The sequence below is a fragment of the Aptenodytes patagonicus genome, chromosome 4 (genome assembly GCF_965638725.1).
Source record: "Aptenodytes patagonicus chromosome 4, bAptPat1.pri.cur, whole genome shotgun sequence".
NCBI classification, from domain to species: Eukaryota; Metazoa; Chordata; class Aves; order Sphenisciformes; family Spheniscidae; genus Aptenodytes; species Aptenodytes patagonicus.
In genome coordinates this window covers 27,002,381-27,137,523 of record NC_134952.1, presented here as the reverse complement: position 1 = coordinate 27,137,523, position 135,143 = coordinate 27,002,381, and the positions used below count along the sequence as shown (strand labels likewise).

General features: G+C 44.5%; 1 protein-coding gene across 9 annotated transcripts; it reads left to right on the top strand.

Annotated features, from left to right (window-relative positions):
• Nucleotides 1-29,056: 29,056 nt before the first annotated feature.
• On the top strand, nt 29,057-109,838 carry RBM47 (RNA binding motif protein 47). Of its 9 annotated transcripts, none has more exons than XM_076336139.1 (6): nt 29,057-29,126; nt 29,291-29,433; nt 102,408-103,567; nt 105,080-105,283; nt 108,811-109,013; nt 109,435-109,838. In XM_076336139.1, exons 2-6 carry the CDS (start codon nt 29,405-29,407, stop codon nt 109,684-109,686), a joined length of 1,848 nt encoding a protein of 615 aa, XP_076192254.1. In that variant the 5' UTR covers nt 29,057-29,126; nt 29,291-29,404; the 3' UTR covers nt 109,687-109,838. The 9 variants fall into 9 exon arrangements, with proteins under 9 accessions (XP_076192254.1, XP_076192251.1, XP_076192259.1 ...); XM_076336136.1 differs by having other exon boundaries at nt 105,077-105,283; XM_076336144.1 differs by lacking the exon at nt 105,080-105,283.
• The last annotated feature ends 25,305 nt before the right edge of the window (nt 109,839-135,143 follow it).

The window sequence follows — 135,143 nt, the reverse complement described above, 5'->3', positions numbered from 1 at the left end:
TAGATTTTGTAGACCTGTGAAGAAGAAGAAGAAGGCAAGTATAGGCCAAAAGATACTACTGACTGCAGAGAAACTCATCGTGCACCAGTAGCATCCTGGTAAAGAAGTTAATATTCTCTAGCCTGACCACACTGGAGGAAGAAAATGTTGCAAGCTCTATCACAGAAAGAGTGCTTATGTGAGGACTTCCAACTAGCAGGCATGCAGAGGGTCGCTACGTATTTGAACACCTCAGGAAAACATACCAAGATAGAGGGAGACCTGAACTATCAGTAGCATTTTAGAATTCCTGCATCGGTAGCTTTATATGCAGTTTTCCAAAGGAAAAACTAATTTGCTGAAGGTTTTGTAATGTAGTATGGCAAAGCTAAGGCTAGTTTTTGGATGCTTTTTTCCTCTGGGTAAATAGTACATGCCAGTCTTCAGGACTGGCAGGTCAGCACTTTTCACCACGTTTCCATTAAGAACACTTTAAATGTTAAAAAAAAAGCCCGTGAGTCTGCTATTTCTGAAATAGAGCAGAAGTCACAATGCTAATTGAGAGGCAAACTTCTTAGACATTGTTTCTTCCTACATGCGGGTCACGAACTGAAATTTAACTAGATTCAAACAGCTGACTGGGTAAAAGGGTCGACATTAGGGGTCCCACTGATCATTGTAACATTATTGCAAGGTCAATAGCTGTAATATGGATGGTGATTTTTGAGTTGTTTGTTCAATTAGTCATCTGAGTGCTGTGAAACTAAATGTCTGGGCTGGTACTGACTAATGTGTATATCACTGTAAGTATCAGTGCATTTTGGTATTCTTTTTCTCGCTATAGGTTCATCTCAGAGTATTTAACAAGCATGCAAGCCAGAAGGCAACATTTTTTCTTCCATAAGGACTAGTGGCATATAACTGCACTATTTTAGCTCTGCATTATGGCTGCAGATATTTTCAGACATTTCCCTTTATTAAATGGTGAAAAGTTTCATTCAGCTCAGGAAAATGACTGGTCTTGGCAATTGCTTAGAGTGCAGAGAACAAGGAGCGACTCTCTTCTACCTCTTTTCCCTGCATCTCTACTGCTCGTCCAGCAAGGGGAGTTGTAGGAACAATGCAGCCAATTTCTCTCAAACTTAATCCTAAAGAAAAATACCTGTGATCGTTAGTAAGGCAAGTTCCCCTTTGTCTACGCTACTGTACAACAGGCCAAATATAAGACATTTATAAGAGACTCATTTACTATCTACTGATTTATTCTTAGTTTTGCGGAGGAGTAAAAGGTCTATCATGTAATTAGACAGTGTTTTCCAGGCCCTGATGTTGGGTACTCATTAATACTAAATTTTTTAAGTTTCCGCTGTCATCATTAGCAATTCAGTACATGACAGCTGTGCAATCCAGGTAGAAGAGACATGAATATGGTTGAAAGGGAAGGTATAGGTTTGTTTAGCTTTTTATTATTTAGTGCAGTATTTTTAAACAAACAGAATAGTGCAACATAAGCAAAGGAAATTAAAATGGCAGCCTAAATTAATTGACTGTGCATGATAATAGATATTTAACTATGGATAAAAGGAAGTTTAGCCATCTATTCAGCATATAATTTTTCCTGTACCTTACCTGTGTATCGGTCTGTTTCATTACTAAAACGTATTCATCCTACTGTCATCTCTTGGTCTATACCCTTGCTCTTTTTCATGGAAGTTTGCTTCTTACTGTTCATTTATCTTACCATAGTACTCTGTCAGGATCAGATCCTGTGACAAATTGTCTGCGTGGGTTTGATTTCATTCCTACCCCCGTGCCCACAAACACTTTTGTACTTCTGGGGTAGTAGGAATGCAAGTAGACCCACAGAGCAACGGCAGCAAATAGATGGCTTACATGCTCTAAGTTAAGCAAGTGCAAAGCTCTCTGTAGGATGTGGGCCTTGTTCTTATCAGGTTTATCCAATAACTTCCCTCTGGTTAGGTTTTGCTGGCTGCTTTGGTCATTATCTTTGGTTCTCATGTCTCTTTCTCAAACTGTGCAGTGTCACAGTGATCTTTTTTCCCCTCTCTCATTAGGCATTTGTTAGCCCAAGACGTTATCTTTCATTCGCCAAGCTGGGCACTGTAATAAACAGGAAAATAACTGGCCAGATCCTAAAAACATTTGACATTCATGCACAAGGAATTAATATAAAGTTATTTGGGACCCCAATGACTGGATACTTATACTGTGGTTTTTGCCTTAATGCCTTTTATAAACATGCGACTTGTGCAGCTCTGATAGAGCTTCCCATGCTGGGATAGGCTGTTATACTACGACCTCCTTCATTAGGTGTGCATCTAAACCGTAGAGCAGAAGCAGCCTCCAGGCCAGGTAGAAAATACCCAAATCTATACTTTAGCAAAGTTTGGGTTTAGATACGGATCCAGAACTTCACAGCTAGCGCTGCCTCTGAAATAGGCTTTTTCAGGTGGTTTGCTCAACACTTCCTCAAAGCTCCAGAGCCATGCATGAGAGTCAACATGACAGTTTGCAGAATACATTCATTTCCAGCCGTACTCTCCTTCTGCTCTTCTGTCTACTGGTTATACGAGCCTGACATGCTCCTAAATCCAGATTAAAAAGTAGCAGAATTTTACTGAGATGAAGTTTGCCTTATCTGCCTACTTCATCACATGGTCAAAGGCTGCATTAGCAACCACTTCAGCAGGGATAAATTTATGTGGGTCTTGCCACACACAGAGTTGTTACAGTCAGGAATTTTTTCAGTCAGACTGGGACAGAGAAATCTCCTTTTCAAAAAATGGGTGAGGCAAAGCCAGAGCTTATTCTGGAAGCTTTCCGTGCCAGACTAGGTGATAACGTCAGATCTTCTCCTTCCTTTAATCAAAACGGTGAACTTTTAGCATGTGTCACTGTGAACATGTTTATTTGTTTAGAGCTACTTGATCAGGTGGAAATGGGACACAGTCACACGGGATAACCGCAGAGGAGCCAGGCTAGGAGCAGTCCCTATGGAGCTGTGCAAGTCTTGAACTGAAAAGGAAGAAAATAGGAGGCTGGGCCGTCTCTGCCTCTGCCTCACCAGGCGGGATCACCATGCTTTTGTACGAGGAGATCATGTAAGGAGACTGGCTGCACATGTGCCATGCTGAGTTACTAGGAACTACTCTGCCTGCCCAAGATCCTGATGAGTGTCAAATATTGTGAAACTGTTGTGGATATTTGTGTTTAAGTAGGAAACTGAAGATCCAGTGGGTTTGGCATCTTTTTTTCATAACTTTCCTGATAACCTTCAAGCAAGAATCTTGGGCTGGAAACAGAAAGATGGAGCTTGAGGCGTAAATCTGCTGCAGTTGCACCTTGATAACTGCATGCACACGCACAGGCTGGGCATTGAAATGCAGGCATTTGAAAATATGAAGAAAAAAAAAAAGTGGATCTACATTTGATACTATTGGGAAGGAATTGCACTGCTTCTGAAGATCACCTTATATCTACACTTTTTTTAAAGTCAGGGCAACTTGACTTTTTCCAGGTTCTCTGCCTGAGCTAATGTGCCATCAGGAAATGCAGGGACTCAGTCCTACTTCAAAGTCCAGTTGAGACCCAGGGATGAATGTGCACCATTATCTTCCTCACACTCATTTTTCTGTGAGCCCTTCCTTTGTTTGCTCTCTCCTGAAACAAAACTTATCTGCCACCCTGTTCAGACTACAAAGAAAGTGATTTTCCTTCCCCTTTCATCACTTGTATTTTTTCAACTATCACCTTATCTCCAGCCTGAAAGGTGGGATGAGTTGTGTCTTCATTTGAGTATAGCTCCAGGCTTCCACTTAAAACATTACAGACGATGCTGTAGCATCTATTAGAAGCAGTGATCCTGCTCCATTGATTTAGCTTTAATATATGTAGGTTTGAAAGGTCTGCAATCAGTAATCGTCCATCTCTGTAACATAATTATTTATTAGATTCTAATCAAGAATAAGGATCCCAAATTTGCTCTTTAAATATGTCTAGGGATTGGACAAATATTTTCATCACTGATGTTCTAATTATATAAAGTAGATGTGGATGTAAACAGAAAGCATTTTTTTTCATGGCTAATAAAAATATAAGTAGATATAAATAAGTATAATATGGTGTTTGATTTTAAAAGATAAATGTATCATCAAATGTCAGCCAGAGTTTGGCTTGATTCTAGGTCAGTTTCACAAATTAAAGGCAATAAAATATATGTTCATGGACTAACATTTTAAATTATCATTGTTGATGGATAACATTGTTAAGGAAATAATCCCTGTATCTTTTCACGCTAGAGTTGAAGTGGGAGAATTTACAGCCAACTGCATCAAAATTCTGAAGAAATGTTGCCTCAAATGTATATCTGTTGTTATGTTCCCCGGGCTTGCAACAAACTGGTAGATCTAACAAACCAGAACTGCTTGGTTTTAATACTGAGCAAAGGAATAGCAAAAGTATTCTGTTTTGACACAGATTCTTGTAGTGAATGGGTATCTCCATCTGGAGTGGAGTCTTAGTCTGGCATTTCTTGCTAGAATAAGAAAGACTAGTATATTTTAATGGAGTATCTCTATACAATGGTCTCCTCCATGATAGAGAGTGCCTAATCCTTTTTTCCCCCCGAAAATGATAAATTACTGCTGTGTATTTACCACAGTTTTTCATTATCTTCATTTACTATGTGCCCTTTAGCTCCCTGATAGGTAATTAATAATGTATTTGGGCTTGGGGTTATTTTTATTTGTAACGTTACTTTTGGGGAATCATAACCAATCTGGACTGTACCTGACCTCATTTTTCAAGTTTTTCTTAAGAGCAAAGTTCTTATTCTTCAGATTTCTCAAGCCGAGTCATGCATTAATGTTTTCAAAGTAACAACCACAATTAAAATCCCTGGTAGCATTTTTTTTTTTTAATTATGTTTGGGTGGGTACCCAAGTAGCTAACCAAGAAAGGTAGTTTCATGATGTGGGCTCATAACCTTTTGCACTTGCACTTTTTCTCTGACATCATGAGCAGTACAATGCTGGCTTTGTCAAAAATATAGTCGTCCTTGAAAACTATTAAAATCGCTTATGCATTCCTTAAATCATGGCAGACACACATGCGTGCACACATTCATGAGGGTAAAGACTTTGCTAGTTTAGTAGGAGTCATCGAAATGTTGCTTGTTATTAAGCAAAACCTTAAAATGCACCTAACAACAATAATCTCTACTGAACTTTCAGCTGCACTTTTTGTGTCTCATTTGTATTGAGACGCCTCCTCATTTTTTTGCCACAAAAGTAGCAAACCACTCCTTTCTAACGTGAGGAGAAGGCAGAGCATTAATTGTTTGGGTGAAACTTGGGGATAACAATTACAATGACTCCCAGGATGCTTTTAGTGATCCAGAAAGCTGAGTATCAAAGCATTTCTCTTTGTTTCACGTTCTCACAAAGCAAATCCATAGAGGTACTTGATGTATGTTGGTTTTTTCCCCCCTTTTGTGCTGCACAGAGTGTTCTGGCTTCCTTCTATTGTCCCTGTTCTCCCTTTTTCTCCCCATGCTACAGGGCCTGGTGCCTGCCCCTGGCACTAATTGCTTTTGTTTACAGGTAACATGTGCTGCGTGTTGCCACGCAACTCATTGCCCTTCAGAAAATCCTTTAACTCCCCTTTCTCCTCTGATAGTCCAGCAGTGAGCCAGCAGCTCCTCACTTTTCATATTCAAACCATCTAGGTTGTGTAAGAGGCACAATATTGGACGCCACTGCTTTGGAGGGTTCTTTGTGGTGGCTTTTAATATAGGAGAGCTCAACCTGGATGTGGCAGAAAAGGCAGGGTTCAGAGCTGTTTTCCAAAGCAATCATTGTAGTCAGACCCACTGTACTGGGTCAATGAGTAAAACATCCATTCCTCTCTGTACCTGTCATGGCAAAAATGTACTGCTGTGCAGCTGGTCCCCCTAGCATCGTTGCTTTATTCCACATTGTAGTAGTTTGGGCTTTTAATTTTGGAGGTCCCCGGTGATGGTGGCATTACAGGGGGAGATTTCTATAGATGTAAATCCTCCCCCAAATTCCCCAGAGACAGAGAGAGCCCACCTTCCTAATTTCTTCCTTTCCAGTTCAAGAGGAGGTGGTTAGAAATTACTCAGAAGTTGCAAAACTGTACACCAGTTATGACCCCCTATGACCCCCATCTGCTGAAGAGCAGAGGATTCAGGAAACCGGTGGCAGTGGCCAGAGCCACTCAGGTGGAAAAGTTTGCAAGAAAAAAAAGCAAAAAAAGAATGATCCATATTTACCTCCTCCAGAACTGACCAAGCAGCTATATACCCCCTATTGGGGCCATACACAATCAAGATGGCAGGAGCAAGCTCAACAGTTTGAGTTGAAAAGTCTCATGGGCCAGCAGAGTCTGCTGCTGGAAGACGTAATGCTTGCGCTTCCTTGGGCCAGCTTCAGTGAATCCAGCCCTTCACTGCTTGTAATGTTCAGGCAATCTAGATCTTGCTGTTCTGTTCTCCAGACCTTTATTCTATGACAAATAAATGAAAGTTGTACCTTGTAACCTTTTTCTGCCTCTATGCATGGTGAATTTGAAATTACCACTAAAGTAGACCCAGGAACATCCATGTTAGTTCATCCCAATTAGTTAATAAATATATCTGCCTGCTCCTGTGCATGCAGTGGAATATTAGAAAACTAAACTGTATTTCTGTCTTTACCCATGGCTGTTGATCTTTGTGTATGCTTTCCCTACATGTCACTATGGCCTTGTTTTGAAGTCTTGGACTAGAACTAGTCCTGCACTGACTTCCAGAGGCTTTGTGACACATAAAGGAGTTGCTAATGATGCCAAATAGCACTAGTAAATGCTGGATTTCACAAGGTAGAGGAGATGGGCTGAAACAGGTTCCCATTCAAATGCATCATTCAGATGTGTCCTTAGGAAGCAGGAGAAGCTTTTCATTTGAAGAACCAAGGCAAACCTATCCAGTGAGCGTATACAAGCTGGAGACCAAATGTAAATGTAGGCACCTCACTTTGCTCTCGGAAATCTGCAGGCCTGGTTTAGCTGTACTTTTAAATTATCTGTGATCTGGTGCTAGTGAAGTTGAAGACCTGGATTATGTAGCTCTCATCACAGTTTTTGACAGGTTTCTCTTAATATATGAGCTTCCTTAAATATCCTAATATCAGACAAAAAAGCCATTGTTCAACAATGTCAGAGAATGAGATGGGGATTAGTATTATTCCACCAGTCTAGTATATGCCTGGGTAAAAAATTTATTTCTAGTAAAGTTTTGAAATTCAGCTGCAAGGCAGAATTAACCTAAACAGAGAAAGTTAAATTGTACATTTTCTTACATACTGACTCAACCCTGCACAGCTCCAGTGGAACAGAAATTTTGAATTGGACCAATTTTTAATTTCACCCTTCCTCACAGATGTGGCATCTGCTAAAAAAGTTGTGCTTGTGGCTACCTGTGTTCTTACGGGTTTTAAATTCTCATTGCATTTAAACGTACTCTTTCTGGATTCAGTCAGGAGGGAAGGAAAGGGAAAGAAGAGAAGCAGCTGGGCAGAGAGGGAAGCAAGGGTTGTCAGTGCTTCCGTGCTGCTCATCGTAGCCAAAAAAGGGATGGAAGAAAGATCTTGTCATGCCTTAGGCTGTGGTTCCAAGGACATTTCTCCTGGTGACTTGTGCTGGTGCAGGCAGCTCCCTCCATCTCTCAGGTGCTCATTCCCACAACCATACAGTCCCATCAGTTATGCCTGCAAACCTGAAATTTTCTATGGGGGCTGGAAACTAGCACCAGAAATGGAAAAAGTGGGATGAAGTGCTTATGTTTGCACCACTACTGAAAAAAAGACCTGTGGAACTGCAGGCTTATGATGGGTACCCGGGCAGCTGCAGATCTGGAAGAGCCTGTGAGATCCTGGCATATGTTTTATCTCAAACTCCTTGCTCTGTGGAAGGTGGACAAACGGTAAGGGTACTGCAATGATCTTCAGTTTGTGAGAGGGTTTATCTGTAACAAGGTGAATATTTGGCTGTCTCTTCCAGACGATCTTTTGACTACTTTATACCATCTCAGGAACACAAAGATGCAAATTTGAAGTCCCAAAACAAGTCTTTCACATAACGCCCAGAAATGCTCAAGTGCTTGGTACTTTAGAGCTCATCAAAATCTGTCCAGTTCTTGAAAATAATTAAGCCACTTCAAGTCAAAATTCAGGAATATTCAGTCAGCATTATACTATGACAGAATTTCACCACGTTGGATCACATAGCAGCCCTGTAAGCAAGAAAAGACTGTTATACTACTAATTAATGTACTGTTATGCCAGATGAGGAAACCAGAAATGGTAGCTTACTTGACTCACTCGAGGATGTGTGGAAGCACTCATTTAGCAAAGCTCCCACCAACTGCATGTGACCAGGAATGACACCTTGAGGCAGGGAAGGATTCTCACCTCTCTATGTACATTTGATGTGTTTACACATTCTGTTTTCTAAAATGGTCTCGCCTGCAAGATGTGGCTTAGCAGGAGAATCCACACGGCGTTTGCAATGGGCTGTAATATACAACAGGGGCAATGCTGAAGTTCTGGGTTATTGTGGAGGGTCCCCCAGCACTCTGCTTCATTTGTTTTCTAGAGGGTGTCCCCTCCTCTGCCAGGACATCTCCACTGACAGGCAGCAGTGGCTGAACTGCCAAAGCTGAATGACAGCTGCTGCCCAAACTGGAACCAAAACAACAATTTCCAGGAAAAGCATCCTGTTCTGAGCAATCAGGTTCCAAAGTTCATGAAGGATTATGTGTGAGACCCTCACGCTGAGGCATATGCCATTTTTTGGGTTACCGACATGGTTTTTCTGCCATTCAAGACTTCCAAAGCCTTCCATTTTATGGATTACCTAATTTACTATGTATGTGGAGGAAAGGCACAGAATTTCTGGACCTGATTCGCCTGACAGTGGTAGACTCAGCACGTACTCTTTTTCCATTAGACTACAACGCTAGCTTTACCTATTTTCTCAACTTTTGTATAGGATGTTGCAGGATTTGTTATAAGGCCTTTGCTACTCCACTGGATCTGTGGAATCTGTACTAGCGCTGACTTTGAATAGCTCGCTTGTCCACATTCACAATCTATCTTTCAACAACCAGCACAAAAGAAAAGAAGCCAAGTAATGCTGCTGGTTAGAAGTTTCCCCTATTGTTTATCAAAAATAAGCACACTGATATCTTAAAGCCAGCTGAGAGTTCTGAGGAGAGTGGATACAGTCTGCAAAACCCCAGCTTAAAAAAAAAAAGAAGAAGCTGTAACAGTGTAATTTTTACAGATCTCAGAAGTAATTTACGAGAGGTGCCCTAGGTCTTGTACGTCTTATGTTTTTCTTTCACGGAAGTTTCCCCAAATACTTTACAAATGCTTGCTCTAGCTGGTGAATTTGACACTATTGTTTAATACAATGATATGTTTGCAACACTGGAAAGTAATGCTTTTCTACAATGGAGGGATTTTTTTTGCATAGCTGTGTTTCCATTCTTTGATGTGGGTGAGGTGATCTATACCTAGTCAATGCTTTGGAATGCTTTAAAAAATGTTTAAAAAAAGAAGTAAAGCTCCATCTTCTATATTTCCTATGTGTTAGATCCCTTTTATTCCCTTGCAAAATGCCAAGAACCTAAACAAAAGCCTGTCTGTCTACTAAGAGAGCTATCAGGCCAAAGAGGGTCTTACTGAGCTTTTGTTTACCTGTTTGGTTTGTCTGAAGCCTTTCATGAGAGCCATATTTATGAATTCTGTCGTTCATGTATTTTATGGGAATGGCTAGCTGTTGAATATATATAGCTAGGTATACCGAATGCCTGCAGAAAAAAACAAAAAATTATCATTTTAAAGGCTTTTGTAAAGGAAATACTAAGCGCTTTTTTTTTCTTTTTTTTCCTGAGATCTAGTCCTAGTTGATAGCAATCCTTTGCATTTGGGGCTTGAGGCTCAGTGTGTCCTGTGCTGTTCCTGAGGTGTTCAGGGAAGGCACAAAGGCTGGAGTTCCCTCTGTTCCACCCTTGCTCCCAGGGATTAGCATTTACCAGCGGTAACTAACCACAGAGGTCTTGCAGAAAAGCCGAACCCTGTAAGTACAATTTGCATGTACAGCACAACACCTGCAATGGCAAAGGAACGGAGCACTCTTGTTTTCGATTGCCATGTCACCCAAATGAGTTATATGACTATTATATGATATGACTCATTATGAGGAAGACAAGGTTATTTCCCTGCAACCTGAAGTCCGTGAGTTATATTGTTTCTGCACAGCACTATTGAGTCCAACTTAATAGGTTTGCCTTAAATGGCCATGCAAATAGGGTTTTTTAACAGTTTTCTTTTAAATTCGAAAGGTGTTCTCTGGCCTCGGCATTACATTGTCAGAGTTCGTATTCTGCTGAAGAGTTCATATTCAAAGGCAGCTACTGCTCTGAGCAGCTTTGCATTGCCGTCAAGGTAATAAAACCGTGCTGATATTCACTCTCAAAATCAGATGGGGTAGGGAGTAGGAAAAGAAAGCTTTTAACTTTGCATCTGCCTCTTCCAGTTCTTCCCAGACAGCTTTTTCCGACTCAGAGCAGGAAAAGAGGAGGCCTGTCCTACCATTTCATATAGCCACACCACAGAGTTCATGGGATGACAACATGGGGGTTCACCTGGGATAATGCCAGGGCAGAAGGGCCGCTGTGTGGCTTGCCAAAGGGTTTGAAGGGATATTTAGGCCCTTAATAACAACAAATCTTCTTCGTCCTGGCATAAAGGGTAGAAGGAGCCAGCATCTGGCAGCAGTAACATCGCAGGAGCTCCTCATCAGCCTCCTCCTGGCCCTGGCCAGGCTGGTCACACGTACCACCAGGCAGAGGAAGCTGCATGGGGCACCTTGGTGGCTGTGGGCCTGTGTCCACACCTTGTCTTTTCACATCCCTGTGCAGAGCACCCCTGGGTGGTGGCCACTGCCTCTCTGGACAGCTTCAAGGAGTGGTGGGTGCTCACAGGGGTGCTCTGCTTGGTGTCTCCCTCCAGTCCTCCACAGATCCATTTTCGAGCTTGTAACTTTTGTATCCTTTCCCTTTTTTTTTCATTTGTTGTCACCTGGAATCAGTTGTTTTTCTTCTCAAGTTTATTTTTTTCTTTTTTTTAAGGCCTTTCCCTTCTGGGAAAGGCTTGAAGGTTTCGCTAGAGCCAGGAGCAGGTAGGGTGAGTCGCTGTCCTGAGCGCAGCCGGTGGTTACTTGGAGAACTTGAGAGCTTGGCTGTGACCCAGGAGGTTTGACCTGCCCCGAGATAAGGTGCTGGGCTCCCGGAGGTGGCAGGAGACCAGGGTGTGGTAAAAAGCTCAATTGTCCCATCAGGATGGAGGTGTGGGAGCTCTGCTTGCTCAGGTGGAGAAGGAAGAAAATGTCTGGGCTGTGCTGGCCGTTCCCCCTTCACCAGGGCAGGCTGGAGCCCAGGCCTCACTTGGTGTGCCACCAGCAAGGGGACATTTAGAATAAGAGGATTCCTAGACTTTTATTTTCCTTCTAAAGGCATGCTTTTCCCTTTCTCTTGATTTTACCAGTTTCTGTTTGTATTGCTTTTTTGAAACTCAATAGTTCTGTCTGTCAGAAGTTTTACATCCCAATACAAGTGTGATTAGTGTCCGCTAGTGACTGTTTGGTGAGCAGTGTGGGAAAGAATATAGGAATTTTCACATAGACAGCGGTTTTCTGGGTTTTCCTGACAACAGTGATGACTGGGATTTGGCCTGTGGTTTCAAAACTCCAGGCTGGAACACATGGAAGAAAACCATAGCAGCAGTTTTTTTCCAGAATGCCTTTCTCTTTAGGTCATACAAGTGAGGTCAGCTCCCAGACATGAGGTTTGTGTAAGCAGAAGACAACTGGCCCAGCTGAGGAGTTTGTGCCGGAGACATCAAGTTCAGCTGGAAGGAGTTTGTATCTGGACATTTTCAGTCAGCTGAAATTTGGGAAGATAACTTCCCAGTACAAAGCCTTTGAGACTCTTAACCTCAGACAGTACTGCTGGATCTTGCTGTTCTTCAGGACATCTGAAACTACTTGGGGTTGGAGAGCACACCTGCAAATTGCAGGCAGTCGTATTTGACTGCACTGGGGTTTCAGTTCTTCTAACAGCCACGCACCCGAGTATAACTGGTACCAGTACTGCGCACTGGAGTTTGACTGGTGCGTGTCTTTTGCAAGATCTGACGGTTAAATGTATGCCTAACTCTATGTTATTATGATGTTTTTAAATATAGGGTGGCATTATATAAATGAACAGCTTTACTCAGCAGTTTTCTCTAAATAATAGGCACTTTATTAAAAAAATTCCAGATCAGCTTACAGCTTAACCCCAGTCATTGACAACCATCTTTAACAACAAACCTCTACTTTTCAGGGAATGGGACTCGTGCAAAATACTGAAAGATCAAGCCATGGCTGACATACTTTGTAAAGATCTTAAAAATTAGGTACTTCAAATATCCTTGTGGAGTGACAGTTTAAACAGCTCCTTGCTTGCATTAGGAAGGTGTCATTTGTTGAGTGGCAGAGCCTCTTACTGAGGTAGTTTGTAGCAGCTGAAGTATTTCTTTACCAGCATAGTTTATAACAGTAATACCTGAGGAAAATAGCCTATTGATAGTATACGGTCTAACAGAGAGCAAAGAATTATTTTGCCAGTCTAAATGCCAAGCCACTGGCTTCTTCTTGCACAGGCTAAGTCATTAATTTTGCACTTCTTACAACATAGCTAAGCTGGCAAGAGCTTTAAGCACCATCTGTGCCTGTGCTCACTTAAAAGATAAAGTAGAAGCATCAGAAAATTCTGAGAATCGGAAAAAAAAGCAAAACAAAGTGATGCAGGTAGGATTCAAAATATCTAATAGCACTCCCCGTGCCTTTCGCCACTGTGCCTTCCCTCAAAGTCAGTCTTTGTTCCAAGCATTTGCATGCAAAATGTAGGTACATGGGCCTCATTTTCTCATTAAAGTGAGCGGCTTGGCTGAAGCAGGCTGTAGGATGGCCGTGTTTTGGATAATCCAAATATAAAAGGTCTTTCTACTCCTTCTGCAACAACAGGGCTGCACTAGCAGTGGGACCATGGCTTGGCAGGAGATGCTGCCGAGCCAGGGAAACCTGCATCCCCTCTACGCTTCAGAGCCTGGGGTGGCTGCCCCTGTGCAGAAGGATGGGAGGTGGCCGTCGCACAGGCATCAGTTCACTGGTGCAATGCACTTGTCTGTCACTCAGCCGCAATGATCGCTCTTCCTCCACCATCCTCCACTTCCCAAAGGAATCTTTTGGCAGGTCTGGTTATTTCATCCAGACATTAAAAAGCTTTGCTTTATCATCTTCCCATCACTGCCAAAAGCTCTGAGTACTCTCGTGTGTCAAAAAACAGCTTTGCTTTAGACCTCAGATAATTAAAATCAAACAGAAATCGTTACAACTTTAAAAAAAAAAAGCTTAAAACCTGTGAACTGAAGATAAGCTGGGGACTTATTTAAAAAAATGGCTTCTCCAGATGACAGGAGTTTAGAAAGCTTGTGTGTTTATACAGGTACCTACAATCTCTCCATCTCTTCACTGACCATTGTTGTAAATAAATGGAGAAGACATTCATTTCTTCACACATGAAGACCGCTTTCTTTGCTGTATGGTCACAACATGAGCAGGGGCAGATTTTTCTGGCTTCACAAAACAAAGCCAGCCATCCACATTAGCTCAGCATCCTGGCTGCACTTTCTGTTTTCCAGCAAAGGTTCATTCCTGGAAATATCTTGTTCTTGGAATAATCCTGGCAGTCAAAGAGACAAAAAAATGGCCATTTTTTGGCTGCTTTTCTCCGATGGTCTTAGGCTTAGCAGGTTGCTAGTGCTACTGGGTACCCAACTTTCCCCTGAGGGACTTGGCAGTGGGTGCGTTGTTGGTAACTGCAGAGGTTTGAATCCATCATTTTCTTCTGAAATTTTCAGAAAGGAAAAATATTGCTCTTCTCCCAGTTTTTCCTCTTGAAGTCTGTGGAAAATTAGAAGTAAGTTCACAAATGTAGCTCTTCCATAATGAACAACAACAAAAACTTTTAGAGTAGAATTTGAAACCATGTTGTTATTGCTGTATTTAATCCTTCAGACCGCTTTTGCTAACTATTAAGTAATTTTAAGAAAGTTTACTTCAAAACTTAGGTACTAGGTTATTACAGTGCCTGCATACTCCAGGCTTATATGCTACAGCTAAAATATACTTTTGATCATACTCTGTAGTGAGTGTATAAAGCTGGTCATGTTTCTTTTCCAAGTTCCTTCTTAAGAAATTCTAACATTAGGTCTCAGCGTAGGCGCTACTCCTAAGCCTTATGGACATAACCTTCCATTTTGCTTATAATTCAATAATAATAATAGTGGTTTTTACTTTTAATTTTCTATGTTCTCTCATTTTAGAACTACAACAGCAGACAAATGTATGAGTACCTGAATGAAGCCCAGCTCCATCTCAGGCTGTCTTTGTTCATAAAGGATTATATATGCTGACAAAATACATGCTGTGAGCTTCCTTGTGCATTTCTCATTTATAAGGTTTCTAGAGATGCACTCTAAAGATACATTTCTTATTTAGAAATAGCTAAAAGTTTTATTCAAAGAGCAAATAACTACTCTGAATATTCACTTATTCCCAAAATGTGCTTTTTCACATGGGATCACAGGACCAGTCTGCTCCTCTACAGCAGCAGCAAAGCAACCATTTTCCTATTAAATTGTTGCATCTTCTCTCTGCAGGGGTATAGTTTGTACAAAGTTTGCCATCAGAGAACTGCACAGGGAGTGAAAGGACAGTGACAGAGATGGGGTGTACCGTGGGTGAAACACCCTTCTTCCCATGTAACAAATGCAAAGCAATGCCCAGGAGCAATTCTGGTCGTTAGGGATTTCGTGGTCCCCTCCACTCCCAGGCAAGGGCCGGTGCAACCCCCAGATCCCGGCTGTCCCACTCATCCCCAGCTGTGGCTGCCCCTCTGGCCTGGGCAGCATGATCTGACAGCTCGGGATTTCTGAGCATACTAAGGAAGCTAAAAGAGAAACATTTCCAGAAAAGCATGGTGGGATGATTCACAGATACACAGTTCCAGTACATCATCAACTGTCTCAGGTGACGCCCATGTCTCTTACATTTAGCATGGGATTTTATGCATTTTCTCCCCTCCAAACAGGGCTTAAAAAAATGGCCAGTACAAGACAAAATAAATCAGCTCTCTAATCACTTCTGGAAAGCCAGACTCCTCCTCTGACACTTTAAAGCTTTAGCTCCGGCTGTGTCCTGGCATATCTCCTCTGTGCTTGTTTGCCTACATCCTCCCTGGGTATATTTTCACCATTAACTAAAGATTGTCCCCCGGAGGAGCTGATGCAACATGCCGGTGCAGCATCCCTTGTGTGATCTGCAGCTCAACAGCCTCGTGTCTCCCCCCACCCCGGTTTGTGCTCTTGGTCTCTGTCGGGGATGACTCCAGTTCTGTTTATCTCAGGGAATCAACACAAATCTGTTTGCCGTCTAGTAGCTTTGAGTTTCCCGAGATTACTCCCAACTGTGGGAGTTGTCCCAAAACATCTCTGCTGTTGTGACTGCCTTAGCCAGCGTCTCTTTGAAATGCAGGCTCCAGGTGATTGACTTCCAAGTAAGAGGAGCTGAATGGGTTTAGACAGATTAACATTCTAGCAGTAAGCGGCAGTCATTCCAAGGAACTAAATCAAATTCTCAAGTGCTCATTAGCAACAGGGGGAAAAAAAAAGAAGGAAAAAAAAAACCTCGTTTGAGAACATAAAAAAGAATCAGCACATAATGGAGAGATTTGGTGGAAGCTGTTTTCTTCATTAGAGTTTTTCATTGATGGCCATCTCCCTAAAACACCAGGTCATGGGGTGCCGCTGCCTAGCGTTTGTTTATAACATGAGGTATGAAGGTGCAGTTGACCCAGGTTCACTTCAAGTTCAGAATCAGCCTGGTAAAGTCTGTCTGGCAAGACATACATTAACAATACCGTACTTCAGCGGCAGGGTAAAAAACTACTGCAGCTGCCATTTGCTGTCCCATCTTGGAAGGACTGCTCTACACCCCTGAAAAACAAAACACAAGTCTGCTGTGATGATTTCACTCAGGTCATCCAGGGCACTGCGTGTGCTCATAATAATTTGTCTGTTTGGAGTGTCCTAATAGGACATAATTGCAAAAATCGCTGTGTGGGGGAGGTAAAGAGGACGTTAACCACTTAGCAATCCAGACAAGAAACACCACTCTGTCTCAGGGTGTGCAGAGACAGTGGCTTCACCACGGGTTCGGAAAGGTGCAGCCTGCGTTTCTGACCGACGCTAGCCATTTCCAGACAGCACGGTGAGGAGGGGGACACAGGGTGGCCATGCAGCAACTGCCTCCGGCAAGGCCACCCCGTGTCCCCCTCCTCTGGCAGCATGGCCCTCCTGCCCTGCGGCGCTCCCCTCCCTGAGCACCCACCACTCCTTCCCCTCCCCACGCTGTCCTCATTGCTCACTTCAGGTTTGGGAGCAAGGGTGAAACATGGGCCTGAATCTTACTAGGGAGTGGAGTAGTTTACATTCATTAAAAATATTTACAGTTTTTTCTTAAGCTTGTTTTCCTAGAGTTCTACAAATCATGCAAACAGATTTTTGCAGTTTCGGCAACTGCACTGCAAAACTTCACCTGTTCTCACTAAAACCATAATAAAAGACATAAATAGGGAAGATTTGAAATGATTAACAACTAGTCCCATAAAAGTAAAATCAGCTCTACCTGGGTAAGATTTTCTATGCAGAGTGAAGTCCCCGTTTACCTCTTACATTTCAGAAACAGCAGAGGCAAATCCTGCCCCAGGTCCCCCTTACTGCTTGATTTACTCAGAGAAATATTTTCACTGCTGTTTCACGCAGCGCTAATGACTTTAAAACCCAGTCTGTTCACAGCAGCTGAGCGGTAGTGAGAGCACAACCCTGAGCTGTACCCGGCTACAGACTCGCCTGGAGGAGAGGAGGGAAACCCGAAAGCACCTTGCAGATGTGAATGCTGAAGGAAAGCTGTCTAAGGGTTTGATTTAAATCAGGCACCCATGACTGCCTTTCTGCACATCGGTGCTCCTGCTGCCTGCCCTCCCGGGCTCTGCTTGGCTGCTGGTTCGTGCTGCTTCGTCCCCTGCACTCTCCCGCCTGCTCCACGCAATGGTGCTCTGCATAAACGAAGCTCACCCTCGGCACAGGAGCATCCCTGATGGAAAGTGCCTGGGTGCTCTGGTAACAGAGTCAGCATGAAGTCTGGAGACAGACAGTTAAATACATTCCCTTGACCAGCACCCACATTTTCAATGCCTTTTAGAAAGCTGCTTTCGCTGAAAAAAAAAAGCAGCAAAGAGATCAAAACGTCAGGAAATGCTTTTGCTGACTTGGTGCAAAGAAAATATTTTTCTTATCCAAACCAGCAGAAGACGCTGAATAAGCCGCTTCACCTTCCTTCCTTTCCTCTCCTCCATCTCTAGGCCTTCTGCCTCTGCAAAGGACATTTCTTCAGCCATTTGACATGCCATCTAGCATATTTATTTGTGATTTATTCTCTTGCATGGTCAGCTCCTGGGACTATTCAAAACGGTGGGCACCTCTTGGTTTGGCTCCTACCTTGCACCAATGGGCACAGCAAAGTCTTGGATCCATCACACACACATGGTAGTTACAGGTTTTTGCAGTGCCACAGAAACAGAAGCTGAAATGACAGCAAGTGAATTTTCTTTCAGGGATTCTGAATCTCTCTGCTATAGTCTTGATAGCTTACAAGCAGTAAATTTGTGGATCTAAGCCCATTATGCTTGAAAGAGCTGCGTACTGCAAAAATTCTTGCAGGAATTTGAGTGATTTCTGCTAGGAAGTATCATGCATTGCTCTCATGATCACTATTACAAAGTATGATCCTAATTAAAAAAAAAAGAAAGACAAAAAGTACCTTTGTGTTCAGAATCCTGGCTCTTTGCTAGTGTAAATGATTATTTCCTTCCCCTGTCCTTTGCATTTCTTTGTTCCTCTAAGCCAACACAGGTAAGGAACAGGGAGTTGGATCCTTTTCCTGCGACACCGTACATCAGCAGGAGCTTAATAAATCCTAAGCGCATTCACCTGTACAGCCCCCACTGCAAGCACTGTGGGCACAACATGGTGTCCAGGATCATTATTAAGTGATGATTAATGGCCAAGTATCTGTCAGAAATGGCGTGGGAATAATTGATCATCCCTTTAGGCAGGGGGACGCACTGGATGACCTCGCAAAGTCTCTTCCAGCACTGTGACTCTGTAATAACACGAGGAGAAAAGGACCCCAGCTTGATTTTCAAGTAGTCAGCTGTTTGCAGGGCTGCAGCTATCAGCTAGGAAAAAAAGCATCCTTCTGTCTGTAACAGAGCTCATTGATAGGTGTGCAAAATTCTCCTGCCATGTAAAATTTTCAGGAATATTTGACGATTTTCTTCCAAGTATTACCACACTTTACTTGTACTATGAGGCTGCCTGCTAATGCAGTTAGCATTAGGAACTGGAGCCTGGATTGCAGTAGGTGTCCTTTTGCCTTGTTAGTTTAGAGAATTCAACCCAACGATCTTTCTTAGAATTCAACCCAATGATGCATAGTAAAACTACTATTGTCTTATCTGCTTCAGTGGAAACAGATTTATGTTAGAGAAGAATGAAAACACCGTATCTCAGCGATTTAGCTTTTTGTAAAGCCATTGTCAGCATTGCTTTTCTTTCTGTCTTCCACAAGAAAACTAAGAACAAGAGCACGCTTTAGTGAAAAATTAATTTTTTAATAAAGATCCTAATTTCTAAAGGGAAAAAATATTTCAACTGGTGAAACTTTGCTTGATGATGGTATGAACAGAAGTGCGATGGCATGAAGCTGGTGCCGCTGCAGTAGCTCGTGTGCATGATCAGGTTTGTTCCCAGGTGGTGGCTGTTCCTCGATAGCTAGGCATTACCTTCCCTACTGCCCCCAGTAGCACCTCGCTGGTAGCTCAGGGGCTATTCATGCTGAGTTAGGTGACTTGACCTGAACTACATTTGGGAGCGCTTACATGATTTTTCTCTGTTGGCTCAACTTCAGCTTGTACTAAAGGAGTGGTAGCAGATGGGAGGGAATAGGTACTTTTCAGAGCCCTCTAGCTTTTTGCGTGGTGTCTGCCTGCAACCTTTCCACAGGTGCTCAAAGCCTAGTTCTTGTTTTCTCCAGCTGCTACTGCACGCTGCCTGTTACTCATCTCACTGGAAAGGGTCTATGATTTTTGCTACCTGCAAGTTAAACTGGTGAATTTTGAGATAAACTGGAGGTGGATGGGTATGTCTGGGAAAAAGAGAAAAAAGAAAAAATTGAAACATTGTAAAGATTACAGAAGTAGAAGAAAAAGAATTAGAAGAAATTAGAGTACTACTCAGGAGAAAAGAAAAAAAAACAACCCAAAAAGCACCTTGACCAGCGCAGTAGAAAGTGCTGCTAACAACACAGTTGTGTCAGCGTTGGCTAGAGGGGAGGTGCTTCTGCCTCAGTGCACCACGTTCCTCTCCGTCTCTCCTGCTTAAAACAATTCTGTCTATAATGCCAGTAGATATTTTGGCTTTGTCAAAGTTATTATTAACAAACCACTAATTACTAAGCTAATAGTATTTAAAAAAAAAAAAAACAATTAAGGCCTATAAATTCATATAAACTCTCTGCTTTTGTAGGAGCAGTCTGGCAGGGATGGTGGAGTCCATTACATGGCGCTGAAGGAAAGTCCCGGCTGGCTTCCAGGCAGTGTAAGTCATCGGGTCTGCGGCAACTCGTAGTTCTCAGCAGAGGTGGGAGGGGATCTGGAAAACTGGTTATTGCAAGATAATAAAAGCTAGTTTTGAGTTTGTATTTGATTTCTTAGGTGAAGGAGATGTTCAATTATTGATTACTTTGATTAGTATAGGTCTGCAGTAATTAAGCTGAAGCAATTCCTTCTGATCTAGGTTTCTTTCTGGTTAATTTAATTAACAAAGAGAAATGCTAATCTAGTGAGTGAAGAGATGAGTTAGTACTGGCTTCTCTTTGAACTTCTACGTTAAATGTAAACCCCTCGGCCTCACCATCTTCTCCACTCTGCTTCCTGCCACCTCCCTTTACTCCATTCCGCTCCAGGTTAACTATCCCCTTTGCCTTCTCAGCTGGGCAGGACACATCTTCTCCATCCATTTGCACTAAGTGCTCCTTGCTTCCTTCTTTTTTACCTTCCTGCTTAAAGCTTTATCTTCAGCAGAGACCTACCCTCAAGTGGAGGCAGCACTGAGACACTGCTAGTATCAGCCCCCCATGGCTTCCAACCATCACTGCCCGCAACGCCCCTCTAGTATGGCCGGTACCTGGAGAATGAAGTATGAAACAACACTTCTGTCAAAGCGGCACTGCATTTGTTGGTAAGAGACTGTTTTAGGGCACACAGATTTATTTGGCCTTCTCTTTCTAAGACCAGACCAAGCCATTAGTTGTTCTCCTAGTGAATCCCATTAGTCACCCTTCCAAATATTTGATCAGGTTTCCTGATGGGAAAACCTACAGAGGAGCTAATGGTTATTATGACCACTAACATAGCTTATCTAACTGTAGGGCTGGAGGGACTTATCATCTGAATAGGCAATGCCTTTTACTCTGTCAACAGGTCTTCCTCAGGATAGAGTACACCTGGACTGGAAATATTATACAACAAGAATTACCTTTTTTGTTATTATTTATACTTATACAAAAGTCAAATCAACTCTGTCCGTGACCCTGTTTGTGACTGTGTCACAAATTCTTCCAGTTACCATGTATATGTAATCAAAAGTCATAGTTTTATTTTGATCTTGTTCTTATTCTGTATGAATGATACATGTAATCCTAAACATTGCTTCTAGGTTAATTTCTTAAAGAACAGTGAATTGCTTAGAATATTGCAACTAAGTCTAAAATAATGCATGAATATTAATGGACTGTCTTTTATTCATCTATATACAGTTTGCAGTTTTCACGTTGGCTGGGTGAATTTCACTTTTGCAATATACATTTTTAATAAATTTTCAGGTAGGGAGGATTTAATTCCTCTTTAGAACTGTCTTGTTTGAACCCTCAGATTAAGCTGAAAAGATGCTGTGAAATACTGAAAAAGAGGAAAAACCAGAAACATACAGATGTTCCTCATTAGCTAACTGCAGGACACTACAAGAAAGTGAATTGAACTGATAAATACGTTTTTTGTGTAAAATCACAAATCTATGTTGTACTGTTCATTTTGCTGTCATGAATATATGGGGCTGGTAAGGGTAGGGGTCCTCTTCAAATATTGGAAGAGACACATATAATTATAATTATATAATTATCACTAGCATTGTCTCACATGCTCAGTTGTAAAATAATTATCATAGAAATGATCAAAACTGGTGCTCTTTAGCGCTCCTCAGAGTATTCCTGCCAGAGCCGGTCACTCTCTCTAGGTCTCAAGCTGGCTTAACAGGCGAGCACAGAACTTTCCTATACCTGATTTGAGAGTGCACATTTATTCTCTGCAAATCCAACTCTCATAATGGCTTGTAGCGTAATCTGCTCTTCAATGTGATGTGTATTCCTTTTGTCGTTCTTCACTTTTTTAAAAAAAGTGAAAGAACAGAGAAAATATTGTGAGCTTGAAGATTTCCCTGTCACATAGCCTTCCGTCCCTATTTACCAGCAAGGTGTGTGGATATTTTGTAATGTCTAATTACTCCTTCCATCCCCATTGCTGATGCTTGGCTCTCCTAGTAGTCTGCACCCTCTTTTTTCCCTTGTGCATCACCAGTTATTGATTTCTGTGTCCTCTTTGGAGGGTGACAGACATGCAGCCGGATGCTGGCGCTTGCCCACCCGTGGCGTTTGGGATTTCCTCACCAGTGGGGGCAGGCAGCAACTGCCCAAAGCCTGGGATGAGGAAACATGAGTTAGGTTTGATCAAAGGTGGTCAAGGTCCCAATCTTACTTTTCTTTTTGCCATATCATGGCCCCATGGGAATATTTTAAGGAATTATTTCGAAAATGAGTTAGATCTCATGAAAGTTGGTTTGTGACATCTGCCACCTGTTATTGAAGGTAGTTGTCAGAGGCTTTCAAGTTCCTGTATCAGAGTGGGTATTAGAAACAAGAACAGTTTCCAAATTTGAGTATCGACACAGAGCTTTACTGAAAGCCAAGGCAAATGCAAAGATAACCATAATTTCCTGCTGAAATTAGTCTTTGGGCATATGTCCTTCTAGGGTTAGAAGGTCAAGAACATTACTCTTGGGTGGGTAGGAAGACTGGAGACACTGAAGGCTCAGAAGCTGCAGGCTAATGCACAGAACAGAGAAGAAGCTGGACAGTGTACAGCAGTGCAGGTGGACAGTCCTACCAAAAGCCTGCAGAGGGGCCTTCTGGTTTAGTGTCATGTGTTGCTACAAATAAACTTTCATGATTATTTGATTTCTTCTGTGTCCAAGAAATCACGCACTTAAATATTTTTGCAAGTAGTCTGAATTGCAATAAATGTTCCTGGGTTTGTTGGAAATTGCTAATAAAAAACAAAAAAAAAGCCTTTTAATTTTACCTAGCTATTTAGGTCAAAAAGAACATCAGTGTTTACTAACAGAAGGCTTATGTGGTACAGAGATCTCACGTATGTGGGTGACCTTCCTGTTCGATGGGTTCCTTTTTCTGCATTATAGTCCCACAGCCTGTGTCCCGTGTCCTGCTGGCGTACTTCTGTCCATTGGAGAGTGGAGGGGGTTCGGCTCTCACCATTATTTTGGAGTCACTGAGTCATTTAAGTACATTTTTTTCTGCTAACCACCCATGACTATTATGGGATGTGTGTGAATTCCCCCTCCCTCCCACAGGCACAAACCTTCCTAGTTGTTCCCCTGACCTCTAGACAAGCTCACACCCAGCTGAGCACGCAAGTGTCTACATGTGCTGCAGTGATATCTGATGTTGTCTCGGGGGCCTCTCAGACCTTGCTTCTTCTGCATGCTCAGAGACAGAAATTGTGAATTTAGGCAATTTATTTTGCTTTCTTTTTCCCTTTTACAAGGATTAATAAATAGCTGAATTCTGCTTGGCTTGATTTTTGTTCTGTTCTTAGAGCGTGCTTTGGTACATAACGATAATTTCCTGCTGAACTGCTTCTGCTGCAGTTTGCCTGTTTCACTTCCCTTCCAAGAGAATTGACTTCAGAGTAAATATCAGACCAGCACTCAGTGTGTCTCCTAGCCAGAGTTAAACCTGACCACATAGCCTTGTGATTTTACCCAGCTTATGATTTCATCAGCGATGGCTTCCAGTTTTGAGCTAGAGAAATGTATGTTTGCTATGAAGAGAGTGCCCAAGTTTTCACCTGTGAATTCTCAACCATGCACAAGGCAGAAGATGTCTCTGAGATCCCCTGTGCAAACTATCCACTCTTCTGAGCTGAGAAATTAAGAGAGAAGAGCAATACTACATTCAGAGGGTTTTACCCTAGCATTTTCAGGTCCTCATTTTATTACGAGGACTGGAAAACCACTTCGCATATGTGAGAGAGCTCAGCATAATAATAACAACAGAAATGACATTACTATTATTATTTCTGTGCTGGAGGAGGTTGCTGCTCGTGGCTATGTGAAAGTGCAGAGCTCTCTTCCCTCCAGAGCTTTAATAAAATCAAGCAGGAAGAAGAGCAGCAGCTTGTTGCAGCACCCTGCGAGTTGTGGGCATGGTTGGAGGCGCAGCGAGGGTTATCTAAGGGCATGTTTACATGCAGCCAAGGTGCATTGTGCAGGCACCCCTGAACTAAAGCTCCCCAATGTACTTCTCTGGCTCCAGGAGCCCCCAAGGAGTATTTACTGGCCAAATGCAGCAGAAGCACATGGCATACGAAGCGTGCCGCTCCACTGAGTAAAGGGCTTACATCAAAGATAAAATAGAGCCGCTGCTATCAAAGACAGGCGTTGCTGTGACATCCCCACACTGGGGCTTGCTGGGGGGCAGAGCCCCTGGCAGCTCGCAGGCCCTGGGCAGAGGGGAGCAGCCTGTGGAGATGCTGTGGCTGCACCTCTGTGGCCGGGGGCTCCTGCGCACAGCGAATGCAAACCTCAAAATCAAAAGCCTGCTTCGTACCCGGCTCCCGCAGGCGTAACTGGCTACACAGGGTGCACAGAGACCAAGAGCCAGGACTTAGAGGTGGAAGAGAGTTATTGCAGTGAGATGAAGGGCAAAAAGAGGACAGTAAGCTGCAGTGCAGCCAGGCAGGCTGCACAGCTTCTGCCAATGCCAGGTGAGGGCACACCTCCCGGCACGTCATCTCCATCCCAAAATATAACACTGGGAATCTCTCACCGCTGTCACAACAGACAGTCTTAATGAGGGACTCAAGGAAAGAGCACCAGTGACTTTTCCTGCTTCTTTTAGTTTGGGGATTGTATTTGGTGTGAGGGCAGCATGGAAGAACACAGGAGGTTACTTGTAGAAAAGCAAATATTAGTGTGACCTGGGCTGGCACTGCTGGAGTCATGGCAAGGCAGAGACAAAGTGCTGAGATGGAGACAAGAATGAGAAGGCCTGAGATATGGAGGGTTTAAACGAAAGCCTGAATCTGAAAAGCGTGCAGATAGAAGATGGGGCTGTTGAGAGGGGTAGGATGGTCAAACCACCAAGTAGGAAAGCAAGACATACAGACTGGGAGGAGATGATGGGGAGGGAGGGAAGCCACGGAGACAGAGGTTGCAATCAGCCTGCATGGAAGTATCAGAGAGAAAACAGCGCACATGAGAAAATATGAGAGGACAAAAGGATGGGGGAAATCATGTCAGCTGCTACAATTTCTTAATAATTCAAACTATAATCCTTATAATTCAGATTATCAAGAATAATTTGAGTTATTCCATTAAACTTCTGCATTCAATGTGATGAGGTGTTTTCACGACCACAGGGGGAAAAGAGACAAGATTTTTCCCCTACCCATAAAATATTTCTGAGCAAATTCATCTGTGATGCCTTTCATGAAGTTATGTGTCTGGATTTGATCTTTGAAAGGAAATTCATTCTCTTATATTACACTCGTTTGGTCTTGGTGGAAACTGATCTCAAACGAAGCCAGTTTTGTTAGTAAAAGGCATTGTATCCAAGCCACAGGATCTCTGTGTGCATCCCAAGTGATGGGAGTTAGTTTAATAATTCCGGACTGGTACCAGTAGCAAAATATCTGTAAATACATTCTGAGGAGAAGCTGAGTGTTTACAATATGGGGAGCTTTGTTGGTGAGAGCCATTTAAACCTATACACACAGCCAGCTCTGATACTTTCAGCTGTGCTGACAAATGGATGATTTTTCTGCCCTGATGCTACGCTGGCCTCAGCCAATTCCCAGGAGAGTGGATGGGACAGAAGACAAGGGTGGTCCTGGGAGACCGAAGATCTGCAAGGATTTTGTGGGGCTCGCTCTTTCCTTCCACTACCCTCCTCATTAGCTGCCCCTGTCCGTCTCATCGCCTCTTCCTGAAAAATGGGGTCCCAGATCTGCTCCCCGCAAGACCTCTCTGGAGGAGAAGGTGCTGTGTCACAGACTAAGCGTGCTGAGATCTTTTATGTAGGAAATGACGGTATTTCACAGACCACTATCAGAAATGTTCACTCTCCAAGCTTCAACTTTAACTGGGAAAAAAATCAAACACTGTAAGATGGCTGACTTAATTGCAGACTGTCTTTGCTTACTGAATTACATCCAAATATTTAACCTGTACTAGGAAACATTCTGTGTTAGAAAGCTTAAACAAAAATTTAGAGTTGAAATAGAGGCTTTTTAACTTTTTCTTTTTACAGAAGTAACAAATATTCTACTTCTCCAATTAGTTTTCTGATATTTAGAAACATTTCATTCCTGAGTAACACACTTTCTCACTTGTGTTTTTCATAGTTTCCCAATTAGGGGTGTGGGGGGGAAGTTTTTTCATAATCTCCTGAATGAAATGCAGTCGCCAAACTTTCAACATGCAGTTTCTTGCTGCAGTAAAGTCAGCTCTTGGCAGTAGTGATAAACTGTACAATAGGTATTACACAATTGACACCACAATAAGCCATATTCAGAAGGAAACGTTACAAAATGGGAGACAACCCCCCCCAAAAAAAACCCAAACCAGCTCCCCAACACTCAGTGTTCATAGCCAGACATTTTTTATTGCAATTTTAAGATCAGTTTGGAGGATGCCTTCCTTAATCAAATACTGTTGCCTTTAAAGATTAGTGTTCACAGCCTAATCATGCTGCACTTAGCTTAATTTGCTTTGCTATGGACTCATTAAATTATTTTCTTTTGGTCAGAAACCCTACCATGGCTTGGCAGAGAAACAGGAAATCTCTGCTCCCTGCTACAGGGTTGTGACTGCTCTTTCATTTTAACCCATAGACTGGAGGGTGCTGCAGCAAATTACGGCTGGGTCACTCTTTCCTTCCTATGTAAAGAGCTCACAACCCCTTAAAACACTTTGTCATCTTAACAATTGGGACTTACAGAGGGATAAAAAATATTCTGATGTCAAAAATGGCTCAGACTGCCATTAGATCAATTAGATCTAATGTTTAATTTTAGATGACCTGAACCCCCAATGGCAACAATCCCTACAACTGATCATAAATTTTTGAGGATGCTTTCATCCCATCTCAGCTTACGATAGATCCAGCATTTGGTGGTCAAGAAGAGACTTTCCTGAATTGCTACTGTCATCTGAATGGCTGCTGTATGCTGAGAAAGGAAAGTGCACTTTGGGAACAACTTGGCAACATTTACCTGTTATTTGAACTGGAATCTGTGGATCAGAGTACAGTATGAAATATTCTATTTATTGTCACAAGCAATAAATAGTGAAGGTTTTGCACTACTGTTTTGCTGGCAGCTGTGCAGTGTAGAAATCGCTGTCCTCGCCAAAGTTTGGAAATCCATTAAAAAGCTGTGAGCAGATGTGTCATGGTCATCCCTGTACCTGCAGGGGTGTGCAGACAGATGTGGTACCTTGCAGTCTCACCTGGGCCCATGGAAAGTGTCTGTCACACAGAGACAGAGCGAGCAGTAACGGGTATTGTAATTGTCAGATGAGCTATGGCCTGGCGTTAGCTCTAACTAAAATCCCCACGTGCTGTAACACTCTTCACCTGCAGCTGAACTGCCCTAAGAAAAATGTCAAACTCTTTCCTATCTTTGGTATCTTCAAAGCGAACCTATTTGAATCCTCCACCAGAAAAGAAGGCATGAACTGGCTTTGAGAGGGGACGTCGAATCCAGTCTGACCAGCACTGACAAGGATGTCTTGTGGTAGGGTAACTGGTACGGCTGTTACAATAAGAGGAATTTTTTGTTTTTCAGAGATATGTCAGTCAGAGGTGAGACCCACGAGCGCATGTGAAGAGTCAGGAAAACAGGCAGAGCTACACTTTCAGCAGCATACCTTACAAAAGTTGGCTTTACCGCACTGGTGGAACCACAGCTCTTGGTAGTATAGCTGCGTCCTGGCTATGCAGGACAGTATATTCATATGTCTTTCCATTTTCAATACTATTCCTTGTATTACAGAGACTCTCATTTAGAAGAAGTAATCTGTACATGTTGGCAAAGAAGTACTTCTGCCAGTAATGCCTATTTTGCTCCTCTAAACGGAGCAAACGGAGCATAAGCTCTCTCTACATGAGATGGATTTCCTGGGGACTTTATTGGCAAACTTACTGGATGAAGACACTATGGAAAAGCCTTGCTTTAGGACAAAGGGGCCACGTTTTTAAGGAAGACAATGCTAGAATACTTAAGAGATTTTTGTACCACTAAGACCCTCATTATTTGCTTTTCTGGACTTTTTTTCCTTAATGAATTTAACTGCATAAAATGTTTGCAGCTAATGCTGAATTCTCATTTTAATTCAAGTATTTGATGACACTTTTCCCCACAATTATTTGCTTGTTAACACTGGTAATTTTACTTACAGTGTAACTGAAAGATTTTTTTATACTTGATGCATTTGCTAAAACTGCAATCACATCCCTTTATCAACTTTTGAATTACGATAGTTTGGAGAGAACACACTGCTAACTTGAACTTTGCAATATTTGGCTGTGTGGCTTTACGTGTTATCCCAATAGTAGTTTGATTCATTGGTTTCTGCCTGAAGCAAAACTCTCTTAGGGAGTCAAGGTGGATTTGCTTCAGTAAAACCTGTGGGATTTTTCTCTGCTGGAAAATGAATACAATTAGAGACATACATGTTTAGAAGGACAAACTGCTTTCAAAAAGCATAGGTAATATAACAGTAACAAAGCAGTGTAGTGTGTACTCAACTCTGAATATTTCTTTTAAAAATTAGGAAGAATTCTTAATTTAGATTTCCTAAGAATTAGTTAAGAATAAAAAGAATTATTTTAAAAATTAGGAAGAATTATGAAGCATGAATTTCTGTCACTAGCTTTAACCTCCAATATTATTTATTCTTTAAAGATTTAACTTGCAGGACTGCTAATCTACTGTTGGGGGCTTGCTTTGTCCAGCTATCCTAGGTGAAGATCCTCCGTCTAGTCATCAATTACAGATGTTAATTGGGGGGGGAACTAATCGTCGCAGAAACGTCCTGCACAGGGAAACAAACAGATGAGTAAGATATTTAGGTCACTACTGGTGGTAAATGTTGTTCTGTTAAGTATTTGCATATACATGATGAAACATTGCCTGCATTAAGTTTTCCAACAAAAAAACCCTGCATTTGAACAAAAGCGACTGAAGGGAGAAGCTGAAAACTTTTTTGTTTGTTTGTTGTTTGTTTTGGGTTTTTTTTTTTCTGTTGCATGACAATGCAAGCAGGAATTACTGCTTAAAAAAAAATCTGCTGGTGTGTGCTTCCTGTTCCAGTTTGTTTAGTCACAAGTCTGAATTAGATCTCTCTGTTGGTTGGTTTCATTTACTATAAACAGGTCTTGTGCTTTGTTTCAATACATCAAAGCCCATAGCCAGGCACAGGCAGGTAACGTAAAAGGGGGTGAGAAGGTTTACGGTCTTCCTTCATTGTTTCTTTAAGCCTTCGAGACATCGGTCAGAGGGATCACCCGGAGGTTAAAAGAAGGCTTGGCTGTTGGTTTGGTTTTTTTTTTTTTTTATAAACTGGTTTCTCTTTTGTTCCTTTTCTAGAAACCACATGTAACTTTAGGTCAGAAGAGGGTAAAATGTGGCACTTCTTTAACCAGCGTTACCGCTGCCTTGGGGTAACCAGATCAGGCAAAGGTGTAGGCACCTCTCCCTGCTATGCTGACGCCGGCGATGCTATCCTTCAGGTGAGTACCAGTGGTTTATTTTCTTTTCAAATCTCCATCCACCTGAAGGATGCAGATGGCTGAGGAGGGTATTTTCTCATGACTGACACTGCCCCCAAAAAATCACTGGTTCAGCCCTTGGAAGATAAAAGGGAATCGCTCCCGCCCACAGCATTTTTAGTAAAGCTGCTCTAAAAGTTTGCTTCCTTCCAGCCTTTGCATCTCTCCAGGTTTCCCTCTCTCTTTTCTTCTTTTCTTTCTCTTTCTTCTTTTTTTTTTTTTTTTTTTAATCTGCCCTCTTAAAACAACAGGAATGCTGCACTGGCCCTCAGCCAGCCAAGGCTCAGCGAGCAGGGTAAAATTTCAGTTCAGATTTACGGGAAGGTGTTGGGAGTAAAAATCTGGTTTGGTGAGTTTAAGGCAGGGAGTAGTCAAGAGACAACCTTGCTACTGTGAGTGCGGAGAGAAAGGGAGGAGGAAGGCGGGGGGGGGGGGGGGGGGGGGGATAAAAAAAACCACCCAGGCTGGGGATGAGAGACCAATTTTTCCCCTGTCCGAGCTTCAGTGCGTGTTCCTGAGCTCCTGCAGCCTTATCGAGTTTGTAGGCAGAAAGTCAGGTCTGGGAGTGGAAGAGCTGCGCGGTGCCGCGAAGGAGCTCAGCGTCCCGCTCAGCGCCCTGGAATGTGCGGCTTAGGGCAGGGGCGAGCAGGGGCTTTAGCTTAGCTGGTACTAATTGCAAGTTTTAGTGCTCAAAAACTCTGTTAAAAAAAAAAAAAAAAGGGAGGAAAGAGCCAAGAGAGGGGGTTAAGGCTGGGAGAGCTGTTGCTCCAAGCAGCAGCGCGAGGAGTTGCTCAACTCTCATTTAGCAGCGCGGTAGAAAGGAAAATGCATTAGGCTGCTGCCCCGAAACGTTGCCGTTGCTGTGAATGGTGCTGGGCGCCGAGGCGGGCTCCAGGTAGGTGCCGTCGCTTTTCGGTTTGCTCTGCTCTTCCTCTGTCCTTACCTGGGGGTTTACTCCTCTGTGATTGGGTTGACAACGTAAGAGGACAGAAGTTCACTCAGAAAATACATTTAAAAATATTTTTAGGGGGAAAAGGCAAACGGAGAGGACTGCAGAGATTCTCGGTGAAGTTTCAGTGACTGTTTCCAAGTGACAGATTTCTGGTGATTCTGAGGAAAGATGACAGATGAGAGGCTAAAGCAGGTATTAAATAAGGACAGAGTGAGAAGTGATCTGCAGATCAGAGTTTTAAATTAAAAGATGCATGTTTCTCCATGTCAAAGAAAAACTACACCATGACGCGCTTAGCGTCTTTGGAGGAAATTTTGGAAGGAGTATTTTGTTTGTATGGCTGTTTCTTCTTTTTCAACATTTAAAATACTGTAGTCTGTGCAGAACGTGGAGCGGTGGCACAAGTGACAGGGAGGTGACAAGTGGGCTCTGAGATAGGCTGCTGTCTGCCGGTCTGTTATCGACATTAGCGTAAGAATAGGATCTTATCTGGGAAAAGTTTCTGATGACCGTTTAAAAGACATGTATCAATCAGGTCAAGCATCTCCTGCACTCTGAGGTATGTGTGATTAGATGAGAAATACCAGGGACTCCTTACTCATGTTAAAAGAAATAGCTGATTTTTTTTTTTTTAGAGGGAAAGCTACACAGCTCACTTCTTCTTAGGAATTTAAAATAAAAGTTTGATCTAAAGCCAAAGTATTATAGTAGTTAAAGATGGGCTGGGACCTAACAGATCACAAAATCCCTCCTAAATTTTATCACCTCAACTGGGCTGACCTGGCAGAGGGCAGGAGCGGAAGACCGGGCTGAAATGAGCCGCCTGAGGCTATTGTAAATTGAATATTGGTGCCTTTATGTGCCTCCTAGACTTTGCAAATGATAATTTGGACAAGCCTGCAATTATTCTTTACCAGTTGAGCCGAGTTCACATGATGCGAGAGGGGGAACTAGGCATCTTTCGCAACCGAGGAGGCAGCGCGCGGCCGGGCGCAGGCCGGCTGCCAGCGGGATTGCCGGCGGGCTGTGTGCCCGGCCTGGCGCGCCGCAGGTGCCAGGCCGCGGGGGTGAGAGGTCGCCCGCGGTGTTAAGCAGAGCCTGGTATACAGCTGGAAAACTGGAAGGCAACGTGTGCTCTCAGGGAGGAAACAGAGATAATGCCGGGAATACGCCGCTGTTTGGTGTCCGGCAGACTCGTAGCACGAGTGCTAAAGGCTAACAAACTGCTGTCTGGGAGATAAATGAAGAGACAAACACTTTTCTTGCATGTTCGTTCTCTCTCCCTCTCTCCCCACTCCCCTGCATATGCCCGTCCTTGGAGAGGTTTTTCTCCTGGCTTCTTTTAAAGCCGTGTATCCTGCCGGGAGCTGAGGGCCAGTGCTCCTGCCTCGCCTCCCTGCCTGGGTAGACCCCGGCTCTCTCCCCTGCTTTCAGGTACCGCCATCTCCTGAGACACAGGCTCTGGGCCCTAGGTGTTGTTAGGGAAATATTTAGAGTTGGCTGGCATGTAAATACGATTGCTAATCATTTCTGTGTGTCCCTGCGGCAGCCCAGGATGCGAAATCTTTGTTTGAAGTTTTAGAAAGTAAAGGAATGTGTTGCCTTCAATACACCAGATTAAAAAAAAGCTGAAAACCTTGGAATAAAAGTATTTAATATAAGCAGCGGAGATGGCAGAGCCTTCAGAGAATACTGTTTCAATGGCAGTTTGGTCTGAAGCCTTGACCCTGCATGGCCCGCACCTGGCCGGCTTCAGCAGGGCTCTCCCCAGCACCGGGGGCCTGCTTTTGGGGCTGCCCACATTTCGGGGCCTTGGTTTCCTCCACGTGGCAGAGCCCGCTCGCTCCTTCGCTACCACTCTGTGAAATGCTACACTCTCTTCTGTGAAAGCTGTGAGAGCATCTGACAGAAGGCAGAAGTGTTTGCTTTTGCCTGTTGGGATATTTTTTTTTCACTGTCAGCTGTTTCCCCCTGTGAAAATTAAGACCACTTGGGTAAAAAGCTGGAAATGATGCTTTTTTGGTAGCTGATTAAAAATATTTAATCCCAGCACCATAGATGGTGATTCATACTTCTACCATCATAGATCTATTATTGGCTCTGACAACCAGTGAAATTGATTTTTATGGTTTTAAGTGTATACTGAAGTCCTGTTCATTGGGTTGGTAATGACATATTCAGAATTTATTAATATCCTATTTTTTTGAAGAGCAGCTAGAGAAGAAGGGTTACTCTGGAGTGGGCATGCAAGCACCTGCTGGTTTACCGTAGGAGGCCACAGCACTATGAGAGTGACAAACTCCAGCAGATGTTATACTACACCGATAGGTGAAGCAATAACATAATCTTGACTTTTTCATTCAAACGCTGGCCCTGAATATCTGTGCATGGTTTCCCAAATCAACATTGCTCTGATATATTGAGAAATTTAATAGGGGAAAATACGTACTCTTTGTGAAGAAATGTTGCCAGATCCTGTTCCTGTGGAAAATAAGAAATCAGTTACTTGGATGAACGTAAAGATCAGGTTTGCTTTGTAGCAAGGAAGCAGAGCTGACAGACTAACTATGAAAGGACTACCTCCATGCCTGCATATGGGTGTATGTAGTTGCCTCCTTCATCAGTAGGTTGAGTTCTCTAAATTACCGATGAGCTCCGACAAACCCTTCCTTATATTGTAGTCAAGTCACTTTGAAATGCGTTTCATATGGGGATTTTTAGGTGCAATTTTCAAGGCTGTAAAATGGCTTCTGTGAATAGGATATTTTTGCATGCTGCTTTAGCAGAAGGAAGGACTCTGACCTTTATCTTTCCAGTGAGAGGCCTAAAATAATATTTCTGTCTGCTGTTGTAATTTTTTTTTCAATAAAATGCTTCTGGGTACACCTAGCTCTTGCCAAGATCAGGAACATCTTCTCAGTAGCCTTGCTGAGACAATGCAGGCTTTGTATAGCTACGGCTGTTAGGGTTTTGGTGACACAGTAAACTCAACAGAGCAAAGCAACTTCTTAGTAACTGCAAAGCTGACTACCTGTATTTGAGGGCATTTTTGTCCTTTCTAGTCTTTCCTTTGTCATGATCACAAGCAAGCTTTCATTTGAAAAGGAGAAGGGTTATTTATATTTTTTTTAAGCGTATGATTTATAAAATATATGTAGAGTCTGGATGTTATCTTTTACTTAGCTTGGTCATAAAGCTGAGACTAAATCAGCACAGATGGGTTTATTTGGCATGCGATGGGAAGAAACTACGAATGCACGAGAATGCTCTACCAAGAATCATGATACAAAAGTAACTTTCAGCTATTTCCAAAGTGAACATGGCTTAACCAACCACTAACAACCAAAATGCTCTCTGTCCTATTCGCTAGCGTTGGGCCCATCGGGAGATTTACTCTGGAGAACCACCACCCCAAGTGATGTAGCTCAGGATTTGCATTCGTGTTTTGGCCTTTTGAGTACCCAATGGATGTACTTGAGTTCTACCTTTGAAGTAAACTGAAATACTGCCTCTGCATTTCTGTCTTTTATCAGAGAAACTTAGTAAGCTCCACCACAAGTCAGGGTGTAGGTTCAGCCTCAGCAAGTTGAGTTCTTGGTAACATTAAAGATGTCATTAGTTATTGCACTGTCATAGACCTGGGATTCTTGACCGGGGGTGTTGCTGCTCCGTGTGTACCTGCTCCGCAGATGGAGCAGAAGGACTGTCACAGCCGTGCAGGGTTTATGCATTAAATACCCGACAAGAGGCAAGAGGTGGCTTAGACATGGGGTGGAGCACAAGGAAATGGTGCGAGGGGTTACCTGGGTACAGAGCAGGCACAGCACGCCAGCAGCCCGGCAGCAAGGGAGAGATTTTAGAAGGAATTTAGGAGAGATGAGCAAAGTTTCTCTGTGGTTGTGACCAGGGAGGTACTCCCAGGGAGGAATTACGAGGGAAAACAGAAAAGGTACTTGTTGAGAAGTATAAATTGGGTTCAAAAGCTGCAAAAGGCACCCATTTGTCACTCAGCTCTGCCTGCCTGCACAAGTGCTGTGTGTAAGGACGCCTTATATTTTATTTGTTAGGGAATGGAGAGCTGGTCAACAGAAGCACAAAAATGAGTGGCACACTCAAAGCATCAGGCTATAAAAATGACCCTTGTCATTTGGAAGATGAAACAGCAGATCAAGATTGCAGTTACAAAAGCAGAGCAAAGGATGTTGCCATTACTGAGATAATGCCAGGGTGAGATCCCAGAGAAGCGGTTTAGCTATGAGGGTGGATAGAATAGGCAGTGTCTTGGACACGTAAGTGGAAAGCATCAACAGATCTTAGCTGTACCTCGAAAGCAAGGCTGCCCAAATAAAAACTGTACCCTGTCTGCAAACAGAGCAGTAATTGTCACTGAGGAAAGGAGAGAAAAGGGATTTTGGATATCCCTTGAGAGTGGGAGCATTAGGGACTCTGTTTTATCCATGTTGAGCTGGAAGGGATGGCTAGGCTTTCAGCAGACAGTCTTTCAGAAGATAGCAGAAAAAGTGGGTGAGGGGCATCAGCTGGGCTGGATATTGATGGGAAAGCAAATTGAAGGAAATTGAACTATAGGGAGAATTTGCAATTGAACTTGGTAGAAAGATGAGGGTTAAAAGCAAAAGAGAAGTCATCAGGGTTGATGGAGTGGAAATCACAGAAAGGCTGAATGGTGGAACATAATGGGGAAGGCTAATGGATGGTGCTGAATGGGACCACTTGAAGGTTAGTGCAGGGGAAATTCAGCAGTAGAGAGCCTGGAGTCTGAGCAGTGCATGCCAAATAAACGGCCTTTTTTATGAGTAAAAGAAACAGACCAGGGCAGCAGAGGAAGGGAATAGATGAGATGGATGCAGCATGATGAGGGGGTGTTATGGATCATCAGCATAAATCGGCAACAGTGAGAAGAGGAAACCAGAGACTCAAAACAGGAGGAGGAAGGTGGAGGGCTTGGGTGAAGGGGAGGTGTCTGCAGGGCTGGGAAGGGAAGGGAGTGAATGAGAAATGAGAAGTAAGGGATACTTGTAAAGAGGAGAAGGAGGGAGGAAGGGGGGAAAAGATCAACCCACTGAGCATAGCCTGATCCCAGCTAGGGAAAATCTGAGACAGAGATGCTTCATTAGGGTTTGAAAGCCTTGCTGCTGAAGCAACGAGGAGGTTTCAGGACCTGGAGAGAGGGAAGTATGAAGAGACTGTGGCTAACAGGTCTTTAAAGCTGGAGCGTGTGCTGGAGTGAGAAATAGAGGGTGTGAGGACTGGGCAGGCAGCACGCAGGATGCAACTATGGGAGCTTTCAGGGCTGGGGAGAGAGGAAGAGCCGGCACTGGGAAAAAAGGCACCAAAGGCAAGGAGGGAAGATAGAGTCAAACACGAACGTGCATGCAGAGGCATGTCCTCAAGGTGTTTTTACAACAAAAGAGCACATTCAGCTTACCTGATTAAAATGTTCACATTATTAACATGACTTTAGGCCATGTCCCCGTCATGTGCATGGTTTTGGCAGTAAAATTTCTGTTGGCTGTGGATGCTGCAATTTCACCAGAGTTCATGCACTGGTACCCACATCCTAATGTGAGTGCTAGTCCTCACAGGGAGCATTTCACTGTCATTAGTATTGCCATTAAAGATAGCACTAATAAGGTGCCTGAAGCTCACAGGAACATAGTCGCAGGTAAAGCTGCAAGCAGAGATAGATTTCATGGGTGGGTGTATTCAAACTTTTGGGATTGCAGTACAGTCTGCGGATCTTGAAGATTGACTTTGTCCTTTGCTTCTTGGCCTCATGAAGTGGGCAAGAAAAGACCCACCTTATCTGACTTACTGAATGCGCGTTGGATGGATGGGAAGCTGGAGGCGCCTCAGGTTGGATGTGCCTGTTGTTGCTGCTGTCTGTGGCATCTTACTTAGTGTTTACGAAGTAAACAGGGCGAGGAGGTGCTGCTGACAAGGTTGTCTGCTCACCCAAAGCACCCAGGCCTGGGGCAGCTACAGTGCTGCACAACCCCAGGGCCCAGGAGCAAGCTTCGACCTGGGCATGGCCCACACAGGCCATGATTGCCCTGCAAGGCAGGGAAAAAAAAAGTTATTTTCATAGAAGCTAATTGTATTGAGCAATAATAAACAAAAAGGCTTCTACATACTTCTTCCACATACTGAAGTCCCAAGTCTCGTCTTACCTGTGTGAGTCACACAGGTCAGATTGTATGTGTGCAGAATAAATCTTCCCAAGTGCCGCAGAGGTGGCAAGGGGTGTCTGGTATGCCAGGAGGGTGCTCTGCCTCCTGTTCCGGGTGATCAGTGGGAATGTGGTCCAAGACAGGTAGCAGCTCCTGAACACGCTTTGCTCCTTGCTGCCTTGTAATGTGCCAGCCTACAGCCCCTGGAGCCTTTCCTGCTATTGGAAGGTCTTTTCTCTGACCCATGTTTTACCATGGGTATTTGCAGGTCCTTATTTGAGGTGCTGAGAAGATCAGAGACCATGTCTTCCCACATTCAATTTTTATTTCTCTTGAAAATTCTGGTTTTCTGCAGGTATTCGTCTGCAAGCTTACATTCCTGGTAAGCAGCAAGACAGACTGACAAACAATTGTAGTTTTTACTGTCTGCTGACCTTATGAGTCTAAGTAAGAAAATTCCTGTCGAAATTCCTGTGCAAATTCCTGGCCATTTCCATGGCCACCTGCTTTGGGAAAGTTTATCAGCTTACTGTCTGGTTGATATATGGGGCACTGTATAAAACCTACAGCTCTGAGGGATGTGGAATGAACTGCCAGAAGCCCTGAGTGAGTGCAGTTAAGTATTGCTAAACTGGAGGCACTGGTGGCCTTGGCTGTTGGCTTTCTCATCAGAATGAGAAAAGCCCAGGGCAAGCAGCTGTTTTGCTCACAGAGCAGTTCCAGGGCTTTTTTCCTCTCTATCTACAGTATTATCTGGAGTTTTAACTGTGGCTTTTTGATTCCTGTCATCTCCCAAAGACGGGTTTGTGGTGGTGGGCTAGCGGGAAGAGAGGCACCATTAAAACACAGCAGGGATTTGAGATACGTGTATTACCTGCGATCCTGCTAGCCCCTGGGCTGTGGGGTTGCTGGGAGCAGGCTGTTGGCACTGTTGTGGTGTCCATCCCATCGGTGAAGCAACACAGTGGAGGGCTGAGCCTGTTCGACCAGCCTCAGCTTGTGGCTTTACTGAGGAGGCTGAAATCTGAGCCAGATCCTGGCATTTCCATCTGTAGATCACTGAGCTTTAAAAAAAAAAAAAAAGAGAGAAAGGAAAAGTGTGGTGTTTATATTTGTATATTTATATAAATATATAAACATTTATATTTTTTATTTTATATATTTATATGTTATTGCACTCCTTGTGCAAATAGCCTTTCTTCTATGCTGGTATCAGTGATCACTGACTTCAGCGAAGTCTGTAAAAGTGCTCTGTTACCTCTATGGGCACAGAGAACAAGGCTTTGGTAAGTTTAACTTTGCAGCTGTTTGGGGAATACCTTGCTGCTTCTAAACAGATGTAGGCTTCTCTGTATGTGCGCAGCAGGTATCAACACAAATCAGTCTCAGTGCTGGATTTCTAATTCCCTAAGCACTGTCAGTCAGCTGTCGGTGTTTAGTTACCATTTTTATCTCTGGTTTAGGGGGATGATCTTGATGGGATCATTTTCCTTCACTGTGCCATAGTATCCCCACCAATAGATAGGAAATACATATTTTTTTTTTCCTCTCCTCTTGTGAAAAACTAGAAATGCACTCTTGAGGAGTGCCATAGGAGACAGGCTGTTGAAGAACATACTGCGTACATACAAGAGGTGATAGGGATGCACCTGCTTCTAGCATGAAGCATCTCTCCCTCTTTAAATAGACACAACTTTTTTTCCAAATAAATAAGTTGTGCAAAAAATACAGGGTCTCCAAAGAAAATGAAAGCAAAACCGCTGAAGGTGCAATCTACTTACCTATGGGCAGTGTAATAAACTTAGTTTTATGAAAAATGCCATGTATCCGTAAGCCTAGAAAGTTAGATTTGCAATAAAGCTTCATAGTGGTAATAGTGAAAATCAGTTAAAGACCACAGCTCTCCGTGAATGCTGCGGGTACCCAAGGCACAGACTGCACAAGGGAGTTGTAAACTGGGGTGTAAGTTTATAGTATCTTTGGACACACCTTCATGTTTTTAATATGTAGGCAACTGTATGTTCTTTTTTTCTTGTACTCCAAAGTAATCAGAAAGGATCCTGCTGTAGTTTGGGAGCTGTAATCGTGCTACCACAGGGCGGATACGAGGCTATCTGTTCCATGCATGTAATCATGCCCTAGGAATACCCACAAACGGGTTGGACAAACCCTTTCCACAGCTAAGGCCGGTGCAAAGAGGATTAGATAAGCTTGCTAGTCATTGTTGTGCAAGTTTCTTTCTGAGTTCTGGGTTCAAAGCAAAACTCGGCCAAAACCACAGGATCGAAACTCCTCGGTGGCCAGACTCCATACGGTGCAATACGGCAGTCAGCATGCAGTGCCTACTGCTGACTCACTGCTTCCCCATCCTACGATGTCCGCCTTTGCCTTCCGGCATGGGTGCCTGTTTCTGGGGCCTCCACGCTCTCCGCTTGCTCCGCCTGTGTCCATCAGTGAGTTTGGGTCTGTGGCCGGGGATCCTGGAGCAGGATGCATGTTTGCAAGGATGCAAAGTGAGGGGTTGCTGAGCAACGGGTCTGTGGAGTGTCAGGGCATATGCAAGCCAGTTCAGAGTACTACATAGCTGGATGCAGAGATGCTGGTACCATGGAAAAGCAGAAGGGATGAACACCCTCCCTGCCAACGTCGGGAGCTCCGAATGACATGCAAGGTGAAGGAACCAGGCTTCCATTTTCACTGTGTTCCTACATTGTTCAAATCTGGGTTCCAGCCACGATGCCAAAATGCAGGAAGGGCTTAGCTTCTGTCCTACCTCTGACAAGGGGGCACTGCCTCTGTGTCTTCTAAAACAAGCACTGTAACATGAACGATGTGTGATGAACAGCATTTTATTGCTCCTTCTATAGACCCAAAACATTTCTATCACATTTCTTCTTTGTCTAATCTTATCTGTTTCGTGTTGCAATCCTTGCTGTGCTTCCCTATTTCCAAATCAAAGCACAATCTTTCTGCAAAGAATCTGAAAGCTGCGTCCATTTTGAAATGTGGCCTCTTTTAAACAAAGAACATCAGTTGGTTGTTAACACATCGGTTTGTTAATTCTTACCTGGAAAGTAACCAATGTCAAAATCATTGCATTCTCAAAGCTCTTGCAAATGTCAATCACTATTAAAAAGGTTTCTTCTGAGTTCACACATACTATTGTATGTATATGTGCAATAGGGTGTAGAACAAGCCAGGCAAGAGGCAAAAAGTATATGAATGACTGGTTTTGCAGGAAAGGCACCAGTATAGAGCTTAGGAAACCTGGGTTCACATCCCTGCCTTGCCACAGAAAATGGCACGGACAAGTTAATGATGGTCAAGTGGGTTGTTTCTGGTTGCTGTGAATATCTGTTCTGTGGTTACTGGTCTCTGCTGGTATAGCTGAACATCCCATCGGGTTGTGAGGTCTTGCAGCAGGATCTGCTATGGCCGATCTTTGGGGAGCTATGGCAAATCTCTGGGTTTTTTCTGTGTGTTTGGTTTATGCCTCCATTTTCATAGGGTTGGGCAGTTGTGCATGGGCAGTTGTGCTGGGAGAGCCCCTGGGGAGGGATGAGGGAAGGTGCCCATTGGCTGGACACCTAACCCAAACCTCCGGCACCCCCTGGGCTGCCTGCTTCAGCTCCCCTTCCTACACTGTCCTCAGCAGCCCCACAGCCCTGGGGCAAGGGGGCTTTTGAGAAGTGCTGCTGGTGCTACATAGGTCTTTGTAATCACCAATGGCACAAGCCATTGAGGGAGGGTGGGGAACTGCCCAGCAGGCTGTGCTTCGTGCTCCAGCTATGCCCCTGTGAAGTGAGAGTGAAGTCCTGCTGCCAGAGCAGGTGAGTGGCACTTGCTGTGAAACCCTGGGGCCAGGCGAGACCTGGGAGTCCCAAGGGTTGCTGGTTGTGACAAGTCCTGGGTTTCTGCTTCGGATCACAGCTTTTGGAAAAGGAGTTTGAAATGCACTGCTAAAGAGCCTGTAGCTTTAGTATTGATAAATAGATATAACTATTGTAGCCCACTCCGGAAAAAACTGTGCACACAATATAACCTACAGAGATCTGGGACTGTAACTGCTCCAAGTGCATCAGACTTTGCATCCCAAAGTTCCCATTGTACGAGCAGATGTAAAAGGAAGAAGACAGCAGATCTGGTTAATAAGGATGCCGTGCGTTTTCTAGTAGGAGACTATTTTCATTTGCTCCTAATTTTGCAAAGCTTTAAGTCCCTAGATTGAAACATTGCATGGCAAAATGTCCGCTTGAGGCATGTGAATTGTTCTGCATTTGCCTGGATAGAGGCCCGACAGTTGCTTAACCCAAAATGATTCGACCGTTTCTGAAAATCAAAGTTTGAGAATTTGCTCGTTTCAAATTTTTTGCAACCTCTTCCTAGGGCAGTGACTTGACCTTTAGCAGGGAAGTGGGTCTTGTGCAGAGGTAGCCAGATTTAAGCAGGATATAAACCTTTGAAAATCACAGTTTCCATGCGCTTAGTGGAGACTTCAGCTTTTAACATTCAGGTCCCAGAAACCACTGTTGACACTGCGTATACTCCAATCTGAGCAAGACTTTAGTTGCAGGTTGTGATACGAGGCTGCTAGGCTCTCTGCGCCTGAGCTCGAGAGCAGGGTACAGGGCACCTAAAGGTAAAGGGGACAAAGGAACAGGCACTGGTATCCAACAACAGTGGGGAGGGAGCTGGGGGCACGTCGTCCAAGGAGCCTGGACAGAGCCGAGCTGGAGCGCTTGGGGTTGTGAATCCGGGACTTTTCCCAGCACCACCTTTCCCTCAGGAAGCTGGAAGGAGCTCCCCCGCTCCTGGCTCTTCCCTCTCCTGCTGCTGCTGCCAGCAAAGGCCAGGCTGGGCTGCTGCTCTGCCTCTGTGATTTACTCAGTTACTTCGTGGAGCAGAAGTCTGTGTGGTAAATCTCATATGCTACCCCTCCGGGTGACACACGCATCAGTAGGATGCCACGTGATGGAATTTGGGGTTGGGTTTCAGTTTGCATCAAAAAAAAAAGTACATAAAAGCTTAGGAAACAGTGCACAGATTCAGAAAAAATATGAAGTGTGTAATTCAGATAGTGCCAGATTTATAGTCTGCACAATCCTAATTTGCTTTCTGGTATGTATTATTATAGTATGATCCTGGTTTTTTGACACATTCAGTACTGTTGATTTTTTTTTTTTTGTAGGATCCTTCCCTTATACCATGTATGAAAAGGAGGGTGGTCGGTGAGCAATTTACTTTAGGTATTTATTTTTTTTCCTGCTGTTTAGGATGTAAATGGTTCATGCTCTTGCATTTTTTTGCTCTGAAGAGAGATTTACTACTCGTTGGCTTTTTAATGGTGTTCATCTATAGTATTTAAATACTTCACAAGCAGTAATGAGATAATCTGCACAAGAAGCATTTGAAATTTATTTACTAAAAAAATAGGGACACAGAATGTAGATTAAGACGTTTACCATAGTTTTGAGTGTACAGTTTAGGATGTCAGGGCCAGGCACAGGTGAACTTTTTTATTAAAGGCCACCTTCACTGAAAAATGTGCTTTAGGATTAGCAAGCTCTAGCTATAGATTTATGTCAAGCTTAGCAGGTTATTTTGGGTGAACAGAAATAAACATATCCAAATAAGTTGGAAGTGCTATTTCCACATTTTCCAAATAATGCAACCACATTTTTTTGCTTTAGAATTACATTTCATTTAAAAATTTGACCAAATTTAACAATAAAAATGGGGTAGAGAATCCAGAAATTAAATGTTTGCTTTGGGGCAAAACAAATTGCCTCCTTTATTCTTTTTTTTTGTTGTTGTTGCACTTCAGCTAGCAGTATGAGTCAGTCACACTGCTTGCCTTATGACTCTGTTTTCTAGAAAACTTAGTTTTGCCTAAGCTCCACATTTCCAAAGTGCATTTCCCAGCGAGATCACTTGCGGCTCTAAGCGCTCTTTGCTTCTGCAAGCAAATTGCAGATCAGAAAATGTTCCCACCCCAAAATAAGGAACATGCAGTTGGTGACCATCTGTACAAAGCTTGGTTTAAATGACTTGGCCAGTGATACACAGGATCCATGTGCAGAGCGAGGACAGAAAGCAGTAATCAAGAGCCTGTTTATCTGCCTTAGCTACGAGTTCCCCTTTCTTGCAGTGCATCAGGCGCCACATCCCCTCCAACGTCTCTGGGAGAGTGGTGGGGACAGCAGCCACCGTCAGTGCCCAAACCCAGCTTCTCTGCTGGAGCAGGGCCACCCTCTGTACTGCACGGTGAGCGAAGGAGGCCACTGTTTCCCGTGAAGGTCTGCAGCAGTGCGGGATCCAATTTGCAGCACTCAGCTTCCAAATATTGGGTGCTCCAGGGGATCTCCGACCCTTCTCAGGGGGGAGCAGCACATTGCAGCACTTGCTTTCCCGTGGACGGGTCTGCAGCATTCTTCTAGACCTGGGCTGGCACCTTCACCTAGTGAAACACAGGGTTGAGGGCAGCGGTACTTCTTGTCAGGATGGAGGGTACCCAGGGAAAGCACTACAATGCTTCAGTTCCTTCTGGACTGGAGAGCCTGTGTCGGGGTGTGTGCCTGGGGGCAAGTGGCTGGGGTGGGGTGGCACCAGCCCCCTGCTGATGCATGGCTGGGGAGCTGCAGGGCTGTGAGGAGAAACCACAAGAAGAGACATCCTCACCACCAACAGCTGATTAGGTTTTGAGAATCCCAGGATGTCGTGTCTGCACCATGGCCCATTTCTGTGTTTTATCCACATCCCTGCACGTCTGTTGGGTAAAAGAGGTAGGAGTGAACGCCGGCTTCTCATGGGTGGGAGTCACCCACGCTCTGAATTGCGCTGGGGTAGGGGCTGGTTTCAGGTTCATTCTGGATGCAATGGTCCCACACGCATCCCTGCTGGCAGGCTGGAGAGCTGGTGAGCCCAGCCCAGAAGGGCAGGTGACCAGCGTCTTGCAGGGCTAGCATCTTTCACTGACATTGTTACAGCTGGAAAAACAGCCTGTGGAAAAGATAAACGAGGCTGGTGTCCTTAGCATAAGAAAAGATAGGAGGATAAAGAAGGAAGAGATTACAGAAGACAAATAGTGAGGAGAGTGCTGAGGACTAGGATATTGCCCTTGCTAGGTCTCTTAGCATTAGACGTTTTCTCGCTTAGGGAATACGTCCAGCACGGCTCTGACCACCACATTACACCTCTTTTAGAGATCTGTTTAATAAAAGTGGTTTGTAAAAGCAGGAGTCTGATGTAGCAATCCACCCTGTACTGCTAGGGTGTTTGGCTCTCCTTTCCCTGGTGGATGATAATTGCAAGTGATAATTATCTGAAGTTAAGCTGTTTTCAGGCAAGGAACAGGACATTGGTAGGAGACCAAGCTGATGAGGCTGTGGACTCGGAGGAGCCCACTGCACAGTGCTGTCTCTCTGCTTTGCACTTTGCCTTCAGACAGGCTAGGGCTGAGGCACAGCAATGCAAGGGGGCGGCTTCCCCTCCCCTAGAGCCATCCCAAAAGCCTCAATGACTTGAAAGGTGCAAGGTCAGAGCCTGAATGCATTAAACGTCCCAGCCAGTGTGAACTAGCAAAGATTCGGTTCTTTTAATACGTTGTTCTGAAGCAGAAGCGGACGAATGAAGGATGCCCATTGCACTGGGTACGACAGACGCTGGAGGGAAAGGCGGCCCCTGGTCAACCAGCTTGAAATCCGGAGTCAGAAACGAAGCACGCAGAGCAACCTCTCTCACACGTAGCAAATGGCTGAAGATAAGGATGAAACCTACTGTCCCAAGTAGTCTGAAACACGGCAGATCACGCTGCAGCCTTCATTGAGCAAGCCCACGTTGTGAACATGCTTGTGAAAACTAGTGGGTGGATGATTCACAGACAGAGAAAAGGACCAAAAAAAAAAAAGGCAGAAGAAGAGTTTGCACCCCTCTAATAGGGGACACAGCATCTAAACTCTTCTCCTAACCTGGTGTGGTAGTGGTATGTTCCCTTCCACGCACCTGCGCCCATGCTCATTGGCTCTTTCTCTGTTCTTCTGCAAGGTCACCGGCTTTGAGGAGGACCTGCAATGCATGACAATAGCTTTATAACACGTGATAGTAACTTTTCAAAAAGTGCAGGACTGACATTATCGTTTCATGTCTGCCCATCCTTCTGTTCATTTAATGGGACAATCATAGAGAATGCAAGCTGCCTTCTTTTCATCTTCAAAGCTTTGGTCAGGTCTATAGTGCAAGCGTTGGCTGGCCCAGCTGTGTTGGCCAGATCGTATTTACTCCTTCACCCTGTTCTGCCCCCCAAACAAACAAAACTAGGGGTCATACCTGACCACCTTACCAGGAAAACCTCCTCACGAATCCACAGTTGTACTGGCAAATGCCCTGCCATGGAGAGAATTTATTTCACTTGGGGTGGAGGTCCTGAACAAGCTCTACTGGCCAGATTGTGCCTATATAGGTTGTACAATGGTACAACGTACAGGGAAAACACAGCCTGCATTTTATGTGAGCCCCTGCAGCCTGCAGTAGTGACCATCCAGCAGCAGCTCATAGCCACCTCGGCTGTCTAATGGTGGCAAGGAGAGCCTGTGTCTGCACTGGTTATGCCTAATTACTTGAAATTGGTGAAAATCAGCACGTGGTTTTCTGGCTTTCAAAGCTGAATTGGCATCAACCCCCTTGGAGATAACATGCATTATTATTGCTGTACTTGAGGTTTTTTCTCCTTGTATTCTCTTTGTTTGGACTTTGATTTAATATTCCTTCTCTCCCTCTGTTTTGGTTACTCTGTGTCTTAGTGCTTGGAGATTTCCTGACCGTATATTGAAAGTTTTTAATGAAGAATTTCAGCAACACTCGGAGTTACCAGTAAAAGCCCTCTGCAGATTTTGACAGAAGAAGGAGTTATATGAAATTACTTCTAATCTCTTTATCCTTGTCACACCACTCTGCTATGCAGTAATACACCAAGGAATTTCCAGAAAGCAAAGATTGGCGACTTACAATACCTACCGACTTGGTTGAAAAAATAAATAATAAAGGAATTGGGAGGTGAATTCAATCTGCTGCTGTGTTAGCTGGGGGACAAAGGAGGGGAAAAGTAGAGAGAGAAGGCTGGAAAAAGTAAATGCTTTCTCAGTTTAAATTTTTTTTTAAAAATAAAACTTTGAGGCCAAGCAAGTAATTTCCCTCAAAAGTTTAGATCACATTCTGAAAGTTAAAAAATGAGGCGTTTTGGTTGACTTTATCATGGCAGCTATCAATAGCACATTGTTAATCCCTGTTAGAGTGGCAAAGCTGCAAAACAAATAACAGTATGTCCTTGAGCGCACCAGTTCTGCGCCTGACAGGTTTTCATTTTTCACCCCGTTGCATAATGCTGGCATGCACATACAACACGTAGCGTATGACACTTTCTGGGTAGGGCTTGATCCTGCCTCCATTCAAGTCAAGGGCAATACCCTTCCAGTTCTGAAAAGAGGCAAGGTCATGGCGTGTGCTGTGGAGCCGACCGCAGCCCGATTGGGAAGCCAGGCAGCAGTATTTTAGAGTAGGTCAGCTGTGTCCCACTCCAGTCCAATCCCACATGCACTTGTGCAAGGACTTACCTTTTGAAATCCCATGGCAACTACTGACTTTCACCACTTGCCTGCTGTTTTCTCAGATTTATTTCCTTAAAAGAAGAAAAAAAAAAAAAAAACGCAGCTATTATTTCCTCCTGAGATACGCAAACACAGAATACAATATATTGATTTTCTTGTACTCTGTGTTTGTCAGTCTTAGCCAAGCATTGTGTGTAGGTGTTATGTGATTTAAAAAAATAAGATGACATGTGGGTGGGACTGAAAATGCAGTTGCTATTATTCATCTATTTATGCCATCATACATGTGTGATCGGGCTGTGATCTTGTGCAGCAGCCTAGGAAACTACAGATTGCTTGAATCATCCTTCTGTAAAGGGCCAGGAGATGTGTTATTTAATCCTTCTACTAGATCAGCAAGATCTGTATACACTAAATTTGTATTTCATACCTACAGCCAGCATCAGCCCACACATGTGATGAAACATCAGCATAGAAATCCATACCTGTACTTTTTTTCCTTACAATACGCAAGCTCATCAGGATTCCAGCTGGGGAAGAAAAATTGTGTAAACAGCACAGTTACCAAAAAGTGAAGATCTTGTAAAAATAAAACTACTTGTAAGTTTGGGTCAAGTTTGCAAAATGGTCTGATCTGTGTAAAAATAAAAATTCCACGGAAAATATTTCCGCTTTTCAGTTTGGAGCACCTTATGTGGAAATTGTAGGAAATTTTAAAGAAGCACTATAGAAAAAAATCAAACTGCAATTTATTTTTTATTTTGTTGAGAAAGGCAAGAAAAAAAATCTTTGTTGTTTCCAGAGTCAATCTGTGATAGAAAGAAAAAAGATTGCTTACACACCTCTACTTTTGACACTTTCACCTTCCCAGCAGGAGTAAAGATGTGGCACTGGCACTTGATGACCAAGCCTTCCTCAGCTGGTTTGAGTAGGAAGTTTTTACATGGGTGTTTAATCCTGAATGCTCTTTCAGCTCCATGGAAACATACCTTTGACATACGCAGACCATCCAAAAATATTAGGTATAGATCCCTTATCATGTTTTTGCAGGCTCAGCCACATTCCTGCTTCCATAGAGAGCAGTTCTTCTAGCTGCAGGCAGTACAAACTTGTTGCAGTGCTAATTATTTGATCATCTGCCTCAATATTTCCAGATGTAAAAGATTTCTTTATTTTGGTTGTTAAAGAAGGAGTTGGGTTTTCTATCTCTCTTTCCCATTAGCTACATGTCTGCTAGTAAATTAAACATGCCCAGAATCGCTCCTTGGCATGGAGGCTGATTGCCTCCAGAGGAGGATGCTGTCTCGCCTGCCAAAACCAAGTGGCTGCACCCAAACTGCATGTTAGGAACGATCCAGAGCTCATTCTAACCCCTGGCCTGCGCCTGGGAGAGTGGTATTTGCCCTCTGGTTTGGACAAGTGGTATTTAAATGACGTGGGCCCAAAGTGTGTCAGGGGCTGTTCTGACCCTTAAAGGGTGCAATCGGTTTCCAGTGATTTGATTTAATTTAATTTACTTCTGTAGAGGTAGTTCTTATATCTCCCCCTTCCTTATTGGCACTGATCAGCACAACAGCCTTCTTTCAGAGGCTCCAAAATCAGGTGTACACTTATCATGTCCCCAAGCAAAGTATTCACGTTCAAATAAAAGTATAATTAGTGCTACCAGCATTAGCAAGTGTTGTAGAATGAGGCTGGTAGGGGAGAATGGAGCCATCAAGATAAAACCCTGCGATCCGTGGGATGTCTGCCCAGGAAGAAGCAGTGAAACAAGGCAAAATGACAGGTAGCAGCAGATGCTGATGGTGAGGGCTGCTGGCTGCTGCCGAACCGAACAGTCTCACTGGGAATAAAGTCAGGAATTTCCAAGCGGGCATACAAGTGTGTTTTCAGAGGGGGAGGAGTCTGGAGGCTCTAATGGCCTATTTTTGTTGGGTTTTTTTGGTAGGGAGGGAACGTTTGTTCAGCACAAATATGCTGTGGATCTAAATTCCATTTTCCCTAATCTGTCCTTACTGGGGATGCTATTGCAAGCAGTTCGTTATCGGTGGAAGAAAACAGTTGACTTCTGATTCCCATGGAAACACAAAAGAAGCCAATTCTTTATAACCGAGACCCCCTGGAAGGAGGGTGGAAAGTCATTGAGAGCCACTGACTTCCCAGCTGGTCAGTACAACAGGAATGAGACTCGGACGCTTTCTCAGTTTAGTAGCAGCAATCCTTCTAATGAAAGTTTGGAGTTACATTGTCCTTAGCCAGCTTTTGGCACTATTTGTATATACCTGTATACCCAATGGGCTAAAGTAGTAAACCTATAAAATAATAGAAAATACCTACATTTCCTTTACAAGAAGAATACTGGAGATCAAACAATTTTAATTAAAGCTGGTTTTGCCTTCTGTATGCAGAACAAAGTCTTCTGCTGTTACGTGGCAATATTGAATTCAAGGGAGACGCTTTTTTTTAATACGGAATATACCTGATTTAACTGTCATCTGAGACTTTTGTTTCACAGATTAATTTTGTTATCCACTCCCTTCACCCACATGCACTAGGGTAGCATTTTTAAGAATTAACAGCAACAACTTTGTTTCTCAGTTATGTCTAGTTTAACTAACATCTAATCCTCTTAGCTTTTATACCTTCACAAACAGGGATTTGTTTGGCTAAAAACTTTTAATTAGCCCAATCACATGGAACAGGTATTTAACAACCCCAAGGCAAACCCGTTTCAGACATCAGAGGTGTCTCACCACCAGATTGGGAGAGCTAATTCTAGGAGCCCTTTCCTGCAGGCTGCAGAACTTGAATAACAGGGTCGGTGAGCGGCTGGCACCCAGTTTTTCTACATAAGTGGGCAGCATTCTTTAATGGTATCTTGCTGGCTCCAAACGTTGTTTCGTGATCCTTCGCTAGCCCCCAGTCTCTGCTCTCCCTCCAAAGCAGCCCCTCAATTTGTGCTTGCACAAGTCAGTCCAGCTCTGAAGAGAGCTGAGGATCTTCTTGTGGGTTTGGTAGGACTGCTGAAGACCTGGCAGGTCACTGAAACAAATAAATACATTAGCAGACTGAGCGAGGATTGAATCTGCTGAACTTTTGATCTTAGTAATTTGAATCCAGAAGAAAGGCTGCTCGAGTAGCATATGGGTCCTAACCCAGGAAGCACGGGGTCACTGCTGCGGGGCTGGGGAGGGAGCGCTGATGCCCATGGGACCCGTGCTCCTGCAGCACATGAAATCAAATGAGAAAAGGAGTGGCTATCACAAAGCGGAAGAATGGACACCGGTGAAAAAGCAGGAGTGACTGCTTGTGTAATACGCTAAACATGTAATTATTAACTTGAGACTAGCTCTGCTGCAGGACCAGGGCCATGGCCATGCAAAGCCCACCTGTGAGTGTACATAAGCGATTCTCCGGTCCTGGCTGTTTCTCCAGCAATGTCTCTCAGCAGGGATCCTGTGGAGCTACGTGGAGCATTTAGCACTGCCCCTCAGGCAGGTCTGTGGGGGAAACGAGCCATATTGTGATCAGCTGAGACTGGAGGGGAAGACTATGAGTGATGGCTAGCAGGGATATTGCTTTGTTGCACTTTTCCAGCTGTAAAATCTTCCTCTGATGTGTCTGTCACCATTGAGTTTTCAAAACACTCGTGCCAGCAGGAGTGACGCTGACCTACTCACCCCCATCAAGGGTGACGCTGACCAAGTCACCTCCATCGAGGGTGCTGCCGTGGAGCTATTTTTGGCCTCTGTTCTCATCTTAAACTTGCTTTGGAACATCTCAAAACATAGCAGAAATAAATAAGTAAATAACTGAGAAATAATATCAGCATCTTTTCTTTAACTTTAAAGTTGCAGAGAGGTGAGCCTTCAGCATCTACTACTTTCAGCCCTGACTTTGCAATAGTATACTCAGAGCTTGCTTAGACATCAGCTTTAACTGATTGCCAAATAACATGAGGTATTTGATACATTTATCCCCACATTCTCCACATATTCGTTCCTGGCTCCAGCTGCTCCTCTTTAGGATGCCAGTGCTAACTCTCAGAGCCGGGTGGCCCTGCCTCAGCAGGGGAACAGATGTCTGGAAGGTCTGCCTAGTTAGCAGGGCACGATGTGCTCTTGGGGTGCCTTAGCACACACAGACCTGTGAGGAATACAGCTGGCCAAGCTGTTTTTTACAGATGTGGTTATGATGAGCTGCCCCTGCTGTAAATAATAAAAAAATGCCCTCCCATCCCAGTACAGGAGGAAAACCAGGCAGCCATATAGGTGCACGTGCAAATGCGGGGTACCTGGTTTAAACCTATTTGGTCATGTTCTAGCTAGACATAAAATCAGTTTTTAAAGCAAATCATTCTGATGAATGGATGTAAAATCAATTGAAAGTAAGTTGCCTGAACAAGACCCGCATGATCAGGCAGAATTTCCATTACAGACCACTTACTGAGAGAAGTTAAAATAGCAAAAACGTGAAGTATTAGAAGTCGTTCCTTAGGAAGCCAGTTTTTAAAAAAAACCTGCTGACCTCATCCTGAACTTTCAGCTTTCAGAGGGCAACTGAAAACCTCAGAGAGTCCAGTCAGTTGGGTTATTTAGCTCAGTAATATCACATGCAGACATTTGCAGATAACAATAAGTATATGAGTGCTCACAGTGTTGGTGGTATTCATGTCATTGAAAAGTCCACTTTCTGGCTGACTTTTACAGCTAACTGAAATTAAAACATGAGCCAAATGAGAATCTGGCAGAATGATGTGATGGAAGGGAGACATGATGTCAGGTGGTATAACTAAAAGCTAGCAAGTGCATCTAAATAATGAGGGGATCTTAGCTTTAATAGCCCAAGTGTAGTACACCAAATAAAGCAAAATCTTCTTCTACTTCATGGAATACCAAGAGCCAGTGAAATCTTTGGAAAAATTGTCAAGTAGATGGGGTACCTGAGAGCTGTGCAACAAAGCTGCAGAGGGTCCATAAAACCAATACCCAAGGAGAAAATAATACACAATATTCATGAGAAGTAGACTAAAGTGGAGACTGAATCAAGACAGAACCCTATTTTTTCCAAATGTCCATTCAATTTTAGGAACATACATGCTTTATTTTAGCCATCTGAGTTCCCTGAATGAGCATTCCTGCAGGGCAGGTCTGCCTGTGGAAGGCAGGTGTTGGACTTCACGGTCAGGCAACTGTGTTGGGCACGCTGTGTTGTAGGTGGCTGGGACACCAATTACCAAAGCAGGAGCGGGGGTTTCTACATGTCTTGCTAGAGCATGGACACACCGTCGATTAAATATTTAGGATCATTGGCCCACATTAGGCTTTGCGTGAATGTTACATTCAGCACGTTCAATGTCCAGCCAGTGAGTGTGGCGTGAAGTTTTACAGTGAGGATGTGCAGGGAGCCTGGGCAGCAAGAACATTTTTGTAAATTCCCTAATCCCTTGGAAACGAGGAGCCAAAACATATGTGTGATACTCGGCTTCTGTCTGAGCAGGCTCAGGCTCAGGCAGAGACCACTGTGGGGGTCTCTTTGATTCAGGTCTATAAAATCCTGGGTGGTGTGGAGAGGGTAGGTGGGGGTGGGCTGCTCACTGTCTTTTCCAATGCAAGAGGTAGCAACTGTTAAACAAAGCTGTAGAATCCATTTTCAGAACAAAAGGAGGTATTTCTTCATGCAGCAAATACTAGATCTGTGAAACTCTTTGCCAAAGGGTGTGATAATTGCAGAAGTTTTTGCAGGCATTCAAGGGAAGATTGGGCAAGTACTTGGAAGAGAGGTCCACCACTGGGCAAACTACATCAGACTCAACGAGTCCCCTGAGCTGAAAGTGGTTGGAGGCTGGAGGAGGGCTCGCAGGAAAGATCACATATGCTTGTCCTGCTCTTGCTCTTTTGTAGGGCTCAGTTTATGGTCAGTGCTGCAGACAGATTACTGTGCTACATGGGCCCCAAAAATCTGAAGTAACAACACTGTTCTTAATGTTTTTATTTGGATGGTGAACAAATTTTGTGCTGATTTTCTGATGTGTAGATGAATTAACTTGCTTATCTTCAGACCACCAGAAGAAAAAAGCATTATTTATCCCCTTCTTTTATACTGCAGCAATGATGAGCACTTTGTTAAAGCATATTACGTCAGTGCAATTCCATTGCCTTAAAGCCTGAAGCTGTGAGGAGGGGAGACTCTGCCCAGCTGCTTCTGGCCCACTGTGTTTTGTAAGTTTATAATCTGAGTGCCAATGTGGCACAGTACAAGCAAGATATGTTATGAAATCAGAAAAAAAAGCACTCTGATATTCCTATTGCTTAGGAAATTTTTAAAAATTATTTAAGTATTTTTTTAAATTTTTAAAAATAATAAATAATTAAAATTTATTTCAAAATAATTTTTAAAAAGCAACTAAAGTGATACTGCAGATTTTGTGCACATATACACACACAAAAGCATGAGAATTGTGTCAAATGTGTGCGCAAATGCATGTTGTCGTAAGCTGTGAGTTTCCTCTCTGTGGCTACAGGGAGTTAGGGCATGTTGTCATATAGACTTTTTTTTGAGATCTGTACATATCTGTATGGCCTGGGATACAGGCTTTTATAAGAAGTTTTATAAATGGTATCTGCATTTTTTAAGTTGTATTAACTGCTATAACATTTTTAGGTTTTTGTCTCAGAGGGCATAAAGCAACTTATTCCTGGTATTAGTCACATTGCTTAAAGCTCTGCTGTAAAGCTCTCAGATGATAAGCACAGTATAAGAACATATCTGAAATAGTACAGCTACGTTGACTGTAGTGGAATTATGCTAATTTGCTTTAACGAAGAATGCAGACTCATTAGGTTAAAAGAAGTTGTCTCAAAACATAATCTGATATCCCAGACAGCTCGGTGGATTCTGACTGGTACGTTAATTTGCATGACTGAGCACTGTATCGTTTTTCTTTAGGTTAGAAATGCAGACATTTAACTTGGATATTGCTGCTGCATCTTAGTCACAAGGCAAAAAAGGCCTTGGAGACACAGGTTTCTAAAAGAATGTCACCAATAATATGAAAGGGGTAAAACCTCTTTTTGAATGACTGCCGTAGTCCCACCATTTCTTTCTTCACTCAACTGGAATGAAATCAGTAGAAAATTTAATTTCTAGAAATCTGTTTCCCAGGAATATGCATTTTTAACGAGGCCATGCAGAATTCCTTTCACCTTCTCTGGAACATCATTTATCTTCTTTCCTTCCTTGCATATAGTACTTCATATGGGCCCACAGATGGCAAGGGAGGGATTTTAGCAGAATTAAGGCAATACAACCCCCTTGCCTCCATTTCCAGTTACAGTGTGGAAGGAACAGAGTTTCCAGGACTAAATAGGCATGTGTTGGCTTGTCCTGCATGGCACCCAAGGGATGCTAACCTAGGGCATGGGACACGTTAGACTATTTGCTCACTAGAAATAAATTCTCTCCGAATACCCCCCAGCAGCTCTGCTGGCTGCAGAAGCCCAGAAGCTTGCAGAGCTCCTGATAACCAGCAGCATCACAAGTAGTGCAGAGATGGAGGGAGCTTTGTTTAAACAGCAACAATTCCTTGGTACAGCTCTGGGATTTTAAATCCGTCTCTCCTTCATTTCTCCCCCTCAGAGATACAGTGTCATGGGTGGGAGATCTACATGCCAAAGGAGCTGCGAGCTACCACTTTCTTTTCTGTTCCTTAACAAAGAATGCCACAGCAAGACGCTAACACCCAAAACATTGACTAACACGCTGATGAAAATGAAGTTTCAGCAACTGTTAATCCATGTGCCATTTTTTGCAAAGGATCACTGCAGGCTCTGCCACACAGTCCACAGACTGATTCATAGCCTGGAATTTCAGGCTCACACACGGTGTGATCCCAGAGGCTTATATTCATCACTGCTCTGCCTGGCGCACGTTTTTTGTGGGCTTAGCACTGTAAGAAAATGTTGATTGACACTGATGACTTACTTAACCACAAGCAAATGAAATTGTATTCAACCTATCAATAAAGTGGCATCAGCCAAGAACTAGAAATGGGCTCAGTAACTGGGATTTAATCAGTAAGTGAACTGTAGCATCCATTGTAATAGCATCTGTCAAATGTGCACATGAAGAATAGCAGCAAATCCAAAAGGTGCAATTTTTCTTCCTTCTGTGCTTCTATTTGTTTATTTGTACTGGCTGAGTTGCCCTCACTTGTTTGTATCTAGGAGTGACATTGTTCTAACATGCCATTGCCTTCGTTCCTGAGAGAAGCCTAGCATGAAGTAACACCTTACCTTTCCCCTAAATGTGCTGAGGTTACAGCTCAGCCTGGCTGGGGCGTCCCCAGCTGCCTGCCGCTGTCCCAGCATCCTCCCGGCCACGCTGGAAGCGAATGCCGGGGCTGGGGGAGGACCACAGGAGATCCGCCCTGGTGGCAGGCTCTCAAGTCTGCCTCTTGAACTGGTGCCCCAACCCAGAAATGAGCTTGCAGAGAGGAATGGGGCTGGTCGGAGGTGGTGCTGGCTGGTAGAGCAGGCTCTCACCGTCTGCGTGCCATAGCTCTGCAAAAGACACTGCAACAGAACTTTCACCTCGGCTCAGACAGACCTGGTGTCTAGCAGGAGATAAATTATTAGTTTTAGTGAAGTAAATATGTGGCAAATAGGAAATGTGCAGACGCAGCCTTGGCTGGCCCCAAACCAAACACAGGAGAGATGTTGCTCTTTGTTGCGTTGGACCTGCTCTCATCCTCCGCAGTTCTTCACTTTCGAGTAGTCGTGTCCCTACATCCTACCTGAGCAATGGGTGAGGGCATGGAAACACTATTCGTGATCTAGAACCTTGTTTTTTATTTTAATAATGAAATAGATGAGAGCTTTCTGACTTTTCCTAGGATGAATGGTGCTTGCTGATGGTACTTCAGTAAGAAGAAAATCTTTAAAAGTGCCCAAGACGCTCAGTTTCCCAAGCGTAGCCTTCCCTACATTTTTGAGGAGTAGCTGGCTAATGTGTGAGATCTGATAAATGCATTCTATCACCTCTCAAAATGCTCCCAGTAACCTTAGTGAAATCAAGTATTTTTTTTAATTTCTAACTTTAATAATTTCACACTGTGTGCTCCTTCAGAGCTGACTGCATATCAAAGGAGGTGAAAACACTGTGAAAATACTTCAGCAAGTGAGCTGGGATTCCTTCAAGGGAAAGCGTAAGCCATTAATAGCATTTAAAAGCCCATAAGTATGTAACTGTAATATGAAATACTGACTATTACTGCACAATATTTCAGGATTATTCCAAAATACCAATCAAGTTTGGGTTTAGATTCAGGCGATAAGTTGCAAAAGAAAAGCAAAGTACAAGTAATCATGAAAAAATCCTGTTTTCAGGTTTGCAATACTGTTCTCACACTTCTCGACATGGCCAGGTTTGTTTGGTTTTAGAATTTGATATTTTATTAGTGTGGGGTGACTGTTCGAGACAGCCACCTAGCAATCCTTCCTAAGGTATCTTTTAAGACCTTTCTCATAATCTGGTGATGCTTGGAGTGCTGGTAATCATTAAAATATGATTTCTCATCTCTCTTCACAATGGTCTGTAACATCCATTTAGTTCTTTGAATGTATGTTATCAGAAAACAGTTTCCATACATCTATTCCTCCGTGTATGAGAAACCAAAAAAATCTAGCTGTCCATGACTGACGTGCAGTACCATAAAAATGACCCAGCTAGGAGTGCGCAACACAGGCAAAGCTTCAGTGCTCTGAAAGACATAACCCCATGTCCACATGGAATAAACAGAGCTGTGTTGAATCAAATGCATCATTTCATTTCAAGTGTTGAAATCCTTACTGTTTAGGGGACTTTTCTGAATCCACAAAGCCAAAGGTCTGGCTCTAGTACAGACGCAGCTCAACTCAAATGCAAACTGTTGTCCTCAGAGGGGCTTTGCTCTAACAAAGGAGACGTCTTGCAAGAACAAGCTGGTCCTGAGAGTCCCTCCATCTTATGCAAAGGTTAGTGAGAGCAAAACTGTGTAATTCCAGTTTTAACATAAATCAAATCCAAGCCTCAAATCTGAAGTCTAGCCTGCAGGTAAGCCGGACTGAGACCCAGCTAACCACAAATAGCTGCACCTGTGCTTAAAAATAGACAGCGCTTTTTTTCAGTGCAGTACATGTATCCAACAGCTCCCAATTTCATAGTAATGAGCAGAGCAGGGTTCTGTATGTCAGCTATCAAAATAGTGTCTGTGTAAGCTGAAAGGTTACAATGTGAATTTTGCAGAATCTGGTGAAAGGTTTTTGAATTCTAAAAACATGCATAGGAGCAAGATGGATTTTATAACTTGAGAGTTTGAATCAGGATTTTCCCACTAGCCGTGCTGCAAGCCTCAGGACAGCTGGATTGCAGATCATTTGGTGCACAAGTTGCAATTTACCACTGATCTCAGAAGATGCATCGATGTGCTTGCCAGAGTAGGTGTTACAGATTTCCTCTTAAATCATTCCTTTGCATGGAAAAACAGATCCACTTTGAGTGTTAATGGAAGATCTAAAAAATAGAAATACCATAAAATTACTTTGGGAAACTGATAGCCTGGCTAAATGCTGCAGTTTTCTGGCACGGAACATTGTGTTATTCAGGTCTTCAGCTTTCATACAATAGGCGGGAACACTACAAGCATAAAGTATTACTGGTTGTGTGTGCATAGGAGTAAATGATATCTGGTTTTAGCCCTTACATAGGCAAAAACAAGTTTAGCAACATATTTTATTTGCACATGTGATGAAGCTACTGTAGAGAGGGTATTGCTGGTTCTCCTAGGCTCCTTTTATGTGGAGATTTTTAATAAGTAAGAAAAATCTGCTTGGGACTATTTTTATCATAAACAGGAAAAAGGGTTGTTGTTTCATTTTGCTTTCTGAACCGTTACCCCTCCAGTTCCCACTCCTTCTTTCACCCCTGGCCCAGGACCAGCTCCACCACACAAGTAATTTTGTCCCTAACCTCCCTGTTTTTCTGCGGTCAGGCTCTGTTGCACTGTCACCTCCGTCTCTTTTCCTCTTCTCTCTAGGTGGACTCCATCTCTTTCACCTTTGTGCCAGTGTGACTTCCTGCAGCCAGTACAGTGGTGCCAAATGCCTGGGTTGAAAGCAGATGACCCATCAATTCTTCCTTCACCCAGGGACTAGCTGTCCTTTTGGATATGTCCTTTCAGTACACTATTATTTTACTTGACTCATTCACATATCTTTAGAGCCAGCATTTGTAAATTCTGTGTTTACTGCTTCCTCTTTCCAATTCAACCCTCATTTTCTCCTTGTAGATCATACATTTTCTCCTTTCTCACAAGCATTACTAGGTCTCATTAGTTGTCCCTCCAAAACACCTTACCTCACCCCAGCAGCTGGGTTGCCCCATCCTATTTTTTCTTTCCCTTCAGAAATTATGGATTTCCTCTCATCTCTTCTACACGCAAGGTGCCTTCCAGCTCTACCCCACCTTCCTTTCCAGCTATCACCCACCCTGTAAGCAGTTCACAACTCCTGTCCCTCCTGAACCACACCTGTTAATCTCTGTGATTCTCTATTAACTTCCTTCCAGCCAATTATCAAGTCCCTGACTCCATCCTAAGTACCCTCAATCTTCCTCGCATTGTTGTGGTTGCCCGTCTAGCTCCAGCCATGTCTTAGCCACGCTGCTACCTCTAGGCACCCTCCTCCCTTCAAGCCGTTTCTCTTTCAGGAAGCCTCCCTCCACCTTGGGGTGCCCCCAAAAGAGAGGAGCAAGAGGCAGCCAGACACCTCTCATGGGCAGACGATAGGAGAACTGCAAAGCAAGAGGTCCACTGTGTGGATCAGCCCTTCAAACCTTCACCCCACTCATCTACAAATGTTGTTTCTTGTGCCTTGAATTTGGTGATGAGGTGGACGTGCTGTAAAAGGCATCTCTGTACTGAAGCTGAGGGATGTTTTTGGTTGCATGGAGATAATTAAGCAGTAAATAATAGCTTCCAAATATTTAAGTACAGTCCTCAGGAACTGGCCTCACAGAGATCTGTATCAATATCTCCTCTGAGATTCTCAGCAAAGCAAATAAGAACAAAAAAATATTTCATTCATCTACTTGGCAGTCTGGAAAGGCTGATTCAGTCCCAGTTTTTCCATTCAGCTATAAAATCTCCGTATGTACTGTCTTCTTAAGCATTATTTTTAAATAGAAACGTTACTTATCTCCTGGGGTTCATTCAAAGCAACTAGCTGCACTTGCAGAGTCTGATGAAGATGTTTCATGTCATCAAATGTTAGGCACTGAATTTGATGGCAAATATTTGCCCAAATTTAACATAAGGCGCTAAGGACAGTGCTAAGAAGACTGCTCATTGCTAAAACGGCTACAGGCTAGTTTTAGTTCCAATGTTAAGGCCCCAGAAAGTAGAATTAAGGCATTGTTAGCCACACATTTATTCTCTTTTATTAGAAATTCTTGCTTTTTACAGCTCCACATACCCAGTCAGATCTCCCAAAGCATTTTAATACGTAATGTGTCTTGATAGAAAGAGAGATAATAGATAAATAGATATATAGAGATAGGCAGACAGCCCATAGATTTTGATAAAAGTACTCTCCTGTGTAAAATAAACAATTTTATTCTTATCTTAAAGGAACTACAGGGAAAAAAAGTCATGTACTAAGCTGTGGCTTATAATTATTTAATTCATATGCATAATACGTGTGTTTAACCAAGTAATTAAAAATGTCTTAACTTAAATGTAAGTGGAAGAAATCTCTCTTCCTAGTAGTACCCCTTTAAAGGAGAAAATTAGTAAAAACACTATACTGATATTAGGGTTGTTACATTTTTCAGACTTTTACATTTTGTAAGCAACAGTCAGAGAAACTATAAATACTTTAGTCCTGAAACACTTTTTTCTACCTGTCCTTTGCATCTGGCAGCACATTTGTGTGGCAAATGGTACCCGCTGCGAGGGACTCCTTGCGGACCCTGCCCAGCTGCTGCAGGTCGCTCGGTGCTTGGGAAGCCCAATGCCCTGGGTTGGTGTTTGCAGTGCTTGAGCACGGTCTGAGAGGTGGCAGCTGCCATGCCAACCTCCCTGGGATAGGGCTGATTTATAAAATTGCTCCGTTCTTTGCAACGCCTCTTGTGACACCTGTGCCCAGGTAATCTATGGGGCTCCATTTTCGGCTCAGGCTTATTTTGGTGCCTAAGTGAGAGGCGGGTTCTTCTAAAAATATGGTTCAACGCGCTCTGTTTTTCCCCCGAAGTAGTAAATAATTTTCTGCTGCAGCTGAAAAGCTCTCCAGCTTCGCCGGGGTACCTTTCTGTTGCGCTCCCTAATGCGCTATGGACACTGTTACGTGCACCCAGCGCCATCCCGATGGTGGGCCAGAGCAGATGTATCTGCCAGGCACTCCTAGTGCCGTGGGTGCTCCTGGGGGCATCTCCCCGCGGACCACTGCCAACCTGCCCGTTTGCCCCTCCGCTCCCAGTCTGCACAGGCAGACATGAGGGACCAGGGACGCAACGGGGACATTGCTCAAGCACCCAAACCACACAGACCCCTCAACTGCTTGGTGAGGAACCTGACTAAACCAGCACCATCGAAGCCTGAGCCTGAGATTCTCCCTGTGCAGTAATTGTCACATCAGGGAAATCCCAGAAGCAGCTTAGCTGAGGGACTTTTGCACTAAAATCAAACCCATGGGGAATGCACATCTCTGATTTTAAACCATCGCGTTTCCCACACGATCCTTTCCTAAGCACGACTGTGGGTGGCATCATGCAATGCAGCAATACATGTAAAAGCGGTTGAACAGCTATGAAGAAGGGAATATTTTGAAATATTTGTCTGCAGTGTGAAGTTGCTAAATCACTAGCATAGTGTGGTCGTACAAAACACAGATAAAGTAAAAATAGGCAGTTCTCCCTGAAAGCTTTGGATGATAAGGTTTTGAAATACTATTTTTGCAAAAAAGCTGCAAATAAGGGAGTAAACAAGAAAGGTGGGACAGGGTGGTTTATTTTTTGAATAAAGTCGCTTTTTTTTAGGGAGTTTTCTAGCCTGGCATTATGCGATTTTGTACCAGTGTTGCCCATTCTTTGCTAGCCAGGCGTTTAACAAATCAGCTCTACAGAAGCTGCTTGCAAATACTCTTTCCCATCAACATTCAGTTTCTCTGTGAATCGTGAGCAAGTTTTCATACATATTTTATATATCTCATGTATTTTGCAAGGTCTGTTCCCTCCAAGGGAATAGTGATGACTGAAACTCTGCCCAGTGAAACCACTAGCAAAACAGCTCTGGGATCAGCTAGCAGAAGCATTTTGTAAATAGTTCCCTTGCTATCTCTTTTCTCTTATCATCTGGAGGAGTACCTTGTCTGTCCAGTGCTGAGGACTCATTCTGCAGTAGATGAAGATCTACAGGGCATTTTGCTCTGAAATCTCGGCACAAGATACTAAATTATAGACCAAACGGATGAGTAGGTATGGCAGGGCTGTAGCTCTTGCACTGCTGGCATGGCCAGGTGTGATTTCCGAGAGCCCAGACGCCCAGCCAAAGCCACAGCTGGAGAGGTGTCCTCATGTGTGCCACCTTCAGGCTACTGCTGAAGAGCCCTCTCAATTCACGCTTGACGTCTCTGCTATTTTCCTGTATGATAAAGATCTTCCACGGCTCACAGCGATTATTTTCCCCCTCCCACCTGTTTCTTTTCCAGCAGGTAGTTGCTAGTCCTTCTGCTCCAGAGGAGGGGACGTAGCTGCCGTCAGAGGCGATCAGTGCTGTTCCAGTATTTCCTGGGGAGGTGGTTTCGACACGCTCCTTAGGGATGGGTCTGAACATATTCCTGACAGCACTGTGTGCTCAGGTACAGGAGGTTCTTTACTGGGAATATGAAGTTTTCAAAGCCTCCACAGTAGCCCCTCTGGATCTGCCTGTACTGTTTTCCAAAGTGAGTGTTGCCATGCAGGATGAAATACAAATGCATCTGTTGAAACAGAACGGGAACAAAATTAACACCCACTTAAGATTCACAGAAATTTCCCCTTCTGTTACCTGATCCCCACGTTTTGGCTTTGTTGTTTGATCTATTTATTGTTAGGGCTGCTAACACTTTGTAAGTAAATTCCTGTTTCATTGAAAGTGCTTTGCCCAACAGCCTGTGAATTTTAGGTGCTTTTTCACCTTTAATATCCATCTCTCTTACTTTACTTGCTCCCAAGCCAGCCTGAAGTTATACGGTGTCTGTACTAAATTAATGTTTGACTTTACAGTCTGTGTGCTGTACAACCCAGCACCTCCTCCATTTGCAGTAAGTAAATATGCAAGTGTTACGTTGCCCTTGAAACCTGTGCTCTGTGACAAAGGTTGTGCGCTGAGAAGAGACTGAAACGCCAAGTTTCCATGGGTCACAGTCTCTCCTGTCAGCGGTGCGTTAATCAGAAACCCACCTCTGGTTAGCTGCGAAAGCGTGGTGCGGGGAACTTTGGACCAGGTGACACAGGGGCAGATTTGGCCTCCTGAGAAGCATCTGCCTCTCTCTGAACCCTCGGTTGTGAAAACCTCATCTCTGAGAGCGGAAAATAAGGAGAAGCATATTAAACTTGGGTTGGCCAGAAGCCGACCGCATTCGTTTCAGGAACATGGGCAATGATACCTGCAGAGCCAACTGCAGGCATGGTACTGTCTTGCTGTGTGACCTTTGGGAAATTACTTTATGTCAGCCTACCCCACCCTGTTGAAGAACCAAAGGCATCAACACTTCAGGGAAATGCCTCTCAATGGTACTTAATCCAGTCGTTCATGTTCGCAACTTGCTTTCAGATGTAACGCCCTATAAAAATTACTACTGCTATCACTTTCTTACAAAGAAAGGTAAAACTCATTGGTTTTGGATGATTTTCATTTAGAAGTTAATCTCTGAAAACCAGAGAAAAGGTTGCATAAGCTTGTGTGAATGAAAGACTGAGTTTTCACAAGGTGGTAGCTATACAGAGGTTAGGAAGACAATTTTTTTTTCTTATTGCTTGTCCAACAATGAAAAAAATGTTTGGTTTCTGTTGCATTATATCAGCTTATCTACAAGGGCCGATTTAGTGGGAGGACCCATCAAATTGTCCACTGTTCTATTTGTCCAGGGTGACATGATACAACTTCAGCTGTACCATAGTAGAGCCATCATTTTTCTGTGGTAGCTATACCTGGCAGCTATGACTGGTAACATGAGTTTCTCTGAAGTCCTTTGGCCTCAGTGGGTCAATACTACACACAATTTGACTCTCTTAGGCCTGTACCGTGCTAACATGCATCACAGAAGTATTAGCACTGTGAAAAAGTGAGTATTTGTACAACCTTCCCATAACAGGCAGTGACCTTGTCTACACTGTCAGGCAAACTAAATTTGAGCTGGCTCCATAACTCAAGTACCAGTGTGCCACTCTTCCACTTCCAAATCTCACGACTGGAGCCTCAGTTTCCAACCTTGCTGGAGACCAGACCAGCAGTGTCACGACATGAAACGCAACGGTGATAAAATCTAGATCTGATCTAGATGGGTGGGCAGCGCTCCTCCGGATTCTTCTGCTGAAACGCTTCTGCAACCAGGAAACGCCAAGTTGCCAAAAGCAGACTTTTCACAGAAACATGATCTCTTCCCCCCCAGGTTTTGTTGGGAAGGTCTGAGAGATCTTGAGTGGAGTCCTTATCCAAGCAGGAGAGAGAAACAGCATGGCTGGACCTCCCCCTTCACCCACCTAGTCCACCTCTCTGGGAGCAGCTCTCAATACCAGGTAGAGCAAGACTGCTACGAGCAGTTCCTGCTCCCCGGAGCTGGTTAGGCAGGGTCTTAAGTGCAGATAAGCTTTTTCAGATAAGACCCCTCTTTCTGCCTGGGGATCTCAGAGGTGATAGCCACAGCTGAGACTCCAAGCAGCTCTGTGGAATAGCAGAGCTATTTCTACTAAATTTCCACTTACAGCTGGGGATCAGCCAGGCACTGAGAGGCTAACGTGATGTGGCAAGTGTCCTGCTGCAAGCCTGAGAAGCTGGCAGAAGATGCTTCTCTCCCTCCCCTGTCCATTTGTAACAGCACTCTTCCTCACAGGTTGGGAGCAGATGCTGTAAAGCAACTGTGGGGGTTTTTTATCTAGAGGGAATACAAGTTGACGGTTGGGAATTAATAAGGCTTATGCAAAAGACATTGCCAGGTCTTGCAGGTTGTCCTACAGCAGTAGGATTGTGTCTAGCAGCTGTAGGGAAGTCCATATGCCTTCTCTGCTCGGGCCAACAGCCTGTCCTACCAGGGATTCACAGGCTGCCGCCATAGTGGCCTTAAATACCAAATGTGTGAGAGATTCCGCCTTTCCAGGCAAAAGGGGAGGGGAGGTGAGTGTGGACCGGCAGGAGGGAGCACCACACCTGAAAGAACCCACAGCAAATGGTGGCACCTTGGAGAGCTGAACAGGCTCATGTGCATTGGGTGCACTGGGCATGCAACATGGGCTGCAGCAACAGGGCTCACGTTGCCGCAGCGGCTGGCCACGCATCGGCCCCTGTGGGCATGCCCTGGGCCCTGGGCTCTGAGGAAGCGCTCTCAGGAGTCCTGGCTCAGGGAAGGCACTCCTGCTTTTGGTGACACGTCTGCTCGAGTCCAGCCACAGCCCGCTGCTGCACCGACAAACAGTGTCACACGTGTGTGCCAGCTGGTGAGCTGGACGCAGCTGTGCCCTTGGCCACCCCTGAGTGCGCTGCAGAGTGCCCAGCGGGCAGAGAAAGCCTCTCCAACCTGACCAGACTCGGCTGGTGTCCCTCAGCCCAGCATCACTGAGCGTGGACAACCCCATCCCTGTGCGAGGCCATACAAGATCCAGATCAACAGCAAACCCAGCACATGGACATGCTCCTTGTTGCACTACGTGGCAGGTTTTAGTAGCTAATCTGACTAGCTAGAGCAGCCGGTGATGTAGATTTTCTCCTTAAACACGTGCATTAAAATACATACTGCTCAAGTCAGGGATCCCAGATTAGACAAAATGAATCACTCTTCCCCAAACCAGGGCTGAAAGGCCATGACAGACGAGGCAGTATCACAAAACCAGGACACACAGCGTAGCCTAGATTTTCCTGTTGCTGCTCCGTGAGCACACATCTGTGTACCAGCTCCGGAAAGGGTCTCCCAGGTTGGGAGCAGCCACCAAGTCCCAGCTTCCGAGTCCTTCCCAAGCTCAGCAGCTGTCCTCTCCTCCTCAGGGAGCGGCAGTGGCACCTTGTCAGCGCCGCGCTCGGTTGCCAGCCCGTTTTGGCTGCCCTCTGCTTGTAATTGTTAACTTGCTGGGAATGGGAAAGCTCTGGCTAGCGTGGGTAGAGCTTTGACTCTGAGGCACTCCCGAGGAGCCGAGACGCAGGAGCAGAGCCTCTACCTGCAAGGTAAACCAGCGCAGGTTGCCTTGGCCATTTCTTTCCCTCATCTTCGTGTTTAGGCTCCCTTTGCGTTATTTTATCATGCCGTTTCAGGTCTTTTTGTTGTCATTTTGTTTTTTGAAGTTTTAGCTGTCATTTGAATGACTGCTCTCTTATGCTGAAGATTTATTTGGAAATTTATGTACTCCCATAAATTAAGTGTTCCCTCTTAGCTTTCAGCCAGGCACGCCTAGGCTTGCACGCAGACTTAGAACAATACGGAGAAAGGTTATCATGACTTACCTGCCACAAATTATCTATTAATAGCACCATTTATGTAGCTTTTTTTTTTTTCCTTCGTGTCATGCTTTCACGTCCCCCTCTTAGCAGGTTTCCCCTTTTTTTTGTGCCTTGTTTTCCCTGTGGAGGACAGGGTGGGTAGAAGAGAGGTGACCTTTTCGGCACTGGCTCTGCCCCCGTGGCCCTGGTGCTGCCTTCCCCACGAGGTGTTTGCAGGGAGGGTGGGACAGCAAGCTGCTCACAGCCTGGTAAAACATTGACCCGCACAGGCAGCTGTGGCCGCGGAGGTGCTGGACTGCCTGAGGAGGCAGGCAGCGGGAGCCCAGCGGCAGCCAGCACCCACGGGAGCACGCCAGCCTCTCCCCAGGTATCGTTTTCCACTTCCATTTCCTTAGCTTTGCGAGACAGAAGGGCAATGGCGCTTGGTTGTAAGGTTTGCCAAAGGTTCGCTCCCTAGAAGTCGGAAGAGGAGTTACCGTTGTTATTTTGCAGTTTGTTTGCGTCAACTGTAGTTGACTGCATGGTGTAATCTAAAGCATGGGTTGATTAACCCATGCTTGATTAGCTAGTTGTTTTGATTTTGGCGTATCTTCATTTAAAAAAACAAACGAACAAAATTGATGGACAGTTGCATTTGAAAACTTCATGGTTTTCTAATAAAGCTCAAAACAGCTGGCTTCTGCTTATCTTCTAACTGAAGAGTAGGAACAGGAGTCAGAGTTTCTAATGAAAATGTACAATCTAATTATTGCAACAGGGATGTGGGGCGGTGACTCATGCTGAAACATACTTGCTGATATTTGAACGAGCTTTGCAAAAATAGGCAAAGTTACTAATTTTTTTTCGAGATTTTTTCCATGTTCCAAGGCAGTAGACACAGAAAAAATATCAGGATTTAAGTTCCTAGTATGCATATGCCACTGGGAGAGGTGAAGCTGAATAGATTCAAGTAATTGTTTTAAGTTTGCTCAGTGACTGAAAGTTTCTACCACACCGTGGAAGCTGACTTGTTCATGCAGGAACCATCCTCCGTGTGTGCTTTGCTGGTATGGATGTGTCTTTATATAAGTACATATGGTGAATCCCCAGAAATCACCTTTTACATCCCAGGTGACTGTCAAGTCATCCTGAAAGGAGAGTTCTCACAGAGGGCTCGGTGTGAAGTGACTGATGTGTAGTCAGTATTCCCAGTTTATTTACAGTATGATTTGTGTGCAAAGCAAAACGCAAGAAAGAGAATTTTTTTTTAAATTTGTTGCTTCCAGTTTATCAGTGTCAGGCCCTAGCTGTGCTTGATGCTTGCTTCAATCCTCCCTGATGTGACAGATTTTCTTGATGTGTTTGCTAACTGGACTTGCACATGACATGCTATTTATGTTTAGTAAATGCTCAGTGGTGTTAGGCGGTACTGAAGTGTGGTAACACGTTTACTTTATTAAAAGTAGTCTAAGTGTGGCTTCAGTTCTTAGCAGTACTAAAACTCCTAGAGCAAAGTGCAGGAAAAGATTACTGGAGAACAAAGCAACTGGATTCCCACAAATATCTGCTTTAAAGGATTGAAATATGATTAAGAAAAATTTTGGTAAAGGCTGCACTGTAGTTTCAGTCTGTCCGTGAATTTGTAGATGTAAAGCATGACTATGATTAATGTGTGTGATTTGCTTGTGTGTCATAGCTGATGTGTGATTCTTGCCCTCTCCTCCCAGGAATGATGGTTCCAGTATTTGACACTAAGTTAGGCTGATGTAGAAGTTTCCTTTGCAGTAATCGAAGAAAGAGTTCAAATCTTATCTCAGAGCTCACAGAGACTGAATTAAAAAAAATAAATATCTAAAACAAAAGACAGCGATGACAATGTTATCTTGTCTATTTTCATACAAAGAAAGGGGTCTAGCTGGTGACTGTAAGGGATATTATGTTGCTGTGCTGGTTTTGGCTGGGATAGAGTCAGTTTTCTTCATAGTAGCTAGTCTGGGGCTATGTTTTGGATTTGTGCTGGAAACAGTGTTGATAACACAGGGATGTTTTAGTTACTGCTGAGCAGTGCTTACACGGAGTCAAGGCCTTTTCTGCTTCTCACACCACCCCACCAGCGAGCAGGCTGGGGGTGCACAAGAAGCTGGGGGGGGACACAGCCGGGACAGCTGACCCCAACTGACCACAGGGATATTCCATGCCATATGACATCATGCTCAGCATATAAAGCTGGGGGAAGAAGGAAGGGGGGGATGTTCGGAGTGATGGCATTTGTCTTCCCAAGTAACCGTTACGCGTGATGGAGCCCTGCTTTCCTGGAGATGGCTGAACACCTGCCTGCCCATGGGAAGCAGTGAATGAATTCCTTGTTTTGCTTTGCTTGCGTGCATGGCTTTTGCTTTACCTATTAAACTGTCTTTACCTCAACCCACGAGTTTTCTCACTTTTACTCTTCCAATTCTCTCCCCCATCCCACCAGGGGGGAGTGAGCGAGTGCTTGGGTGGTGCTTAGTTGCCGGCTGGGGTGAAACCATGACAGTGGCATAAATGGAAGGAATAGGACTGTTGACAAAATCTGTTCAGTCTTTGAGTCCTGTTTGCACTACAGAGGACTTCTTTCAGAGCAACTCCAACCCCTTTCCATCTCTGAATTAAGGAATCAAGGAAAGACGTTATCAGATAGACAGGTTTCAGGACAAGGGGGTCATAACTATCTGTAAATTATGAGCAACTTAAATTGTTTCAGTAAATAATAACATATTATCATGCACTAAAATGAAGCGAGGAGATTTCATTTCATGTGCTGCATTTTCAACACAGCTGTTTACCAAGTTTCAGTTGATTAAACCTGTGTACATACACTGAAAGGAGCAAGGCTGCACAGGGATCACGACGACAGCCCGGTCTGCAAAATCTTTTTCGGGATATACAAGGTGGAAAAGATCGAGAATAATGCTTAGCCTGGGCTGGTTACAGAGTCGCTAGTTAAAAAGAAGTCTGTCGTCACCCTTAAAGGCAGCTCCTGTGACACAGGCGTTACTGCTAGACCTATGCAAAATATAATGGATCCCACAGATATTTCACAGTGGCACTTTTCCAAATTTGCCTTCACGGGAAAGAAGAAAGATTTATATGTGAACCAGAAATGCCCATAGTAAAGGGATAGATTAAAATGGGAATCATCTCCACAGATACTTTGGAAAGGAGTGATACTCAGTCAGTAGAGATGCTGATTATTCAGATGGCAAAAAAAGGAAACACTGCCAAACAAAAAGCCCATGCAACCAGAATTACAGAAGATTAGCAGGGACATGGCAAAACTCTGCCGTCTCGTCCCCAGAAAATGTCAGGGTTACCTGCTTGCTCGCGGGCGCCAGGGCCCCGTGTGCTGAGCAGTGCCCTTGCAGAGGCAGGAGCAGGCTTGGTCCCTGCTCTCCACGGGCAGGTGACGGGGCTGTCGCTGGGAGGGTGCCACGAGGAGCGTCCACGCTGTGCCTCAGCAACCTCCTGCACTCGAGCGCTTGTTCCAGCATCTTGCATTTGTTTATTGTACTTGTTTGTGTAGCAGCCATCACACCACGGGTGATATGTTGCAATTGCTTTCCTTGATTCTCCATTACAAAGACGTTGACAACAAATCACTTGGATCAGATGGGTTACTTGGGGTTTGCTGTGCTGGACCTCTTTGTTTAAGAGCATACCCCGAGTGGAGATCTTCATAGTCAGCATTTTTTTCCCCGACACAGCAGCCACATGGCACCTGGATAAGGCCGTTGCAGATGCTTTGGGCTTGAGGCAGAAGAGCAAGTGGCTCTGCAGTCTCTGGCAGGACTCTCATTCCTTCTATGAAGATGCGGCTCCCTGCTTTTCTCTCTGAATATTGGAAAATCTTATCTATAGCTGTCCACTTGTACAACACTCATGTGACCAGAATATCTCCTTCATGTTACTTTGGGAGCAATTTAAAACATTAGCATTTAATTAGCTTATTATCTTAAGGCAGAACTGTGATTTTACTGGGGGATTTTTGCCTTTTATAGGAGTAAGAGTTCTCTGAGGGAAACAATTTACCTTTTCAGAGCCAACTGCAGAAGCATATTTTTGTGACAATAAGCTGTTTTTCCTTTTTCTGTTGCAGTGAATGAAATGATCAGGTAAAACGCAAACCTTAAAGGGCAGTGATTAGAGACGAGCAAACTTACCCTTTCACGTTTCCAGCTGAGCATATGTACTAGTGATGCATTGAAACCCCAGCTTTTCAATTTTGCTAAAATAACACAAAGTGTTAACCCATGAATTGCGGCTGAACATGAAATATAATTTCTGCAAAATGAAGTAACTTTAATTATTTTAATTACCAAAATTATTTTGTGCTGGATGCATGTATATGCAGTTCCCAATGATGTCAATGAGAAATGAATGCTTAGATCTTGATTTTGTTTTTTCTTCTTTGCAGTGTGTACTTTCAATGAGAATATTTCTTTATATTTCTTTTATATCTTTTCAATTTGTTGCTTTCAGTAATAACTTTCAGAACTTTTGTTCTCATCAGAAGTCAGATGTTGCACAGATCAGAGTGCAGTATATAGTTGATGATTAAACATATCTATCCAAATGAATGGCAGCCCTGCCCTCCCCTCCCTGGTGCTGGGTCACAATGTTTCCCTTTACTTCCAATATTTAACAACAGCTGTCAATATCAAACAGTATTTGCTTACATGCTGGAAGGCAAAAGTAGAAATAATAACCAATAATTTTAGCAGAAATAATTTTTTTAATGGCTGACTAAATGAAGGCTTACTTCTCATACTACAGTATCCTGACTCATGTGGATTTACTGGTCTTCTTCCCCGCATCTCCCAGGCTATGACAGCGAAAAACAAAAGACACTGAGCAAAAGCTGCAGTGCCATTTAACCTTCATATTTGGAAGGAATCAAGTTTGAGGGGTTGTCAGATTACCTCTCTTGTATCTAATGAGTATTTGGCTTAAAAACGAAAAAGCATTGTTCAAACCAAAACCTTTTGGTTGCTGAGTGAAGGAAGTCATGTTTTGCAGATGTGAAGCCTCTACTGACTTTTCATCCTTCCTGGAGAGCTGCAGAGCGCAGTCATTGTTCCAGTCCTTCCTACCTCCTGCAAAGATATTACCAGACAAATGCTGTGGCGCTATAGCAGTGATGTGGTTTTTTTAATGGTCTCCAGAAAAAAATCACATCTTGCTTAGATCTTCCTCTGGGCAGTTTTTGTAATTGCAACTGAAAGCAGCCCCAGCAGCAGCCCTTAGACAGACTGTCAGCTGGGATCATACTAAGCTTTACTGAACTGAATGTTTTCACCTGAAAAATTGGGGATGCTTTAAAGAGAAAATTGCTATGTAAACATCCCGCAATGCACAGAAACAGCTTTTTCTAACCTGGTTTATGGCACATTTGTTAATGCTTATCCAAGCTTCATCAGGCTGTGCTTAGGAGTAAATGCTATATCTGATAGCTGGTGAGTGAGCCAACTAGGGAGGGTGCCCCGCTGGACCTGCTGTTTGCGAACAGAGAAGGACTTGTGGGTGATGTGACGGTTGGAGGCCGTCTTGGGCATAGCGATCACAAAATGATAGAGTTTTTGATTCTTGGAGAAGTAAGGAGGGGGGGTCAGCAGAACTGCCACCTTGGACTTCTGGAGGGCAGACTTTGGCCTGTTTAGGAGCCTGGTTGACAAGAGTCCCTTGGGAGGCAGTCCTGAAGGGCAAAGGAGTCCAGGAAGGCTGGACGATCTTCAAGAAGGAAATCTTAAAGGCGCAGGAGCAGGCCGTCCCCATGTGCCGAAAGATGACCCGGCAAGGAAGAAGACCAGCCTGGCTGAACAGAGAGCTTTGCCTGGAACTCAGGAAAAAAAGGAGGGTTTATGACCTTTGGAAGAAGGGGCAGGCCACTCAGGAGGACTACAGGGGTGTTGTGAGGTTATGCAGGGTGAAAATTAGAAGGGCCAAAGCCCAACTAGAACTTAATCTGGCTACTGCCGTAAAAGACAATAAAAAATGTTTCTATAAATACATTAGCAACAAAAGGAGGGCTAAGGAGAATCTCCATCCTTTATTGGATGTGGGGGGAAACACAGTGACAAAGGATAAGGAAAAGGCTGAGGTACTTAATGCCTTCTTTGCCTTAGTCTTTTATAGTAAGACCAGTTGTTCTCTGGGTACCCAGCCCCCTGAGCTGGAAGACAGGGACGGGGAGCAGAATGAAGCCCCCATAATCCAAGGGGAAATGGTTAGCGACCTGCTACACCACTTAGACACACACAAGTCTATGGGGCCGGATGGGATCCACCCAAGGGTACTGAGGGATCTGGTGGAAGTGCTCACCAAGCCACTTTCAATCCCTTATCAGCAGTCCCGGCTAACCGAGGAGGTCCCAACTGACTGGAGGTTAGCAAAAGTGACCATCATTTAAAGCCCATCTACAAGAAAGGCCGGAAGGAGGATCCGGGGAACTACAGGCCTGTCAGTCTGACGTCAGTGTTGAGGAAGGTTGTGGAGCAGATCCTCTTGAGTGTCATCACGTGGCACGTGCAGGACAACCAGGTGATCAGGCCCAGTCAGCATGGATTTATGAAAGGCAAGTCCTGCTTGACTAACCTGGTCTCCTTCTATGACAAGGTGACCCGCCTAGTGGATGAGGGAAAGGCTGTGGATGTGGTCTACCTGGACTTCAGTAAAGCCTTTGACACCGTTTCCCACAGCATTCTCCTGGAGAAACTGGCTGCTCATGGCTTGGACAGGCATACTCTTCACTGGGTCAAAAACTGGCTGGACGGCCGGGCCCAGAGAGTTGTGGTGAATGGAGTCAAATCCAGTTGGCGGCCAGTCACGAGCGGTGTTCCCCAGGGCTCAGTACTGGGCCCAGTTCTGTTTAATATCTTTATCAATGATCTGGATGAGGGGATCGAGTGCACCCTCAGTAAGTTTGCAGACGACAAGTTGGGTGGCAGTGTTGATCTGCTCAAGGGTAGGAAGGCTCTACAGAGGGACCTGGACAGGCTGGATCGATGGGCCCAGGCCAACTGTATGAGGTTCAACAAGGCCAAGTGCCGGGTCCTGCACTTGGGTCACAACAACCCCATGCAACGCTACAGGCTTGGGGAAGAGTGGCTGGAAAGCTGCCCAGCAGAAAAGGACCTGGGGGTGCTGGTTGACAGCCGGCTGAACATGAGCCGGCAGTGTGCCCAGGTGGCTAAGAAGGCCAATGGCATCCTGGCTTATGTCACAAATAGTGCGGCCAGCAGGAGTAGGGAAGTGATTGTCCCCCTGTACTCGGCACTGGTGAGGCCGCACCTCGAATACTGTGTTCAGTTTTGGGCCCCTCACTACAAGAAAGACATTGAGGTGCTGGAGCGTGTCCAAAGAAGGGCAACGAGGCTGGTGAAGGGTCTAGAGCACAAGTCTTACGAGGAGCGGCTGAGGGAACTGGGGTTGTTTAGCCTGGAGAAGAGGAGGCTCAGGGGAGACCTTATGGTGCTCTACAACTACCTGAAAGGAGGTTGTAGTGAGGTGGGTGTCAGTCTCTTTTCCCTACAACAAGTGATAGGACAAGAGGAAATGGCCTCAAGTTGCACCAGGGGAGGTTTAGACTGGATATTAGGAAAACTTTCTTCACCAAAAGGGTTGTCAAGCATTGGAACAGGCTGCCCAGGGAAGTGGTTGAGTCACCATCCCTGGAGGTATTTAGATGTAGATGTGGTGCTTAGGGACATGGTTTAGTGGTGGACTTGGCAGTGCTAGGTTAATGGTTGGACTTGATGATCTTAAAGGTCTTTTCCAACCTAAACGATTCTATGATTCGATGATTCTACAATAGGGCTATGCCTGCCTGGGCCCTTAAATAGACGTAATGGCAAGGATGGCTCTGAATGGAGTTCTAGGGTAAACCTCATGCTGCAGTAGTAAAAATTCATAGGATGTGCCTATGGACCTCTACAAGTCTCTTCAAGCACCACATCTGCATGAAAATGCAGGAAGAGTGCCTGGGATTACTGCATGGAAAGCTTGTTTGGCTTGGTGGTGGGTACCATCAGCACAGATGGCGGGGATTAGGTACAGTGGAAGTTACTGGAGGTATTACCACTACTTCATTTTTACTTAAAACTTCTTGTCAATCAGTCTTGAAGCACAAAGCTTAGCTCTGCGTCAGCAGTCAGGTGGGAATCCCTTAGCAAGGGGGACATTGTTTGAAACTGTGCAGTGCTCTAAGTACAGGCATAATCACAGTGGCTGCAAAAACAGTATCGTAGGTAGGAGTATGAGATGATCAAGCACATCTACCCAAATGAGGAGCACCACTGATCCCAGAGCTCTCTGTGGAGAGGGCATGAAATGGGGGAGGGCATGGGGGAGCCCTGCTGCCCTCTGCCGAGGGGAGGTCTGGAAGGCAGGGAAGGAGCTCTGGGCACCTGGTGTCTCAAGACAGCCCTGTGAAAAAATCCCATGGAGAGGAGCAATATCACAGAAACAAATGGGGAGAGCGATGAGTGAAGGGAGCGGGGGAGAAGCAAGAATGGCCGATGTCCAGCTGTCTAGATGTCAGAGGAGCTGCCTGTCTTGGAGGCTTATCACACCCCGTAGCAGAGCAGGGTCACCCAGGTGGAAATCCAAGACAACAGTGCAAAGGAGCAATAAAAAGGGCCCGAATAACCCTGTCTTCTTGGTTTCTCCCTTTTCTTCATCTTTCTACTTCTGAAAGACCTTATGCCTCAGTGTCTTGTGATATCCTCTGTACACCAAAATACCAGATGTACCACACCCGAGGGGGAAGGATTTCCAGAGGCTTACAGGCAATATGCTCCCTCCTTTTCACAATCTAGAGATAAGGGGAATGGTCAGTAAATCCAACAGAAACATATTTTGACAGGCTCAACAGGCTACAGTCCTCTTCCACAAAGCCCTAGTGGGGTTTCACCCTGGACTAAAGTCGACGAAGACGCTCCTGGTCCATTTTGTGCTGTGCAGTTGCTCCAATGAGGCTGAATAGAAGAATTTATTTCTGAACAGCCAGGGTGAAAACCATCATTGTGATTCTGTACTACCACCATAATTATCGATAGCCCACATTAAAACTAGAGTCATGCACAGCTGTTTAATACGGTGCTGTTCTATATGCTAAGCTTTTTTGCTCTAGGTAGTAATCTATTTTCTACTGCAGAATATTTTGATGTAAATGGCTGGTGAGTTAATGCTGATGTTGGGTACAAATACTGTGACTCTCACTAACTGGAGTAATGTACATGTCTGCCACTGAACATTTTTCAAAGTGACTGCTTTCTGCACAGACGTAAAGGACTTTTTTCGATGAAGAATGTGTTTCTTTTTAGTTAGTTTTTAAAATGGCAAATAGAAAGGTGAGCAGCCTTTTGTAAACAGAAGCAGGATACATAGAGAGCTTTCTTTTAAATTTCACGATGACACATCTCCCCTACGGAAGAAAAGAGGGAAGGCATGGAAATGAAATCCGGTTAAGGCATTTCAATTTATGTTCATTCAACACTGTAGGCTTAGCTCTGCTCTTCATTTGCATTTAAACAAGGAAGTTTCAATAAAGAAATTGTTGAATTACTTGGGAGTGTCTTCAAGGCAGCGTGAAAACACAGTGAAAGCTCTTCTGTGCGTTAACTGCAGTGGTAGGGAGGTTACTGAGACCTCTGACTGCATTTTGGGAGAGGCAGGTAGGGTCCACCCCGGCCAGCACAGGTGTCATTTTAAACACATTGTAATTGTGTTAATGTAGATGAGATTTAAACTGTTTTCACTTGCTTAGATACTTTGCTGCATTGGGAATCTGGTTAGAGATTTATTTTATGGAAAACTGAAAAACTAGGTTAAAAAGAAGTCAAGAAGGAATTATCTCAAAAACATGCATAATAATCATTCTTAGTCAAATCTTATAATTTCTGATGGACACTAGCAAAACTGGCAAATTCATGCTTTCATGAGTTCTTCCCTTTCTTCCCTTACGGAGGCGAGCAGACTTCTTAAACTCCCACCTAATGAAGGGAAGGGGCTCTGTCTTAGCACCCCATAACAGCACTTCATGGTGCAGATCTCCATTAGCACTCTCCAGCAACCTCACTAGACTTTGTGTAGAGTCCATGACTCCTCTGCTTGGCAAGTTATTAACTGGCACTTACGTTTATCATGGTGCTGAACTTTGAGGCCTGATGGTTTTGTTCTTGAATATACTGGAGATGTATGAAAAAAAAAAAGGGGGGGGGAAGATTGTTTTGAAGAAGTCAAATTTTGACAGTGTTTTAGGAAGTCAGATTTTGACAGTGTTTTGGGAATAGAGTTGTGCTAACATGCCAGGCTATGGGAGATAGGATCTGTGTCTTCTCTTTTGTCTTTCTGCTTGTCCAATCCAGTTCTAGGGAGTTTGCTGTTTTGTTTAAACTCAGGTTTTCCAGAGTTGTAATTATGTAAATTACTTATAGTTAATGTTATGTTTTTGTGAGTGAAGCCCAAGTAATTTAAAAAAGGGTTATTCTAGCTTATAGACTAGTTTCTGTGTTAAGACAGTAGGCACGTCTTTCTTAAGGGAAATGAAAAACTGAAAATATCTCTGTTTTGTGTCCTTCAGACTGTTAGCATGCAAGATCTGCGAGTTTGTGGCAAGGGGGGGGCATCTGCAAGGATCTGACAAACAGATTTGCAAGCAAGTCAATGAGTGCAACCTCCCTCTGCTTCTCCTCTTTAATCCAGGTGACCACCTTGACTCTCGAAGACAGTTAATGCTAAATACTCCAATATCTGCAGGTGGAGTTTTGGTATTAGAGATGATGGCAGCTCCCGACAGAGGAGCCATTGCACATAGCTCAGCAACTGGCATTTGGCCATTCCAGATCTAACTTTCATCTGATTAAAAAAGACCCAAAAAGCCACTACTTTTTTAATTAAGCAACTTTATAGATGTTAAATATTTTTAGCTGTGAGGGCAGCTTTTTGAGACCCCAGATAAGCATATTACATTGGTGGTATTTTTATGTGCAATAGATTTTCCTGTTTGCTTATAAAAATATTTGGGAGTAGCAGTTTTTAGTCATATAGCTAATTTATAGTGCGTATAAGTCTCCTGTCAACTCTGTCAGTAAGAGATGGATAGGGTCAAATATTTGGGCTTTTTTTTAGAAAACTAATGTGGGGTTGAGTAAAGAGGCTGGGAGGTGGTTGGGGTTTTTTTAAGAAAACCATCACCAGGACAAATGTACCCGTCTGGATCATCTGTTCAAGTCAGCTTTCAGACAGGATTTATCTCTGATTCACGAGCACGCTCTATTTCTCATTTATTCCTCTGGCTGCTCACGTGAAAAAGAACAGACACAAATACCAGGAAGATGTGACCCCTTCCCTGGGCCTAAAAGCAAGGAAGATGCACAGCAAAGGGCAGGAGAGCTGCAGGCCAGCTCACAGTCCCAGCTGTCCGGAGGGCATGTGCACGGTGGCTCCGTACCTAGGTCTATCACCAAATAGGTCCGGTGGAGAGACAGCAATTTTGCCTTGCTGAGGGGGACGTAACGCAAAAACATGGTGTTGACTGGGCTGGTACTGAAGGGGGAAGCATCCAACCCTTTGCAGCTTCTCAGATTATTATACGGCAATTAAAATAACTCCCACCATGTAAAAACACGCCATCAGATAACAGGACACTCTGACTCATTAAATATACCCTTGCCAAAATTGTTTCTCGGGGTGTTCCAGTTTCTTGCTTGGGTCACAATGTTAAATCATTACTTGCACTCAAAATCTATGAGCCAGCTACTCGCTGGTTAAATAGACCCATAAACACAGCTGTGCCGGCAGCTACTTTTTAGGTTTTCTTCAAGCATTTGGCTTGACTTTTAAAAATAGCCTGTTTCTTTTGCACAGCCTCTCATCTCCAAAGCATGACCCCCTTGTTGAAATCTGATTGTGAAATACAACTTTCCCATTCACCTGCTACCAGCGGGACACTTTCTGTACGAGCTGGGTATAATAGCACAGTATTTCATTCGTGTTCAGTGATTTGATGCTTTCAGCAGTGGGCTCTACCATGAGGTGTCTCTGTCTCCTCTGCTTGCCTGTCTCTTCCCAGGGCAAGGCTCTGTTTTCATTTGTTTAGGGTTTTTTTTAACCACTTGCACTGGAAATGCCTATGTGAGGGGGGCAGGTGTGGGGATGTGTATATTAATGTTTACACCTCCCTCAAAATGCTCCAATGCTAGATGCAAGTTTCTTCACATTTATAAACAAAATAACCTTTTAGCTGTAGGCCTACATTTCATATAACTACTCCACTTCCAAGCAACCAGAAGGAAAACAAGGTTTGCCTCACCTGAGCCCAGGGTGGGTTTTTACTGGCAGGTTTCAGCAGAATCACGCAAAGTCTTTTGGAGATACGATACCAAACATTTGCAGCTTGCGCCTCAGATTTCCAAATTTATTTAGCCTACTGGACATTATTTTTGTTTAGAGTAACTTTTGTAACCAGCAGTTTTCCCTTACATTTCCTAACTATGCTGTGTTGCTTAGGGGAAAACAAAAAGTAGGTAGCAGACAATTTATTAATTTAAATTAATATAAATTTATTATTTATATCAGAAGCTTTTGTGCTCCGCTAACCCCCCCAGGGCAGGCTGACTCATCCACACAACATGTGTCCTGGTTCTTCTTTAGCACCTGTGATGACCTTCCTAGTCCTAAGGCCTAATTATCTTTTCTCATATGCTTTTTGTTAGCTGTCAGCTCCTGAAGTGTAGCAGAGGGGTGTCAGGAAACTGAGGGTGTGCGTTTGGCTGCAGCATGGAGTCACACAGGGACACCTGTGGGTGCAGGGATCCTCTTGGAAGACTGTGCTGCATCAGCCCAGGCAACCACACCTGACACGGGCTAATCTGTTTTATCTGTCCCTGGAGCCACATCTGGGCTTTGTTCAGGAATAACTGGTTTGTTCTGTTCAAAAGAGGACCCAAAAGCAAGCATTGATGCAGTGTGCATGCTCAGCAGACCAGGACAGAGGATGACCTGGAGAACTGAGCTATCACATGGTGCAGATGTGCAGAGCCCGTGGGTCTGCTCTGAGCTGCTCCAGGCATCAAAGTGGGCAGGGGGTTTCACCGGCTGGGGCAATGGAAAGGACACATGTACCCTCCTCTGCTCTCTCACAGGCTGAATGGAGGTGCAGCACAGGCAGTGGCCCAGCCCTTCCTCCACGGGGAATCTCCTCCTCCTTCCCCTTGTGGGAATAAATGCGATCCTCCTTCAGAAGGGAGTATCTGCAGCTCCTCCACAAGAGACAAAAGCTAAGTAGGGGGTTATGTGCTTATGTTATGGCTTGTTGAGATTTTTTTTAAACAAAGCACAGTTTTGGTGGAGAGCATACGTGATTAGAACCAAAAGCGTTCAGAAGAACTCACAGTTTCAATTAAACTTTCATGTCCAGGATTTAACTTCTGGGTCAAACCAAGAGAAAGAACTGCTCCAAAGCAGCCAGGAGGGCAGAGAACCCACCTGAGATGTGAGACGCCCCAGCAGCAACCTGTGCCCCAGCTACGTCAGGCCAGACTCTGGCATGCCACTTTACCACCTAACTGCAACATACTCATTTTCCCCAAACCACATCTCCAGCTGTCGGTTCCTCTTTCTGAGCTAAGAACTGACACCGCGGTTTGTAAAACATTGTGCTTCCAGCTTGACAGGCACTTAGAGAAACTCCTGACAGGTAGTGATGGGTTCCCTTTGCTACTATTATAAATTTTCCCTGCTTTCACACTGTTCCTTTTTTTCTTTGATAAGCCCAGTCTAAATATATAATTATATTCATTCTGGCTGTGCAGTTGAGCAAGCGTTGGCTTCCCTGTTCTGATGAGAAACAAGAGCATTGTTTGGTATTAAACAATACATTGTTTTGGTGCTTTTGCTGCTTTTAAAAAGCCCTATAATGGGATAATAAATAAACTGGGTTTTCCTTTCGCTGAAATAAATGCACAGTAGCGTGCAGTACATTAGCTGTCAGGGGTTTCCAAACCACCAGGCAGACAACTAGTGGGATTGTTCCCTCATACATCTGTATTAAAGGGCATCGTCAACTCTTCAGGTTTCTACCTGTCGTAGGTTTTTTTTGCTTGTTTTATTGGAAGGTCACCTCTTCCTGAATATGTCTCCTGTGTTACTATTGCCTTAAGCACTGCTATAAAGAGCAACTGAAAGATGGAAAAAGATAAGAGAAAAACAATTTCTCCTTCAAACCATTCCTTCTGTGCATTGTCCTCTTTCTAGAGAAGGAGAGAAGGAAGGAAAGCAGCTCTCTCTGGAGAGAATGCTTCTACTAATGAACTGAAAATAGCAAAACCAGCAGCCAGGATTTTCCATACATGTCCTCCCATTCCATGAGTGCAAAAATCCATTTTTTTCCTCTCTCTGCTGTAGGCCACGCTTTTAGATGTTTTCATTACTTCTTCTGTGACATTCCAGTAACTTTACGTTTGTATCTGTAGTATACTTAAGGAAGCCTAAATTTAGTGTTTTTGAAGACAGAAGGACCGTTTTAGGGTCTAGGTTAATTAAAAAATGTTATATGCTTAATGAAATGAAAGTGTAGCATAGTCTCAGAAATTTGATTTTTACTCAAGGTTAGAATGTAACTGTGTACTTTTTGCGTAATTTTGGTAAGGTTTCTGTGAGTTGGGCAATATAATGATTAAAGTTTGTGTCTGAAAGACGGAACTGGTTTTTTATGTGTTGTCATTTTAAGACACGGGTATTTAAAGTCAGACCTCCCCAGGCCAATATCTAGGCACTTACACAGTCTTCAAAGGCTCTTGAGCATGCTTAGTTCCTACTTATCTCAGTGTGAATTTGACAGACAAGGACTGGAGGATTTAACATCATTATAACCGGCTGATCTATGAATAGCAGAACTTATTAAGTCTGGTTTTCTACAGTATCGCCGTAGGAATGCAGAGCAATTCCAGCTCCTCCCATCCTCCCACCCTTTGCATTCCTCCCTTGCTCGTCTCTGCACCCCCTTCCTGCAGGTTGGGTGGCTGCTGGGGGCCGCGGGTGCCCTCACCCGCAGGTTGTACAGCCCTGCTGGCCACTGCTTCTCAGGGTGGGGGAAAAGCTTGGCTCTAACTGCCTCTCCCTCAGTCACACACAAATTCAATCTCTCTGAGTTAGCCCTGGCTTTCCTAAAGCTGCAGGAGCTCCAAGACCTCTCTCTGTCCGCGTGCTGCTTGGTTGCAGCTGGCCAGCAGGCCCACAAGCGGTGAATGGGGAGAATGGGGGCTTACGCCTGGGGTGGGGCGTGGGGCCGTTTTTAGGAAACCGGGCTGGGAACACCACGCATTCAGCAAAACCAGGAAGAGCGTGCAAGTGCTAGGATGTGCAAACAGGGAAATTAACTCCCAGGCAAAGACAACGAGTCTATTTATTGCCTGTTTGCTCAGTTACAGTGGCAAATGCTGTTTGTCTTCTGTGCCGAAATGCACTCCCTCCCCTCCCAAATTTTATAGTCGTTTATATTGGTGAGCTTTGAGTGTCACAGCAGCTTTACTTCTGGAGCACCTGCGGTAAGCCGGAGTGGCTTTAGCCATTTAACCATGAGCTACTGTTGGACTTTGTTCGCTTCAACATGCTGACCTTTGGCCAGCAGAGGTAGGAGAGAAGCTGGTTGCTCTTGGCAAAACACGATCACAGTGTACCCAGGGAGGAACCTTTTGTAAAGTGCCCTTTAATCAGCTCCGGTCGTCGTTAGGGGTTGTAATGATTTAGGTTCCCTTGATAGTTTCGGTAAAAGAGCATCTGAAAGCACGAGGTCTGTCCTGCTGTTTCTCCGTGACCTACGAAGTCCCTGGCTGAGGTCTCGAAGCAGCGGGCCGCTGGGTGCTGGGGACACGACGGTGACGGTGCCACCAGGCACACAACGGCGTAGCGGGGCACAAGCCTACTGCTGCCGGCCAGCTGAGGAGCGACCTGTAGGTTAGTAACCGTACCCTGCAGCGGTATTATGGTCATGGTTGTATTTCCTATGGTATTTAGCAGGGACGCAGGCTGTGTCAGAGGGAGCCTGGTTGGTGAGGCACCTGTTTCAGCCTCCTGGGCAGTAGTAGATGCCCTAAAACACAGTGTAAGCATTCATAGAGGAGGTGGTGATAGAAAATCCTTGTTGCAGAGAAATCTGTCTTCCTAGTCGCTAAGTGCAAGAGACCAGTGTATGCCTTAGATGTGAAGTTTATTTCTTTTGTGATGCTGACTATGCTCTGAGTACAACTGAGTATCTCTGTTAGAAATGGGCAGTCATTGTGGAGGCTCCTGTTCTTCCAGGTCGCAAGTGTTCTCCTGTGCCATGGAGGTGTACATGGCATGCACAGCAACCGTCACGCTGTAGTCCGCAATTGCTCATTTAACATAATGTTTAGTCTTCTAAGGCGATCGATAACAGACCAAAAGTAACTTTTTCATGTGTATAAAGTGGTCTTTTCAGGAGTAAATGCATGAATTAAAAATACTGCATTTTTTCCTCTCTGAAATGACATAGCTCAGTGACTGCATAAGGAAATTACTTTTCCTTATTGGCATCATAAATATACTTAGGAAATTACATGCAAGGCAATTTTAATCCACTTAGGTTTCATTTTTAACAATAATTGTTCCCAAAAGAATTGAGAGTTTCCAAAGAAAAGTAGTCTAAAGCCTCAATATAACCTTACTACTCTTCATTGGTCTTGTGGCACAGCTTCAGAAAAAGATTTTGCTTCATTTACAAAGGCCAAAGATCAAAACAAGGGAACCCTCACCACCTGATGGCTTTATTTGTATTTTCTGGGATGCGCTGTCTTGTACATATCACCAGTTTCATACTGTGAAAGATATGAGAAGCCAAATTAAATCCCTGATATAACATTGTTCATGTCAAACATGATGATGTGGCACAAAGAGTGAATTAACTTCATTCAGATAAACTTAGACGGCAACAAAATTTCAACCATCTCTTCATATACACTCCTAAATATAAAGCAAGCAAATAATTCCTTCTACAGATAAAAAATTCAGACCTCCAGGGTGATGTGGAAGTCTAAGTATTGGGACAGTTGAATGACAGGTGACAACCTGGTTGTTGCCACATTAATCTGTGTACTAGACAGCAGTATATTACATTTTCATATTCAGAGATTCTGTGCTAAATCATGTACTGGTGAATGTACAAACAGGGTAAGACTGGGACAGACCGCACAAAAATATCTTCCTTTTTCTTTTGGAATAATCTCCAGTAATGTATCAGGAAGGGCAATGTCCTCAAGCGTAGGTCTCTGCTTACCTCCAGTGGTGCTCTGAAGACAGCACACAACCCTAGAAAGGTCAGATTTCAACCATTTTAGCTGCACGGAGACTGTAGCAGCTCTTTCTCCGGATATTTGGTAACATGCTTAGCTTTAAAATGCAACCTATATGTATTCCCACCAATGTGGGAATTCCCACATTCCCACTAAATGTGCTTCCTTTAGGAGTTTACCTTGCATGTTTTTGAGAAGGGTAAAGCCACTGACCTTTTAAAATCTTCCTTAGAAGATTTTAACCATTTGGGGTTGGTTTTTTTTGGGTTTTGGTTTTTGTTTTTTTGGTTTTTTTTCCAAAAAAAGGGAGTATCTCTGCAGGATTACAGTCATTTGTCACCTGGATAACCCGCTGACAAGCTGCAATTTCCTGTTTAATTGCAGATGCCTCCTTACAAACAGCTAACCTCTCAGGTGTGTGGTGAGCATTATTTATGCCCAACAGTTGAGGACAGTAGTTCCCATTGGTTACATCTCTGCTAACAAATAAAACATGCCGGGGTCTCTTCCCTGGACCCAAAGGCAACACAGCACACAGTCTTTTAGCTGAAGTCTTCTCCTTCCCCCCAAAACAAGGTGGACTTGCCCACAGTGCCTACCCTGGGCAGTCCCAGGGTCTACACACACCCACCCTGCAGAAGAGAAGAAATATGAGAGACAAATAGGGCAGAGCTGAGAGTGCAGATATTGCTCAGAAGAGCTCACTTTGTGTCTCCAACCCCTCCTTTAGCCAAAGGAAAGGGATCTTCCTGCCTCGGGACCTTTTCATGCAGCTTGTGAGGCTAAACTCAAGGGTTTGGTTATTGCCAGTTTGGAAATGTCCTCTTGAAAATACAAACCTTCCCCTAGAGATAGGAAGTGTGGGGCTTAGGTGCGTCCTGAATGAGATATACTTCCCACTTAGGCTTTGTGAGTGGCTCAAGAGCAGCAGATCCTAGGTCATTGTAGAAACATTTTCTTTCCTGAGGAAGGGAAAGAGCAATTTAACTTATGGATTTAATAATTACAGCCATTCAGACCATTCTTCTCATTCCTAAACATTTCAGCTATTATGGTCCTTGAAATCACAGACACTTTGCCTGGTTTATCTTGTCAAATATCTATAGAGGTAAGTTATGTCAACAGCACTCTGAGGTCTTTCTTTGAGAGAGAAGTGTTTTATGGCAGAAGTGTTGTCCTGTAAAAAAATCACCGTCCTTTGCTGGTGGATTACTGAGAGCTGCCCATTAACACAGCCCTTGAGCACTTTCAAGTTTAATTAGGCCGGCTCTACCCTGCAGGGTGACCTGGGGCAGCTCTGGCAGTCCGGGGGATGATGCCCGAGAGCCCCGCACTGGTGGTGGGCCGTGGAGGTGAAAGTGCCCTTTTACTATTTAAGCATGTTTGGTTACGGTGGGTGGTTTTGCCACAGGGTTGCAAAGTTCATACGAAGAGCCGCTTATGTTACACTTGTGTTTCTGCACTGTGCAAGTGGCTCAGTGTAGATGTAGCTCTAGGGCTTGCCTGTGCTGTAGATAACAAGTTTGGTGGAATAACAGGCAAACCCATCCTGTTTCCCCTGCCGTGGAAGCACATCTTAGACTGGCAGCAGAGTACTTTTGGTTGCATAGCTTAAATCAGCAGAAAACCAGGGCAAGCCGCAGCGGCTTGGGAGTGGTGTGCCTGCAGCTGGTTTCTGGTATAACGCTGGCTGCTGAGAAGAAAGCTCAGCTGAAGGCAGGTTTGCAGCCCAAATCCTGCCTGCCCGTAGCGAAGGTCAGCAGTGGAGAGGAGCAGACAGGATGCAAACACTGGTGGAGGAGGAGCCAGGGCGCTGGGCTGAGGTTAGGTAAGGCGAGAGCATGTGACGGCAGGGGCAAATCTGCACCGGTCCGTGGGGACAAAATGCGCTGTGCCGAGGCAGAACGATGGGCCAAGAGGTATGACCCCGCTCCTGACTCACGGCAGCATGCACCGCTGACGGGTGACTCAGTCACAGCAGCTTTTTACCGTGTGAAGTCCCGTCCCAGGTATTCTGGCAGTATAGGACTGGTTTAAAGCTTAGTCTGCTTAACACAGACTTCTTTGGTAATGATGCCTTTTCTGTGCATGGCAGTTCAGACTCTGCCAGCACCATAAAAAGCTGCATTTTCTAATTCTGACAATAAATCAGTGTTCTGAAACATGGAAGTTGTGAACGTGTAGCAAAACATAATGTAAAAGACACGAGAATTAATGGATATAGTAAACGCCCCTGCAGCTCATTCAGTCTCCTCTAGTCTAAGTTTTTCCTTCATGTTACTGGGAGGCAGAAAAATAAATTTGTCTTCCTGAAGGAAACTGTGTCAGTTCCCTTATCTGATAACCTTTTTAAAATAATTTCTGAGTGATACTTACTGTCTTATTATCAATAAGACATTAAGAACTAAAATAGAAAAGCTTATGCCCTAACCAGAGATGATGCCTGTTGGCTGGAGGAAAAGCTCTTTCGCTTAATATTCTTATATTCTACTGCAACCTGTAAAAGGGCAGAGCAATTGCTGGAAGAGAGGAAACGAAGGTTATGTGTGCTAACCACTCTCATTTTCATACCCGGTTCTGGAAGCCTAGCTTCACTCTCCTGTAAATACAAGTTTGGAGATCTTTATCCTCCTTCTTGTGAACATGTATCACAAAGCCCTGTGATGGTCTCCTTTGCAAAAAGGCTCCAGAAGGAACCAGCGAGAATGTTATTTGCTGGGAACCTTTTAATTATCAAAATTGGTTGGCACACGGTTGGCTTGGGCTGGCTGGATATCCCTGCTAGCCACAGGAGGTGGCCACCGGGTGCCTTTCAGTGACCCGTGGAGCTCACACCACCACCCTGCGCATCCCTCCTTGATTTCTCCAGTACCTTTAGCCTCTCGATACCTGCAGCACTAAAATTCACTAGCTGCATCCAAATTTTTAAAGAGTAACAGTTTGCTATTCTATCCTCTGATCCGTCTGGATGGTTCAGTGAGCTCCTTGGTGTTACAGAAAGGCTCTCATCTACTCCCCCCCGCCCCAGTGAAATCTCATCGGCTTCTCCAGAGCAGGAGTTGTGCTGGGAAACTATATTCACCAAGCTTCAAATGAAATCTTTCCCCTGTTTTCCCATGAATTTGCCTAATGCTGGTGATTCGACAAATGCTTTAAGCCAGCAATGCTGGCAGAAGGACCAGTCCCACCTTCTTCTTCCCCTCTGCCAGCCCAGGTGTTCAGGTAGTGTCTGTGCGGGGTGCAGCTGCACAAATGCTTGTGACAGCACAAGTGGAGGCTGCACGGGGTGGGAAGGATGGAGCAGGACCTTACATTGGCAGCTCCAGTTTACCATGTTTGTGAGACTGTGGTGTGAAACACTGGTCTTGAGCAGCCACATCAGGCTAGTGAGGGCTAAACCTTTTTCCCATAGAGTGTTTTATTTACCCAGGGACTGAAAAGCAACCATCGTATTAACCTCCCTCGTAGATAATGTCTATCCAGAACCCACCCTGTATTTATTTTAATGAAAGCAAACAGGCCACAGAAATGTAATGGTTGTGGCTATATAAAAAACCTTTGGGTATTGCTGGTTTCCTTCTCTTTTTATGTGCTAATTAAAATCTGTTGCACTCGATGGCTTTATTCAGTATCTGTCTTCTTACATTTTGGAACTTAAAACTTGCTTTCAGGTTTAAGTGAAAGCACAAAATTGCACATGGGGAAACTGAGCCTACTCTCCAGGGACATCCTCTGTGCTGACTTTCATTGCAGAATGACAATTAAAGTGTTTGCTAAAAATAAAACAAAACCTTTATCTAGTGACCATTAAGGTTATCAGGGCAACTCTCACTGCCCATGAACCAGAAAAGCCTAAGATTAAAAAACAAAAGGGAAAAGCCCAGGGTGTCCTTGGCCAAATTTCCCCCTGGTGGGACTCCACAGGGCTGTGACTTTGTCCTCTCCATGTTGGGATGCAGGATGTGGCTGGGGCTGGCAGAGCAGAAGGGTAGTCCACCTTTGCAAGGGCGTTTACAGGGAATCCTCCGTGATGTGGCAAGATAAAGGTCAAAGCACTGACGTAGGTTACTCATGGAAAGGGCTTCGGTGTGAGAGAACTTGGAAAGCTGTTTCCAAGTGTCTACCTGGGTGCCTGAATATCTCTGAAAATCTCTTGAGATTATATAGTAAAGCTGTATGTTTTGAGACATGTAATAATATGTGTGTTTGTTGTATACTATCCACCTGAAAAAAAACAGAAGTGTTGTGGTACCTATTACAGACTGCATGTTCTCTGAAGAATCTCCCCAGGTTTTGGTCTGCAATAACTTATGAAATCAGGAAATGACAAATTGTGCTGTATTAACTCACATTGTGTAAGAACAGGTGTAAAATAACATGTTATTCATTTAAATAAAGTGATGTTGTCCCTTTAAACATTCCAAAAGGCAATAAAATGGTTCTACAAACACGTGGCAACCTGTTTTACCAAACACAAAGTGGTTTTGTTAAAAAGAGAAGGAGAAGAAAGAAAAGGAAAAAAAAGAAGGCTGTCTATTACATTATGAGGTCCTAATTTTTGTGGCTGTATTGTGGCTGAGGACGGGCTTATGTGTGAATATACTGATAAACTGTAAAGACTTTCTGAGATTGAGATTGGAGACCTTGCAGGTCACTCTTAAATTCATGAGTCCTTTCCGTGAAATATTTTACTTGGCACATTCCCTTCTCATTACACTACAGTCTCTCAGTAGTTTTTGAAGACCAAATATAACCGTAAAAGCCAACCCACCGCTCAGTCCTTACTCTCCCTTCCGCTTTCACTTGCTCATGTGTCTGCACTGTCACACGATGCTAAGCTGCCACCCTGAAATATCTCCTGAAAGCCTATTTCCTACCATGATCATCAAAAATACTCACTCTCATCCAGATAACAACACCACCCCAATAAAACGATGAGCCTGTGATGTCCCTGTGATCTCTGGATCTCCCAAAGCATTTGGGTTCGATCTTTCTAAAAATCTCAGAATGCAGATCCAATGCCTTATTAGTGCTTGTCATTGCATCAAGGACCCCAGTGCACCCGATCAGCAGAGGCAAGATCGTGTGTCTGCTTGTAGAAGAGAGACAGCCGAGGGGAAGCACACCGTCTCCTTGGAAGCCTTTTCTGCGTCAGGGAGAAGGTCCCCATCTGACAGGCATTAGCATATTCCAGTGCTAATATTCCAGAATTTTTTCTTCAAATTTCCAGCCTTTTCTATCACTGTACTCAGGAGAACAATTATTTAGGAAAAACCTTTCACGTGTAATCCCACTACAGGAAAGAATAAAAGGAAATGGAAGGTCTATGGGAAACATAGGCATGGACTGGTCTGGATGGACTCTTCTCCGCACTGTTCCCATTCACATCTCTTAGGATTTGGCCCCCGCTTAGTTGTCAATCATGAAAAAGAGGAAACAATTAAATATTTATGGTATTATTGTAATAGAGAGTGACACTTGTAGTCAAGCTGTTCATTAGGAGAGAAGATGTGTTTATATCCTTATACCAGCGCAGTGGATGCTGTATGAGGAGAGGAGCATGTGTGCATGTACAGAATCCATCCTCCCTGCTGCTTGGATGGCTCTGCCCTTAACACTTTTCCACTCTGCCTTAGGTGTATCCCTCTCATGATGCCAGAGTCATCATAAAAAGGCATATAAAAAGTCATGTAACTGTTATGAATGCAGTGTGCTTGAAGTCGAAGGGAAGTAGGTGCCTAACGCCAGGGAAAGCTGGGGGACAGACACACTTGCAATATTCTGCCCAACTTTCTTAATTTCCCTGTAAAAGCACAGCCTGCAGGACAAATTAATATTTTTTCAAATTCTGCCACTGGGGATGCTAACACCTGAGAATACCCTGCAGCAGCTTGATCTGCTGATGTTCATTGCTTTAAACAATAATGGGGGCATAACTTGGAAACTAACAACAAGCTGGAGCTAAAAGTGAAAGTATAAAATGAAAGTCAAGGGTTAGAGCGGCCTCCCTACATGAGCCTAATTGACATGGTATATTGAAGACCTGTCTAAAAACGAGCCCATCGACTCACTAGCATTGATGCTTCTTCATTCCACTTACACCAGAATAGTCTTCCCTGTGCATTCAAGTACATGCATGACTGTAGTTGATAGGGTTCGCATTACAATGCTTATGATTAAAAGTTTAGTTTGTTTTCCAACAAAAAAATGCAAAGTAAAGAGAAGGATACTGACTTAAAAAAATTAATTAATCTGGTGGAGGGGAGTTTCGCGAGCTTATACCAGCTAAATATTTTATACTCACTTCTCTATATAGATCAGTGGGATTGAGGCATGGATCTGATTTTGGCAGAATGTCCTAGATTTTATCACCGGATTTGAGACAGATTCCTTCCATAGTCTTGGGCAAACCACTTAATTTCCATGCTGCAGCTTCCCTGCCAGCAGAGCAGTACCTGCTTCTCTGCAGCTCTTGTAGCTAATGAGTTAACATCTGCAGAGAGGAATTCTGAAGATGAAAGGCTTGTACTTACACTTGTAGACTTCGGCTGCAGGCATTTTGGGACCAGGATCCAGGCTGCAGGTGTGTTTGTACAGTGCCTAACACACTACGGCCACAGTACTGTGGATAAACAAGTATAAAAAGCCAGAACAGAGTGATTGCAATCACCCTTTGGGTTTGTGGTGTAAGTAGAACACCTATCCTTCCTGTTCGCTCTCAGAAACTGCCACAGAGATGTTTCTTTTACCAGCCTTTGCCATCCTCCAGATTTCTCTCTCTAACTTGGAGCCTTCTAATTTTAGAGCTCCTATCTCTACACCCGTTGACTCCCCTATCCCTCTTCTTTATTGACCAGCCACTGACTCTGCAGTTCAAGGATGTCTCTAAGTTTTACGTGCCCAGATTAAACCACTCAGAGGGCAAGAACAAATTATTGTGTAGGGCCATCTGATACAAACTGACAGTGCTTCCTCTGCAGAATCCACCCCTCTGCGCAGTTTGTCATTGAGAGGTTAAGCTACTTCTCCTTCCACACTAGGATGCCCTGAGGTTGCTGCCTGTGTGCTGCTTGGCTGGAGATTTGGACCAAGCTTTACTTTTTGGAAAAAAAAGTGAAAGAAGAAAGGAATGGCTATGCCACTAAAAAAACCTGGGAAAGGACTGAAAGCTGTAGTTTTGCTTCTGTGATATGCTGTCTCCTTTTCACCTTCTCCAGGCAGCGTCCTTTCCCAGAAATTAGTTGACTCCCAAGGCATGCTCTGCTCCCTCTTCTCCCGCCGGCTGGTTGTGCACACTGCTTGCTGACCGGGCAAATCCATCACCCAAAGAGTGTTTTGGTGCAGTTCCTCCTCTTGGCTGCTCAAGAAGGTGTGTTGTTTGCTTTGCCTAATTGCTCCCGAGGCCTAATGCTCCGTTGTTATGTACAGACCATTTCTGCTGTCATGAATCATGTTTTACCACCCCTGTGCTTTTACTTCTGCACCAAGCTCTTTTTTTTCTTTCAAGCAAACACGTTTGAGTTTCCGTGTTTGCTGCTGAAACGGTGCACGACGGGTACGCGGCACAGGCTGAGTTACTCCTACCGTCCCGCCGCTGCTGAGATCAGTAAACCTACCTCTCGCTCCAGGAGCTGCAGACCATTTTTTTTCTTACAACCAAAGGTAAATTGATTCAGCGTAGCCTGAAATAATTTTGCCAGACATATATAAAGAAAAAAAAAAAGAGATTTCACTGGAAAAACCTCATGCCATCAAGCAAAATATGCCCTTTTCTTATCTTATCTGTTGTGAGTAACTCAAGCTATTTGCACAACGCCTTGTGCTAGGAAGGAGTTGTTTGTACATGTTTCACTCCCTTTATTCCAGGTTTTGAATTTTGAATGAAATCTTTCTCTTCAAATTCCTCCTCCCTGCGAAAATGTCATGGTTTCTCTTTCCTGTGCTTCCCTGAAGGTCGGACCCAGCCCTCCCGCCAAAGATCCCTTCGTTGCAGATCGTTTTCTATTAATCTTCAAACCCCTTTGGAGAGCTCTCTGCGTCTGGCAGCGCTAACATCCCTTCTCCCTCCCGTCCCACCCACTTAGCCTCAGCCTAAGAGCCCTTAACAAATGACTCCCAAGGAATTTAAATGGCTAACGCTCGCTGGCCAATAAAGAGATGCATAAACTGTATAACCAGGTTACACGGCTCTTGCCATTAGGAAGAAAGGTTGCTCGGGCAAAGGCGCGAGTCCTCTTAACCTGTTGCACTTCGATCGTGGGACCGGAGAGGTAAGGGAAGTCTTGTTTGCTCTGTAGGGCTTTTTATCTGGTTTTCATTTATCAGGGAGTTGAGACTGAAAGTATGTCATTGTCAAGGTACCAGGTTTGGGTTTTGCCTTCCTTTAGAGGGTCCTAAAGAGTTGTTTGAGAAGGAAGCAACTACTTCTAAGCTTGAACTACAAGCTCGACATGTGAATATCTAAAAGAATTTGTGTAGCAAATAGCGAAGCGAATGCCAGAACAGTGAAAACTAAACCACTGATATTTTAGACAGAGGAAAACAAATAAAATGGTGTCTCAGAGATGTTTTTTCTACTCTCTTAAATTAATGAACTGAAAGGTAGCCATTTACAACCACCTGATGTTGTGTTTTCAATTGGTCTGTCTCTGCCATTGTCTGTTTGTGCTGCCTGGTATTTTTTTCTGCTTTTTCAAGAGATTGACATAAAAATCAAGCTTTAGAAGTAGGTTATCAGCTTTAGGGACAGAATTTGGAGCTTGTAGATTGAAGGTGGCTAGGAAGGTTGAGCAAGCAGGGTTAATATGCAAGTATTATTAATACAAATGAATCTATGTAACACATTCTGCATACTGAAAATTTGATAGCATTTTAAGAAAATCAAGTTCTGATATTATTCTATTCATATTCTACTTAAGCAGCATGTGAAATGTTTAAGGCTTGTATATGACATAGGACACATGATGTTAATCTGTTCAGCCTTATTTATTTATTTATTAATTTATTGCTTTATTGAGGTCAGTGCTGATAACAATAGTGAAGTTTGAAGTAAAACCTGGAAAAAATCAGTTGAATCTAAAACCTTTAAAAGAAAAAAAAGAAAAGGAAATGCAGTTGTTGTAAGTAAGGTTTGATTAAAACCAACGACGAAATTGTCCATTTTCATGTGGACCAGATGCAGCAGTTGTGTATAATGGTGTCCTGTCCTGAGCTAGGTGGGATTGAAGCCGTGCTTCAAAATGTGTGTGTAAAGTGCTCCTTCCCTTTGCACACCCAAGCTTGCCATGGATGACAGCCAGTGCTCGGAGCATGTGAGGGATGTCACGGCAAAACGTTACTGCCATCCCTTGCAATGCTCCATGGCCTGACGGGCTGGGTTGCAGAAAGGGCGTCTTTTTCAATCGTATTATCGCAGCTGATCTCTGAAGGCCTTCACACCCAACGCAGTCCACAGTGGTGCATGTTGGTGTTAGCTAATGATATTGCACCAAAGACCTTGCCAGTGTCTGAAAGAGTTGAGAGAGCTTTTTAATTAAATTAACACGGTTAATCTAACAGAACTGCAAAACATGTCCTTTTTGCTCGTCAAGACAAGGCCATATGACTGTCTATGAAGAGCTTGTTGTAATGTTGTCGGTTTGGTTATTTTTCCATGGGTTTCTCATATAGCTCTGCACTGTATAACCGAAATTAGATAACGTGTTGGATAAAAATAAATAAAAGTTAACAAAGGAGGAGCCATTTTGCTACTCTTTTTAATCATTTCTATTCAATTCTGCATTTCAGCTCCATTCTTTGCTAAAGAAATGATATTGAATCAAATGTTGCTTGTCTTCTTTCTTCAGCTTTTAATTTAAAAAAAAAATCCCGGTTAAGGTCAGCAAAAGGTGAATTTCAAATGACATCTGTCTCAAATCCCACTCCTTTTCTGAGGCGCACAGAAATTTCATTTCCAAACCCTAGGTGTTTCCAACCGAGCTGTAATTTCAGTAGACTTAAATTGTCTTGAATTAACCCAGCACAGGAATGGTGCCTCCTGAGAGTCACTGCCTTGGTTAAACATTTTTTTTTAATTTATAATATTAACCCTGGGCACAGGTAACGAGTGCTGGAAATCTCTTCCTTGTACTTGTAAACCTTGTTTCTCAATTTCAATCCAAGGTTCAAAGGTTTGTACAAACTTCTTAGATCAGAGGTCAGGTACAAATCGCTGCACTTTGCAGCTCCTTTCTGCCGATATGACAGAATTTCACAGCAAAGACGATTGCCTTTCATCCCCCTCTCCTCCACGCACAGGCAACGCCAGGCAGTTAAAAGCCTGATATGTACAAGTCAGCCATTGGTACCTGAGTTTAATAAATAACTAACTGGGTTTCAGCGGTGCAAGGTGCATATTATAAAAGGGGTCAAATGTCAGTGCACAAAGGAAAAAAAAAACCAACACCCAGCCACTGACTAAGCCAAATGCTTTGAGTTTAATGTACTTTCAGCAGCGAACATTCACATCCCAACTGCAGTTTGCTTTATGCTGATTTTCATTTCTGTGACCTGAGGGGGAGGGAACACATCGGGCCACTTTCAGCTTTCCCTGAAATCTCTGCCTCCTGCTGAAAGCAGGGTTGCAGGTTGGGCCCCCCGTTGTTGCGGTGATCACGTGGTGAACACAAAACTAAGAATGTTGCAATAAAAATAGAGCATAAGATTAGGACGAACTGGAAAGTCTGAAGCTATTTTTATTGTTATAAAATTGACTAAGTGAGTCGACTTTGTATGAACAGGCAGGATGTGTTATGTTTCACTCCGGGATCTCCAGAAGAGTTAGCTGAAAAAGTTAGATCAGAAAGGCTGAAAAGGGAACTGTAGTTTATGAACTTTTTCAGATACTCTTGGTTGCACTGTAGAGTGGAACATGTTACTGCAATGTTTATGCAGACAGACAGACAGACAGAGTGTTCTGCATTATAGTAACAAAGAAAAATCACAAGCACATGCACACGTATCCCTACTCCACAGAATTCAGAAAAGCTTTTCACAGACATTTTCAATGACCAAATTAAATCACCGTGTTAATACATAAGATTTTTCTTCGAAGAGGCAAGAAGTGAAATAGGTGAATGTCTGATCTTTCCTGTGTAATAATTAACAGATGAGTCTAGTTGTGGTTTTGTTTTTCAGTTGCAGAAGATCGTTCTTCCTGTCTTTCTTATGGCAAAAGCTTGCGAGCTCCTAGTCCACACTGAATGAAACACTTCTTCCTTTCCTAGAGAGAATGCTTTTTAAAGCAGACAGTTAATGAGGAGGACACACTTACCTGTACCAGCATCTCTGCAGAGAACAGTTTCATTGCATTTATGGTAAACAAATGCCACAAAAAGTTTCCCATCAAGTGCAGCTCATCCAGAATAGGAAATACTTGTTACATACCCAGTGACTACATTGCATTTTATTTATATGTCACACGTTTTCCTGTCTGACCGTGGTAATAATAGACTTTGTTGACTAGATTGAAATACGGGAATTTGGGGAGAAGGGAAGGGTTGTGTTGTTTCCTGATTTGGAAAGCTGATAAGAATGATTACACATCCCATCTCTCATCTTCTCAGCTTTCCTCAACATGTAGCTTTAATATCTTGCAGGATAATAACTTCAGCCTCAGCCAGCGACTGGTTGTATCGAAATAGCTGAGAGTTATAGAATTATTTTGAATTGGACTGGGTAAAAGATGGAGCTGGGGCAAATGATACAACACATGGGTTACACAACTAGTTGGGACAAAGTTCTGAATGACTTGCAGCAAAGCGCATTATAAAATAAGGGAGGAGAAACGGTGCGCTTACCCAAACTTCCTTCAGAGGTGGTTTAAGCTGAGATGGCTAGTTTGGCACTGCAGTAGCGTAAAAACACTCAAGAAACACACACTGCATTGACAGAATTCACATTGCAGAAGCAGGGAAAATATTCAACCATATTGGTAAGATGCTTTAGGCGTTGGTGGTGCTTTGGCACAACAGTAGCTTTTTCATCAGCATCGCTTCATTCTCGCCATGGGAAAACCATATATGCATGAACAGAATTTTCACTTGTGATCATCAAAAAGCAATGGCAAGAAGTAAAGTGCCAGGCTCAGGAAAGTTTTCTCACTTTATTATTTGAGATATCATCATTGATATCCCATTGAATACTATTTTTGCAGTTTCTAGGCCAGGAGGTTAGGTTTTTGAGGGACCTCCACCCTGGGAATGTTCACTGCTGGGCACTGATAGTGCTTATGGGTAACACAAGCGGAACCTTTGACAGCCTTTGCAGGATCACACTCCAAATTAAATATGCCTTAGAAAGATGCAGAGAGGGTGAATAACAGAATAGGCAGGAAGTTTGCACAGTACAAGGTGACTTCATTTTGTAGGGGAATCATAGTTTCAGCTCCATTTTTTAAATTGCATATAAAATTGCTGTGAGGTAAGATTAATATGGCTAAGGGAAGTGGTACAATATGGCTAAGAGAATTAGATCTGTGATTATTATTGTTCTTAATGATAGTGATGAAAATAAGAAGTTTAACCTTCAAATCCTAGTCTGAAGTTGTAGCCAATTGTTGACTGTACAGATTCGGTGTTCAATTATCTGAATCAAGTTTGGGAACATCCTGGGAAATTCCAGGATGTTAATTTACAGAATAATTTCAGATGTTTTCCTCCTAAAAAGGAGCAAGAAGTAAAAGAACAGATTTTTAATAATTTCATTACAGTTTTTTAAGCCAAATACATTGCTTTTGATTGCTGCCTGGAGGACATAACCAGTCTCTGCAAGACTTTTAAGGCAGGATTTTCAGTAGTGCTCATCACTGTCTTAAATATATCCCTATAGAAGCCATTAGAGTCTTATAACTGATGTCAGGGGGAGTAGTGCTAGATGCTGAATACTGTTGGAAATATCACCCTTAATTTTCTGTTTCTTTATGTTCCTTCTTTGAAGAGAACACAATCAAAAGGTTAAGCCGACAGTTTTTGGTGTGTTTTAAATGGAACCAACCATTTTTAATGTGCTTAGGCCACTTAGGATGAATTTAAGCAACTGAGAATTGTGCACAGACCCCCCTCTGCAGTAGCTCCACCCTGAAAACTTCTTTTCAGGCCCAGAATATTAACTTGCCCCATACAAGGGGAGCATGACTAACTGACCAGAATAAAATTGAAGTTTAAGCTTGAAATAAGAACTCTCCCACTGAAATTGGTGGCCGGACCCCTGATGATAGGCCCTAGGTTAGGATGCTGAGTGTCACCGTTGGCAGAAGTGGGAATTTCAGCAGCTAGCCTGGGGATTTAGTAGGCCAGTACCCTTAGGTACTTTACACTGTTTCTCTGTACATTTAAGTATAGTATTTCTAGTGGGCAGAGAGCCACTGCTGTACGTGTTCATGCCTGAACATACATGGGAAATGATGTGGTGCAGCAAATGCTGCTGCATGTGCATCTCTTTGGGTCCCATGCAGCATCTGAGCCAGAAGGTTTTCCCAGTTGACCCTAGTTGGAGATGGACAAGTTTGATTGCCTTCATTCAGGCACACGCATGATGATGAGAATATGCAGTGCTTTAGCGGTGCCAGCAGCAGGGTAACTTGCACAGCAGACAGACATGTCGTTGTCAATAACTAGTGCTGATCTGATCTCTGAGATTACTCTCCCAAGCTGCTCATCACAAGCTATTCATCAAGTCTCTTGCCAGCCAATGTTCCTGCCCCTTCGGGTCTGCTGATGCAGTTCACCACCTTCTCCACAGGGTTTTGCCAAAATGATCCAGATTAAGAAAATCCACCTTTTCAAAGCATTTAATGTAGCCTGGGGCAACTTCTTCACCCAGTTCAGCTGCCGGTAAAGCAATATGTCTGACACACTGAAGACATTCTCATGGCCTGTTGGCCTCAAGTATTGTTTTTTTTGTTAAAAGTCTGAAGATACCATCCATCCCTAGTAACCTTCCCTTTCCTGTATGAAAGCCTTTCAGAAAAGGTCCCTAGCCAAAAAGCCGTGCTGAAATGCTGCACTCTCTCTTGCACTGACCCACCACAAGATTCAACTTCAGACGTTTGCATTTCACTAGCGACAGCAGGTAGGGAACCAAGTTGTGCTTCAGCTCCTGTTGAAAACAATACCGAGGACTAGCCTTTGACACTTGAAATATAAATTAAATTGGGGTCAGGCAAAGTCTTTGCATGGATTTTTCACCAAAGATCGGACCCTTTTTTCACCGCACCTGCTGCCTGCCTGGCCTCTGTCTGCACTGTGCATGGAGAGAAGCCAAGGATGCCGCTTCCAGCAGGATGTCCCCTAAGCTGATTGCAAACAGAGGGCGAAGCCTTCTGCCAGGAAGCACATGGGATGGCAGCGAGAGCTTGCGGGGCCGGTGGCTACGTTAGGCACGTTCGTAAAAGAGGTGGGACTTTCTGTTCCACCATTAGTTTGGGAAGGAGCAACTTGCACGCCAGCTCCCTGCCATGGCTGCGGCTGCAGGACTGCTAGGCTGGGCCCTGCAGTCAGGCACGCCATGGCTCAGCTTCGGTAAACAGCCCCAAAGACACCGGCTTTGTTCAGCTCATATATGCAAATAAATCGTAAGAAAGGACTGACAGTCTTGCCAAGAAAAAGAAAACCGATGTATAATGATACCATAGTTATCTTTAAAAGGGGAGGTAACTTGCACATTACACTTGAAGCTCGAGTGGCTCGAGCCACTGCCTTATTTTGAATTGACATGGTCCCTGCGTTTTTCTGTTCCGCCAACAGATCTGTAAACAGGCAAACTGGGTTTTCAGCAAGAGCATTTCTGTGGATATCTGATGTTTGTGATAAAGTTATACAGTTGTTATTAGTAAGCTGTTGTTGTTGTTATGTACATTTTATGTATCTAAAGTTGCCATGAGAAAAGAGTCAGCTTTTAAAAATAAAGAGCTTTAATGGCAGCTGTGCTTCCAGAGCTGCTGCTCAATGTCAGCAGCAGGATTACCATTTGCCCTTATTATTTCAACTAAAAAACTAGGAAGGTCACATTTAAACCAGTAGCTGTTATTTCCCTCTGTCAACAGGGTGTATTTAGTTAAAATTTCAGCAACCAACCTTTCCTCTGCAGCAGCTGTGGCTTAAAATGCAAAACTGTGGTGGTTTCTTGAAGCAAGCAAGGCAGCTGTGCGGTGTCCCTGCGGGCACGCCGTGTCAGCTCAGCAGGAGTTTGTATGGTCCAGGGTCTGCAGCTGGGGCGTGGGTGTCCCTGTCCCCTCCTCCCTCTGGCTATCACAGAGCCAGTGGGTCTCCCTGGGCTCTCCTGCTGCCTGTCGTGGTGCCGGCACCCGTCCCCGTGCTATGTGACTGCCGGCGGCTGTGTCACCTGCAGAAGGACACATGATGCCACTAAGTCTATGTAACACAAAACTGGAGGGATGAATTCAGCGCAAACATAAACAAACCCATTTTATAGGAGCGCGTGAGTGGAGTGGACATGCGGTTGCTGCCACAAGGACAACGGCTGTGTCCCTGTGTTTGTAAAAGCCTGTTTTACCACACCGGGATCAACAGAGGAGCAGGTGGCTGCATAACTTCACAGGGCACTGCCCAGTGCTGGACAAGCCCAGGGATAAGATGCTATATGGACTGTGGGTATCGCTTTCTGGCCGGGGCCCCGAGCTGCCTTTGCCCTGGCACAAGGGACATCAGCGTTTGGCCCCGCATTGTTGTTAATCAAGGCGTGGTATTTCTGTTTAATAAAAGATCTGCCTCGGTTAATCAGCCTGCTCACAATATGCTTTAGGTCAGTCACTGCCAACACAGTAAGTTTCCTATTTAATATTCTGAGCTACGATGTAAAAAAAAGATAGGTTAAAAAGAAGGTAATTAATGTTTAGGGCAAGAACTATTTACACCCACCAGACTGGCAGTGGGGAAGGAGTTTCATAAGCAAGGGGAAGTGAAATTTGAATGGTTTCAGTGAAACGTGTACGTCTGAGAGTTCACCTGCACAAGGGAGAGTCCTTGGAGCAGAGACATGGAACCAAAGGGCTCGCAAGCCTGGCTCCTGGTGGGCTGGCAGCAGTTAGCATCCATTTAACGTGACGCTGAAAAATCAAGCAGGCTTTACCTTTTTCTGAGAAGGAAAGAAGCCAATCTTGTTTCAGTCCTGATAATTAGTCATTTAAAACTTAGTTGTCTCCAAAGCACAACCTTTCTTATTAGGAATTAATATTTTTCGCTGTCTCCCTTTTATGAATCTTTGTCATCGAGATCAGGTGTACCTTCCTCCTCAGAGACTAGAAATCAAGCACTTATATTTCACAAGACACTACATTTTACTGTTGCTTAAACTTTTGCCTCTTCTAGCATTAATCACACTTGGTGGATGTACTGAAATCAGTCTGGCTTTATTAAGCCCACTAAACCCACAGTATTAGCTCATGCCCTGTGTACACCTACAACACAATAGCAAGTTTCCGCGACCAGTTTACTGTAGGCTAAAAAAATGCACCAGTAGGATTGAACACTTTAGAAATAGGTAATTTTGAAAACAATTTTCTCGATAGTGATTCCTTTTTGGCATGAATAGGTTAGGTTGTGCTGGCAGCCCATTTTGTAAGGCAGTAACAACAGCAGGAGAGAGGTCTCAGACCCAGACATGCCTGCATTTTTTTTCTCATCAAGGTAGATGATATCTGAACTTGGTGAAGGTGTTGATTGTGTCATGTGGCAATGAATGTTGTTAAGTGTATATTTAGCTGCATCAAGTAGGACTACATGGGCTCTATAGTTGTCTTAGGTAGTGTATACTTATGAAACCCAGCTCTATGGAACTGCACAGAAAAAATAAACACATTTGATCATGAATCTTGATTCCCAATAAATCACATAGGGATAAAATGCATTTTAGGTTCACAAAGAATTTTTAATTATTCACTATCACAAACCATGTATGGTAGTGTTTGCAGCAAAGGTGGCCATCAGCACTTAGCAGCAGCTTCAAGTACAACTTCCAATACTAGAAATCGTCCTGCTGGTGCAGTGCAAAGTGCTGGAGAACATGCCAGTTCCTGGATGGCCACTGAATTACCAGCTGGTTTCTGGTGGGCAGGGGAGGCTTTGCTCCATCTCTCCTCTCTCCACAGTCCTGGTGCCCATCTGTAGCTTTCTATAGCCCCGGCGACTGAGCCCTGCAGATAACAGAATACAGAGACTTCTGTTTTGTAAGTTGACCTAAAACTGATGGTAATGACTCATTTCTAAACTTACCCAAACCTGGGGTGATAAGTAATTCACTTGCCAACAGGTGGCCCCTGTAAAGGTAATGATTATTCCTCAGTAAAGTGTTTGTTTAACAAGCTTTGCTTTCATTCAGGGAAAGGTGGAGTCACATTTTTAGGAACAAATTGTCAAGTGAGAAATGAAGTGTTTTTCTCTACCTTAATTTTTTTTAATTATGTCAAATAATTCCCAGGAGTAAAATGAAGATGTCTGACTGTGACACATTAAAAAGGGCAAACATTTGAATCTGAGAGAAATATGTTTATCAACAACATTTTAAAGCAAGAAGCTATCAAAACTGATGCACTTCCATGAAAGACCTGGCTTCAAAGAAATTATGTTTTCTAAAGTATTGCCTGGGCATCAGCATCACTATTACTGCCCTCCATCTTCTCTGCCTCCCCCTCTGCTCTCCATATTTTTAAATGAAAATGGCTCAGAGGCATCAGCATGTAACACCCATGGCCCAAACACACCTGCAGGATCAGGCCCTACCACAGACCGAGGCTCAGACGTCTGGTTTCCCAATCCCAAACGCATTTAGGAGCTGAACGAGGCACAGTGGTGTTTGCCCTGGCTGGTGCAGAGGCATCTCTGGGTACAGACCAGCACAATTCTCGGCAGCTCAGGAGCTTTACTGAAAAAAAATCTGAGGTGCTAAGGTTGCTAGGATTTAAACGGGTTTTGTGGACCATACAAATCAGACTTAGGTCCCTAAATTTTGCGCCCATATTTCTGTGGACTTGGGCCTAATGTACTAGTGAAAGACCTGCCTGCATGGTAACCAATGCACTGAAAATGGCCAAATCATTCTAACAAAGGGTATATATCAGAGTCCTTGTGGGACAGAGAGAAACCTGTGTCCCACTGAATAACATGACTACATAGAATAAATAAATCTGGCTGAAGCTTTGTCCTTTTTTTGGAAAATAAGCCTGTCAAACACAGATTAGGAGCGTTTCTTATGGTGGTTTGCAGAGTTTCCTACAGGGGCCAGTGTTTTTTGACAGTTCCATCAACAAGCTGGTCATGAATGCAAATCATGGCAAATAAATTGGTGGATGATGCAAAGGCTGATGGAGATGTAAAAAACAATGCGGGGGAGCCAATGGTGTAGCACTTAGAAGGTGGGATCTACTCAAAAGGCAGTTGGTATAGGGCTGAACACAAGGTTGTGGCATTTATGAGTAACAAACACAAGGCATGCCTGCTGCATGGGACCTAACCCCAGCAAGTGGTGCTTCTGGAAAGGATTTGGGGTTAGAATTTGCAAAAAAACTCCACATGGTTTGCTAGTGAGAAGGTGTGGAGAAACAGGCCTTGGCGATACAGAGACGTGGGGAGAAGAAAGAGGGATGATCTTCAACCCTGTATATAGCAAGGGTGAAAAAGGCTGAAACTCTAGAGAACTGTCAGAAGAAACACAAAAACAATTTTAGGTGAAAAAATGACTGATTGTGAAGGAATTCAGGAGTTCAGCCTGCAAGTTTTATTAAAAAGACAGAGTTGTGGCTTGATTACACAACTTAAATATCATCATAAGGCAAAAGCAGAGGTTTTGAAAGACTCTCTAATCTATCAGAGAAAGGTTTAACAAGTAATCCTAGATGGAAGCAAAAGCCAGACAAATTCTCATGAGAAATACAGCATGCTTGCTTGTCTGAGGGGTTGATTAGCAAGCAAGACATACAGGGAAGTGGTAGGGTCTACAGCTCTGTGATACCTTAAAATCAAGGTCATTCTGGAAGATACAATTTACTCAGATAAATGTTATAGGAGTCAATGTATCAATAACAATAAAATGTAATGGTCCATGTCATATGCAATCACTCACATTAAATAGTCTGATGGTCCTTTCCAGTTTTATAAGTCACTGAATTAACTACTCTTAGAGTCTCGGTGTCTTATTTAATTGTGCTCAGAGAGGAAGCCCACTCTCTTGCAGTTGTAGTCGTTAGCATGGTCATCTCCTCCTGTACGTCTGCATTTCCCACCCTCTGCCTGTGTTCAAAAGCAGAATGAGGTTTCAGAGATTGCCTTCCCCTTGTTGGCTTGCAGGGCTGTGCTGGCCAACTGCTCTAAAGCAAGTTGCCTGTCATAAGGGAGTCATTCTCCTCAGCTTTTTTGAAGTCCTGTTGTAATAAGGGAAAAGACAAACACATCAGACTTGTACCACAAGTAGCAGGCAACTCAGAAGCTTGCCAGATCACCCTTTGCATGGGAGAACAAGAATTGGTCCCCCAGTGCTAAAGCATATTTATTATTTCATACTCAACAGTTACTGTGAAGGCCTAGAGGAACGAGGCGTTGTTATCAAATGGGAACCATGCCTGGTGCTTCTCATGCATTTGCCATCTTTCACTGTGAAGTATGGCACCTGGCACTTGTGCTCTTCAGGAGTAAATGGATTAACTAAGTAATGACTGAGAGGGAGGAGAGGGCTCTGGAGGTGGGAACCACTGGCTCCATGGCAGTATCTTCCCTTTTCCAATCCCGTGCCAGCTCCTTCCAACCTATTCAAAGAGGAGACGAGCCTCCCTAAGGTCTGGAAGTTTTGAGGTGCTTGATGGCATCCCTTCATGCAACTTCAGGCTCCTGTGGCAGCAGCTTTCAGTGCTGGGGTGGTACGGGCAGGCAATCCTCACACTCCCCTCAAAGAAGGACTGTGCCTACATCCAGGATGCACTCCCCCTGCAGTATCAATGTTCAGGCTGGTGTGGCTCGTTCATCTGCTTTTCTGCAGCCTTAATCCCAGTTTGAAAAACAAACTTGCAGAACAACTGCAGGAAGACAAAAGAGAGGGGTGGGATTGTGGTGGTAGCTAACAGCTTCTCACGAGTGTCCTCCTTCTTCCTTTGCCCAGGTTTTATCAGGTTGTGAATGAGTTTGACACCATGACCGCTGAGGACTCCACTGCAAGGATGAGCAACGATTCTTCCAACATGGCTACCACGAAAGTCCCTGAAGGTGTTGCTGGTGCGCCCAATGAGGCAGCTCTGCTGGCCCTCATGGAGCGTACTGGATATAGCATGATCCAGGAGAATGGGCAACGCAAGTACGGCGGCCCTCCTCCTGGCTGGGAGGGCCTGCACCCTCCTCGCGGCTGCGAAGTCTTTGTGGGCAAAATCCCCCGCGACGTCTACGAAGATGAGCTTGTCCCTGTGTTCGAGTCCGTCGGCCGCATCTATGAAATGCGCCTGATGATGGACTTTGATGGGAAGAACCGTGGCTACGCCTTCGTGATGTACACGCAGAAGCATGAGGCGAAGCGTGCCGTCAGGGAACTGAACAACTATGAAATCCGCCCCGGCAGGCTGCTGGGTGTGTGCTGCAGCGTGGATAACTGCCGGCTCTTCATCGGAGGCATTCCCAAGATGAAGAAGAGAGAGGAGATCCTGGAAGAGATCGCCAAGGTGACAGAAGGCGTGCTGGATGTCATCGTGTATGCCAGTGCTGCAGACAAGATGAAGAACAGAGGCTTCGCCTTCGTGGAGTATGAGAGCCATCGAGCAGCAGCAATGGCCAGGAGGAAACTCATGCCGGGAAGGATCCAGCTGTGGGGACACCAAATTGCTGTTGACTGGGCGGAACCAGAGATAGATGTGGATGAAGACATCATGGAGACTGTTAAAATCCTCTATGTGAGGAATTTAATGATTGAGACCACAGAGGACACCATTAAAAAGGTCTTTGGGCAGTTTAACCCTGGCTGTGTAGAGCGGGTGAAAAAAATACGTGATTATGCCTTCGTGCACTTTACAACCAGGGAAGATGCCATTCACGCCATGAACAACCTTAATGGTGTCGAACTGGAAGGCTCGTGCCTGGAGGTTACCTTGGCCAAGCCAGTAGACAAGGAGCAATACACTCGCTACCAGAAAGCAGCAAAAGGAGGGGCCGCAGCAACGCCAGAAGTAACTCAGCAACCTAATTATGTTTACTCTTGTGATCCATACACACTAGCGTATTATGGATATCCGTACAATGCCTTGATCGGGCCCAACAGAGATTACTTTGTGAAAGGTTAGTAAGCACAATTAGGGGATGTGATGCGCAGGTTTGGTCTTAGGCTGGTGTGACCCAAGGTCTGCCTGAGCCAAAGGACAGCTGGTCCTTCACACTTTTTTCTTAAACACTCTTTTATAGGTGTTTTTGCCATATTTCTCTTCGGTCTTGTTTTAATTTATGACTATGCAGAGTGTATTTATCTATAAATAATTGCTAATGTACAGGCTAGTATGAGGGAGGCATCAAAACAATGGTTAAGAATGAGCACGGCAGGGGGAAGAGAGGGATCTGGTTTTTATGAGTGCTGTACTAAGTCTGAGCAAGTCCAAGGACTCCAGCTTCTGATGCCTCCTTCCAAAGAGCTGGATCCTAGGTATTAGAGATTGTGACAGAGTGCTCCCTTTGCCTTCTCCTGGAGGTGTGGGTCCAGTGACCTGGTCATCCGAAGGGAGGGATGTCAGGGAAAACCTCAGTTGGGAGCTCTCCAGGTGTCATTTGCCCTCCGCATTAAAATGACAGTAGTGCTGTGTCCTTTATAAAGTCGTTTGAGAACTATGAGTAGAAGGAATCACGTGAGTGAAATAATTCTTTTATTATATATACTTTAATGAGTTATCAGTTACAGTCATTAAAAATTAACCAAAAATAAGTTATTAATAAAAAACCCTAGGAGCTATAACTGGTGTTACAATTACAATTATCCTGTACTTACAGGAATTATAGTTTCCTGAAATTTAATGTGTATTTCCATAAAACAGGCAGTTTAGCATGAATATATTCTTAAAGCACCCACATAAACCAAGAAATATTTTTAAGCCTAGTTGATCAAGAATTTCAGCTTCTTCTCAATTTCGAGATTTGTACTTGCAATGAACTACAAAGGAGTTAACTGACAGTCTAAATATTCAATTAGGCCATCATAGAGTGCATTAATACCGCAGTGTCCAAAGTACTGCCATAACATGAGTGGAGTCACTAAGATAAATAAAGGCAATATTTTTGGAGATGGGATATATTCACTTTACTAATAAAATAGCAGAGAAAACAAACAACACTAGTAAAAATATATGCAATGGTGGGACAAAGTTGGTTAAAGGTCAGGTGCAACTTCGGGCCATCTCTGCAGGGTTCCATCGCGGCAGCTGAGAGGCTGGGTCTCCTCTGGAGGACAGCTGAAAGCGAAAGCTGTTCCTACTGCATAGAAATGGCCCCTGGAGGAGCCCCTCCCTCTCTGCTGAGTGGATTATATCCAAAACACTGGCCACGAGAGTTGCATCAGTATAAATGAGCAGTTAATGTATGGTCAGAAACACCAAGAGCAAAACTTGCGTAGTCTTAATGGGTGCTTCTAAGGCCAAACTCTTCTGTTTTCATAAGCAAAGTCACTAAGACTCAGATCAAACTAACTTCAGCAGCCTCGTTTCTAAGCACGTGCCTCACGGTCTCAGCCTGGGGCCGTTCGTGCTCTCCACGGGGTTGTCGCTCTCCGTTATTCACCGTCCTCTTCTATGTTGTTATCATAAGCAGGCAGCATACGAGGCAGAGGGCGAGGTGCAGCTGGCAACAGAGCCCCAGGCCCCAGGGGCTCCTACCTGGGGGGATACTCCGCCGGTCGTGGCATCTACAGCAGGTACCACGAAGGCAAAGGAAAACAGCAGGAGAAAGGATACGAGCTGGTACCCAACTTGGAGTTACCTGCAGTCAATCCGGTGGCCATTAAGCCCGGTGCAGGTTAGTATGTGCAATGAAGGGAGGAAAGCAGAGGTGGCAGGCGAGCTCCCGCTCCGAGCCCCGTGTCAGGCACGCGGGCACCCCTCCAGCCCACGGCTGTGGCAGTGGAGACAGCCCCAGGGCCGGGGCTTAGCGCTCCCCTGTGCCAGATGCCTCCTGGCCCTGGCCGGGCTTTCTGCAAACAGGCATGCAGCGGGGCAGGGGACATGAATGACTGGGAGCTCTTCAAACCAAAGGAAAAAGGGCTGAAGCTGTGCCCACCCCTCCTGTCCCCTTTTGCATCTCCTTGGGAGGAAGCAGACTTTCCTCTCCATCTAGTCATGTACACTAGACCATGGTGACTAAGAGCAATCTTCCTCTCTTTTAATTTCTTCACTGCTAATTTCACCCTGGGCGATTCCCACCCCAGATTTCCAGCCAGGTCAGAGCTCTCCCCTGCTCAGTTCATATTTCTCTGGTGGGAAAAGGACCTGGGGGTTTCCCATTGCAGGGAAGTCCCTGGCTGAGGTGAGCTCCTCCATCACCATCAGCAACATGGGGAAGGAGTGATGCAGGGAGCCCTCGGGGTCCAGCCCACAGCCACGCAGTGACCTGCAGGGGAGCTCTCAGCAGTGCTGGGCTGCAGGGAGCCAGCCCAAGGGGCAGGGCAGGGATCACCGCTTTCTGCCACATCCTCAACTGAGTATCCAGCCCTTGCCATTCCCAGGTGAACGGGATGAAGGCTGAAGCCCTGCAATTCCTCAAGATCCTGTTTCGAGAGTTTTTTATTTGGAAAAGCAGCCTGAGGAAGAAGGTCCTTGCAGGTGATGGGGCCAAGCCCTCTTGCAGAAGTCCTCAGGTCTTCTCACCATTCCTCTCTCCAAGTAAATTGTAACTGCAGGACCTAAGCGGTGTTTAATAATAGAGCTGCAGTGGTTTCCCAAAACATGCTCCATACTGTCAGTGGAAACTACAGCTTGCATCTAATGAAGGCTGTGAAGAGTTCTTCATAACAGCTGGATGAGACAATGTGAGAAGAGGTCTAGAAACAAAGGAAGGCTGTTAAGATTAGAGCCGTTTCCAAAGGAAGATCAGACTTCCTGAGAAAACTACCCACTCACAATCAGAAAGTATTACCACTCTGCGTGTTTGTAAAGATACTTCAGGAATTCCAGGTATTACTAAAGGATGCTTGAAAAGTGGGCTTTGAAATACACGCCTATTAGTGGTGTCTGTAATTTATTCGACTGCCAAACAAAAGCCTGAAGGTCAAGTCTAAATGTTTCTACACTTGAAGCATGTTGAGATTCAGATTTCTTTATCAGGTCTTCCCCTCTTGTATGGTTCCAGCACAGCCTCTGAGCACAGGGGCACCTGGTCCATTTTCCCCAACCAGATCAGATGATCTAGTAAGAGGTACTACATGCAAGACTTACCTGTGTTATTAAAAGGGTATGACTCTGAAAGCACATTACCAGAACGGAGAAGTAGAGATGTACTGACTCTGCAAAGTTTCCTGCCATTTAGAACATCCTTAAAGCTCATTTCTTTGCAAATGGTTAGAAAAATTCTGAGAGGTCACCCCAATACCCCAGCTGCCTGTTACTGCTTTTCTGCCTGAAGTTACCACAGAATGGAACACACAAGCTCTCTGCCTTTGCATCGGTGAGAAATTATCCAGGTTATTTAAACCAGTGATAAAACTGGTTTGAGCTGACCAGGTGGACTTGGTGTAGAAGGAGAACTGGAAAAGCTCATGGGTGGAGATCTCTGCTTGAGGAAACAGTGGTGGACCACTGGTGGTGGAAACATCTCTGCCCGAAAGATATCTGATCAGATCCTTTGTTGCAGTCTCCAGGATCAAAACGAGAGTACTGCTTGCTCTCCACAGGCAGAGCTGCACACTTCCACATTGCAAAGTTTCATCCCAGTGAAAGAAATCCATGTGTGTATTTGGCTTCATTTCTGATTTGCTGGCTGCACCTCCCATAGATGCCAACATCACCATCATTTATTGGTTACTCTGTTTTCCTTGTGAATAACCTCACTGCTGAAAGGCTTGAGAGCTGAATGCTGAAGTGTGCACTGTAAGGCAACGATGGAAATTATAGCATCACAGAATCATAGAATGGTTTGGGTTGGAAGGGACCTTTAAAGATCAACTAGTCCAACCCCCCTGCCATGGGCAGGGACATCTTCAACTAGGTCAGGTTGCTCAAAGTCCCATCCAACCTGACCTTGAGCATGTCCAATGATGTGGCATCCACAACTTCTCTGGGCAACCTGTTCCAGTGTCTCACCACCCTCACAGTAAAGAATTTCTTCCTTATATCCAATCTAAATCTACCCTCTTTCAGTTTAAAACTGTTACCCCTTGTCCTGTCACTACAGGCCTTGGTAAAAAGTCTGTCCCCATCTTTCTTATAAGCCCCCTTTAAGTACTGATAGGCTGCAATAAGGTCTCCCCGGAGCCTTCTCTTCTCTAGGCTGAACAACTCCAACTCTCTCAGCCTTTCTTCACAGGAGAGGTGTTCCAGCCCTCCCATCATTTTCATGGCCCTCCTCTGGATCCCCTCTAACAGGTCCATGTCTTTCTTGTACTGGGGACCCCAGAGCTGGACGCAGTACTCCAGGTGGGATCTCACCAGAGCAGAGTAGAAGGGGAGAGTCACCTCCCTCAGCCTGCTGGCCACGCTTCTTTTGATGCAGACCAGGGTAAAACTGGCTTTCTGGGCTGCAAGTGCACATTGCTGGCTCACGTTCAATTATTGTGATTATTGGGAATGTTCAGCAAAGCACATTTCTTCCCTAAGTAGTGCCATGAAGCTCCATTTTGGACCATGTACAAACTCACCGTCTCTGAACACCGTCATTCTGACCAGAGCGTTTTCCCTTCATTTGGAAGACTGTAGCTCTAATTATTTCACGTTGTCCAATTTTGGCACGAGGGAGAATTCTCTAAAGAGCAATTTCTCTTTTAGTGTCATTAAACAGATTGACCTTGTAGCAGAAAGATGGGATAAAACATATTTAGGCAAGTTAGTCCTGGGAAAAGCATAATAGTAAATGAGCTGATATTTCGCAGGGTTGGCCAAAGGACGGCGCATAGACTGGACCAGTTGCTCTCTGCAACTTCTGCAGTACAAACCACACTTTTCTTTCCTGGAGCAGCTCTGCCTATGGCAGCTACACGTCCCTTGATCTCAACGGCTGGAGCAGGGACCCCACCGGGACAGTATGCGCTCCCACCCATCCCTGTGCTTGGGCTGCGCTCTTGGCCAGGGAGGGAAGAACAGTGGTGGTTGGAAGGGGTTGCATAAATCCAGGACGCAACTCCCAGTCCCCAGCAGGGCTCCAGCCCTGGCATGCCCGTGACTGCACAGGCTCCCCAGGTGCCCTGCTGGCACACGGGGCCGCCTGCCCTGATGAGAGCAGCACAGAACGACTGCGGGAGACCTGTTGCCGCCGGGAGGGAGGGCTGCTTGCTCTTTGAGATGAGGTCCTGGAGACCCTCTCCCAAAGCACCTGATGTCTCTGGTCTCTCCTAGTGGCCATCCCTGCCATTGGTGCCCAGTACTCCATGTTTCAGGCCGCGCCACCGGCCAAGATGATGGAAGACGGCAAAATCCACACCGTTGAGCACATCATGAACCCTATAGCCGTCCAGCAGGACCCGGCCAGCGCAGCAGCTGCCGCAGCAGCCGCGGCCGCAGCTGTAATACCAGCCGTCTCAACGCCTCCCCCCTTCCAGGTGAGTTCAGCACATAAGTCCTGCTTCCCATACATCCCACTTCCCATACATCCCGCTTCCCATATGTCCTGCTCTGTGTACTGGGGTTGGGGGGAAAGCCTGGCCTCTTGCCCTGCTCCCGTTCAGGAGATGCTGTCAAGGATGTTACAGTGCCCAACAGACCTGCAGTTCATCTGACCTGTCTTAGACATCTGCACTTTGGACAGCTGCTCTCCCTCTACTGGGGACCCAAATCTGGGAGGGAGGGAGGGAGGGAACAGCTCCCCATGATGGCATAACTCTCGTTCAACAGGGCACGCGCTGCCTACCCTCCCGTTATCACCTCCCCTTCGAGGAGGTTTGCAATTCAGGGGGTGGAAACAGGATATTACAGCAATTTAAGCACTTTTTTTGAGGTCTGAACCCAATGCTTTCCTTCCAGGGCCGCCCCATCACGCCGGTGTACACCATGGCTCCCAACGTGCAGCGGATCCCCACAGCTGGGATTTATGGGACAAGTTACGTGCCGTTCGCGGCACCTGCCGCGGCAACAGCAACGATAGCCACGCTACAGAAGAACGCTGCCGCTGCCGCCGCTGCTGCTGCCTACGGGGGATACGCCAGCTACATCCCCCCGGCATTCCCAGCCACAACCATCCAGGTCCCCATCCACGACATCTACCAGACGTACTGAGACTGTCGGCAGAGGAGGGCGTCAGAGAAACACACACTGAAGGAACACTTTACTATTTATGAAGAAAGAATCGGCTGCAAAAGAGTAAACGTTTGGGCTTGGTAAACTGATGCTGAAAGTGAAGAATGTCATAGAAAAACGTGTTTGAAATATTTTCTACACTTGAAGTTTTCACTAACTTTTTTAGGCTATTTTTAAAATTTAACATGCCTGTATTCATACATTTCTAAAGGACCTCGATGCATCCAGCCCACCGCTGACATGCATTTATACGCATCCTAGTGGGGTTGCATAGGGTCTTTTTTTTTTTTTTTTTTAGCAGTTATATTTTCAATATATTTGTGGTATGAAGGTTATTTTTTAGTAATTTCTGCACTCCAGAGATGTCTATTTTGTAGTGCCTTTAATAATATATCAGCTATATATTAAAAAGCACACCTGAGCAGCTAGGGAAAGTTTTAACAATATATTTTGAAGAATATATTCAATATTTAAAGAATACATGCTTTAGATTTTTTTTTTAAGAAAAAACCAACAAGTATCTTATTTAAAAAAATTATACTGGAAAGTGCAATTTGAAAAATGTGCAAGACCTCTGCATTTTCGTGCTGGCATTAATACAATCTGCTCGTTGTTATTTGAAATCAGAAGTAACTAATGTTGCCTGTTTGGGAGAAAGAGAAAAAAAAAAGGCTCCTCACACAAACCTCTTCACAGTGTGATTTTGCAGGCTTCTGTTAAGTAAAGGAAAGGCTCTGAGTTTTCCTTAACAACTGGATTTTCTATTTATTGAAGCTACTTGTAGTTGGAGCACATGCAGAAACGAGTAGCCGATATTTCGCGCGAGGTGTCTTGACTTAGATCTTCATCCAGTATAAAACCTAGGCTCTTTTTCAATGCTTTTTATTTTATTCTTTGAAGTATATGTTGTAGTGACTGAGAATGTATGCTGCTGTCGGTGAGAGCAGGCGCGCTTTCGCCGAGAGGATGCGCAGCGTTACTTACCCATCGCTCCATCATGTTCCATGAGAAATTTCCGAGGTACTAGGGGTGGTAGTGATACTGGGATTAGTGAAACGGGGCTAGCCTCCCTCCCGGCCTCCCTTCCATGCTTAATTCCCCTTCTCCGCAACTGGAGTTGTACATGCACATCAGGGGTGGGAGTGATTAGACCCGATGATTTTAAGACATAGAGCTTGTAAATATCTTTTAATATACATTTTTAAAGTCATTTTATGTTGCAAATTTACATGGTATGTGGTTTGCCACAAAACAAAAACCTTTTATTGCGATGTTATAAAAAAGTTTGTTTTATTAAGAAGTAAATATATTATTGCAGTGTTTTGTGGCCTGTTTAAAGGCTTTTATTTAGTAGTGCAGTGAATGTAAAATATGGTAAAATGGTAAAGAAATATCTTGCCCATTGTATGAAGTGCATCAGCCCTGCAATCACAGCTCCGGTGACACGAGGTGCGAAGCAGGGAGCGAGTAAACAACGTTCCTTTACTTTTTGTGGTATAAGTACCAACCGAAGGGGTTTCGTATTGAGTATATTTTAACAACTGAACCACTTCCAGACCACGTCCAGCTCAGTTAAGTAACATTTTAATACACTTTTTTTCCTTGCCTCAAAATTGAGCGGTTGTTTTTTAGGTGCTCTTGCTCAGCTAAGCTGAGCACTCCTTAAACCTGTCGACCCATTAGCGAAAGCACCATGAGGAGGTTAACCATTAGGTCGGACTCTGCTCCTCCGCGCCCCTTCCTGGAAGACTTTTATTGTCTGTCCCTGTGCTTCTGGAAGTGGACCCAGACCTTAGCCCCGAGGCCCTGCCCATTTGTAGGGCAAGAGGAGGTGATTTGAGCAAAGCCCCGAGGGGGAAGCCCCCAACGGGGAGGCCGGTGCTGCCTCCTCTGGCCTTCTGGCTAAGGCCTTGCACGGCTCAACACTAAATGCTGCTGTGGGTCCATGGGCTCTGCACAAACACCCCTGGCGTCGGGAAAAGGCAGTCTAGTGGTTTGGGTCTCTGCCAGCCCCTTTCCAGCCTCACGCCACGGCTGATCCACGGAGGAGGGATGAAGGGTGATGGCTCCCTTCCCACTCATCCTCTCCCCACCGACACGACAAGGGTCCTGCTGCTCGCAGAGGTAGCAGGGAGAGAAAAGAGCCAACAAGGGCAAACCCTAAGGAGCCCCAGGCCACCAGTGGGAGCTGCCTGCGCCGGGGCAGGAGCAGGCAGGAGCAGGCAGGACGCGGGGACACAGGCAGGACGCGGGGACGCAGGCAGGACGCGGGGACGCAGGCAGCCGGGTTGCGCTGAGCCTCCCGCCCGTGCCTTTTACACTTGCTTCTAAACCATTTCATGTACACTACTACTGAGGTAAGTCTGATAACTTGAAATGTGAACATCTTTAGGTTAAGAACAAACTATTCAAAGAAAAAAAGAAAAACATTAAAAAAAAACAAAACTAGCGTGCCTTATTCTCAAAAGAGCTGATATTTTAGGTGTTTTATTGTATCTCTGTTCTCTGTACTGTCAGAAGCTTCTGAGTTTATTTAGTTCTTGCTCCATTTACGGTACATTTCTAGGATGTAGTGAATAAAGCATTCTTTAAAAATGGAGACTGTTATTTCATTGCAACATCCCACTGCCAGGTTTAGCCACTCTGCCAAGGCTGTGCTCCCCTCTGAGCTGGGGAGAGGGTGTTTGGGGCAGGAGGGGAGCAGGGTGCCACAGCCAGCATCCCTGCGGGCTCCTGCAGGGAAGGGAGATGCACTTGTTCCACTGGCTCCCCCATCCCACCACCTGCAGAGGACGCTGCCCTCCCCAGCAGGCATACTGGGCATCTCCCCATTCTGCCAGCAGCCTCTGATCAGCCTAAATCTCTTTTCACGTCCAGTTTCGAGTCAGTGCCTGGATGTGGATGGAAGAACTGAAGCTGGCATCTCTCAGTACTTTTCATCCACTCAGCACACAAAACCTCTGTAACCCTGTTGCATGTCCTTGCTGCAGGGCAGAAGCACTGTGGACTGGCATGTGGTTTTCATCTCGGTGTGCTCCACCCTTCAAACGCACAGAAAGCTACGCTGCATCTCTTGGCAGTGTTTGCAGTCCTCCAGAATCCCTGGCTGTTTCCTTGGTGTAAGTCCACCTGAAGAAAATGTGCTGCAAATACCAAGTCTGGGGACAAAAGCAGTGTGAGGGAGCAGGGGTAAACAGAGGCAGAGCAGAGAGAAGGGAGAGGTGGTGGCCGTGAAGGCAGGGACTAGCCCCAGTGAGTAATCTGCAAGAGAAGGAGACCAGAATAAATTCTGCACAAGCTTCTACGTCCCTCATAGGAAAGCAAAAGTGTCTGCAAAAGTGTCTGCAACTTACTATCTCTAGCATAATTTCTCATAATGCAATTAAGACAAGGCACTTTATGCCAACATGCCTGGGGTTTCCTGAAGGATACTAATCATGGGAGATTTCCTTAGTCTTTTTTTGGTCAAGGAAATGGAAAGAAAATATATTTTTTTTATTTTTGTAGGATTTGGGGGTGGGGAGAGAGAGTCACCTAATTTTGCCTGTTTTCCCTGTATAAACATTTCAGGTTTGGTTTAGGAGTCTGTGTGTCCCAGCAACCATTTCCACTACCAGGTCAATCTATCTTGCTCAGGGAATGGGTAATCAACGTGATGCTAAAAGCAGCTTTCAAGGAGATACAGTCACATTAGGACTTCACCTGTCAGACAAATCATCAAGTCACACAAGAAGACTAATGTCTTCCCTGCAATTCTTTGCTGACCTTTCCACTCACTAGAGGTCCACCTACGCTCACTTGGATGAGAAAGAAAGCACCGGCAAACCACGGCCCTTTACAGGTGTTCAGAGATGAGGCATGCCCTTCACAAAAAGCAGCATTTTCCAAGTGAGCTGGAGAACTGTGCCACACTGAAACGTGTTTCTGGCTCTTACCTCTTTCCCTTTATCCCAGCTACCCAGGATTAAAATGCATCTATGCAGCTTTTTCTAAACAGACACTTTACAAGACAATTTTTTAATTTTCCTAGACTGCTGGTTTCTGACTTCAGTTTTGTAAGATCTTAATTAATGATTAACCCATCGTAAGATTCAAATATGCAACTCATTCTCAGGATATTAACATAAACAACGCCAGAGAAATGCAATTGTGCTTTCAAGATGACCTTGCTGCGTTGGGAATGTCAGGAGCTCTGCTGAGGCCTTGGGCACTGTGACAACTCAACACGCTGCCAAGTCGATCCCATTCCCTTTCTGAACGTCTTTCTTGATGATCTTGAAGAGCAGACGTGCAGTTCCCTGGCTGGTATTGACCTAAATCGCTAAAAACCAGCTTTGACTTTCCTCAGGAAATACCACCCATTAACGCAACTGTGATACAGCTACTGTACAAACAGATTAACAAGAAATTCAAGTGTATTAACACCACTGATATTGCAATATCGCATTTATATAAGTACTAGAGCTCAAAGTATATGCAAAATGCATTTCTGATACATCTGAAAAGGTGTATGTGGTACCCCATCTCCTTCTCTGTGGCTGGTGTTACACCCCTAATGTGTCTGGTCTGGCTGGGTCCTGAGCAGCTGTTGAGCTCTCTGCTCCCTGTATGACTATCAGCCACAAAACTGGCCCAACGTGCTGACCTGTAAAACAAATAAACCCCAGACCTACCTCATAACAGGAGAAACTACCTCTGCTGTGCATCTACAAGCCAGCAAAGTCGGGTTTTATGCTCCAGTGTGTCAACTAAGTGCTGAATCACACTTGACTGAGTTTCAGGGCCAAGTCCTGCCTGGCAACAAAACGGTCGGAGGGGTGTTGCAGGGAGAAGCTGCAAGTTAGGGAATTAAAAAAAGGCAGTTTTGTGGCTCCAAGTCCTTCCCTCCTGGCACAAAGGCAGGCTGTGCCATGCAATTATGGTTGTTCAAGATGCCAAAGAGCAAAGAGACTATGGAAATTTTTAGAGATTTGGTACTGTAGAAGTACTTCCATACGAAGTATTTCCTGTCAAGCTGATGAGTTAGATCAGATATTTTTTTTCTCCAGCCAGGCGGCCAGGACTGGTGTTCACTGGTTTCCTAACCAGAGAAGACAGAAGCTCTGCCTCGCAATCCTCATGTGGGCAAAACTGCAGATCCTCCATGTGGGAGGTGAGCAGTCAAGGACTAAGTCTTCACTAGAAAACTTTCTGGGGAAAAACACTCAGATGTGCTCAGGTTTGTCCCACATGCACCAAATGGCCATGTCTTCCCAACACAGTGACAGACGTCTCCATCTAAACAGGTTGTGCCAGGCAATGCTCTGCCCCACGGCAGGCCCGGCGGCTTCACCTCCATGAGCTCAGGGCTCCCTGCAGCTGCCTTTCCCCTGGGCAGTCGTAGTGGCAAGATCACAAACTCTGCTTGGGCTGTGGGTTTGTGCCCACCCTGACTGTTCCTGCACATCCGCATGCAGCCGGTTTGTAGGGTGGTCACCACACTGAAGCCGTGTCACATTTCATTGTCTGGTTGCCCATAGTTGTAGTTTTACTATGAGACATGATATGCTTCTGTTAGTTTTTTTTACCTCTTTCCAAACACACCCTTGTAATTTTTGCCAGGCAGGCTGCACTTTGAGCCTGTCCTTGTGTGTTTTTGCAATGTCACTGAAGATCTGCGTTAGCTTGGCCACTGCCTACGATCCACATGCTGGTGGGAAGCAGGAAGCCACAGGTAAGCCAGAAGATCTTACTGAAGCATGAAAAACACCCCTGCAAACAGCCTACACAAGCCACAGGAGTGACCTCAAGCTAACCAGCAGAGAGAGATGCATTTAAATGGGTCAGAGGCAAACCAGCCTACGCTTAGAGCAGTTCCTTTGTTCCAAAGCTTTGAAACAATAACCGCAACGAGCAATTCTCACTCCTGCAACAAATCTGTAGGATACGGACCAGGGTGTCTTGCAGTCACTCAACAGGGCACGCAATGACAAGGGATTACTTATCAAACTTGCTATGCATACACTGGCTGTACACAGGGCATCCTTAGTTTCTCTAGTCTTTGACTTTTCGGCTGCTGTCCCTTTCAGGAAGGCTTTCTGGCCACGTGGATAAGCTAAGGATTCCCTCAAGGCTTGGCTTCACTCCAGGCAAACAGATCCCTTGGCTCACCAGCCTTTGTGCAGGATGCAGAGGGACACAATCCTAGTCAGCAGCTGCAACACCGGCATCCAAGCAGCACCATGGAGGCACTTGTCATCCTGCAATCCTCCAAGCAGCAACAGTGCAGCTGCCGAGAGCTTGGCAGAGCACTCAGAAGGGCTCTGGCAGACAAAATGTTGGGGAGCACCAGCATCTCATAAATGATCAGGCCACCAAGGTCATATCCAAGCAAGAAAACGCCCAATAGCCTTGCCCTTTAGCATCATGTAACTGGTCCAGGCTTATCCTCCACTACCACCAGCCGGGTAATTTCTTCCTACCACCCAAAGTGTTGCAGTAAACTTTCAAAAGACAGACCGTCCACTCCTGTATCCACACAGTGGAGTGCTACAGCCTGAGAGGGCTGTGGCACACCCCATGCTCCATGCATACATACCTCCTCCTGCAGTGTCCTGACAATGCTGTTGGCCGTCCCCTGACCCCACGGTGCTGCGGAAGGCCCTGGAGCACACCCAAAGGCTCTCATGTTGCAGATGGGCCCCAAGAAGTATGAGGTGAAATACATCAGGCTTGGCATACATGTCAAAAATGAAAGATAGGGAAGAGCATTATGTCTGACTTGGACTTGCAGCCTGAGTCACGAGGTGTTTGATGATGTACCGGTGGCGACGTACCTGGAAAAAGCACTGCAGACATCGTCCAGACAGAGTGGGAAACTGTGATGGTGGGGTGGCATCCTGAGGCCCTGGCCTGTGGGAAAGCTGGTCAGATGAGGATGGGTGTCAGCCTGTGGCAGGGAAGAAATTGTTTTGTCCTTAATATGGACACACGTCTCTCCCCACTGGAGGTCTCCCCATGGAGGTGTGCAGAGCAGGTCTCCCCCACTGATGCATCTGGCCGTGTTCAGGGTTTTTCCCCACTATTGGCTTGTCAAACTCAGGACATTGGCTGGGTAAAAGTTAGGCAACACCCACAAAAGGCAGAAAAATACCTGTATCTGTCTTGTCTGCTTTTCTCTCTTGATCACCAAGAAGGGCAGTGATATGAGCACATTGCCTACACACCCCTCTTTCCTCCTAGCACCTCTGAAGGGAGGCGCACAGAGAGGCCGGTCTTGCTTCTGCCGACAGGTACTGGATTCACCTTCAAGCCAGCCCTCCCCAGAGCACTCACGGGGGAAGAGAGTGGGCTGGAAATGGAAACAACCAGAACAGAGACTGGGTGATCCCCCAGCCCTGTGCCTGCTCTCACACAGATGGTGAGGGTGGCAAGCAGAGCTGACCTGGGTGAGACCTCCCACTCCATCCCAACCAGGATTTTTTTTCTCAGGGTCCTGCAAAGCAGAAATAAACGGAAGAAATAATTCTGTCAGTCTGTTTGGGTCCTACAGCTTATTCCTCTTTTGCCAGGGAATATACTGAATATGACATACAGCAAAGAAAATCTGATTCTCTCCAAGAGACGGAAATAGCCAAATACACATATGCAAAGTAACTGAAATTAAAATTATGTTTATGTATTTGATATAGAAGTAAGAGGGATGCTTTTTAAATGGCTCTGATGCTGAGCAGTCCTGTATCAGCAAGGTGACCACTGTCATCAACACCAGGGAGATCACAGACATCATTATAGTAGGCATCAAAGGTGCAATACTAAGTGCATCTGAGCTTGAGAAAAAGGTTCCTTCATCCCCATAGGCATTATCGGAGGCTCATTCAGAACCTGTCACTTGCTTTCCCTAAAACCAGACAGCACCAATACTGTCTGACAAAGATGTTGTCAACTGTACTTTAAATAAAGTAGTTACACTCTAATTAGCAACGTGTTTTTCCCATTGGTTTCACTCTTTTCTCACATGAAGCAGGAGAGGATTTCCGCGGAGCACAGACCTCAGGCTGGGTCCTACAATGGGGTTGAGTTTCACCCACGAGTAAGTGCTTCAGCTTAAGCTTTACCAGTAACAAAGACTTCAGCTGAGCAAGGCATCAGCATGCCTTCAGCTTTCACAAGCATTGCCACCGCCCAGAAGCAGTGGATGAGGACTCACCAGCTGCCAGGGTTAGCTCCAGCCAGAGCACTGAAGTGGTGAAACCCAAGGAGCTGCTTCGAGCACCCAATGCCAGCCTGCTGCTCACGGAAAAAGAAATCATATAAACCTGCTATAATTTGTAGTTGGGAAGAAAAATCAAGTCCTGTTTGGCACCATGCTGCCTCAGAGTCCCAAACTCCTTCATGCCCTTCACCCCTTACCCAGGAGACAAATTCCCAAACGTCGATTCCAGCCTGCCGACCTCCTCACCACCCCTGGCAGGCAGTTTTTCGCCAGGCTCAACCACCTCGCCTTTGCCTGAAACCCAGCCTGACTGCAAGGGGTGCGGAGACACAGGCAACTGTGCTGCTATTTGCACAAGGGGCTATGTGCTGCTCAAGGGTCTCCTTCCAAGCTCACCTAGCATTTCTTAATTTCACTGGAGTGACTGAGACCCAGACCCCATCCCTGCAGCGCACGTGGTTTTGTGACACACTCTGTTGATTCTTTTGTTGTAAGTGATTTTGTTCCACATTTTGGCTTTTGTATGAGCTCTTCTCGGGCTGTTCCTTTTTGGGTTGGGACTGGGACAGCACCAAGGTCTTAAAGGCTTAGAATTAAAAAAAATAAATGCTGCTTTAAATTAAAAAAAAAAAAAATCCACTCCCTGAGAAAGCAAACTTCCTTGTCTTTCTGTGGCGTCTTTGTGAGCGATAGGAGGGGAGGGAGAATACGGAAATGTACAGCACTTGGCACTGGGTACACCTCAAACTCGTTTTTCAACATTTTACAACCAGCTCTGCCCATGTGACCTACATGGAAAGATAAACTGAGACATTTAATCCTTTTTTTTTTTTTACCACAAGGAAGTGAATTTTATGTGGTTGTGATCATTAAATTACAGTAAATGATTTGCCCACAAAAAAAAAAAAAAACCAAACAACAGAGTGGTTTAAAGTAGGGAAGGACTGGGACAGGGCAGCGGTTCATGACCAAATACCCTTCCCTATCTTGAAAACTCTGAGCTTCACTATTTCACCCTGGCTGTGGCATTTAGGGACATGTCAGCTCATTGCAGGTGAGGATTGCCCACCACTTGCTTTTGCAACCAGAGCATGAGTAACAACTTTCTAAAAGCCGACTGCTCTTTGAATTAAAGCAGCAGCAATTACCCACATGTAAGTCGTCAGAAAGTTATTTAACACCATATCACTCTGGAAAGCAGCAAGCTTTACAACTTTTGCTTCACGTCCAGAATACCATCAACTTTTGAAATGAAAGCTGGGTGCCCAGTGAGCTGAGCACTCCGGTGCACCGGGATAGGGAAAGCTGGTTCAGCCCAAGCAGTGGCACAGGGCTGCCACCACCCTGGCCCAGGAACATGTTCCCACCATTTTACAGGCAGCATGAATCACGTCCCTGGTATGGAGAGGCCAGGGTAAACTCAGCGCCTCCCTCCTGCTGGAGCATCCCCAGGGACCAGCATGCAGCCCCCACAGTGACAAGGCCAGCCCACACCTCTGAGACACTTTAAGCTAGGTTGTGAGCGGGGGAGCATCCTTGGTGAGGTAACGGTTAGTCAGCATTGTCAGCTGAGATGAGGACACAGGCTGGGGAAAATGTTAATGGAAACAGAAGATGTGCAAGAAACTCTGCAGACCGTGCCCATGAGTCGCCCCTGGCATGGTCTGTCCGGCCCACGAGGGTACACACCGCCATTTTCCTGTTAGCACAGAGAACTGCCCCACAAATGACTGACAGGTGCAATAGCTGTTGTCAGAGTGCCAGTCACCAGAGGTTGTCTTCTCCAGCACTGAGGGTGGCATGCCTGCTGATTTCTGAGAGCTGTGGCTTTTTGCTGTTGTTTTTTTCTGTTTGGCTGCACTCCCACATGCTAACACATACCAATATTTTCTTTAGGGTAACATTAGTCTGACTATTTAAACAGCTTCTTCTACAGTCTGCTCAATTCAGGATCCAAGGAAACTTTGGCCTAAGCAAGATAACAGCTAAAGTTGAAAGTACCTTTGTAAAGGTACCGCTGCTGGCCCCTGGGATATGCCAGCTGTGCATCCACACAGGCTAAGCAGGGATTTTCATCTCAGGCGCTATGAGAGCGTGACATCCAGGTTTCCAGACTGGAGCTGGCTCAGCTTTGGCCAGACTGGAGCAAGAGCAGGCAAGCCACGCACCCCAAGCACCCATGGATGCACAGCACCACGACCATCTTCAGCCCCAGCACTGGCTCTGCCAGCCGCCGCCGCCAGCTGGGCTGGGCCGAAGGGGAGGAGCAAGGGCTTGTGTTTAACCAGGCTCAGCTTCCTGATGCGATCTGCCACGTCCCCACGTGAACCATTGCACTGGCACAGGGAGGAGGCAGAGGGGAGAGCCCAGGCAGCCCAAGGGAGCTCCCCGGGAGCAGCCCAGCATCTGCTCCCGTCTCAGCTTGCCTCCATCCACGGGGCGATGGTGAGGGCACACTGGCAAGAGTTCATGAAAAACACACAACTAGCAGTGCCCTGGGCAGGTGAGTGCGAAAGCCCCACCTGCGGAACAGAAAACGTCTTGTATATGAAATCCAGCAATGCCACTTCTTACAACCGCACCGTGACTCTTCCCGTGAGGCTGCTGACGCTCAGCCCCAGTATTTCCTGCTGCAAGCCATTTTTATTAACTGGCAGCTCTCTTACTCCCATTTGTTCTTGTGAGTAGTTTTTTTCCAAAGATGATTTCTGGGCCCAGCGCGGCCCCACGCTCCGGGCCAGCAGCCCAGCTGTGTTTCCCCCGGGGCCTGCTCCACCAGCCTCTGCTCACCTGCTCTCCCGACTCTTTCCTGCTGCTTGCGTAATGGCGTTACATATCTTCTCAAAGCTTAGGAAGGGCTCTGGGGCCGGCGGCAAGCGCCATCAGCGAGAGGAAGATCAAGCACCGATAGCTCTTTCTCATGTCAGGGCAGCAAATAAATTTGTTTTGCCCCTTTCCCTTCCTGGGAAAGCTCCAGCGCTGCCCCCGCTGCTGCTCCCCTGGCTTTCTCCTGCCGTCATCTCAGGATCCTGCCGATGCCAGCACTCCCACAGACACCACGATCACCCCCTCACCTTTAAGAGATCTGACTCTAGTTACTTGAGAAATGGGTTTTCACATCTGCAACCAGGGAAAGCTGTAGGGAGAGCTGACCTGGCTTTTGTGATCCACAGAGGTTGCATCGCCTTAGAATAAGGAACGGACAAAAAAGTTTATAAAAACTGAAAAGCGCACAAGTTTCCTGGGGCATCATTCCTCTGCGTGTGTCAAATCCAGGTCTGATTTGACTGGTGTAGCTCAGACTTCACCTGCACAGAGGTATTTTCTTCTCATCTTACCATGACCACAGAAAATTCCTACCAAGAAGCATTTTAAAATTCAACTTTGACAAAACTTAGGAACACCCTGAAATGGCCTGTATAAGATGAGCGATTGCATATAATAATCTTAAATACTCATAAGTCAATGACTTTGGATATTTTAAGACAAGTCTTTAAGAAGATACTAATAAAACATCCTGACACCACACATTATGCTGGGGGGAAAAAAAAAAGAGAACATGCCTGCCAGAAAGATATTTCAGAATAGCCTTCTGATAGTTCATTACAAACTTAAAAGCATTACTATAAATTATGCTTGGAAAGCTTTCCTAGAGCCCCTCGGTATTTTCCTATTGTTGATTCCAGTTTTACCAGAACAGTCTTTTTTCTTTTTTTTTTTTTCCCAAATTAATTGCTACCTGTCTATTTATTAATTAGGTAAATCCATAAGCCCCAAAAGGTTTAAATCCCATAGTGAATGGTGTGTGTGTGTGTGAGTACTTGTTATCTGACAAAATTTTATCTATGTGCACTTCCAGAATGTTTTTCCTTGGAGTTTGATGTTACAACCCTGGTGTGATGGGCCAGACAATGTCATGGGGTTGGACTAAACTTAGAGGTCTCAGGTCTTGTTCCCTGCAAGTTTTCCACCTCTGAAATGTTTGACGTGAAAGCAGTACAAAGGGGCCAGCACACAAGTACACGCGGGAACACACACCTCCCGAAAAAGATGAACGCTATTCTTTTAATGAAACCAGAAGGGGGAAGAAAAAAAGTGAAGGTAGAGTGGAAAAACCTGCAAGAGGTCAACAGGGAAAACAAAGGGCAGCTTTATGCAACCATCTATTTCACCCCAGAAATGGCAGGGCTGGCTAAAGACACTGCTGCCCAGTGTTTTTAATACAGAAATTCAGTGTAATTAGGGTTTTGCTTGTACCAAGAAGATAATGGCAACCCAAAAGATAAGATTTAATAGTAGATGAGCCTTAGAAAGATGGAGAAGAGAGAACAGACAAGGAACAGGGCTCTCCTTCTCAAAAAGGAAAGGACTGCTAAGGAAAAAGGAAGTAATTCTCTACATTTTAATTTTCCACTTTGATCAGATGGGACAGGAGCTTTTGATGGCTGTTATAGGATCTATTGATCAAAAATGAGAGCCAGGTCCAAATGAGCTAAGGTCTCTAATTGAAGAGTAAATAAAGCAGATTACAATTTTCTAGTAAGAAAGCAACTTTTGGACAACAAGTAGTGACTAGCATAGGAAAATACTTTTTTTTTTTTTCAGAAATGTGAGACTCAAACTGATAAAAACTAGAAACAGATATGTTTAAATAGACATAAAAGAGATCCATGTCAAGGATGAACTGATACAGGAACTAGCAAATGATAAAGCTGGGCAAATAATTTTAAAATTTCTGCCAAAAAGCTGTTCAGAAGCATCCTCTTGAGCTGCATCCCAAGCAGGACAAACATATGCGTTGAGCAGCGCAGCGTTGGGCAGCTGTAGTGTCAGCCCCCATACTGCAGCCCTGGCCCCCTCACTTCTGCTCCTGCAGGATGGGTCTTGCAAGTTTGAGCTGCCAACACCTCTCCGCTTAGTAGGAAGACTTACCCTGGCAGCTTGCTGGATGACAGCTTGCTAGCAGTCTGTTGCCAAAGCAACTGCTCGTGTGAAATTTTGATTTTGGTTGGACATTCCCACTATAAGGAGCCTCATGCGATGGCTGTTCTGGTCCAACATAGTACGCGTTTTTTTGCCAGAAGAGAGACAACTGTGCCTACTTTAAACTCTTTTGTTTCTACACTTGCTCAGCCCAAACTGCAAAGTAGCTTGAATTTACCTAACTTGCTACTACAAGGAATGCTAAGAGAGAAGATGGTGTTTCAAAGCAGCCCAGGATGAATGGTGTAGAAGAAGCAGAGTGATGGTATCTATTTGCTTCCACAGCATTTACAGCCTAACAGAGAATTTGTTAATTCCCCAGGAAGACCTTTCCGTCCCTTTAGCAGCTGCACAGTCAGAACTTACGGGCAGCTGTGCTGAGTCTGATGCAGGATCCATCTAGCCCAAAATGGCAATGGCAGAAGTCAATAGCCAGGGAAGAAAAAAAAAAAACAGGACAAGTTTATCTACTGTGTCCAAGCACTCCTCCAGCCTCCAGGCACTTCCAGCTCAGGAGATTTCTGCAGGTGAACATATTTTCTGTTTATTTAGTAAGTGTCAACAGACATCTCTGCCAGGTACTCTCTCTCAAATCAAACTGAAGGCAGCTCAATCAGCCATCCTTCCTTTTTATTTTGCATAGGTATTTTGTACGTTCTGCTTACTTTGTCACACAGTTTCTTCCATTTAAACTATACATGACTTCCCTGGGCCTGAAACGTAGGAGAACAATGTCTCATTGTGGGGAAGGTGGGAAGGAGCATTCACCTTTGGAGACAGTGGGGTAGACGATCAGTGTTTCAACTCTGACACGCTGACCCATCCAGCAACAGCTGCTCTGCAATTCTGAAGATGTAGCCCTCATTCTGGTGCTTAAGCAAAAAATTTTGAGACACTAAACTCAGTTTAGAGCAATGTGCCCTTGAAAATCTCATCCTGATCACTTTTGAAAATGTTATTTGTTGCCATTGATTTTTAAGGAAGGAGTTATGGATGAAAGAGCTACTTTCCACAAGGCAATTCAAGATTAGCATATGGAGACATAGCAGACACACTCTGCCCACAGGAGCAATTAAAGTTTACAACATACCCAATATTGCAGAAAGCAATTTGTATTGGCAGGTAGACAGCATCTTCAGTGCCAGGGGTTGCCATAGGTGTTCAGGCTATTCAGATCATGCCTGAACGCTGTACCAGTTAGGAATATAGCCTGACAGCTGGCAGAAATGGAGCAGATGTAATGGACATACTGGGCATAGTACTGTTCATGTATCCAGTACACCCCGTGCACAAGGTGAAACGAAGGCTGGCTTTAGTTGGGAATCTCATCTGAGATCAAGCACCTAGGACATGCTGCAAATGATTTCCAGATTGGGAAATGATGGAGCAGAGGAGCTGTGAAGTTGGGCTTTGGAAAAATGATATGCACTGAGTAAGTAAAAAAGGAGAAGACACAATGGCTGGAGGGGCTCCCTTAGATGTGTTCTGGAAAGGGAAGGTGGGCAAAAGCTTTTTTTTGAGAATAATTTTGAATGTTGCCTTCAGATCTTCTTTGGTGACCCTTTTTTTCTAAAGCTGCCCTAGCTTTCACAACATGCTGCCTGAAAAGCTGCTCTAAAGGTACATCTATCATTGCATTCATACTCTGTGCTAAATCATAATCCAGCAAAGGGGCTAAGAAACACACACCTTGGGGAGACAGCTAAAATCAGCTTTTCCTAGTACAACAGGACACAGATGTTACAGCGTACATTCCTCCCCCCGTACACTCTGCATAACCCCGGCAGGCCTGGACTTGCAGACAGGAGAGCAGCCTGGGGAGGTCTGGCCCTGGGCTGCAGCCGCGGCACCCTGGCAGAGCACACCCAGCACAACCAGAGGCCCCGGCCCCATTGCCTGAGCTGGGGTACAGTAATGCATCCACGCAGCCTTGAACAATTCCTATTTGTATTGTGCAGCTGTAAGACCAGGACATGGATTAGAATCTAGCTGATTCATTAGAGCAAGTACATAAGTACCTACAAAGTGCTTTGAAGGTAGAAAAACTATGTACACATTGTTACCTGTTTTCAATGAACCCTCCTAAGCATTTCAGGACTCTCCCATTTGATGTAGTGGATTGCATCTTGCCTTGTGATTCGTATAGCCATAAGTGTACTTTACTGCCTAGTTTTAAACTCCTAAGCTACATTTTACAGGTGCCACAAATACTCCTGCCGAAAGACAGGCACTCCTGGCAGAAAAGGCAAGGCTGCGATACTAGTCCATAGGGACCCTGGAGCATCAAGAGGAGATAGCTGAGGCTTGCGCACATCCCTCGGCTGACTGCCTCTACCAGTAGTGGTCTTCTCTGTTACATCTGCTCTAGAGAGCTTTCTAAACTTAGGTAAGTCTCTAGCACACCACCATGACTGGCTATCCTGTACGGCCTTCAGAAAAGCTGCGACGCCACCTTTATGATGCTGTCCCCAGTGATAAAACACAGTAGGACCACCCCGGCAAAGAGGAGCTGAAGGGGACAGCATGCAGGAAGGACAGGGGCCAACAGTTGCTTCTGCACATCCTCCCCACACACGTGCTCCCAACATAAAAGGCTGTTCTGCAGGATTTGCGATTAACTCGGCTCTACCCACCCTACTGGACTCTGTCAGTATGACTTCCAGGAAGAGCAGCAGAGACAGCCCCACGCATTTCAGTGCGAGGGAGCAAAGGCTAACCAGGAGTGCCAGATGGAAGGAGCAGGGTGACCCCAGGTTTCTATGAAGACACCCTGGTGCCAACTGCTCCTGGTTCCCTCAAACAGGAACAGGTTGGTTTGGGGCACTGGATCCCCTATTTGTACACAGGAGGGGCTTTGGAAAGCAAACCTGACCCTCACAAACACGCACTTTCATGAGCAAATTGTCTGCAGGGATAGAACGAACACTCAGTGCTGGCTGGTACAGCTCTAGGCACCACCACACTGTTGTCTTATTCTCAGGCTTTGCTCCAATTTGATCAGTCTAGAGATGTTCCCAGCAAAGGCAGAAAGTGTAGAGGAAAACACAAAAGCAACAGCATGGTTTCTAGTCTCATGAAGCAGGGGAAGGTGCCTATGCAACACATAGTTCGGGGTCAGGTTTACATCTGGCAAAGCTGCTTCTACCATCTGATTGTGCCCCAGTAAAATTAGAGGTTCCTAACTCAAGTCGGAGATGTCATGCAAAAATTGGATGGAAGTGAACTACAAAGGCAAAATAGTCTTTATGATGAAACCTCAGAAGAGTAATTAAATTAATCAGCAGACTTCAACACTGCCTTTCACAACCTGAGATGCACCAAGAGGTTAAGTTATAGGGGCCAAGTTATCTTTGTGACCTTTACCACCAGGAAAATTTACAAACAGCAATTAGTAGATTCAGAGGCCGAAAAAAAATAACCCAGATAAATGCCAGAGGTTTATTACATGCTTTCTAACTCAGCAAGGTTGAAGCAGAAAAGCCAAGACAGAAGCTAGGCTGTGCTACAGCCACCGACTGCAGCAAAAGGAATTAGCATTGACCTTCTCATGGGAGGAGGTTTGCAAAACATCACATAGCTGTTATAGACTGAGGTCATAAAACTGAACCCAGATATATCATTTCATGCTGGATCTAGAGTTGTTGGACAGTATTTAAGGGAACAAGAGAAAACTACAAGTGACTGTATAGATCCTTGATAAGATATTTTTTCACCCAGTTTTGTGGTGAACCTTGGAACTTCTAGCTCAGTACCAGACTGAACCCTTTTCTCTCAATAGCATGCAATTAGGTGAATTACTTGGTATAGATAAAATCACTCTTTGGAGAAATATTACTTACAGTGAGACAGCATAATCCATAGAGGCAATAAAAAAAGAGGGGAGGCTCACATACCAGGTAAAGAGTAACAAAATTCTAACAAAGCTGTTTTGTTGGGCACACCCTCCCCCCTGTAGCCCTTCCTGGATTAAAGTAATTCTCTATTCCCTTTCCCTGCAGATTTAATCCATTTTAGGAGAAATCTTTATCTCTGTAATACAAATTGCCTGTGTTTGTTTATTTAGCAATAACACCTGGGTGCACCTGAAGGGTCAACACACAAGAACTGCAGAGCTGTAGGTAAGCCCAACACACCTTTGGGACACCTCCAGAGCAGTGGTCCTGCTCCCAGGGCACAAAGCACCCACAGGTGCCAGCAGCCTACACGGGATCCAGAGCTTAGCCAAAGCAGCTATTCTAGCACTATGCTCTATTCCTGCAACTACCATATCTAAACTTGTCAAGAAATGCTTAATTTTGGAAAAAACCCTACAGTCATTAAGTAGAAGGAATAGAGAACTAACTAGCGATACACACTGTCCTAGCTAAGCATCTTCACTAAACATATCAGGCAATGAAAAAACCTAGTATCACTCTGTCTTGTATTCACCCCCATCTAGAGCAATTTATTCATACATCCTGCAAGGAAACCACAGGGTGCTTAGTTGCTGCTAGGCAAGCCACAACAGTAGGCCTCAGTCCCAGCAAGACCATCAGCAGCAGGACCGTGGCCCAGAGCTATAATGATATTTCAGTGCCTCATTTTTAATATTCTAAAGCATCTCATCGAAACTAGATGCCAAACCACTGTGAATCTGCCCCTTGTCTTTCTCTGGTCTGCGATAAAGCCCCATCATCCATGTGCAAAACCTACAGTTTTAGGTCCCACTGCATCCCTGCAAGGCTTCTTTCTTTTGAGTTCACCACTTGAAACCTTTCAGAAGTCCTACACAAACAGGAATTTCAGAAATCAGTAATTGTCCCATGCTCTTTCGCTACAGGCAGGGCTTGATATATTTAAATGGATTTAAGCCAATACTCATACAAATCTTGTTCTGGCTGTTTTTTGTGTTTTTTAGTTTTTGGGGTTTTTTATTTTAAAGAAAATACATGCTACAAAATAGCAATGTAACAGTCACAGCTGCAGCGCAGTGGAAATGAACATGACTTATGTTTTGCTGCTTGCACAAAGATGAAGTCGTGCTCCCCAAACTGACCATATTATCAGTCAAGCAAACACACCCAGATTGCTGACAGTCTGGTAGTGTCTGCAGCCATTCTGCCTTCTCAGCAACATTGCCCCCTCCCCTCTGCCACATGCAGGGAGAGCTTCAGGTGCAAGTTCCTCTGGGATGGAGGAGGAGTCACCCACCTAGCAGGGGCCCAAGAGGACCACCTCCAAGAGGCAGAAGCAGGTACAATGGAAATGGTGTCCTGGGGGAAGGTTAGAGCATGGGCAAGGACCAGGCTGCAATTTAAGTGCTGTGGGTCACTTAAACTGGACCAAATTACTTCCAGCACAGTCTTATTACATCTGTTACCTCATATGAGTTGCAGTCTCCACGCTCCAGGAATCCTCCAGAGAATTGCAATCTGATGCGACAGTGGAAGTTTAAGTCGGCATTTTGAGAAGAACCATCATCTCCAGGAACAAATGCAGGCTTGGATTACAATAACGAACCAGCCAAAACACTGTTTCTTCTGCCTTCTTCGGAAGTGTTAAAAATTGCATTTACCAGTGTGCTCATCTTTTGAAGTGAAAGCCATCTATGGAACTGCCTCAATGATTTCCCCCTCCTCAGTCTAGCTGGCTGTAGAGTCTCTCATACATAGAGAGGACCCTCTTTCACACTAATATTATGTCTTTGCAGTGAGCAGGGTATGAGATTAGTTGTAAAGTAAAGTGAGAGCAAGTGATCCCTCTTTCTTCCATGTCAAGCTTGTTGCCCTATCCTGTGGCTACTGAACTGAAGGAGACACATGTGTGGCACAGGGAACAGTACCATGATGCTAAAGTTTTCTTATAGTGGGTATGGTCATAATCTAGGGCATAACTGGATTCTTTCTACTCTCAGAAGAGAATACAAGGACTAGAGGAGTAAAAGTGCTGAAGAACTCAGAAGCAACTCAGAGAAGAGCAAGATCAATGGAAGAAAGCCATTTGCACGAAGCCTCTCTTTTTCCAAGCTACTTGAAGTTGGTCAGAAACCCTAAATTGACACATCTCTGCTAACCTGGCCAAGGGCTCAAGTTCCTCCTGCCATAGCACCCAATGCCTTCAGCAGGCATTTTCCTCTCGATACCAGCAATATGCCAGACTGTCCTTACTAGGTGTAGGACCAGTCTCCACTGCTCATGAAGCCTTCAATCTGCAGTACTTTGAGGACTAACAGACTACCTCAAATCAGTTCTGTTCATAAGACTATTAGCCCCTGGATCACATTGTAAATTAAAGCATGACTTCTGAGGAAGCCATGAAACAGCCTTTGAGAACAGTAGTCTTTGCACTTGCCCATGGGACACAATTCTTCATTTACCTAGACCTTAATAAAAGATTAGCAGGAACAACCATGCTAACAAGGCACCAAGTCTATGTGACTTGTTGCATCTTGGAAAAAACAGAACATTAAGAGCAGCTTTTTTTTTTTATTGTTAAAAAATTGTCTACAAGCACTGCCTTGAAGCACCCTGGCAACTGAACAGCACTCGTATGACCCCTAGAGGTTTCAGGATTTAGGTGAGGAACTATCTCCACAGGAGGAGCTTTTGCAAGGTGCCGATATTCACAGCAGAGACACCTGGGCCCTGCATTCATTCTCACCACCACCCTTCACATCTCCGCCCCTCCCCTGGGGGCAGGGCCTCCAGGCTGGTTTGCTGCTGATGCCTCAGGAACTGAGGGTCCCAGTGTAATGCTCCTAGTGACACAAAACTTGCTGGCTTGAAGCACTGCTGAGAATTCATGCAGTTCAAAGATGCTGTGCCAAATAAGCACATGTCCAGCCCACTCCACATTGAACCATGGTGTTGAGAAATGCTCTTTGTTACAGTTCAAACAACCTCTGCAGGGTAGTGAACATGGCATTCAAAAGCAGAACTAAGGCAGCTTACCCTGAAGGTGACTAAGTGAAGTTTTGCCCATATCTGAACACCAAACCCCTGAGCTCACTTGCACTATACTACTGGTTGAGTGAAAGGGGGTGAGGGGCCAGTTTACTCGTGGGTTTGTGATGTTAGTGTTAAGTCTTTATGAAAAATTCCCCTCCTTTAGCTACGAGGATGGAGATTGTCTCATGGTCACCATTCTGTTTCCAGTTAGGCTAAAAACACCACATAAAGTCAATAAAAGTTTCACTCACCATAGATATGTTACTGGCAGTCACCTAGAGCATTAACATGCTGAACAAAAGTGGGCACAACCTGATGGACATAATACATTTAAACAGCTGTGAACCATGTCAGAAGCACATCTATCAACTTCCTGCAAGAAAGTGGGTGAGCTGGACAGAAAATTATTTGAATATACGTGGGTGCCAGAAGGAACTTAGGGCCATGAAGTAACCCAGAGAAAGCCAACCTTCCAGACCGCATAAGTGACAATCTTCATACTGAGGCCCACCAGACACTTACCTTTGGGAACTGAGCAGAGAGACAAGGTGGGACTAGTTTACCAGCAGGTGGTGACAGTGGTTCCTTGGGGTACCTTTCCATCACAAGCTGGTGCAGGCTCAGACACATCACCGTGACTTGGGGTAAGCTGGCACCCTTAGGCCCTGACTGAGCCAGTAACCCCTACCCCAGAACAGACCCGCTGCTGTGATACAGCCCCAGGGTCGGAGCTGCGTTTGACTTGCTGGCAGTCCACCCCTGGACACAGGCTGGCCAGTGAATAGGATGCAAAATGGAAGTAGCTATACCACAGCAAGAACACGCTCTAGTGAACTCACAAGTGCTGAAAAACAGTCTTGGTAATTTTACATCTTTCACCTCATTTTTAGTTAGTTTTTCCCTTCTCTTTCCTTGCATCTCTGTTGCAAAATAATGCTACATGGCATTTGCAAAATGAGAGCATCTGCTGCCTTCCTCTAACCAACTTTGGCCCTGTGGAGGTCACACTATCACTTTCATCACCACTGAACACTGCCTCCACATTCTAGCCAAATACTTTACCTGTAAAGGGCTTTTCTAACTTACAGAATCATAGAATCATTGAGGTTGGAAAAGACCTCTAAGATCATCGAGTCCAACCGTCAACCCAACACCACCATGCCCACTAAACCATGTCCCTAAGTGCCTCATCTACACGTCTTTTAAAGACCTCCAGGGATGGGGACTCCACCACTTCCCTGGGCAGCCTGTTCCAATGTTTCACCACTCTTTCAGTAAAGAAATTTCCTTACATCCAATCTAAACCTCCCCTGCCGCAACTTGAGGCCATTTCCTCTTGTCCTATCACTTGTTACTTCGGAGAAGAGACCAACACCCACCTCGCTACAACCTCCTTTCAGGTAGTTGTAGAGAGCGATGAGGTCTCCCCTCAGCCTCCTTTTCTGCAAGCTAAACAACCCCAGTTCCCTCAGCCCCTCCGCATAAGACTTGTTCTCCAGACTTCTGGAGGCTACTCCAGATGACTTTACCATTTAACTTTATTATGAGCCCATTTTTGCTACAGTGAAACACTAACAAAAGGCACTCTGGCCACTGAAACGTAGTGAGGAGCTTGGTAGTGTTCAGCTAGAACTGGAAATACAGAATGAATAAGAGAGCCAGATCTATTACTTACCTATGGCACACTAACAGAACCATACAGATGTGTGCATTAATCACAGTATCAGTCTTTATTTGTTCACATTATATTGGCGCAAAAATTTCCTGCTAGCATGTTCTTAAGCATGCTAATGGAGAATTCACAAGCAAACAAAACCAGAATATGATGTTATTATACAGTATTTAAGATCACTATTAATCAAAGTTTTCTGTTAGTGGTGACACATAGCAAGCAAATACCCAGTGAATCCAAATTTACTCATTTTATTCACTGAAACACTCTGCCTACAATAATCTGGGTTAGGTTTAAGCAATTTTAAAAACCATGTTATTTTTCGCTCCACTCTTCCTTTGCCAGCTCTGTCATTGCATTCAGATTAACTAAAACCAGTGCATTCTTCAAACCAAAGGGTAATGCAGGACAGACTTTGTGGAGTGCAGTCCCCAGCAACTCCCAACACGGTAGATAAAATCTTGTTCGATGAAGAGTGATATGAAAAAAATAATGGCATATAAAAATATGTTTCAAGTTCTTTTAAAACAGAGGCAAAAATTTATTGTAAGTAGCTGTGTGAATGTCAAGGCACAGAACCTGGTAAAGATAAATGCTCAGAATTGCAGAGGAAGCAAGCAGCAATACCTGCTCCCCAGAAAAATCCGTAATTCTAGGTGGGTTACTTAGAAGGTAGTACTGAATCACTTTTTAAATAAATGTTTTCAGGAACTAGAATGAAAAACCCTTTTTAAAACTGCAGCTGCCATTTTTTGATCTTGATTTGTCCTTTCTGGATGTTGACTAGATTGACTTCTACACTGAAGCAGGAGTGCCCAAGAATAGACCAAGGCATAACAGTTCTGTGCAAAAACTGCATCTGGAACCAAGCATAGACCACATTCTCCACCCTGCTATGCTCCCCATCAACTGACATCCCTCCCTCAACAGTTATATTTGTATTTTGTCCTGTTGCAAAGGTACCCCTGGATTGCCTTCTCAAACACAATGGCTAGAACTACACCTGGAGATGCAGCACTGTCATGGCCAGCCAAAGCAACTCAGGAGCCCGCATGACCAAGAACAGGCATAACTTAGTTCACCACTAGCCTGCTGTGAGGTTGGTCCCTGCACCCCAGGTAACCAGAAGGCAGGCTGCACTGCCTGTGAGACTCACCTTTGTGGTAGAGACAGACTTGGGAACACCTTGTGCTCCTGACAGTTCCCAAGAGCTAATATGGCTTGCAAGACCCAAAGGAGTACTAGCACAATAAATGCTTTGATAAATCCACTGCCCTTGTTGTCCACCCAAGTGGCTGAATTGGACAACTTTTGGAGCTCAAACAATCTCACAAATCCCCGCATGTAGCCGCATGGAAGGATGGGTTAAACCCATACAGCTTGATAGAACAATTGCAGTGTATTCCTGGTGGCCTTGCAGACCTTCAGTGGTCTGTGGACTACAGACTAGGAATCAAATGCACAAAAGTATTTAGAAAGAAAGAGATAAGATCAAACCTGAGCTGGGTACTTGCAATCTCAGTAATTCCTTAATGCAAGCTATGTAAAAACAGTATTGTTCACTGCCACCTTGCAGAATGGAGTTCTTAAAAGGTGTCTGGAGGCAATGAAGCTCTAATTTGCACAAACTAGATACAAACTCCTCTGCTACCTCTTGTCCCTTCCACACAGCTGGACTTGTCTCTAACAAAGAAGATTTCTCCTTTTTAGTGGACTTCAGAAACAGTGAGAAAACATGTTCAGCTTACTCTCCTCCTTTAACTGAGCTCTAGGTTACTCACTCTGCCTGCAAGTACAAAGGAGGTGGTTGCACACAAACTCCAGAGGCCGCATTTGGTCCTATATCCTGTCGCTGATGAAATGATTTTAAGAATGAAAACAAGAGTCAATATATTCTTTTCTTCAATGAGTAACAGAAGTTTGTAAGAAAAGATGGATTCTTCCCAGTTTTATAAACAGAATGAAAGGAATTCCCTCTCACCCTACACTCTCCTTTTCCCATCTCCTAAACAATCACATTACAGATCTTCTGTTTCTCAAATTGGGACAGAGATGCACAATCAGGAGTTCTTGCCACACTCCTGCGCTTCTTGAGAAACAACTCTGACACTTGCCATACTTCTGGCAGGGTCAGAGAACAAAGCTTTGTTAACCAGAGGATGAAACATGCAGCTTACGATGCAACATCTGAATTCCTGAAACATGGGGAAACCCACTTCTCTATTTCAAGATGTCAATTACTGTCCAGGATGATCCTTTTGGGTTTAGCCTGAATCCTCAGGCTGCAATTTCCACAAACAGAAACAGATTTCCTGGGGTAGCTAAGGGCATCTCCTATCTTTCTGCACCATTGGAAACCCAACACCCCAGCATCCCATCACACTTCATCTTCAGTTCTGTAATCCTGCTTGTGGAAGAGAGCAGTGAAGGCATCACGGGAGATAGCTTATATTTCTCCTCATTTTAACACTGCAATGACTCAATATGAGAGGGAAGAGGCGATCTCTCTGCCAAGAGATGGTACAACAAAAAAAAAAATCTGTCAGCTCATTCCTTAAAGGCCTCTGCAGCACACAGATCTCAAACAGTATTTTTACAGCATCACTGTACTCCTCAATAAATATAAAGTCACCCCGCTGCATTCATGTTAAGCCTGCAGAGTTACTCAGACAAGTGCATAGTTATTTTTCTGTTACTATAATCATAGTCATTCATCATCTTTGGATTTAATCTTCCTCAAAGATTACTGGATCTAAGCATGTGACACAAAGGAAAGAGGAAGAGACCAGGACAGACAGAATTAAACATTCCTATTTCCACTCAGCACTAGAGTTGTCACATACAGTTCTGACTGCTAACACACTTGGTTGACTTAGAGCAGGTTTTTTTTTTTCTTACTGAAATAGCTAAATACAGATATATACAAACCAAATGTAAGACCTTGGAGGGACGCTTAAACTACAGCCCCTACAGTTTCGTTAGAAACTCCTGAGCTAGCTTTAAACCAGCTAGCCCTTGTATGGCTGCAGTAGCATGGACCTTGCATCAGCCTTGTCACCAGAAGCGTGGCCATGCAGCATCACATTGTGGTTTTTACCCTGGAAAGTGATCAAGTCCAAAGATGTGACTCGGAGTCCTAGCATGAGGCTTCATAATAACAATTCAGGTACCAACTTCTACCGGCACCCATCATCTGCTGCTCACATTCTTTATTGAATTTGGGGCTCTTATGAACTAAAACCAGAAATGTGTTTGTTACAAGAGCAAGAACAACATTCACCATATGTAAACAAAGGAAGATAAACACTTGAGAATGCCTGGTGATCCAAAGAAAAGGATAACAGAAAATAATTAAAAGCAAATGTAGTAGTAAATAAATTCAAATAGCTAGGAATAATTTTCAAATCATATTTTTGTAAGGAAGAGAATTCTTTAGTACTATCACTTCACATAAAACATGCTAGAGAAGTGCAAAATCTGATTTCAAAATCATCATCCAAGCATGCAGCATACTGAGGAGCACCAGCATGATAAAAAGGCCCATGATTCACCTATGATTGCAAACTTTCCCTTACACATGGGAAGCCCACAACTGCAGCAGTTTGCTTTTAACAGAATGGCATGGGCACAATCTGAATTTCTAAGAAAGGTATTTTGAGTC

Excerpts from the sequence above, each read along its gene's own strand:
- RBM47 (XM_076336136.1), top strand. The coding sequence starts at position 29,405 with ATGCTGACGCCGGCGATGCTATCCTTCAG. Across the intron at positions 103,568-105,076 it reads CAGAGATTACTTTGTGAAAG|CAGGCAGCATACGAGGCAGA; the intron begins GTTAGTAAGCAC and ends TGTTATCATAAG. Across the intron at positions 109,014-109,434 it reads CAACGCCTCCCCCCTTCCAG|GGCCGCCCCATCACGCCGGT; the intron begins GTGAGTTCAGCA and ends CTTTCCTTCCAG.